Consider the following 144,179-nt stretch of genomic DNA (forward strand, 5'->3'; position numbering starts at 1 on the left):
AAGATTTGTCGACTATCCCAACGTTACATGCACAACCACTCTACCCTTGTATGGGAAAGGGCATTATTGATTACCTAGGCCGATACTAGCTTGGAGCCCGCATTACTAGTGACGGGGGAGAGTTGGTGCTCTCTCTTGGGACGGGGTCGTGCCAGGTAGGGCAGCCATGACTGTTTTCACAGGGCACCGGATACACCGTTGTGTCCCCTCTCAGATGTTACGATCTCGAGTAAGTCTCGTATGATGTACATCATGAGGATAGGGAACAACGAGTGGACTCCTTGTTAGTGTCGTCTAGGGAAAGATAGTGATCGGGTGCTTACCCCGGGTACTTGAGGTACCGCGGGTCGTGGATGACACGGAAGTTCCCCGGATCTTGTGGGTAAAGTGTGCAACCTCTGCATAGTGTAAAACTATTCGAATACCCGTGTCCACGGTCAAGGACAGTTGGGCGGTGCTGCTTAAACTACGTCCAGAATTTTACAAACCACGTGTGGTTGTGTGTGGGTGTGTTGATGAAGCGAAATGGGTTAAGTCAGATGACTTGACACGATGATCAAGTTGGATTGGTGTCCAACTCTGATAACTGTTACTTGTTCATACGGATGTCTGTACTCTCATGATGCATACTTTACATGTTGATAGATCGTGTCATTGCACTCAAAACTAGCTTTCTGCAAACTACCTACTTAGTGTTATATCATTGCATCATTGTGCCATGTTCCAATCTGGGTTGCTTGCGAGTACGTTCAAAGTACTCATTGGCTTGCCACTGGTTATTTAATTGGCCAGGCATGGAAGAACAGGAGTTCGAAGAAGAGTTCTTTGGAGACGAACATGCGAACCAGGATGTTTCCCAGTCAGAATGCCTGTAGGGTTAAGGCATATGACATGGGTTCTACTTGTCAACGAAGATTTCCGCTGCTTAAGTTTATTTGGTATTCAGCCCTTGTGGCTTTATCTATGTAAGACTTGACCATAAAGGTCATAATTTGTGTAAGACGATATGTATGGATGTAAGACTCTTGTTATTCAGCTTCTGTGTGTTCAGTGAGCATTGATCTCTGGGATCACTGTACACGTGCATTCGATGATCTCGACTCATGAGTTGGGGTCCCCACATATATTTTCATTCGTCACATGATATGAGTTTTTCTTGGAGCGTCGAGTATTATATGAGTCTTCGGTTTGTTTCCTATTTAGTTTGTCACAATCATCTTTGCTGAACACAAATTTTTGAGAGGGACCCACATTATTCGTGATTTGTTAGAATACTTTATGTGCTTCACTTATATCTTTTTAGCTAGGCAGTTTCTCTTGTACTTCACTTTTATCTTTTTGAGCTCGACGATGATTATATTTGAAGGAAATAGATGAACTCTCATGCTTCAGCTATATCTTTTTGAGAGTTGATAATAGTAATGGTAGTTTGCACAAGATATGAATTTGGTCCCAATATGATGAATATCCAAGAGGGGTGTAATAAGAACTTTCATATAAATCATTGGATATGATAATATTGATTCCTTGCAATAGTTTTGCGATATGGAGATGATAATATGTGAGTCATGCTTGAGAGTAATTGTGATTTATTAAGAATATTGGTGTTAAGGTTTGTGATCCCCTATGCATGCACGTAAAGTCAATAGTGATGCAAGAAAGTTACATCTTGCTTATGGTGCATTATTCAGTTTAAGTTATTCTCAATGCATGTTTATGACCATTTTTGTTTTTCGGTTGGTTGCTTCTCAATCTATTTGCTAGCCGTCATTTGTAATAAGCGGAAATACTGCTTGTGCATCCAACTCCTTAAACTTAAAGTTGTGCCAAATGAGTCCACCATACCTACCTATAAGCGGTATTTACATGTGGTTCTAAGTAAATTTGCATGTGCCAACTCTAATCATTCAAATAAATTTACGTTTTGTGTGCCAGTACCGCTTATGGTGCGGTAGGGGGTGGCCAATATTTTCCATGTTAGGTGGGTTGTTCTCATGATGAGTGTTTATTCACTTGTCATTGCATGAGAAAATGGCAAGGTAGTAGGGATGCCCAGACCCGAAATGATTCAAGAATGGAAAAATATAATAAATTCTTTGGAAAGTTGTTGGAATGGAGGGCACCCGTGGATACGGCTAGCCATGGTTTGTGAAAGAATGGTGGAAAGGTAGTAAACTTTATTTTCTGTTTCTGAACCGCCTATAATGTGTCTAGCATGGAAGATGTTCGGAACTTTCGGTCGCATCATTGATAGGAAAAGCATGCCTCCCAAAATAATTTCTATTTCTTTGTTTTAAAATTTGAACTCTGGCACCACTACAAGTTTCTACTTTCCACTGCGAAGGGCCTATCTACTTTACTTTTATGCAATATTTATTTTTATTTTGGGTCTACATCTTCTCTTATAAAGCACCAGTTGGAGGGCACTATTGTCATACGTGTGCATTAGGTGTAGCTAATATTGAGTGTGTTTCATGAATGGATCAATGAAAGAGCATAATGGGCCATGGATAACTTTTTTGGCATTGATATTTTGAAAGACATGGTTTCTTGTTGGTATGCTTGAGTATTTATATTTTCATGTCAAACTATAGACTATTGCTTTGAATCACTCAAATCCAGATATCGATGCTACAAACCAGAAAATTATATGATGAATGTGATAGGTATCATTCCACATCAAAAAATATGTTTTCAATTATTTACCTACTCGTCGACTAGCAGGAATTAAGCTTGGGGATGCTTGATACGTCTCCAACGTATCTATAATTTTTGATTGTTCCATGTTGTTATAGTATCAATCTTGGATGTTTTATATACATTTACAAGCAATTATATATCACTTTTTGGGACTAACCTATTAACTTAGTGCCAGTGCTAGTTGATGTTTTTTTCCTGTTTTTGGTTTTTTAGTATCAAGTACGAAACGAAGTCCAAATGCCACGAAAGTTTTTGGAGATTTTTTTCTAGACATAAGAGACCCTAGAAGCTTAGGAAGGAGATGAAAAGATGGAGCAATGGCCCACGAGGCACTAGGGTGTGCCCAGGGTGGTAGGGCATGCCCTAGTGACGTGTGGGGTCCACGTGGCTCCGTTTGACCTAACTCCGCCACTATAAATTCTCTAAAAATAGGAAACCAACTATCACGGTGTAGCGATCCGACCTCTGACGGTCAAATCTCTGTGCATAAGTGTCATCCCTGGATCAGTAATGCTGAGTGCACGACAATGACCTAGAGCATCTTACTCTTCGTCTGAAAACACTGCAACATAATACGTTGCAGCTTGTGTAGGTCAGCACATGGAATATGCTGGCAAGATAACACTATAGAGCAATGAACAAGTAATAGCTAGAACTATATGCATATATGGCAGGTGGAGGCTCTATGCTTATCATTTCGCGTATGCTAGTTTTTCCCTACAACAAAGGAATATATTTTATTTAACTACAAAGTTGGTTGAAAACATTGATAATGGTAACCCCATCTCAATCCCAAATTAATAATCAATAACCCCACAATTAGTTGAGTAAAGTTATGAGATCAACATAGTAATTCAAACACCAGATACTCAAGATGTCCATAACCGGGGACACGGCTAACCATGATTAGTTTGTACACTCTGCAGAGGTTTGCTCACTTTTCCCCACAAGACTCGATCTCCTCCGTTGGATTTCCCGCACTGCATGATGTTGAGAAACGGATGATCGAGACACAGTCTTTCCGAAGAGGCCCCCTTAACCGATAGATAGGCCGATACAGCAATAATCCCCTACATCTGCTAGCCCATCATGGAAAGGTTACCCACAACTTACTCAACTATGCTAGATCCCATAATGGCATGTGGCTGCACACGGAAGTTTGCAACATGAATAACATAATGATCCCTTTGAGCCTGGGTGGCAAACCATAGGAAAAATCACACGGATACCCCGGGATTCTACTTGGACAACACTGGATTCCCCAGGTGCCGACAAACCAATCCACCTAGATGTGTGTTAAAGTAGCCACCTTAAGTTAAACCTTAGTTAACAATAATATCTCACATCTGTCATGAATTCTCTCAAAACCAAACCACATATACGAGCATAGCATAGTAGCAACTCCCAAGGTTTGAACAAAGTACAATAGGTTCTACCTCATCAACTACTTCCCAATACCCGCATGTTAATCAGATCCTACTCATGCAATATTTGAGGATTGAAACTAATGCATAAAAACTGGGTAATAAAGAGGTATGATCAAAGTGTTTCTTGCCTTGCTGATGATCTGAAAACCCTAGTGACTCGTAGTAGCAAGCCTCGCACTCCAGAAACTCTATCCTTAACAAACAGTAGCATAGATAAGCACTCAAGAATAAGATGCAAGGGTAAAACTCAAGAGAAAAGATCCAAACTGAAAGTTTAACTGAAGAGCTTCGATTTGCAAAAAGAATCAATCGAATCGGAGCTATGAAACTCAAACTGCAATCAAAAGAAGCTTGAATTCAAATCTGCTTGAAACATAATTTTAATTTGTCAAAATCATGTTCAAGTTGATATCTAGAAAGAGGGAGATAAGATGAAGATTTTGGCGTTGGTTTCACTGGATTTGGACAAACGAGTAATAAGTAGCGAGGGTTTGAAGTTTAGGGACTAATCTATGATAAAAGTATTCATGGATAGGTCCCTGCCGAATAAAATAAAAACAAAAACCTAACGAACGAACGTTCGCCAACAGATCTAAATGAACGAATTCGTTCGTTAACATAAACTAATCGATGAATGTTCATGAATTAACGAACTAAATAAATAAAATCGATCTAACGGAATAAACCGAATAATTGGAAAAAAAACTGGTTGGGTCTAAGCGGTTTTTACCGGTTTTCAAAAAAAGACCGGTGACGAGATCTGATCGAAGGCGGCGTCGGGCGAGGCGGCGATGGCGGCTCCAGTGGCGGCGGTATGCGGCTCGGGGCGGCACGAGGCAGCGGCGGCGGCGGGGCACGGGCTTATAAAGGCCAGGGGGCGAGGCGGCTTGGGGAGGGGGTCACCAGGAGGAGGAGTCCTCCCCAGACTCGGCTGCGGCGGCGTGCGGCGGTCGGACTCCTGCCCGGAGTCGGTCGGGGCGAGGCGGTGGGCTGCGGCGGCGGCCATGCTCCAATCGGGCGAAGAAGTTTTTTTTAAATAAAATTCCACCCGAAAGAAAACCCTAATAAAATATAAAACAAAATTCTAAAAATACCAGAAATAATTTTCACTGTCGAAACCTAATATTTAGGACAAGGTGGACATCTTTCTGGCCTAAAATGCAATTTTCAAAAATGCATATTTTTTCTAATTCAAATAAAATATAACTAAAATAATTATTTGATTTTAGAATTATTTTCCAATATTCCTCTATTATTGAAGAAGTCATTTTATCTTCTCTCATTTATTTTTGTTATTGGAAATAATTGGAGAGAAAAATATTAAAATCAAATTGATCCTCTTTTTTCAAATTTGAAAAATTCAAATATGAAAATTTGTGAAACGACCAACTCTCTCCTTGGGTCCTTAAATTGCTTAAGATTTCTAGGATCACAAGAAAAATGAAAATAAAATATGATATGCATATGATGACCTATGTATAACATCTAAATTGAAAATTTGGGATGTTACAAACCTACCCCTCTTAATATGAATCTCGTCCTCGAGATTCGGGTTGGCTAGAAAATAGGTGTGGGTGGTCTTTTCGTAAGTCTTCCTCTCGCTCCCAGGTGGCTTCTTCCTCGGTATGGTGGCTCCACTGAACTTTGCAAAACTTGATAACCTTGCTACATGTAACTCGGCTGGCAAACTCGAGAATCTTGACAGGTTCCTCCTCATAGGTTAGGTGACTCTCCAACTGCATTGCTTCCAGGGGCACTGTATCTCTCAGGGGAATATCAGCCATCACTGCATGGCACTTCTTCAACTGGGAAACGTGAAACACATCATGAACTCTTGACAATCCTTATGGTAACTCCAACTTGTAGGCCAGTTCTCCCATACGTTCCAAAACTCGACATGGTCCTACAAATCTCGGGGCTAAATTTCCCTTAAATCCAAATCGTTTAACTCCTCGAAGCGGTGACACACGAAGATATGCTCTGTCTCTGACTTTGTAGACTACCTCCTTGTGTTGTATCGGCATAACTCTTCTTCCTGGACTGAGCTACTTTTAGTCTATCACGAATAAACTTAACCTTCTCTTCCGACTTTGATATGTCTCCAACGTATATATAATTTTTTATTGTTCCATGCTATTATATTATCAGTTTTGGATGTTAATGGGCTTTATTTTACAATTTTATATTATTTTTGGGACTAACCTATTAACCCAAGGCCTAGTGCAAATTGCTGTTTTTTGCCTATTTCAGTGTTTCACAGAAAAGGAATATCAAACGGAATCCAAACGGAATGAAACCTTCGAGAACATGATTTTTGGAACAAACATGATCCAGAGGACTTGGAGTGGACGTCAAGAAACAAACGAGGAGTCCACGAGGCATGGGGATGCGCCCTCCCCCCTCGTGGCTCAACCGACCTACTTCTTCCTCCTATATATACTCATATACCCTGAAAACATCCAGGAGCACCATGAAACCCTATTTTCACCGCCGCAACCTTCTGTAACCAAGAGATCTGATCTTGGGGCCTTTTCCGGAGCTGCGCCGGAGGGGTCATCGATCACAGAGGGCCTCTACATCAACTCCATGGCCTCTCCGATGATGTGTGAGTAGTTAACTTCAGAGCTTCAGGTCCATAGTTATTAGCTAGATGGCTTCTTCTCACTCTTTGAATCTCAATACAAAGTTCTCCTCGATCTTCTTGGAGATCTATTCGATGTAACTCTTTTTGCGGTGTGTTTGTCGAGATCCGATGAATTGTGGGTTTATGATCAAGTCTATCTATGAACAATATTTGATTCTTCTCTGAAATCTTTTATGTATGATTGGTTATCTTTGCAAGTCTCTTCGAACTATCAGCTTGGCTTGGCCTACTAGATTGATATTTCTTGCAATGGGAGAAGTGCTTAGCTTTGGGTTCAATCTTGCGGTGCTCGACCCCAGTGACAGAAAGAGAAACGACACATATTGTATTGTTGCCATTGAGGATAAAAAGATGGGGTTTATATCATATTGCTTGAGTTTATCCCTCTACATCATGTCATCTTACCTAATGCGTCACTCTGTTCTTATGAACTTAATACTCTAGATGCATGCTGGATAGCGGTCGATGTGTGGAGTAATAGTAGTAGATGCAGGCAGGAGTCGGTCTACTGGTCACGGACGTGATGCCTATATACATGATCATACCTAGATATTCTCATAATTATTCGCTTTTCTATCAATTGCTCGACAGTAACTTTTTCACCCACCATAATACTTATGCTATCTTGAGAGAAGCCACTAGTGAAACCTATGGCCCCCGGGTCTATCTTTTATTATATAAGTTTGCAATCCATTTACTTTGCAATCTTTACTTTCAATCTATATCATAAAAATACCAAAAATATTATTTTATCATCTCTATCAGATCTCACTCTCGTAAAGTGATCGTGAATGGATTGATATCCCCTTTTTCACGTTGCTTGTGAGGTTCTTATTTGTTTGTGTAGGTATGAAGGACTTGCATGTGGCCTCCTACTGGATTGATACCTTGGTTCTCAAAAACTGAGGGAAATACTTACGCTACTTTGCTGCATCACCCTTTCCTCTTCAAGGGAAAACCAACGCAGTGCTCAAGAGGTAGCAAGAAGGATTTCTGGCGCCGTTGCCGGGGAGTCTACGCATAAGTCAAGACATACCAAGTACCCATCATAAACTATTATCCCTCGCATTACATTATTTGCCATTTGCCTCTCGTTTTCCTCTCCCCCACTTCACCTTTGCCTTTGCCTTTTCTTCGCCTTCTTCCCGTATGACTTTTTGTTTGTGTTTCCACATGCCTTCTATTTGCTTGCATCTTTGCTCGCTAAAAATCTATTGATATGGATCCACTTAAAGTGTTCTATTTGGATCATCTTCGGTCCTTATGTGCTCGTGCTGAAACCCCAACTAGCCTAGTTGATGGGAAAGCTTTAGATGAGCATGCTCGTTTTGTGCGTCACCGTTTGTCTAAAAAAGGGAAACTCTTATGAGATCAAATAAATAGACTGCTATGTTATTCTTGCAATCTTTGTGAAATTTGTGATTTTACTTGTTGCTCTAAGAACCCTAAAAAACACCTTCCCTACCTATGTGAGTTTAATGAAAATGAAATCTTATCTTCTTATGCAAAGGGTGTTTATAATTACTATGATATTGAACAAATTGAAGAATTTGTTGCTTTTAAGGGTGCTTATGAAGTTGCTTCTTTGATTGAAAAGTATGATATTACTCTATGAATCTCAAAATCTTGACATACTTAAATATTGCTATGAAAACTATGCTCATAATGTCTATGTCAAAGAATTTATTGAAAGAATGACCGCTGCTTTGGAAGAAAATAATGATATGCATGAATATATAGATAATTATGATTCCAGTGTTTTGATTGAAATATCCCTTGATGAACATGATGCTTGCTATTCTTGTGCCCATGATGCCAATATTTATGAAGATGAATTTGCTATAGTTCCTTATGTTAAACATGAGATCGTTGCTATTGCACCCATACTTGATGGTTCCTTCGATGAAAAGCATGATTGCAATGATGTTATTATAAATTCTATTAATGTCAATTGTGCTAATAATATGCAAAGCCCTAAGCTTGGGGATGCTAGTTTTGCTATAACTACTATTTGTTGCAATGATCATGATTGGGGTGATTCTTCTTTTGATCTTGAAAATTTATTTAAGCCCCATGATGAATATGAGACTGATTATAATGTTTGCAATAATATTGAAAGTGGGTTTGGAAGAGTGTCAACTTTAGATCCCACATATTTGGAGAATGTTCAATCTTATGAAGTTTTTGATAAAAGTGGGTTTGGAGAGGTCATGACTTTAGTTAAGGTTAATCCCAATATTTTGGAAGAGTGTCAACTTTGCATACATGTGGATCGTGTTAAGAATATGTTTTGTGATAGCTATATTGTTGAATTTGATTATGATCCTACATGTAATTATAATTAGAGAGGAAAATATGGTGGTTGAAATTTTCATGTTACTAAATTACCTCTCATTATGTTGAGATTGCAATTGTTTCTTTCCGCTTCCTTGCATATGCTAGTTTTTGCTTGCCTTGATAATTTGTTTGCCTATAAGATGCCTATGCATAGTAAGTATTTTAGACTTAGATGTGTTTGTCATGTGTTTTATTATGCTCTCTTTGTGCTTCAATTCTTTTCTTTCATGTGAGCATCATTGAATTTATCAATGCCTAGCTAGGTGCGTTAAACGATAGCGCTTGTTGGGAGGCAACCCAATTTTATTTTTGTTCTTTAATTTTTGGTTCTGTTTACTAGTAAATAATTCATCTATCCTCTGTTTAGATGTGGTTTTATGCTTTTAATTAGTGTTTGTGCAAAGTAGAACCATTGGGAAGACTTGGGGAAAGTCTTTGCGATCTTGCTGTAAAAAACAGAAACTTTAGCGCTGACGAGATTTGCTGCCTTTCTTTACTGGAGAGTGATATTTAGTTAATTCTTTTGAAGATGATTAATAGATAAATTTCTCACGTCCAGAAATTTATTTTACAATTTTTGGGGTTCCATAAGTATTCTAAACCTACATATTACTACAGACTGTTCTGTTTTTTGGCAGATTCTGTTTTTCGTGTGTTGTTTGCTTATTTTGATGAATCTATGGCTAGTAGTAGAGTTGATGAACCATAGAAAAGTTGGAATACAGTAGGTTTAAAACCAATATAAATAAAGAATGAGATCATTACAACACCTTGAATTGGTGGTTTGTTTTCTTTTACTGACGGAGCTCACAAGATTTTCTTTTCAGTTTTGTGTTGTGAAGTTTTCAAGTTTTGGATAAAGATTTGATGGATTATGGAAGAAGGAGAGGAAAGAGCCTAAGCTTGGGGATGCCCAAGGCACCAAAAGGTAAAATCCAAGGACAACCAAAACCCTAAGCTTGGGGATGCCCCGAAAGGCATCCCCTCTTTTGTCTTCGTCCATCGGTAACTTTACTTGGAGCTATATTTTTATTCACCACATGATGTGTGTTTTGCTTGGAGCGTCTTGTATGATTTGAGTCTATGCTTTTTTAGTTTACCACAATCATCCTTGATGTACACACCTTTTGGGGGAGACACACATGAATCGGGATTTATTAGAATACTCTATGTGCTCCACTTATACCTTTTGAGCTAGATAATTTTGCTCTAGTGCTTCGCTTATATCTTTTAGAGCATGGTGGTGGTTTTATTTTATAGAAATTATAGATATCTCATGCTTCAATTATATTATTTTGAGAGTCACTTAAAACAGCATGGTAATTTTCTTTGGCTATGAGTTAGTCCTAATATGATAATCATCCAAGATCGGTATAATAAAAACTTTCATAAAAATTGCATTGAGTACTAGGTGAAGTTTGATACTTGACAATCATTTTGAGCTATAAAGGTGGTAATATTATAGTGTGATAGTTGAGTAGTTGTGAATTTTAGAAATACTTTCGTTGAAGTTCGCAAGTCCCGTAGCATGCACGTATGGTGACCGTTGTGTAACAAATTTGAAACATGACATGTTATTTGATTGTCTTCCTTATGAGTGGCGGTCGGGGACGAGCGATGGTCTTTTCCTACCAATCTATCCCCCTAGGAGCATGTGCGTAATACTTGGTTTTTGATGACTTGTAGATTTTTTCAATAAGTATGTGAGTTCTGTATGATTAATGTTGAGTCCATGGATTATACGCACTCTCACCCCTCCATCATTGCTAGCCTCTTCGGTACCGTGCATTGTCCTTTCTCACCTTGAGAGTTGGTGCAAACTTCGCCGGTGCATCCAAACCCCATGATACGATACACTCTATCACACATAAACCTCCTTATATGTTCCTCAAAACAGCCACCATACCTACCTATTATGGCATTTCCATAGATATTCTGAGATATATTGCCATGCAACTTTCCACCGTTCCATTTATCATGACACACATCATCATTGTCATATTGCCTTGCATGATCATGTAGTTGACATCGTATTTTTGGCAAAGCCACCATTCATAATTTTTCATACATGTGACTCTTGATTCATTGCCCTTCCCGGTACACCACCGGAGGCATTCATATAGAGTCATACTTTGTTCTAGTATCGAGTTGTAATCATTGAGTTGTAAATAAATAAAAGTGTGATGATCATCATTAATAGAGCATTGTCCCAAATAAAAAAAAGAGAAAGGCCAAATAAAAAAGGAAGGCCCAAAAAAATAAAAAAAAAATAAAAAGGGGCAATGCTACTATCCTTTTTTCCACACTTGTGCTTCAAAGTAGCACCATGATCTTTATGATAGAGAGTCTCTTGTTTTGTCACTTTCATATACTAGTGGGAATTTTCCATTACAGAACTTTGCTTGTATATTCCAACAATGGGCTTCCTCAAATGCCCTAGGTCTTCGTGAGCAAGCAAGTTGGATGCACACCCACCTAGTTTCTTTTGTTGAGCTTTCATACATTTATAGCTCTAGTTCATCCGTTCCATGGCCATCCCTACTCCTTGCATTGACATCAATTGATGGGCATCTCACTAGGCCAGTGATTAGACGCGTCGATGTGAGACTTTCTCCTTTTTTGTCTTCTCCACATTACCCCCATCATCATATTCTATTCCACCCATAGTGCTATTTTCATGGCTCGTGCACATGTGTTGCGTGAAAGTTTAAAAAAGATTTAGATTACTAAAGTATGAAACAATTGCTTGGCTTGTCATCGGGGTTGTGCATGATGAGAGCATTCTTGTGTGAAGAAAATGGAGCATGACCAAACTGTATGATTTTGTAGGGATGAACTTTCTTTTGCCATGTTATTTTGAGAAGACATAATTACTTAGTTAGTATGCTTGAAGTCTTATTATTTTTCTGTCAATATTATACTTTTGTCTTGAATCTTTCGGATCTGAATATTCATGCCACAATAAAGAGAATTACATTGAGAATTATGCTAGGTAGCATTCCACATCAAAAATTCTGTTTTTATCATTTACCTACTCAAGGACGAGCAGGAATTAAGCTTGTGGATGCTTGATATGTCTCCAACGTATCTATAATTTTTGATTGTTCCATGCTATTATATTATCTATTTTGGATGTTAATGGGATTTATTTTACACTTTTACATAATTTTTGGGACTAACCCAAGGCCCAGTGCAAATTGCTGTTTTTTGCCTATTTCAGTGTTTCACAGAAAAGGAATATCAAACGGAATCCAAATGGAATGAAACCATCGGGAATGTGATTTTTGGAACAAACGTGATCCAGAGGACTTGGAGTGGACATCAAGAAACAAATGAGGAGTCCACGAGGTAGGGAGCGCGCCTACCCCCTGGGCGCACCCTCCCGCCTTTGGGCCCCTCATGGCTCAACCGACCTACTTCTTCCTCCTATATATGCTCATACACCCTGAAAACATCCAGGAGCACCACGGAACCCTATTTGCACTGCCGCAACCTTCTGTACCCAAGAGATCCCATCTTGGGGCCTTCTCCAGAGCTACGCTGGAGGGGGCATCAATCACAGAGGGCCTCTACATCAACTCCATGGCCTCTCCGATGATGTGTGAGTGGTTTAATTCAGACCTTCGAGTCCATAGTTATTAGCTACACGGCTTCTTCTCACTCTTTGAATCTCAATACATAGTTCTCCTCGATCTTCTTGGAGATCTATTAATTGTAACTCTTTTTGCGGTGTGTTTGTTGAGATCTGATGAATTGTGTGTTTATGATCAAGTCTATCTATGAACAATATTTGATTCTTCTCTGAAATCTTTTATATATGATTGGTTATCTTTGCAAGTCTCTTCGAATTATCAGTTTGGTTTGGCCTACTAGATTGATCTTTCTTGCAATGGGAGGAGTGCTTAGCTTTGGGTTCAATCTTGCGGTGCTCGATCCCAGTGACAGAAAGGGAAACGACACGTATTGTATTGTTGCCATTGAGGATAAAAAGATGTGGTTTATATCATATTGCTTGAGTTTATCCCTCTACATCATGTCATCTTACCTAATGCGTTACTCTGTTCTTATGAACTTAATAATCTAGATGCATGCTGGATACCGTTCAATGTGTGGAGTAATAGTAGTAGATGCAGGAAGGAGTCGGTCTACTTGTCACGGATGTGATGCCTATATACATGATCATACCTAGATATTCTCATAATTATTCGCTTTTCTATCAATCGCTCGACAGTAATTTGTTCACCCACCATAATACTTATGCTATCTTGAGATAAGCCACTAGTGAAACCTATGGCCCTCGGGTCTATCTTTTATTATATAAGTTTCCAATCTATTTACTTTGCAATCTTTACTTTCAATCTATATAATAAAAATACCAAAAATATTATTTTATCATCTCTACCAGATCTCACTCTCGTAAGTGACCGTGAAGGGATTGACAACCCCTTTTTCGCGTTGGTTGCGAGGTTCTTATTTGTTTGTGTAGGTACGAGGGACTTGCGTGTGTCCTCCTACTGGATTGATACCTTGGTTCTCAAAAACCGAGGGAAATACTTACGCTACTTTGCTGCATCACCATTTCCTCTTCAAGGGAAAACCAACGCAGTGCTCAAGAAGTAGCAGACTCCTTAATTAAATCTGGTCCAAACAACTGACGGTCTCCAATTTCATCCGACATCAACGGTGTCCTGCACCTTCTTATATACAAAGCTTCGAAAGGGGCCATCTTCAAACTAGCCTGGTAACTGTTGTTATATGAGAACTCTGTGTAAGGAAAATTATCATCCCAACAGGATCCATAATCTAGTGCATAAGATCTCAACATGTCCTCCAGAATCTGATTGACTCTCTCGGTCTGCCCATCTGTCTACATATGAAAGGTTGTACTGAACTCTAGTCTGGTACCCAAAGTCTGGTGCAACTGATTCCAAAACTTCAATGTAAACTATGTTCCTCTATCTGATACGATGGTCCTCGGAACTCCATGCAGACATACGATCCTAGTTATATATATCTTGGCCAACTTTGCACGCGTATAAGTAGTTTTCACTGGGATAAAGTGAGCCACTTTGTTCAAGCGATCAACTACTACCCATATAGAATCATATCCTGATCGTGTCCTTAGTAATCCTACTTCCATTCGGGTATCGACATAGGCTGTAATAATCCGGCTGGCTTCTGATGTTCTGCCTTCACTCTCTGACATACATCACATACTGCTACATACTCGGCAATATCCTTCTTCATACTTGTCCACCAGAAACATTCCTTCATATCCAGATACATCTTGGTGTTTCCAGGGTGAATCGAGTATGGCAATCCACGAGTTTCCTAAAGTATTAACTTCCTGATCTCCGCATTATTGGGCACATATACACGATCCTCAAACCATAAAGTTTCATGCTCATCCTCACGAAAACCCTTGCCTTTTCCTTTGCTCATCTTCTCCTTTATCTCAACAATTTCATTATCATCCTTTTGAGCTTCTCGAATCTTTCCCAATAATGTGGACTTAACCTCCATTGCCACAACAAAACCTCTTGGAACTATCTCCAAATGAAGTTCCTTGAGATCGTTGACTAACTCCTGCGGTAATCCTTCGCTTATGAGGGTATTGACATAACTCTTGCGGCTCAAAGCGTCTTCTACGACATTGGCCTTTCCTGAATGATCATGTAGTTTCATATCATAATCATTTATGAGTTCCAGCCATCCCCTCTGCCTGAGATTCAACTCCTGCGTGAAAATGTACTTCAAACTCTTGTGATCTGTGTACACATCACAAGGTTTCTGATAAGAAAGTGCCTCTAGGTCTTGAGCGCATACACTAGGGCTGCTAACTCCAAATCATATGTGGCATAATTCAACTTGTGAGGTCGAAGCTGACATGAGGCATATGAAACAACTCTCCCATCTTGCATAAGTACACCTCCAAGATCCAGGCGAGAAGCATCGCAATAAACTTGGATTGCGTATATCCAGAAGAATTAGCACTGGGGCTGTAACTAAACGTTTCTTCAACTCCTGAGAACTAGCCTCACATTCTCTGTCCATTTGAGTTTGGTGTCCTTCTTCAACAACTCCGTCATGGGTTTCACAATCTTGGAAAAATTCTCAATGAATCTCCTATAATATCCTGCGAGTCCCAGAAAACTGCGGATCTCTCCAACTGAGGTGGGTGCCAACCACTCAGTGACAGGCTGAACCTTGGTAGGGTCTACTGCTATACCTTCTCCTGATATAACATGTCCAAGAAATCCAACTTCCTTCATCCAAAATTCACATTTGCTGAACTTGGCATATAGTTGATGTTCCCTGAGCTTCTCGAGAACTAATCGCAAATGTTCCTTGTGTTCCTCTTCATTCGTCGACTACACCAATATATCATCCATGAACACCACAACAAACTTGTCCAAGAATTTCATGAACACCTTATTCATCATACTCATGAAATAGGCAAGGGTGTTAGTCAATCCAAAAGACATGACCATGTACTCATATAGCCCATACCTCGTGGTAAAAGTTGTCTTAGGTATATCTTGTTCTCGGATCTTCGGCTGGTGGTATCCTAATGAAAGATCGATCTTGGAGACTACTTTAGCTCCCTGCAGCTGGTCAAACAAATCATTGATCATCGGTAGTGGGTACTTGTTCTTGATCGTCACCTCATTCAATGCTCGATAATCAACAACCATTCTCAAAGATCCATCCTTCTTCTCAACTAACAGCACTGGGGCTCCCCACAATGATGAACTTGGTTGGATATAACCTTTCTCTAGTAACTCCTTAATCAGCTTCTTAATTTCCTCCAAATCATTTGTGGGCATCCGATACAGTCTCTTCGATATTGGTCTGTTGCCTAGCAAAAACTCTATCAAAAATTCTATGTCTCGATCTGGCGGCATGCCTGGTAGTTCCTCTGGAAATACATCCGGGTAATCCCTCACAACAGGCACTTCTTCCTGAACAACTCCCGAGAGGGAATTTACTTGGGTCCTCCTTGGCGCATGCCTAGATACATTTTGATCCTCTTTCCCTCAGGGGTGGTGAGTAAAATTGACTTACTAGCATGGTCGATGTTTCCTCCATACATCGATAGCAAATCCATGCCTAGTATCACATCCAATCCTCGTGACTCCCAAATTATTAGGTTTGAGGGGAAAACATGCCTACCTATGGTCAATGGCATGTGAAAACATCCTCTGCTTGCCATATACTCCGCTCCTGGCGAGCTTACTAACATAGGGGTCTTAAGGGCTTTGGTGGGCAACTTAAACTTATCCACAAATCCCCTTGATATGTATGAATGCGATGCACCAGTGTCGGAAAGAACAATTGCAGTAAATGACTTAATCAAAAACTTACTGGTAACTGCATCGGGCTGCTCTTCAACTTCCTCCACATTGATGTGGTTCACCTGACCTCTGGTGAAGGTTGTTGGGCTTCTTCCCAGAGTTTCCACTTCCATTGCCATTTTTCAATTCAGAACAATCATTGGCGTAGTGTGCAGTCTTCCCGCACTTGTAACAGGTGACATGGCTTAGGTCCTTCTTAGCGGGTGTGGCTAGGTTAGAACGGTTCTGGATGTTGCTTCCTCCATTCCCATTCCCATTCTTAGGGACACTTTGGTTGTGTGGAATTTCTCCATTGTGAGTGTGGCCCCCATGGTTATGGGTGTATCCTCCCGAGTTTGGTGTAAAACGAGGCTTCTACTGAGCTCTAGAGTTGTCCTTACCCTGTGCATACTTCCTTTTGTGGCTCTCTATCTGTTGTTGCTTGCCTTAGATCATAAGAGCCCTGTCTACCAACTCCTGGTAGTTGGCAAATGTTCCACCGTCAACTGCACACTCAGCTCATCAGTCAGCCCTTCCATAAACTTCACATGCTTTGCAGCATCTGAGGCCACATCATCTGGGGCATAATGAGCTAACTTACGGAACTCATCCATGTATTGTGCCCCAGTACGATTTCCCTGCCATAAGTTGCGAAACTCATGCTTCTTCATACTCATTGCTTTAGTTGAGACATGTGTTGTGTGGAAAGCTTGCTGAAACGGATCCCAAGTGAAATTTGCTATTGGGAAAGTGTTTGTGTAATTCTCCCACCATGAGGCTGTGGGTCCATCCAGTTGATATGCGGCAAAGCGCGCTTTCTCCGCATCTGCGCAACCTACGGTGGTCAGCTCCCTTCCAATCCCGCGGAGCCATTCATCAGCAACAATCGACTCGGTGCTATTGGAAACCACCGGCAGATTCAACCTCAGAAAGTAGGCTAAATTGTCCACTTGGGTGGTGGCGGTGGGTTGTTCTTGTTATTGTTGTTGTTGTTGTTGCCTTGGTTCTGGACTAGTAGCTGCATCAAGGCATTATGCTATTGGATCAACTAAGTGAGCTCCGGTGGGAAGACAAATCCGGGGTCAAGTCTCGGAGGCATCTGATAGGTTTAGAGGGGTGAGAATAGAATAGAGTGAGGTCTAATGGGAAATCACTACCAATATGCACATGAGACAAACACATTCATTCACATCACTCAATTCAAACAAGATCATACAATCGATCTAAGCTAACGTCACAAAATACTCGGACTATTACTATATACATGGGGAATACTACTGATAATATGGTGGTCGACTAGAAATTTTGATCAGTGGAAGACTCCATGATATCTGCTCCAACTTCGTCTTCATAATCATCATCACTATCGGGGTCGGAGTCAGTGTCGTCGATGATGATGTAGTCTTCGGGGTGGTTGTCCTCCTCAGGTGCGGGATCTCCCATGAATATTCCTAGCTTCTTCTTCAAGTCTTCATTCTTCTCCAGTAGTACTACAATTTCTTCTTCATATCCATCGCGTGTAGAATTGAGTTCCTCTTCTAGCTCCATGTTCCTGGTCATCACTTTCTTCATGTCTATAATGCTGGTGCACCTCTGGTTCCCCTGACGACGAATGTGTTGGTTTAACTCCTGGATAGAGGCTGCAATGGATTTATCCTTCTTGGTGCAAATCATCTCCCATTGCTCATCTCGGCGGCCACATATCTAGTAGATGGTTTCATTAAGATCCTTGTGGTATACCTCGCTGATGTGTCCCATGGCGATGTGGGCTGCCATGCTCTTTCCTAGACTCTAGGTTGGTGCATCAAAGGAAAACTCTATGGGCTCCGTAACTGGCGTGAATGTCCTTCCTGGAACATGAACTTGAATCCTCAAGTGCTCTTCTTCAGGTAGAGTGGCGGTGTAGGTCCCGGTAAACCTTGGTATTCCGATGTTCAGGTACCTAGTGGCTTCCTTCAAGTGTCGTCCAAAAGGTGTGTCTTCATCCGGTTGAGCAAACTTTTTCCTTGGGTCCACCATCTATAGAGTAGAAAATGGAGAAGAGTCAGAAACGAGTAGAGAAGAGGTTCCTATGTCTTATCTTAGTGGTCGCGTCCTACAGTCAGCATGTGCTCTGATACCATCTTGTAGCGATCCGACCTCAGACGGTCAAATCTCTGTGCATAAGTGTCATCCATGGACTGGTAATGTTGACACACAGTACTCAAGGATTTATAACAAAGGTCAATCACACACTTATTACATCGAATGTCTCAAAATAGAACTTATTACAATAATATGGCTGAAGGCCATCTAAAAAGATAACAATGGAAGCTTCGAAAGGTAAATGAGTCCATCAACTCCAACGACATGGCTGAGTGCATGACAATGACCTAGCGCACCTTACTCTTCTTCTGAAAACTCTGCAACATATTACGTTGCAGCCTATGTTGGTCAGCACATGGAATATGCTAGCAAGATAACACTATAGAGCAATGAGCAAGTAACAGGTATAATTATATGCATGTATGGCTGGTGGAGGCTCTATGGTTATCATTTTGCGTAAAGCCAGTTTTTCCCTACAACAAAGGAATATATTTTATTTAACTACAAAGTTGGTTGAAAACATTGAGAATGGTAAACCCATCTCAATCCCAAATTAATAATCAATAACCCCACAAATTAATTAAGTAAAGTGATGAGATCAACATAGTAATTCAAGCACCAGATACTCAAGATGTCCATAACCGGGGACATGGCTAACCATGATTAGTTTGTACACTCGGTAGAGGTTTGCACACTTTTCCCCACAAGACTCGATCTCCTCTGTTGGATTTCTCGCACTGCATGATGTTTGAGAAATGGATGACAGAGACACAATCTTTCCGAAGAGGTCCCCTTAACTGATTGTCGGTGGAAACGACACCTATGGGGTCACTGGGATCCCTTCTATGGTTGGCGAGTGCGAGGTTGTGCAAAGAGCAGGTCTGACAGGAAGCACACGGATCGTTTACCCAGGTTCGGCCGCGAAGATGCATAATACCCTAGTCTTGCTGGTAGATGTATTTGGGTGTTCTTGTGTTCTTGAGCTAGCTACGGGGTGCAACTTGCCCAAAAGAGCCGAATCCTTCTCCTGGTCGCCTCGGTCCTCCTTTTATAGGAAAAAGGGGTTAACATAGTGGCACATAGGAGGTGGAAAGGTCTACAGTCGATATGCCTATCCTCTGGGACCGTCAGACAAATGCATTTTATGTGCTGCCGACGTGCCCCCATTGCTTTATTAGGGACGCCAGGGAAGCACGTTCCATCCGTCGCCACCTCACCTGGCCTCGACACGTGTCCGAGTTGATGAGGCATCACGGCGCCACGTTGGCTGGCTATTGGGCTGGCGCGGTGGTGGAGCCTTCAAGAAGGGTCGCATGCCGCCACACTGGTGCTTGCTGAGTCGGTGTAGAGGCCGCCCGTCGTCACGAGGTGCCTGCCTAGCTGTTTGAGCTAGCAGCTGCTTGGGGATGGTGGTCTAGCTTTGGCAGACATGGGCCTGGTAGTGGCCTTGCTGATGCCCTCGGCAAGGGTCTTGCCGGGGGCCCGGCAAGGGTCTTGCCGTGGCGTTGCAGTCGTTCCCGGCAAGTGTCTTGCCGGAGGCCTTGTAGATTTCCTTGGCTAGGATCCCGCCGTGGGTCATCGTCTTCTGGTGCTCATCTGATCTTCCATGTTTATGATCTTGACAAAGATTTGCATGCCACCACAGAGGCGCCTCCGGAGCCTTGGTTCCAATGTAGTTGGTTGGGTTGGAGCCTGTGGGCTCAAGGGTGGCTTGCTCCGCTGGCATCAGGCAAGTTGCCCCGGCAAGGCTCTTGTCGGGGCTGCAGAGGCTTCCTCGGCAAGGATCTTGCCGAGGGAGTCCACATGGCCCTCTTGCTCTCCTGCGTTTCTGGTCTTGGCGTTGCCTTGGTTGTCTCGTGCTTCAGATTCTCTCCGGCTTCCCTCCTCTACCCTACTAAGTGTGGCTGTGGCGCGCGGCTCTGACTGCCTGTGCACAAGTAAAGGGGTCAAAAGAAGAGCCCCTACTTTTGTACACCGACAGGAGCCCCCGGGCCTTGGCCACACATAAGCGCGCCACATTGTTGGGCTAGGCCCAGAATGGTGCGTGGGCAGGTGGGGCGGATTTTACCTTGGCGGGGGCAAAGTAGAGTTAGGCCCTTCGTTTATTTCCTTGCCACCACGTCTACGACCCGGTTCTGTCCTAGGGACTTGGGTAGAAGAAGAAAGGGGAGCACAGTGGTCTTGGAGCAAAACGAGGTTTCATTTGTCCCAGTTCCATACGGAAGTGCACAATAGGGGATGAAGGACTTATCTAAATCTACATCCCTCGGCAACTTTGGCTTGCCGTGGTTAGATCCTTGTGTCTTCAGCCCCTGGCAGTCTTGGCTTGCCGAGGCCGAAGCGCCGGTTCGTTTTCTTTCTCCCAAGTGGCTCAGCAGAAGTGTCCACATGCCTTGCGAACCAGAGAAGACAGAAAGGCGCATACTCGACCTCTAGGCTAGGGGTTAGTCTCCGCTATGCACTATCAACCCTAACCGAGGGAGAGACTTAACCTTGCGTGCATGCTAATACTTAGGGCACCAGCGCTTCATTTATTTATGCTCAGGGTCTGCGCCTGGCTTTGTACAAAGGGTTACATGCCTTGCCGGCAAGGCTTGTACAAAAGGTGTGTTGTTGGGGGGCCCCTCAACCGCGTCTTATGGGTAAAACTTGCGAAGATGTTCAATGTTCCAGGAGTTGCTCACTGGAACAACATCTTCGGTCTCAAGGCGGACTACGCCAGGCCTGGTGACTCGTATTACCCGATAAGAGCCTTCCCACTTTGGCGTCAACTTGTTGGAATTCTTGGCTAACCGAACGGGTCGAAGAACAAGGTCGCCTTCCTTAAGGCTTCGGGCATGAACCTTGCGGCTATGGTAGTAGCGCAAGGTTTGCTGGTAGCGTGCTGCTCTCATAGCCGCCCGAAGACGATCTTCCTCAAGGAGCGTTGCGTCATCTTGCCACAATTGCTCTTGCTCAAGCTCGTCGTAAGCGAGCACTCAAGGTGACCCGTATATGAGTTCCATGGGGAGAACTGCTTCTGCCCCGTATACTAGGGCAAAGGGTGTCTGGCCGGTGGCTCGATTTGGTGTCATTCTGATGGACAAAAGAACCACTGGCAACTCACCAATCCAGCGCTTTCCGCTCTTGTGCAGCCTGTCAAAAGTCTTTGTCCTCAGGCCTCGCAACACTTCAGCATTTTCCCTCTCTGCCGGGCCGTTGCTCCGTGGGTGTGCCACGGAAGCGAAACAGACCCTGCTGCCGAGGTCTTGGATGTATTGCATGAAGGTGTGGATTGTGAACTTCGTGCCATTGTCGGTGATGACTCTGTTTGGCACACCAAAATGGCACACTAGCCCCTTGAAGAACTTGACGGCTGACTGTGCTGTCACCTTCCTCACTGCTTCCACCTTTGGCCACTTTGTGAACTTGTCGATCGCAATGTACAAGTACTCAAAGCCCCCGACAACATGGGGGAAAGGGCCCAGGATGTCGAGCCCCCAAACCGAGAATGGCCAGGAAAGAGGAATTGTTTGAAGGGCTCGAGCTGGTTCATGAAGCTTCTTTGAATGGAACTGACACGCTTCACACTTGGTTACTAGTGCCGTTGCATCCTAGAGGGCAGTGGGCCAGAAGAAACCCTGCATGAATGCCTTGCCGGCAAGGGTCCTCGACCCTATGTGGGAGCCACATATGCCTCTGTGTATCTCCGCCAACAGCTCCAATCCTTCCTCCTGAGCAATGCACTTCAATTTCACACCATTCGGTCTCTTCCTATACAGGACGTCATCGACGAACTAATACATGGTAGACCGACGGGCTACTTTCTCCGCTTCTTCCTGCTCCTCAGGAAGCTCCCCTGTTTGGAGGAATTGGACGGTATGTTGTGCCCATGCCGGAGCCTGGGGCTCAACAGCAGGGACCAAAGGCATTTCTTCTGCCATGGGAGCGGCCATCTCTACGGCCAGGGTTTGACGGCCCGTCGGAATCAGTCGCTCCTTGGCAGGCTCATAATCCGCGGCAACACCCTTGTCGGCGGCCCTTGGGGGCTCAGCGGGAAAGTACTTGTTTGGGCCTGATTTCCTCCATTTGTTCTGCTCCGTTGATGGTTCGACGGATGGTTGAGTTAACCGAAGCAAAAAAGTACCTGGTTCCACAGGTAGATTGAATGCAACGCGCTTTGACAGGTAATCAGCGATGTTGTTCTCCGCTCGAGGAACGTGCTCTGCTTTTATACCGTCAAAGCACTCCTCCAGCTTCCTCACCTCATCTACGTAGGCCTCCATCAACGGGCTCTGATGATCTTTGTTAAATTGTCGGACGACAAGCTGTGAATCACCCCTAACGATGAGCTTCTTGACCCCGAGGTCCGCCACGATCCTGAGGCCGGCAAGCAACCCCTCGTACTCAACTGTGTTGTTTGTGGACATCTCCCTGGGAAAGTGCATCTGGATTACATACTTGAGGTGCTCTCCGGTGGGTGTGACGAGTAGCACACCAGCACCGGCGCCTTCCCGCGAGAAAGCCCCGTCAAAGTACATGATCCAGTTGTGACTTTCTTCCTTGCCGGGGAGGGTGGTCTCCTGGATTTCCTCGTGAAGCATTGAGGTCCATTCTGCAATGAACTCTGCCAAGACTTTGCTCTGGATTGTCGAAGTACTTTCAAACTTCAAACCAAAGCTCGAAAGCTCCAAGGCCCACTCCACAATCCTTCCGGTTGCGTCTAGGTTGTGCAGTATCCGTTGTAATGGGAGGCGGGTGACGATGGTGATTTCGTGTGCTTGGACGTAGTGATGTAGCTTCCTCGAGGCCATAAGGAGGCTAAAGAGCAATTTCTGCACACCAGAGTACCTTGACGTAGCCCCTGCAGGAGGGAGCTGACAAAGTAAACCGGGTGTTGCATCATCATCTTCTTCTTCTTCTGCACCACCTCATTTGATTGCATGGGGCCTGTCCTGATGGCGTCAGACTCCGCCGGGGGCCTTGTCTTGCCGGCATCAGGCCCTGCCGGGGGAATCTCTGGCTTGCCATCCGCCAGCCCCGCTGTCGCCATCGCCTCTTTACCGACCTCCCTCTGCACCACTAGCGCAGCAGTGACCACTTGATTCGTTTCCGCCAAATACAGTAGCAACGGCTCTTGTGGTTTAGGCGCAACCAATATTGGTGTATAGGGAAGGTATTTCTTAAGATCCTGCAACACTGTCTCGGCCTCTGGGGTCCACTCCATTGGGCCCGCCTTCTTCAAGATCTTGATAAAGGGAAGGGCACGCTCAACGGACATGGAGATGAATCTGCTCATGGCGGCAACGCGGCGAGTGAGACGACGCACAACCTTGATCCGCTTGGGTGCCTCAATCTGCTCAATAGCCTTGATCTTGTTTGTGTTTGCCTCGATCCCACGCTGCGACACAAAGAACCCGAGATGTTTGCCAGATGGAACGCCGAAGACACACTTCTCAAGGTTTAGCTTGAGGTTGATCTTGCGTAGGTTGGCAGACGTCTCTTCTAAGTCTTGTACAAGGGTTTGCCTCGCCCTTGGTTTTGACCACTATGTCATCCATATAAGCTTCCATATTTCTATGTAGCTGGGGCTCAAAACCAATTTGGACCACCCTTGCGAATGTCGAGCCAGCACTCTTCAACCCGAAAGGCATCCGTAAAAAGCAATACGTACCACATGGGGTGATGAATGATGTATTCTCTTCGTCTTCCTTTGCCATGAAGATCTGGTGGTAGCCCGAGTAGGCTTCGAGGAATGGTAATAGATTGCACCCGGCCGTGGAGTCAACAATCTGGTCAATGCGCGGCAACGGGAAGGTGTTCTTAGGACAAGCCTTATTGATATCTGTGTAATCAATACACAGCCTCCACTTCCCGTTCGCCTTGCGCACCACCACCGGATTGGCCAACCACGTTGGATGGAGCACCCCTCTCACCAAGCCTACCGCTTCCAACTTCCTGATCTCCTCTGTGATGAATTCCTGCCGTTCCAAAGCATGCTTCCCAACCTTCTGCTTGACGGGTCGCGCATGGGGACAGACAGCAAGCTGGTGCTCAATCACTTCCCTGGAACACCGGGGATGTCGGATGCTTGCCATGAAAACACATCGACATTTTCCCGCAGGAAAGTGACGAGCGCGCATTCCTATTTGCTGTCAAGGGTGGAGCTTATGGTGAAAGCCCCTCCCGTTCTATCATCCTTGATGGACACCCTCTTGGTCTCTGGCGGTGCAGGTTTGGATTTGTTGCTCTTGCTGGTGGAGCTCTCTTGCACGTCCTCGACGGTAGCACAACACTCCGAAGAGGTGCGCTTGCCGGAGTGGGTGCGAGAGGTCCTGCCGGTCTTCATCTTTCCTCCCGGGGCTTCAGTGGCAGGAGCAGGTGCCTTGGCGGTAGCTGCTGCAACTGCTTCTCAGTAGAGTAGGTCAGCGCAGATCAGCGCGTCCTTCTTGTCGGAGGGGACGGTGATGATGGTCATCAGCCCAGGCATCTTTAGCATGTTGTAGGCATAGTCCGGCGTCGCCATGAACTTGGCTAGTGCCGGGCGGCCGAGGATCCCATTGTAGGGCAAGGGGATCTCGGCTACATCAAAGACAATCCTCTCCATCCTGTCATTCAACTTGCCTCCAAACGTCACAGGTAATGTGACCTTCCTCTTCGGCTGGATCCTTCCCGGGTTGACCCCTTGAAACATGCCCGTTTCCTTGAGGTCTCCATCAGGAATTTGCAGCCTTTAGATCACAACGGGTGAGATCAAGGTCAGACCGGCCCCGTCGTCAACCAGCATCTTGTTCACCTTGAGGTTGTGTATCGTTGGTGAGACCAACAACAGCAAACACCCGACCGCAGTTGTGCGGTCAGGGTGGTCCTCGGCGTCAAAGATGAGGGGCATGCTGGACCACTTCAGTGGCTTCCGAGCGTTGAATGAAGGCTCCGCTGCTGTGACCTCACGCGCCCACTATTTGAGCTGGCGGTGGGAATTATGCAGCAAGGCGCCACAATTGACGCACATGGCCTCCGTAGCCTTCTGGAACTCATGCTCGCCAGACTCGTCGTCCTCGTCATGATCATTGTCTTCCTCCTTGTCGCGGCCCCAAGCAGGCCTCTCCTGCTGGTTATCCTTGCCGCGGCGACCTCCTTGGCCGCCACGCTTCTTGCCAGATCCTTCAGCGCCATCTTGGCCCTTCTCCTTGTCCCGCCTCTCATACTCGGCTTTTTGCTTTTCAGCAAGCAGCTCGACTTGTCGGCAGTTCTGGAGGTCATCGCCTTTGGTGCTGTGGATCTTGCAATACTGCTTACCGGAGCCCCCTGGCTTGTCGGCAGCCGCCAAGGCCCGGCAAGCGGCGCACCCGGCAATCTCCTTACCGGGGTCGTCTGCCTTGGCCTTCTTGGCAGCGCCGGTGTCGTCGGATCCCTCGACAGCAATCATGGTCTTGCCCTTGAGCTTCCTGTTGCAACGCCAACCCTTCTTCATCGGGGCGGCGGTGTCTTCGTCGGTAGAGTCGGTTTCCGTGCCGGCGTCTTCGCCAGGGTACTTCCTCGCCTCTTCTGCCCGAGCGCATCTATCGGCCAGAACGTAATGTCCGGCCACATCCTTGACCTTGTTCATTGCCGGCTCTTCACGTATCTTGTGGTTGCGCACATTCTGATGGAATGCGATGATCACGATGGCAGGGTGAACATCTGGGATGTTGTATTGCACTCGGCTGAACCTCTATATGTACATGTGCAGGTTTTCACCTTCCTTCTGGGAATGATATGCAAATCACTCGCCTGGCCATGAGCTTGGTGGCCTCCAGTGAAGGCACCAACGAACTCATGACACATGTCCGACCAAGAAGAAACGGAATCCGCCAGCAAGTGCATCAACCAAGACATGACATTGGGTTTCAGGGCCAACGGGAAGTAATTGGCAAGCACCTTATCGTCGCGAGCACCAACGGCCTGCATCGCGATGGTGTAGATGCTGAGGAATTCCTACGGGTGAGTCTTTCCATTGTACTTCTCGCCAACATCGGGCTTGAATGTGCAGTGGGATGGCCATAGGAACTGCCGCAGCTCACGGGTAAAGGTGGGGCAACCCACCTCGTAAGGTAGGCCCCGGAGCCTCCCAGCACTGGGCGGTCCATGGAGGGCCCTGCCCGCCTATCTGAATGGTAGCATGTATCGGCCCGGTGCTCGATGGTGGTTCGAGCGTCTTCATGGGTTCGCTCCTGAAGAACCTGACGTTGGTCGCGGTGGGTCCGTGGGTCGGACGATGCTATGGAAATGTTATCACAAGTGTCATCATGACGGACCGACATATGCGGTGGCTCGTGTGGAGGAGGAGAGTGCACCATGGCCGCGGCGCCTCCGGCCCCTCCACCACTGGCGTGCAGTGGCTCGATGGAGCGCCGGCCTGAGGGCCCTCGCCAACCATGGCTCGTCTTTGTTGGCGACGCCGATGAGGCTCCGGATAGTGGCTCTCCACTCGTCGAGCTTCTCCGTAGCAGGAGGGAAGTCGAGGAGCAGTTGTGTGCATGCCAAAGCTTCTGCTGGCATGGGTGGCAGCGAAAGTTGCGTGGACTGTGGCACACTTCGACTTCTAACCACGTTAGAAGGAGCTCTGTCACGGCCTGGCGGCTGTGTGCCATTTTCGCCAGCACTTCCACGGGCATGCTGGCCTCCTTCATCCTGCAAATGACGCACGTGACTCTTCCCACGGGGGTTTCTAGGGTCACCGGCGTGGTGACGCTGCTCATCGCGCAGAACCTGGGAAGAGCGTGCTGTGGGCGCCGTGGTGGGCGTCTTGGAGGTCGCCGCGCCGCCCGTGGGTGGTACGGCGATGCCCCTAGAGGGTCCCACGCCGCCTGCATGGGGCCCAGCTCTGTCTCTGGATTTCGCAGCATGCGGCCCGTCGCCTTGCACACAAACGACGCCGCTCGCCAGGCTCTGACTGCCAGAGCAATGTTGGTGCTCGTGGGCCGCGCCTCGGGTCATGTCCACGACTGGCCCGCTGCTCGCCTGCACCGGTACGGGCCGTCCGGCTCCCGACGAACCGACCGCTGTGGCCGCCTTCTTCTTGGGAGCCATGATGATGAAGAACTTCTAGGCTAACTGCCAAACCGGATTTTCACAACTGCGCCCCCTACCTGGCGCACCAAAGATGTCAGTGGAAACGACACCTAACGGGTCAGTGGGATCCCTTCTACGGTTGGCGAGCGCAAGGTTGTGCAAAGAGTGGGTCTGACAGGAAGCACACGGATCATTTACCCAGGTTCAGGCCGCGAAGATGCGTAATACCCTAGTCCTGCTTTGGTGGATGTATTTGAGTGTTCTTGTGTTCTTGAGCTAGGTACGGGGTGCAACATGCCCAAAAGAGCCGAATCCCTCTCCTGGTCGCCTCGGGCCTCCTTTTATAGGAAAATGGGGTTGCCATAGTGGCACATAGGAGGTGGAAAGGTCAATAGTCAATAAAGCCTATCCTCTGGGACAATCAGACAAACGCATTTAATGCACTGCCGACGTGCCCCCCCTTGCTTTATCGGGGACGCCAGGGAAGCACGTCCCAGCTGTCACCGCCTCGCCTCCCCTCGACACGCGTCCGAGCTGATGAGGCATCGCGGCGCCATGTTGGATGGCTGCTGGGCTGGCGCAGTGGTGGAGCCTTCATGAAGGGTCGCATGCCGCCATGCAGGTGCTTGCTGAGTCGGTGTAGAGGCCGCCCATCGCCACACGGGTGCCTGCCCAGCTGGTTGAGCTAGCAGCTGCTTGGGGATGGTGGTGGAGCTTTGGCAGATGGAGGCCTGGCAGTGGCCCTGTTGATGCCCTCGGCAAGGGTCTTGCCGGGGGCCCGGCAAGGGTCTTCGCATGGCGTTGCAGTCGTTACCGGTAGGGGTCTTGCCAGAGGCCTTGTGGATTTCCTCGACTAGGATCCCGGCGAGGGTCGTCGTCTTCTGGTCCTCATCAGATCTCACATGTTTATGATCTTGACAATGATTTGCATGCCACCACAGAGGCGCCTCCCGAGCCTTGGTTCCAATCTAGTTGGTTGGGTTGGAGCCTGTGGGCTCAAGGGTGGCTTGCTCCGCTGGCATCGGGCAAGTTGCCCCGGCAAAGCTCTTGCCGGGGCTGGAGAGGCTGCCTCGGCAAGGATCTTGCCGAGGGAGTCCACCTCGCCCTCTTGCTCTCCTGCTTTTCTGGTCTTGGCGTTGCCTTGGTTGTCTCGTGCTTCGGCTTCTCCTCCAGCTTCCCTCCTCTGCCCTACTAAGTGTGGTCATGGAGCGCGGCTCTGACTGCCTATGCACAAGTAAAGGGGTCAAAAGAAGAGCCCCTGCTTTTGTACACCGACACCGATAGATAGGCCGGTACACCAACAATCCCCTACATCTGCGAGCCCATCATGGAAACGTTTCCCACAACTTACTCAACTATGCCAGAGCCCATAATGGCATGCGGCTGCACACGGAAGTTTCCAGCATGAAAAACATAACGATCCCTTTGAGCCTAGGTGGAAAACCATAGGAAAAATCACACGGATAGCCCAGGATTCTCCTTCGACAACACTGGATTCCCCAGGTGCCCACAAACCAGTCCACCCAGATGTGTGTTAAAGTAGCCACCTTAAGTTAAACCTTAGGTAACAATAATCTCTCGCATCTGTCCTGAATTATCTCAAAACCAAACCATGTCTACGAGCATAGCATACTAGTAGAAATATAACGTAGCAACTCCCAAGGTTTGAACAAAGGACAATAGGTTCTACCTCATCAACTACTTCCCAATACCCATATGTTAATCAGATCCTACTCATGCAATGTTTGAGGATTGAAACTAATGCCCGAAGTGGGGTTGGATGCTGAGGAAGGCCTCACACATGACGATGAACGCCGAGATGTTGAGGAAGGAGTTTGAGGATAGATCATGGAAGTCTATCCCATAATAGTACATCATCCCGTGGACTAAAGGGTGGAGTGGAAACACTAGCCCGCGGAGGAAATGAGGGATGAATACCACCTTCTCATTGGGCTTCGGTGTGGGGATGACTTCCCCCTGGGCTGGAAGACGGTGTGTGATTCCCTTCGCCAGGTACCCGGCTGCCCGAAGCTCATTAGTGTCCTCCTCCTTGACGGAGGAGACCATCCACTTGCCTTGACCTCCAGATCCGGACATGGTTGAGTGCTAGCTTGAGTGGGAAGAAGATGAGAGCTTTGGCGTTGGAGCTCAAGAGTGGAAGGGCAGAGGAAGAGAGAAGGTGTGGGAGAAAAAGGGGAAATCCTAATCCCCTTATAAAGGCAGTGAATATCGAACGCCTCCCCACTCGCCTATTCCCATGGGCCGTGTAAACAGGCAAGGTTGGGTTACCCATGCCCGAATTGATGAAAATCCTGCAATAAGAGAACACGATCTCTGCTTTGACAATACGTGCCAATGGCAACCGCATCTCGAAACATGGAGCGGTAGACGAAAAGTCGTTCGAAATTATGACCGGGCAATGTGATGTCATATTACAAAAAGTTGTCAGCAGATTGGACTCGTGGAAAATTATATTCCCCTTGAGGTTGTGTGTGGTGCGTGTGTTACAGGTCCGGACACATTCAATACGTCCGATGACTATCTTGGAGTTCGGAAGGAGGAACCGACCTTGCAATGCCGAAGATAGATCTACGCGTCGGATACCTTTTCATTGAGGCCAGGTTCAGGGGCTACTGAGGGAGTCTAGGACTAAGGGGTCCTCGGGCGTCCGGCCTGTTATACATGGGCCGGACTGATGGGCTATGAAGATACGAAACAACGAAGACTGCACCCGTGTCCGAATGGGACACTCCTTTGCATGGAAGGCAAGCTTGGCAACCAAATATGTAGATTCCTTTCTTTGTAACGGACCTTGTGTAACCCTAGATCCTCCCGGTGTCTATATAAACTGGAGGACTTAGTCCGGAGGGAGAGATATTCATTATCATAGTCATACATGCTAGACTTCTAGGATTTAGCCATTACGATCTCGTGGTCGATCAACTCTTGTAATACTAATATTCATCAAGATCAATCAAGCAGGACATAGGGTATTACCTCCATAGAGAGGGCCCGAACCTGGGTAAACATCGTGTCCCCTGTCTCCTGCTACCATCAACCTTAGACGCACAGTTCGGGACCCCTCACCGAGATCCGCCGGTTTTGACACCGACACCGGCAGCGGCGGAGGCAGCGTGTCGCACCATCGTTGTCGTTGTCGTCCTCCGGGACGCCGTTGTTGAAGTCTTCAAGGAAGCACAAAATGTTCTTCACTTGTAAATCAAATAGCATGTCGTCCGCGATCGACGGCGGGGTGCGGGAGGATGGCAACTGGCGCCGCTGAGAGGTAGCGGTCGATGGCATCATCCCATGTCGCTGAGGGGGGCGGCGCATGGGCCCAGGCATGACGGATGCAGCCAAATGCATGAGGACCGGCACCACGGTGGGTGGAGGGGTGCACAGAGGCGCGGCGGGTGCAGCAAATGCATGAGGGCCGACGCCACCGTGGGTGGAGGGGCGCGCACGGGCACGGGCATGGGCGCTGGCGCTGGCATGTACACGAGCTTGTGCGGGCCTGCGGAGACCTCGCTAACGCCCGCGGCTTCCAGCTCTGTGATAGTGCTCGGCGACCAGCCCGTCAATTCTACGGGGATGGTCACTAGCGCGGGCGCAGGGATGGGAGCTGGGACGGGAGCAGGGCAGCAACCACCGCGGCCAGCTCATTCTGGGCCATGTCCATGAGGCCCCATTCCTACTTATTTTCTATCTCCTCCGGCTCGGAGTCGACTTCACCAAACTTGAAGACTAGTGACAGATGATCATTCTGCGCCATGGAGGTGGAGGTGTGCATGGGGGGAGGGGAATGGGAGGTGAAAAGTAAGGCCGCCCGTATTAAACAGCGGCTCGGGCGCCATTAATGGAGAGGAAGGCGAGCGGCCATGGAAGTCAAAGGGCTCGCTTCCTAGTGAGCCTGCATAGCGTACAGCTCGCACGCTTCCCGATGAGCCTACGCACTGGAGGACAGCTTGCACGCCTCTCGGTCAGCCTGCGCACCGGACTGCGCTCGCACGCCTCCCCTTCAGTCAAGGTCAAGCAGCTAGCCGCACGACACCTCCTATAGCCATTAAAACCAAGACACATAGCGTCACATGAATAGTTAATAGAACGCACACGGTTTGAATTATACAAACGTTTGAGATATTAAAGTGGCAGCTATTTTTTCAAAATGCCTTTGTTGGCTGACATTATTCGAGTGCGCCTTCTCTCAAAATGGACATGAAAAATACCAGATTATGTCGGGTGTCATTCCATGATAGCATGCCAAGTTTCATGAATTTCAGACGAGTTTTGGATTTACTAAAATTTAAAAACCAGACATCTCAATGTTTTGACGGCAATCAATGTTGCCCTGGTGTTTGAAATTCATTCCCAGTTCTTGCATGGGACCTAAGCATGCACCCAAGGACACATATTTGATTTTCCAACCAATTTATATGCATTGGAGCATGTGCATGTAGTTCAAATTTGAATTGTGCACATAAATGCATAAAAATGTCCAAAAGAACCCCAAAAAATCACAAAAATTGACACAACACTCCTGTTGTTCTATGTTGACACAAGAAATTTTTTGGAACCAATAAGAGGCAATGGATATCGTTTCGTCCCCAAAGGTGGGACGTTCCCTCCCCAAACCATGATGCTTGTTCTGAGAAGCTCTGGTCTGTGAGAAGCATATACCCAAACCTACCCCAAACGGGTCAAAAATTTTACCACGGCATGTTGATGCCGCTCCATGAAAGCATGCCAAGTTTCATGAATTTCAGACGAGTTTTGGATTTACTAGAATTTAAAAACGAGGCATCTCAATGTTTTGCCGACAATCAATGGTGCCCTGGTGTTTGAAATTCATTCCCATTTCTCGCATGTGATCTAAGCATGCACCCAAGGACACATATCTGAATTTTCAACCAATTTATATGCACTGGAGCATGTGCTTGTAGTTCAAATTTTAAGTATGCACATAAATGCATTGAAGACTCAGTTAATGCATAAAAATGTCCAACGAACCCCAAAAACTCCCAAAAATTGACACAACACTCATGTTGTTCTATGTTGACACGAGAATTTTTTTGAAAGCAATAAGAGGCAATCGATATCATTTCGTCCCCAAAGGTGGGACATTCCTTACCGAAACCATCATGCTTGTTGTGAGAAGCTCTGGTTTGTGAGAACCATATTCCCGAACCTGCCCCAAATGGGACAATTTTTTTAACACGGCATGTTGATGCCGCTCCATGATAGCATGCCAAGTTTCATGAATTTCATACAAGCTTTGGATTTACAAGAATTTAAAAACCAGGCATCTCAACGTTTTGCCGGCAATCAACAGTGCCCTGGTATTTGAATTTCATTCCCATCTCTTGGATGGGACCTAGAAATTCACCCAAGGACACACAAGGGATTTTTCGACCAACCTTAGTGCATTGGAGCATGTGCTTGTAGTTCAAATTTGAATTATGCACATAAAATGCCTAGAAATCCCGGTTAATGCATAAAAAAGGCCTAACGAACCCCGAAATATTCTGAGATTGAACACAACACTCCTGTTGTTCTATGTTGACACTTGAAATTTTTTGAAAGCAATAAGAGGCAGTGGATATCGTCCCGTCCCCAAAGGTGGTACGTTCCCTATCGAAACCATCATGCTTGTTGTGAGAAGCTCTAGTTTGTGAGAAGCTTATACCCGAACCTACCCCAAATGGGACAAAATTTTCACCATGGCATGTTAATGCTGCTCCATGATAGCATGCCAAGTTTCATGAATTTCATATGAGTTTTGGATTTACTAGAATTTAAAAACCAGGCATCTCAACGTTTTGCCGGCAATCAACAATGCCCTGGTGTTTGAATTTCATTCCAATCTCTTGTATGGGATCTAGAAATTCACCCAAGGACACACATGTGATTTTTCAACCAACTTTGGTGCATTGGAGCATGTGCTTGTAGTTCAAATTTGAATAATGCACATAAAATGCCTAGAAAACCCAGTTAATATATTAAAAAGGCCAAACGAACCCCGAAAAATTCCAAGATTGAACACAACACTCCTGTTGTTCTATGTTGACACTAGAAATTTTTTGAAAGCAATAAGAGGCAATGGATATCGTCCCGTCAACAGAGGTGGTACGTTCCCTATCAAAACCATCATCCTTGCTATGAGAAGCTCTGGTTTGTGAGAAGCTTATACCCAAACATGCCCAAATGGGACAAAATTTTCACCACGACATGTTGATGCTGCTCCATGATAGCATGCCAAGTTTCATGAATTTCAGACGAGTTTTGGATTTACTATAATTTAAAAACCAGACATCTCAATGTTTTGCCGGCAATCAACAATGCCATGGTGTTTGAATTTCATTCCCATCTCTTGCATGGGACCTAGAAATTCACCCAAGGACACACATGTTATTTTTCAACCAACTTTGGTGCATTGGAGCATGTGCTTGTAGTTCAAATTTTAATTATGCACGTGAAATGCCTAGAAAACCCAGTTAATGTATAAAAAGGCCAAACGGACCCGGAAATATTCATTCCCATTTCTTCCATGGGACCTAAGCACACACTGAAGGACACATATTTGATTTTTCAACAAATTTATATGCACCGGAGCATGTGCATGTAGTTTAATTTTGAATTGTGCACCTGAAATGGCTAGAAAACCAGTTTGATATATGAAATGTCCAAACGAACCCTGAATAATTTCAATTCTTTTACGACACACATACAATTGCATGTTCACTAAAGATAAAAGGTCTAGCAATTCAAACACCGTCCATTGCCGATGTGACCCCATTTTGTAGTTCAAATCAAGTAGATCCCACATAGTTTATTCTCACCAACCGTGTGAGATGTTGTACAAAATATCTTGGAGCATCGTTGGTGTATAGTACGCCTATGGCTTATGCGATACTGTGCGTTGGCTACAGTCCACAGCAGCATGTCAAGCACACTAGCTCGCTCCCCCAAAACTCCCTCCTCTACATCCCTCGCAATCTCAAAAATATCTACCGCCTGGAAGGTTTTATTGTTTGATAGCACACGATTAGTATGTGTTGACCGTGTGCGATGTCTGTTACTCCTGCTCTGCTTCAGTCCGTTGATTCAAATTTTTAGTAGCCCCGACATTTTACTCCCACCTCTGCATCCCTCGCAATCTCAAAAATATCTGCCCGCCCTTGATCCAAATTTTCGGTAGCCCCGCCTTGTTACTCCCACCTAGTAAAATTTTCAGTTGCCGCAGTATTTCCTCAAACACAACCTCCGCTCACACAGACACACACAACCCTCGAAAGCATTGGTAGGTTGCCGCCATCGCCGGCGCCTCCATCCTCAACCTATGCATGTGTGTCGGGCAGCTCGAGTAGCCAATGGCCAGAAAGAGGTTTATCGCCGCCTTTTCGCCCGACGCCGGCGAGGTCACCGCCGAGGTGTCCCCATCGTCCTCCGCAGGCGCAATCCGCCATCGCCAGTCCCCCGATCTGCCCACCGCCGCGCCCCTACGCTGGTTCGAGGACTTCCCCGTCCTCCCCCGGACCCGGCAGCCAACGAAGTCCTACTTCGAGGTCAGGAAGTGGTAGTGGGGGACGTGGGGTCGCCGAGATTATAGATTGAGAGACCCACACCCGCCGGTGGCTCGGTATCTTCCACACTGCCGAGCTCGCAGCCATGGAGTACGACCGATAGTAGGTCCGCTACCACGGTGCGGCGGCTAGGCTCAATTTCCCCTTCGGCACATGTCCGGTCCACCTCGTTCCGCCGGAGCCAGGGGTGGTGTGCTCGGCTATGGCGCGGGAGGACCGCGAGGCGTGGGAGCATCTCGAGGCCGAGGCCGCCGATGAGGCCTACATGCAAGAGCTCTGCCGGCAGCACCCGGAGCTCGTGGAGGTGTAGCGGGCGATCTTTGACGGCATGGAGGGCGGCGAGGTTATCTCGCTCTCCTCCGAGGACGAGGTCAAAGGCGGCGAGGACGGTGGCGCGGAGGGCGGCGAGGTTATCGCGCTCTTCTCTGATGACGAGGTCGAAGGCGGTGGCGACGGCGGCACGGAGGGCGTCGACATGGGCCCCTAGGATGAGGAGATCGACGTCGTCGAGTGGAGGAGTGCCTTCCCCAATGACCCCGATGACGGTACTGGCCCAGACCCGGCTCGCGGCACACCGTACATGACGAGGAAGGATTGGCTCGACCCCTACTTCGATCGAAAGTAGTTTAGCTTAGTTTAAATTTATGTTTTATGTTCGGTTATGCAAAACTATCTATGTTTATGTTTGAATGCATGCTACTTTTGGTTGAACCTGCTTTGAACTTGATCAAATTGAAGTTTACAAACTTAAGTTTACGGGATCGACTAGAAAAGGCCAAAAATTGCTGGAGTATATATATATATCCAGTAAGGAATTTAGTCCTTTAACTTTTTAAGGACCGCCTAGAGATGTCCTTATGACTTGTTTATTTCAGTTCTTCACAATGTGATGCTCTATATGTGAAACTATTTGCTGTGTAGTTCGATTTCATCAATAACAGTTTCAACAATATCGCTATGAATTACTATATTTGGTTGTTGTTAAGGATATTGCAGTTAACATGCCTTTTCATTTTTCAATTGTTCTTTAGCCACATGCATTGTACTGAATGACTAAATATGCAATCCCAGGCTACATAGCAACAAGGAAGAGTGTTACCTTAATGTTTCGATGATGTCTAGATATACATGTAATAAAGTCTTATATAATGGGATGGATGGAGTGTTGTACTACATCATTTTTCAATTGTTATTTAGCTTCTAATATTAACTTGGTGCTTTTAGGTACATATATCATTACCCAAGATCCACACTTCGACCCTTTCTGCGTATGGGGCAATGAGATATTCATGAACCAGCATCAAGTGAGGAAATTTAAAAAGATTGTAACTAAAATGGGACAAAAGATGTCAATCGAACTATTTGTTTACACATCATGCAAGACAACAATGAACTGCATGATGGTAAGTAGGAACCCTGTAGCATTCTTTTTACTGCTTGTAATGAGTTGTGTTAGATGACAATATCTGAATCTTTTTTCTTTTGCAGTGGATCCTGAAGAAGATTACTCAAGATTACCTCTCAAACTACATGATTGGCAGCTGGCCATCACAAGGGGTTGGACTAGAGTCCAGCATGCCTTCTACATCCAGGAGAGCACAATAGGGCCATTCCGCTTCACCTTGTTCAGCAACTGGAATGTCTGTCGCCTCTTTCTTTACCATCTGTAATAGTACAAGTATAGAACATATGTACCTGTGAACCATTCTTTATTTGGTACTTCTGTGATTCTTAAACATATGTACATGTGAATCGAATAATGCATTGGTTGTTTGAACCTGATGGATATGAATAAAGCTATAGCCTACTTTCAAGTTTAAATTAGGTACAATTTTCAATAGCAGCAATTAAATTAGGGGAAAATTATGTTGTGTAGGTCATTACGGCACACACGGTTGGTAAAACACAAACGTTTGCGATATACACCATAATCCGAGACGGTTCACAGAGTGGAAATGTGTGCAAGCATGCACACAATTGCCGTTTGCAAAGCGTGTGTGATGTCAGACACTATCACATATGGTGCGGGAAAACTAAATGTGTGTGATTGTCTACATATCGTAGAAGGTTTATAATCATGAACTGTTTGTAATTTTCCAGGAATCATAAATCTTTCGTGCCTAGAATCTGCCTAGAAAACTGTCGTGCCTGGAATCTGCCTAGTTTTAGGCAGAACCACAAAACTCCGACTGCGATGGCAATGCGAGCACAAACGAGTGGCAAGGATGAAGCGTTTGGGATATTCGAGATATCGGAAACGGTTATACAGGGACAACTGTATGCATCAAGGATCCCTATCCCCGACGGTTTCTGGGTCGTGTGGGAAGGACCCCCCTATCGCCCACACTCACTTGGAGATGGTTCCATATGCCATCGCGGAAAGGGGTTAAAAATTGTTTGTTTAGGACCGAGACGCACCAGTGAAGTCTCTTCGAATTATCGGTTTAGTTAGGCCTACTTGATTGATCTTTCTTGCAATGGGAGAAGTGCTTAGCTTTGGGTTCAATATTGTGGTGCTCGATCCCAGTGACAGAAAGGGAACCAACACGTATTGTATTGTTGCCATCGAGGATAAAAAGATGGGGTTTATATCATATTGCTTGAGTTTATCCCTCTACATCATGTCATCTTGCCTAATGCATTACTCTGTTCTTATGAACTTAATACTCTAGATGCTTGCTGGATAGCGGTCGATGTGTGGAGTAGCAGTAGTAGATGCAGAATAGTTTCGGTCTACTTGACATGGACGTGATGCCTATGTTCATGATCATGCCTAGATATTCTCATAACTATGCACTTTTCTATCAATTTCTCGGCAGTAATTTGTTCACAAACTGTAATATATGCTATCTTGAGAGAAGCCACTAGTGAAACCTATGGCCCCGGGGTCTAATTTACATCATATAAGTTTCCGATCTATAATTCTAGTTTACTATATATTTTGCAATCTTTACTTTTCAATCTATACAATAAAAATACCAAAAATATTTATCTTATTATCTTTATCAGATCTCACTTTTGCAAGTGACCATGAAGAGATTGGCAACCCCATTATCGCGTTGGTTGCAAGGTTCTTAATTGTTTGTGCAGGTACTAGGCGAAATGCTTGTAGTATCCTACTAGATTGATACATTGGTTCTCAAAAACTGAGGGAAATACTTATGCTACTTTGCTGCATCGCCCTTTCCTCTTGAAGGGAAAACCAATGCATGCTCAAGAGGTAGCAGTTGGCTTCTCCGCGAGAAACTAACACTTGTCATTGAGAGCATCCCATCCTCCAAGGACTTTGAGCGATAATCATAAAGTGAGGAAAAACCCAAAACCACAAACCAAACACCTACAAACCCAAAGTGATTGAGCATCACTGAAGAGATTGTTCCTGTGTGGAACCGATACTTGTTACCTTTGAGGACTGTGCATCCTTCAAACGGTTAGGCGTCATGGTCTAGAGCATCCAAGAGGAAATTGTGGATCACCGAGTGACCGAGTCTGTGAAGGTTTGGAAGTCACCTGAAGACTTACCACGAGTGATTGGACGAGGTTTGTGTGAACTTAGTTCAAGGAGAATACGGTGATGACTGTGTGTCCAGGAATGGGTGTTCTCATGTTTAAATACCTAGCCGCTCCAACTAGACGTACGACTGTCACAGAAGTTGGAACTGGTCTACCAAATCATTATCTTCTCCGAGCTAACCGGTTCTATTTCCTCAACCCTTTCATTTCCTCACTACTTTGTTTTGTTCTTGATTCCTATTGTTTGAAGAATTTGACTGAAGACTTTCTCAATTTCCTCAGCTCAATTTCTTCAGTCAGTTTGTCTTCAGCTTTCTCAATATCCTGTATTTACGCTTTCTGTACTCTGTGCTAGCTTTCATTTCATGATGATGACTGTGCTTTTGTTCTGTTATGTTTGCACCTGAGTACTTATTCCACTACTAGTACTCCTTCGCTTAGGAATTTCCTCCCTCTGAAATTCCTCAGTGAAGAATTCATAAAAATCGCCGGTTCACCCCCCTCTAGTCGACTTAATGCACTTTCAATTGGTATCAGACCAAGGTACTCCCTTGTTCTGTGTGATTTTGGTTTAACCGTCTGGAGTTTTAGTTATGTCAACCGCAGGAATGAAGACAGTGACATGCCCCATCTTTGACGGTCATGATTATCCCAAGTGGAAGGCCATGATGAAGAAGTGCCTCATGGCGATGAACAGCGAACTATGAACCATCACTGAGATTGGTCTTACCGATCTCTGCAAGATGGCGGAGGCTGATGATATTCGCAAGTACACTCTACTTAACCTCAGGGTGAAGGACATCATCTTCTCCGGCTTGTCCCAAAATCTGTTCAGGAACATTATGCATCTCAGCCATGCGAACCTCATCTGGGACCGACTCTCTGAGGTCTATGAAGGTCATCGAACTCATCATGATCCTTGGTTTGAGGATTTCATGGAATCATGCAAGGCTACGACTTTCGATCCAGAATCATCATCCAGAAAAAGGTGCCAAGGTAACTGAATGCTACCTATCTGAGTCCAGTGATGATGAATTTGGACCCAGCTATACCAAACTTGCTTCCCTTCCCACTAAACAACAAAGAGATTTGGAAAAAGTTCAAAACATGCTGGATGAGAGCGATTATATGTTGGGTGAAGAAATGGATCATTCTAAAGCCTTTGCTGAAAGTCTTCAGAGACTTCAGACTAAGTTTGTTAATCTTCAATGTCATCATAACACTCTCTTATCTGATCATGAGAAGCTTTCTTATGAATTTCTTCAAAGAAAGAAAGATCTTGAACACCTAAGAGTGAGTTATGAAGATCTTCAGAAGGAGTGTGATTCATTACTTGCTAAACAAATCAGTGCTGCTCAGAAATAATTTTTTCCTTCATGTTTGAAGTGCATTGAACGTGGATCTATAAATTCTTCACCTGAAAGTTCAAATGCTTTTATTGCTGCAAATTCTTCAACTGTCTCTGCTATCACTAATTCCTCATCTGAGGATGCTGCTAGTATCAGTGACCATGCAGGGCTGAAGGAATTGTATGTGACAGACATGTACAAAAGCCTCAAAGGGCATTAGGCACTTTGTGATGTGCTTAAAAAGCAGATCCTCAACAAGAACCCTAGGAAAGAGGGTATTGCCTTTGAGAGGAAACTCAATGCTGACGGAACATACTAGAAGCCTGACCAGTATCCCAAAACCTCATGGTTTGGTGCAAAGGGACCTCTAGAAGATCCATCTACTCTATCTGGCTTTACATGTGAATCTCCTCATTCTTCTGATGAGTCATTTGACTCCAACTATAAGCTGTTCAAAAATCAGAATGGTGAAGTATTTGCTAGATATGTTGGCACTAACTGCAGAAACGATCCTCCTATGAAGAAAATCTGGGTTCCCAAAAGGTGGCTTTAAAGTCTTTAGGTAAATGTCATCATAACACCACCTGTGAAGAACAGGAACCCCAGATCCAATTCTTCCTATGGACCAAATTCTTCGTATGGATCAAGGTCCTCGTATGAACATTATCGTGCTAACACTTCTGGCAGGGAAAGTCTAAGGGCTATGAATATGTGCAGTATTCTTCAAATCATTATGTTCATAAGTCCTCGAATAATTTCTGTGCTTATTCATATGCCTACTCAACCCCTCTTCTATGAAACGAAGTGGGCTGGCTTCTATGCCACCTTTCTCTTATGGAGCTCGCATAATGATGAACTCATTCCCAACCCTCCAGATGTGGGTGGTGAAGAAAAAGAACTAATCTCTTATGCAGGGTCAGGTCTCCAGACGAACCTAAACATCTAAAGAATTTGCTGGAGACCTGAATATGCTTGAAAGGATGCAAGCTAATCATGAAGAAATGAATTTTCATTTATCACGTCCTCATACTTCTTTACCTGTTCTATCCCTTGATGAAATTGATCTGATGAATTTGATGTCATATTCCTCACCGATGAAGTATATGAGTTCGTAAGTTGCACTAATTCATCTGTAGGATGAGCAACCCAAAGCCACTGATTGGGTCCTCGACAGTGGATGTACAAATCACATGACTGGTGACAAGAACTTATTGATGGACACTGCTTTATGTCCATCGCATCTGAAGCATATCACCTACGCTGACAAAGGCAAAATCAAGGTATTGGGTCTAGATAGGGTTGTGATCTGAAAGGATCGACACATGGACAAAGTCATGCTCGTCGAGTCCTTAGGATACAACCTCATGCCAGTCTCAGTGCTTTGTGATCTTGATATGGTTGTTATCTTTGGCAAGTATCGTTGTATTGCGATCATGGAAGCTGACAATTCGAAAGTCTTCGAAGGCTTTATGAGAGGAGATTTGTATATTGTTGATTTCTCTACAGGACCACAACCTGCTACATGTCTACATGCAAAAGCTTCAGAAGGCTAGCTATGGCATCGACGACTTGGTCATGCTGGCATGAGGAACTTGCACACGCTCGCGAAGAAGAAGCATGTCATTGGCATCGAGGGTGTCAAATTCCTCAAGGACCATCTGTGCGGAGCTTGTGAAGCTGGGAAGATGACCAAGGCCAAGCATCCCTCAAAGACCATCATGACTACTACTCATCCATTTGAATTGCTTCACATGGATCTCTTTGGCCCTACTCATTATGCCACATTAACTAATGCTGCATCTTTATATGGCTTTGTCATTGTTGATGACTATTCTCGTTATACATGGGTGCATATCATCACTTACAAAACCGAAGTGCAGGAAATCTTCGAACGATTTTCCTCGAGGGCTTTAACCAACTTTGGTGCGAAGATCAAGCACATCAGAAGTGACAATGGAACTGAGTTCAAGATTACCGTTCTTGATGATTATCTTGATGAACCTGGTATTACTCATGAGTTATCTGCTCCTTATACTCCTCAGCAGAATGGTGTCGTGGACCGGAAGAACATGACTCTTGTTGAGATGGCTCGCACTATGCTTGATGGATACAAGACCCATCCTCGCTTTTGGCCTGATGCAATTGATACTGCATGCCACATCATCAACATGGTATATCTTCAAAAATTCTTCAGAAAGACCTCATATGAACTCCTCACTGACAAGAAACCCAATGTGAGTTATTTCAAAGTCTTTGGTGCTAAATGTTGGATTAGAGATCCTCATCACACCTCTAAATTTGCACCGAAAGCACATGAAGGTTTTATGCTTGGTTATGGATAGGACTCACACACCTACAGAGTCTTCAACACCTATCACTACAAGGTTGTTGAAACTGTAGATGTGCGTTTCGATGAAACTAATGGCTCGCAAAGAGAGCACCTACCTCCCGTGCTAGATGAAATACCACCTGAGGAATCCATTAAGTTCAAGGCTACTGAGGATCTCATTCCTACCAAAGAATTTGTGAAGAAGTCATTCCAGAACATGAAGAACATCATGCTGGTGCACCTGAAGAAAATGGCTTTGAAAAAACTGCTGAGAAAATTGCTCGTCGTCAACCAGCTCATCGTCGCATTGCTAATGAAGTGCAGATTGAGAGAATCATCAACAACATCAAAGCACCAGGTCCTCTCATACGCTCAAAAGCTTCACATTTGTCTAACTTTTGTGGGCACTTTGCTTTTGTCTCTATCACAGAGCCCACTAAGATAGATGAAGCATTTCTGGAGCCTAAGTGGATTCAAGGGATGCAAGAGGAATTACATTAGTTCGAGCTCAACAATGTGTGGGAACTAGTCAAGCGACCAGACCCACGCAAGCACAATATCATCGGCACCAAATGGATCTACCGCAACAAGCAAGATGAAAATGGCCTTGTGGTGAGGAATAAGGCATGGCTGGTAGCTCAAGGCTACACATATGTTGAAGGAATTGATTTCGATGAAAGGTTTGCACCTGTTGCTAGACTTGAGGCTATTCGCATATTACTTTCTTATGCTAACAATCACAATATCATCTTATATCAAATGGATGTGAAAAGTGCATTCCTCAAGGGTAAGCTTGAGGGAGAAGTATATGTTGCTCAACCCCCAGGTTTTGAAGATCCAAAGTATCCTGACAAAGTGTTCAGATTCAATAAGGCCCTCTATGGCCTCAAGCAGGCCCCTCGGGCGTGGTATCATTGTTTGAAGGAATTCCTCATGAAGAAAGGCTTCAAACCCGGTTCACTTGACCCAATTCTTTTCACCAAAACTTATGATGATAAATTATTCATGTGCCAAATATATGTTGATGATATCATCTTTGGTTGTACTGACCAACGTTACAGTGATGAGTTTGCCTATATGATGAGTGAAGAATATCAAAAGTCTATGATGGGATAATTGAAATTCTTCTTAGGTCTTCGAATACGTCAACAACGAAACAGCATCTTCATATCTCAGGAGAAATACCTCAAGGATGTATTGAGGAAATTCGGCATGCAAGATTGCAAAGGAGTCAAAATCCCTATGCTCACGAATGGCCATCTATGCACTGCTGAAAATGGTATTGACTTTGATCAAAAGGTATACCACTCCATGATTGGCTCTTTATTGTATTTATGTGCATCTAGGCCAGATATTATGCTTAGTGTTTGCATGTTTTCCCACTTTCAAGCTACACCGAAGGAATCACACCATAAGGCTATGAAACATCTTCCTCGATATCTAGATCACACTCCAACACTTGGATTATGGTATCCCAAGAGCTCGGCTTTTGATCTCATTGGATATTCAGACTCTGACTATGTTAGTGATCGTGTGGACCGCAAGTCAACATCTGGCACATGCCATTTCCTCGGATGATCCTTGGTCTATTGGTCTTGGAAGAAACAGAACTGTGTATCACTTTCTACTTCTGAAGCTGAGTACAATGCTGCTGGTTTGTGCTGTGCTCAATTGCTATGGATGAAGCAAACTCTCAATGACTACGGCATCAATGTGAAGAATGTGCCACTCTATTTTGACAATGATAGTGCCATCAAGGTTTCTCATAACCCAGTTCAGCACTCGAAGACAAAGCACATTCAGATTCATCATCATTTTCTTCGTGATCATGTGTTGAAGGGCAACATCTCCATCGAGCACGTGAAGACTGAAGAATAGCTAGCTGATATCTTCACAAAGCCCTTGGAGGAGATGTAACGCCCCGGACACACCCGCCGGTGGTCGTTACTCCTTGTCGGATCTAGACTAGCCCCACAAATCAATACTAGTCTTTTCTGTGCAATTTGTCCTCACTCGTGCGCACCCGGGAGCAAGTTCCCGATCGGTCACCCATCCTAAAATTACTCCAAGATGAACATGCTTGACTTTGGAGTTCTTTTCGAATGGGCTACCAGAAAAGAAGGAATTCCTTATTGATATGAGTAGTCTATCATCCCTAAATAAACCAGGCTATCACATACACCCCCACTCAGAGGAACCGACGTCCTCATCGGGCCACAGGAACGTTCCCTCTAGGCACATACGTCTGTGCGTCCAGTCCAGTACATGTGCCATGTTGTGTGCCACGATGGTCACAAACGTCATGAACAACATGACCGCGCACCTGTCCGCAAACATCCATGTAACCGCGAGGGTTGGCTCTGATGCCAACTTGTAATGCCCCAGACACACCCGCCGGTGGTCGTTACTACTAGTGGGATCTAGACTGGCCCCAAAAATCAATACTAGTCTTTTCTATGCACTTTGTCCTCACTCGTGTGCACCCGGGAGCAAATTCCCGGTCGGTCACCCATCCTGAAATTACTCCAAGCTGAGCACGCTTAACTTTGGAGTTCTTTTTGAATGGGCCCCCAAAAAAGAAGGAATTCCTTATTGATATGAGTAGTCTATCATCCCTAATAAGCCAGGCTATCACATGAGAAGAGATTTAACAAGTTGCGGTGTGAGCTAAATATCTTAGAATCTTTAAATGTCCTTTGAAAAGGACGCACATCCTAACACTTATGCAAAATTGATGAGTTAAATGTGCAACACACGAAGTAACATTTTTCTTCAATCAATGAAGACTAACCCTCTAAGTGTGAAGAAATTAACGAAGAATTTGATTCTCGGAGCCCGACGACAATGTACGCGGCGTCTGAAATTAGCATTCTTATATGGTGTGTTACGCCACCAACAAAAGTTGAAAATATTCAATTTGTGTTTTTCTTCAGTTTTGAAATTCCCCAATTGTTCAATTTCTTAAACTTTGAATAGTCTTCACACTTTCTGCTTGTGTTCTTCATTGGGTGTATGTATTTGAGTTTTCAGTCCTCTACAGCATTCACTTATTGCTAATTCTTTAAGTTGCCTTTTTCTACTAAGTGAATGTGATCGGACCCTTCCCCCTCTATGCTATACTCAACCCAGTCTGTTCACAAATTCTTCATGTGCATTCTATTTTAAAACCGTTCAAAATCTTCACTATGTCCTTGCCACCTGAAGAATTTGCGAACGAAACATTAAAATTTTCTTATCTAAATTTTTGGCTTTTGCCGCCTAAACCGTTCCACATTCCACGATATGATTATCCTATTCACCCACAATCTCACACGATCACCACCACTCTGTACATGGGTGACACATGTCACTAGGTTGAGAAGGGTCAGGGGCACGTTCGTCCATTTTCCTCGGGCAAGCGGTTTTTCACCTCGGCTATGCATAACCCTCACCCTCCTCAGAATGTTTTTACACCGCTCGACCTCACTCCCTCGCTCAAGCTCTCAAAACCTAGCGCCGCTGCAACTTCCATTGTTGCTGGTGAGGAAGAGCTTCGCTGCATTTAACTCGTCACCGTCATACTCGCGCTGACCGCGGATTTGTTCACTCTGCCGCAGATGTAGTTGTCTTCCTCCGCCAAGTTAGGGCGTGGGAGATCTGGATAGACGAACTTCCAATCTACTATTCCTAGCTCGTCGTGTTCTTCGTAAGGGTAATTAAAAGTTACTTTTACTGCCCTTGTTGATTCTTATGATTCCTACAAAATCTTCAAAAGGTGTTTATTCTTCAATCTTCAGACTCTAAACACCTCACATGAACATCTGTTCTTGATCTGTTTCTCTAAGCAACATTTTTCTACAAGATTCCTCAATTGCGTGGATTTTCAATCTATACAACTCTGGAACCTAAATCAAAGAACGCTTAGCGAAATTCCTCAAGACACATCTGGTCAAATTCCTCAAACTTGTTCTTTTTGCAAAAACTTCTGAGAATGCATATGACCTCACCAGATTCTTTGCACCTATAATCTGTTCACAGGTACACATGTTTCCTGATGAATCACTAGGTTCTCATCAACTTAACTCATTTGCAGTGTTCCTCAAAGAAAAGTTGCATACCTCATCAGAGAACTCAATTGTTCAAAATCTTCAGCTGAAGAAAATGGCTGACGGCAAGAAAACTCAGAAGGGAGGGCAGAAATTGGAAGTCAACACTGCTTTTGAAATCCCTGAAGATTTCTATGCTAGATACTGCACACCCCCTCAAGAAACAAAGAATGAGCGCAAAGTGTGCATTCAGAAGATTGAGAGGTGATGGGCCAGAGAATGGAGGGAATATCACTATGTCCTCCCAATTACATGAAGAAATTCGCTGTACATCCTCCTTGCCCAAGACCTCCATTGGCACCTGGCCAAGAAGCTGATCCCTCCAGCATCAGAAGAGGTGAGGAATTTCCTGCTGAATGGGCCAAGCGTCAAGCTAAACTGGCCAAAATGGCAAAAGAGGAAGTGAAGAAATTCAATGAAGATTCTGCTACTGCCACTTCTGAGGCCTCTGCTAGCACGCCCAAGAAGGTTGTGCCCAAGAAGCCCACACACAAGCCCAGTACCTCAGCAATGCCCTCACAGCCTAGTTCTGCAAAGCCCTAACAGCAAATTCTTCATGCTGCTCCAGCTCCTCCAAAGTCCTCAGTTCCTCCGACAAAGTCCTCAGCACCTGTGCATCTCGCCTCGTGTCAAAGGACCAAAAGCATCTCAATTGCCTCAGGGGCCTATGCAAGTTCTTCAGCTCCTCCGCAATCCTCAACCGGCCCCACTCTGCTGAAGACAAAGGCCACTACTAGACGAGGAAGTAGAGAAAGTCTTCATAAGAAGCAGGTTTCCTTTCATGTACCGTCTTGTGATGACGAAGCTGATGATGGAGAAGTTGAAGAAATCATCAGAGACAGACAGCAAAGGGCCGCTAGAGACGAAGGCACAAATGTGCCACTGATGTTGGATCCAAAGCTGATCCTTGAGTATATTGATCTCAGGCCCAAGGACCCCAACACACCTGTGCGTGACTTCAAGCTCACTCATGGCCAAAGGCACATGCAGACCGCCTTCATTGGCGAAGAAAAATGGAAGTTTGAGAAGGCCAGGCAACAGAAGAAAGCTCAATACGAAAAGGAGCACTTTCTGAAGAAGAATGTTGTCAATATGACAACTGATGAACTTGTTGCTATACAAACTGAGATCAAAGGACTTAGTGATGAATTCAACGTCTACCACACATATTGGGTTCGAGCCAAAGTCAGATTTGTGAAGTTGGCTGAGAAATTCACTTCACATGATGTTGCATCATCGCAAGACGAATCTCCTTAGGGTGAAGCATCTACTCGGCCCACTGAAGAACATGCCAGCACCACTGATGAAACTGCAAAGTACCAGGGCTGATGAAGTTATTCCAGCCGCTGATGAAATTGCCAGGGCAACCACTAGTGTTGCGCCTGAAGATCAAGCTAGGCCAGATGAAGCATCAAACGCTGTGCCTGAAGAAACTGAACCAATCAGGGAAACTACATCAGTTGTGCCTGATGAAAATGAACCAATTTCCTCTGCTCCTCCTGCACCAACACCAAGTCCCACTCCTCCTTCTGCATCACAAGTGAAGAAAACCAAAGCTACGGAGAGAGTTGCTGTGAAGAAAAGGAAAGCATCTGCCACCTCAGTGTCTTCAGCACCAAAGAGGACAAAGACTCTGACAGGTTCTTTTGAGAATCTAATTGATGCTATTCCTGTTTCGAGCATGCCATCAAAGGAGCTCGTACCCTTTGGTTAAGATTATGAACTACCAAATGAATCATATGAAGAAGATCCTTCTGCTGCTTCCATAGAGCAGTTGGATGAAGAAATTGAAGTGGATAAAATCCCTTCAACTCCACTAGTATCCGCACCCATGCCTCAGTTCACTGCTGAAGAGGCCGGTGTTGAAGAAATTAATGATGATGAAGAAGACGTGGACACTGGGTGCTCCGCTCCCGTTCTGAACGATGACTATTGGGACAGTCAGCACCCCAACTCACCACTGTTCACCCCACTGCAACAGATTCCTCAGTCCCCTGTCCACACTGAAGAAATTCAAATGGGCTCTGACGAACCTCAATTCACACCATCCGTTCATGAAGAAATTCCACCCACTAGTGCTGATGTTGATGTTGCTGAAGAGATGAGGACCCAGGCTGCCACTGAAGATGTTGGCAATGAAATTCCATAGCCTGTGGTTCCTGAGATTGTTATTCCTGAAACTGTGAAGGCATTCACTGATACTCCTCAGCCCAAGCCAAAGAATCCCTTCTCTAAAAAGCATAAATTCAAAGCAGATGACTTCTTTCATGAGCATGTGTTCTTCACTGATTACACACCATATGACTCTACTCGTCTTCGAAGGAAGCGTTTCTGGACAGCAACTAAGATGAATTTCTACTCGTCTCCGTCGTATCTACTTTTCCAAACACTTTTGCCCTTCTTTTGGACTCTAACTTGCATGATTTGAATGGAACTAACCCTGACTGGCGCTGTTTTTAGCAGAATTGTCATGGTGTTATTTTTGTGCAGAAATAGAAGTTCTCGGAATGACCTGAAAATCAACGGAGAATTATTTTGGAATATATAAAAAATCCTGGAAGGAAGATCCACGTCAGGGGGGCCTCCACCTGTCCACGAGGGTGGGGGGCGTGCCCTACCCCCCTGGGCGCGCCCCCTGCCTCATGGGCCCCCTGACGCTCCACCGACCTTAACATTGACTCCATATATTCACTTTCCGCGAGAGAAAAAAATCAGAGAGAAGGATTTCATCGCGTTTTACAATACGGAGCCACCGCCAAGCCCTAAACTTTCTCGGGAGGGCTGATTTGGAGTTCGTTCGAGGCTAAGGAGACGGGAATCCATCGCCATCGTCATCATCAACCATCCTCCATCACCAATTTCATGATGCTCACCACTGTGCGTGAGTAATTCCATCGTAGGCTTGCTGGACGGTGATGGGTTGGATGAGATTTATCATGTAATCGAGTTAGTTTTGTTAGGGTTTGATCCCTAGTATCCACTATGTTCTGAGATTGATGTTGCTATGACTTTGCTATGCCTAATGCTTATCACTGGGGTCCAAGTGCCATGATTTCAGATCTGAACCTATTATGTTTTCATCAATATATGAGAGTTCTTGATCCTATCTTGCAAGTCTATAGTCAACTACTATGTGTTATGATCCGGCAACCCCGAAGTGACAATAGTCGGGACCACTCCCGGTGATGACCGTAGTTTGAGGAGTTCATGTATTGACTATGTGTTAATGCTTTGGTCCGGTTCTCTATTAAAAGGAGGCCTTAATATCCTTTAGTATCCAATAGGACCCCGCTGCCACGGGAGGGTAGGACAAAAGATGTCATGCAAGTTCTTTTCCATAAACACGTATGACTATATTCGGAATACATGCCTACATTACATTGATGAACTGGAGCTAGTTCTGTGTCACCCTAGGTTATGACTGTTACATGATGAACCGCATCCGGCATAATTCTCCATCACCGATCCAATGCCTACGGGCTTTCCATATATTGTTCTTCACTTATTTACTTTTCCATTGCTATTGTTACAATCACTATAAAACACCATAAATATTACTTTTGCTATCATTACCTTTTACAACTGTTACCACTACTATCATATTACTTTGCTGCAGATATTAAGTATCCAGGTGTGGTTGAATTGAAAACTTAGCTGCTAATACTTGAGAATATTCTTTGGCTCCCCATGTGTCGAATCAATAAATTTGGGTTGAATACTCTACCCTCAAAAACTGTTGCGATCCCCTATACTTGTGGGTTATCATGATGAAGCCGTTGAAGCTTGGTCAAGCCCCTAGAACCAAATTCCTCGTGAAGGAATTACTCTATGTGCCAAGAACCATCTACAGAATTATGACCAAGACCCTGAGTCCTATCAAAGGACACGATTCTAACAAAGAAGTCGTTGGCCTCATGAATAATTTGCTATTCAACGGCAATCATGGCATTCCAATCAACTACCATGATTTCTTCATGAGGACTCTAGCCAATGTTGCATTGTCACCTTTTGAGTTGAAGCCTTACGCTCCTTGGATTATGAGATTCCTCAGATCAAGGTCTTCAATCCACTACAAGGCCGACTTTCAGAATCATCTCAGTTACTTGCCGCCCATTGAAGTCTTCAAACGACCTATTTCCTCATGTGATGAGAAGGGCAAGACAACTGCTGTTATAGATGAATGCATTCGTCCATTGGATGGTTAGTTCCGCAAACCTGCATCTTACTCCACCAATGATGACTCTTCCACTCATGACTCTATCGCAAATTCCTCAAAGCAAAATCCTCAAGGCACATCTCCAAGTGTGTTGACTGATCGTGAGCTTCTCCTCAGTCTTCACCAGAAGGTCGATCGCAACCATAAGTGGGTGAAAAGACAGTTTGGTTCAATTCTTCAAAACATGACCATCACTCAGAATTCAGTGAAGAAGAACCATTACTATATGCATGAAGTATTTGATCGCACCTGGGCTATTCTATCTCATCTCTACGGCAAAGAAGATCTAAAACAGATGGGCTTCAAGCAGGACTTTGACTGGTCTCAGCCACCTTCGAAGAAATTCAAGAAGGTCAAAGTTCCTCACTTGGTTGTCAACTCTTATTCTTCATCGTGCGATATTAATGAACATAAAGATTTGGACAACACTACGGCAGGCCCTACTTCAACAACCGACCCCAACAACGCTGGCGCTCCTCCATCGCATATGTGATATTCTTAAGGGACTTTAGTCCTCACGTTTCGTCCCTTTTAGTCATTCGATGAAAAAGGGGGGATTTGAGATAGTTTTCAAGCGGGTCTCTATACTTGGGTGTTTTTTTGCTAAGTTACAACTCTCATTCTTCTGAAGACTTTGTTGGATCGAGTTGTAAACTTAAACCTGATGGTGGTCTGATACTTTTGCTATGTTCTTCTGCATGCTATTTCCTCATATGCTAATGCATGCATGTTGAATTACATCAGTCACCATATTTCATCATGCATTTCAAATTCTTCATATCATATGTTAAATATGTGTATCAAGTACAATATATAGGGGGATATCTCCATGATTCTACTCTTCAAATGTGCATTGCTTCAAAAGCAAATTCCTCACTATGCACATCTTTAGGGGGAGTTTCTTCTATACCTTGCAACCAAATTCCTCAATATCAGTATTTACACTTCATATGTTTATCCCCGTTGAAAACTTAACCTATAGAGTCATCAATCACCAAAAAGGGGGAGATTGTAAGTGCATCTAGTGCCCCTTAGTGATTTCGGTGTATTGAATACTTATAGGTTAAGGGACTGGTGCGTTTGTGAGTGTGCACATGTCTATAAGTCTATGAGGAGTTTGATATTTACAGAGAAAGTCGACCGCTAAAAATGAATGTCTTCAACTGAAGACTTTGGATTTCTAAAGACTTTCTGAAGACTTTGAAAGTGAAGATATTGGTCTGACCGTGAAGACTTGATATTCATGTGAGGAATATGAAGCATGAAGACTTTTTTGTTTTTATAGTTTCATTTTCTCTTTCTTGAGTCATAGGAAACACTGTACTGTTAAAGGGGGTCGAGGAAAAACTAAGGAAAAGTTTCCAAGTGATGCTCAACTCAAAATCCTACACCTACCAATCCCTTCGAGTGAAGCCATTGGAAATCTCATACAGTTCAGTGAATTTCTTCAGTGACAGAGACGAAGTTCTTCTTGTCTCTGAGGAATTTTTTCTAACTGACGAGTTAGGAATTCGCCAGTGCGGATTGCCTACAAGTGAGGAACATGATAGCCCTGAGGAATTTGAACCTCAAATTTCCGACCGTTGTTGTGCTACGCGCTAGCTGTCCCAAATATCTTATCCACCTAACGGTCATATCATTGAAGGGCATTTATGTCTTATCATGTCGGGCTGCTCCCAAGGCTATAAATAGCCACCCCCTACAACCACTAGCTGGTTGGCTGCTCCGCGAGAAACTGACACTTGTCATTTAGAGCATCCCATCCTCCGAGGACTTTGAGCGAAAATCATCAAGTGAGGAAAAACCCAAAACCCTAAACCAAATACCTACAAACCCAAAGTGATTGAGCATCACTGAAGAGATTGTTCCTATGTGGAACCGACGCTTGTTACCTTTGAGCACTGTGCATCCTTCAAATGGTTAGGCGTCATGGTCTAGAGCATCCAAGAGGAAATTTTGGATCGCAGAGTGACCGAGTCTGTGAAGGTTTGGAAGTCACATGAAGACTTACCACGAGTGATTGGATGAGGTCTGTTTGACCTTAGTTCAAGGAGAATACGGTGACGATTGTGTGTCCGGGATTGTGTGTCCTCAGGTTCAAATACCTAGCCGCTCCAACCAGACGTACGACTGTCACAACAGTTGGAACTGGTCTACCAAATCATTGTCTTCACCGAGCTAAGTAGTTCTATTTACTCAACCCTTTCATTTCCTCACTACCGTGTTGTGTACTTGATCGCTACTGTTTAAAGACTTTGACTAAAGACTTTCTCAATTTCCTCACTTCAATTTCTTAAGTCAGTTTGTCCTCAGTCTGCTTATCATGTGTTTATGTTTTCTATTCTCTATTCTTGCTTTCATTTCATCATGATGACTGTGCTTTTGTTCTGTTATGTTTGCACCTGAGTACTTCTTCCGCTGCTCGTATTCCTTCGCTTAGGAATTTCCTCACGCTGAAATTCCTTAGTGAAGAATTCATAGAAATCGCCTATTCACCCACCCTCTAGTCGACATAATGCACTTTCATCGGTGCATGAAAAGGTGCACAAGAAAGGTATGGAAAATCATGCTCGTACTATTTAGTACATTCTCATGCATTTTACAAGGAACGGGCAGATATTTCAATGAAATGTGTGGCAATAGTCAACCATAAACGCGTCATTTACTGGGTTAACAACTATACAAAAAATGAAATACATGCTTGGAAAACATGATACCTGGCGTGGTGACATGGTATGGCCTCATCGTGCCCTGGTAAAAATTGGAGAATGTTTTCCATATGTCGTCATGCACGCCTTTCATAAATCAAACCATCACCAAGGAAGTTTCATGGTTTCGAGGGGGAAATCACCAAGATTGAAGGAGGATCCAAATTTCCTTTGTCCTTTGTCCATGAGTTTTTTTCTATGATCAACATTCACCCGGCAAACCACCGTGTTCAAATTTGGCACTTTTCCGGGTTCATTTAAAAAATTTAGGGGATTATGTGCATTTCCTAGGAATTAATGCACATAATTCAAGTTCAAACAATAGGTGCATGAAAGGGTGCACAAGAACGGCCTGGAAAACTATGCTCGTGTGATTTAGTAAATTCTCATGCCTTTTACAAGGAATGGACAGATATTTGGATGTAATGTGTGGCACTTGTCAACCACAAACATTTGTTTATTGGGTTTTCAACTATAGAAAAAATGAAATAAATGCTTGAAAAACATGACGACTATCATGGTGCCATGGTATGACCTCACCATGCCCTGGTAAAAATTTGAGAAGGTTCGGCGTATGCCGTCATGCACGCCCTTCATAAATCGAACCATCACCGAGGAACTTCCATGCTTTCAAGAGGGAAATCACCAAGATTGAAGGGGAATCCAAATTTTCTTCGTTCTTTGCCCTAGAGTTTTTTTCTATGATGAACATACACCCTGCAAATCACCGTGTTTAAATTTGGCATTTTTCCAGGTTCATTTACCATATTTAAGGGATTATGTGTAATTTCTAGGCATTTAGTGCATATAGATCCAATCCAACTACACTTGCACGGGTGTGATATGAGGGACGTGGATTGCTGTTCGATCGCGGCGCATCCTATGGTGCACGCGCGCGATCTGCGTGGCTAGGATTCCGTCCAATCATAATGCAACACACAATAGGCTCAGCACACACTGTTTCCGGAAGCGACGGAGTTGAACCGTGTGCGATAATGAACGAGCAAAATTGTAAGGGAAGCCAAATTTCTGTTGTCGTTTGTCATTGAGCTCTTGAATACCACCGCACTGTACGGATGCCCGGCCCCTCTATCCCAGAGCTCTCTCCAAGCATCGTTCATGGCACCACGACGCATAGTAACTGGTAAGGAAGTGATGGCATCCCGCCGCGCTGCATTCCTCGCCACCCATGACCGCACACATGGTAAGGAAGTAATGGAATCTCGCCGCACCGAGTTCATCGCTGCCGACGGCCAAACAGTTACGTGGGCGGACTTTGAGACTGCCATGGTCGAAGGGGCGTGGATCTAGAGGCGGCCAAAGCCACACAGAAGGAGTGAAAAGGCATAAAGCAGTCAAGAAAAGAGAGTCCCGTTGCCTCAAGAAAGAAGAGGCTGCACATGCCATGGTGAGGAGAGCTGGGCGGAGATCGAAGCATGGTGGGTTGCTGCCTACAAGGCCGGGAGGGAGAACTCCGGCATCTGGCCAGCATGCCTTGATGGCAACAAGTGAGAAGTAGTTTATGTTTGTAGTATTAGAGGAAATTACTAGTAGTAATTTAAGTTTGTAGTATTAACATACAATGTTGGTAAGAGCATCCTTTGAGGGCTTTGAGCGTTGATTAGCATGTGTACCCGTGTGTGTTTTTTGCGTTAATCATTAGAATATCACAAAACACACGGTTTCTATGTCGTACTCGTCTATGTTTTTTGCGTTCATGATCCATAAGTCAGTTACCTGTGAGATGTTTCCTAGTAAACCATGTGTACCATTGACTGAGAAAATCAACTACACGTGTACATTTTTTTGGAGACGGGATTTGCCAATTTTCTGTTTTCTCGCACAGGAGTATTTTACACGCTTCGTCTGCGTTGCGTGTTTCCACCACCCAAGTTTCAAGTTTCGCAGTGAAATTTTCATTAGGCACGCAATTTTAGAATTTATTCCTCCAACCACATCCCCACCCATCAAATTTCCTCAGTATCTCCCCCCCCCCCCCGTGCCTCCCCCTACCGGTATCTCAAACCACCGCAGCCGCAACCACAACTTCAACCATATCTACGCTCTGCTTGGATCCATTGGAGCAACCCACCGATCTCTATCATGGCCCCAGCCTGATTGCTTAAATGGCACCTGTGAAACATCCTCATGCCTGCAAATCCCCACCGCTAGGAGCTGATGGAGGTCCATGGCACGATGGCCGCTGTGCGTGTTGACCCAGAGGAACACCTCGCCTCCGCCGCCACCGACATGGTGCAGGCTCTGTCCCAGATGACGTGCCCCAGCAACTACCCCCCAAGACTTAACAAGTAAGATCTGACCAGCTAAATCTTACCAATACCACTTGCAACGACTATGATTTGTACAATTGATGTGTTAAGCATGTTCGTGCCATGTTTATTTCAGTACTGCACACTATGTGATGTTCAAATATTAACTGTCCAGCTCAATTTCACCAATACCAGCAACAATCTTACAATACATGACTCAGGATATCACTAGAGATGTTTCCCATTTGCTATTTTTAGTGGATGCTAACCATGTTGTACTTAACATGCCTGTCCATGTACTTACGCAAGGTCATAATGGCCGATGGTATTGTTTGCCGTCGAGGTTAGCTGCATCCCATGTATTACGGTATTTTACATCATTTGTGCAATTGTAGTTTAACTTCTACCATTTATTGGTTGCCTGTAGGTACACATGTCAGTGGCACTGACCCATGCTTTGACCCAGAGGAATAGCTCGCCTCCACCGCCGCTGACTTTGAGTGGGCTCTGGCCAAGACAAAGTGCCCAAGCAACTACCTCTCAGGATTTACCAAGGATGTACTCACCAGTTCAAACTTACTAATACCAGTTGCAATTAATGGCTATGTTCTATACGGTCGATGTATTAAGCATGTTCTAGTAAACATGCCTAACACGTTTTAGCTACTTTCCCTACCTTTTTATAAACAAGTGGGCCATTCTCTACACTGGCAGCACCTGCCTTGTGATGTTTAACTCTGCCAATTGTAGTTTTATCAGTACCACTTTCAATACCTATTAAGCCTGTTGCAATTAACAGTTGAATCCATTTTTAAATAGTTGTATTTCAATGGCTACAAACTTATAAAGAATGACTTAGGATGCTGTAAAGCCTGTTTCAATAACCAGTTGTATCCATTTTTTAATTTGTCCCTTTGCTACCATGCTGCTCTCCGCAATGAAGATATACTAGAGATGCTACCCATTTGCTATTTTTGGTGGATGCTAACCCTGTTGTACTTAGCATGCTTGTCCATGTACTTACACATGGTCATAACGGCCAATTATGTTGTTTGCCATTGAGGTTAGCTGCATCTCATGTCTTACAACATTTCACATCATTTGTGCAATTGCAATTTAACTACTACTCCCTCTGTTCAAAATTACTCGTCTCAGAAACGGATGTATCTAGAACTAAAATACATCTAGATACATCCATTTCTGCGACGAGTAATTCGAAATGGAGGGAGTACCATTTACTGGTTGCCTGTAGGTACACATGTTAGTGGCACTGATCCATGCTTTGACCCGGAGGAACAGCTCACCTCCACCGCCGCTGACTTTGGGCGAGCTCTGGCCAAGATGAAGTGCCCCAGCAACTACCTCTCAGGTATTACCAAGTATGTACTCACTAGTTCAATCTTACCAATACCAGTTGCAATTAATGGCTATGTTTTGTATGTTCAATGTATTAAGCATGTTGTAGTAAACATGCCTAACACGTTTTAGCTATTTTCCCTACCTTTTTATAGACAACTGGGCCATTATCTGCTCTGGCAGCACCTGCCTTGTGATGTTTAACTCTGCCAATTGCATTTTAATCAGTACCCGTTTCAATGGCCATTAAGAATGTTGCAATTAACAGTTGTATCCATTTTTAAACAGTTGTATTTCAATGGCTACAAACTTACAAAACATGAATTAGGATGTTTTTAAACCTATTGCAATTAACAGTTGTATCCATTTTTTAATCCGTCCCTTTGCTACCGTGCTACACTTTTTCAATGAAGTTATCACGACAAATACTGCCGTTTTACTACCATTTGCTATTTTTGGTGGATGTTAACCCTGTTGTAGTTAACATTGGCTTTCCATGTACTTGCACATGGCTACAATGGGCGATGCTGTTGTTTGCCGTCGAGGTTAGCTGCATCCTATGTCTTATACACCATATATTCCTAAATATAAGTATTTTTAGAGATTCCAATATAGACTACATAAGGAGCAAAATGAGTGAATCTGGGTTCTAATCTAAACTATATCTATAATTCTATATACATTCGTATGTAGTTGATATTGAAATCTCTAAAAATACATGTACTTAGGAATGTAGGTAGTTGTATTTTATATCATTTGTGCAATCTCAGTTTAGCTTCTAACATTTACTTGTTGCTTGTAGGTACATATATGAGCGGTACTGATCCACGCTTCTATCCCTTTTGCGTATGGGGCAATGAGATATTCCTGAACAAGCGTGTGGCACCCCGGCTCAGAGCAACCGGTTTACCATGCATTACCCGCCCAGAGACCATGTCTTCTGGCAACACACAACATCTTGGTACAGAAAACAACCTCTTTATTGATGCTAGCGGATCAAAGTTCATATTACAACAGGTAGCAAGGCCAAGCGGCACACACGGTGCGGCTAAACAATATGTACATTACTTAGTGAACATAAAGGCCCCGACCATAACAACTACGCGGCAACAAAACAACATCGTAGCGGAACTCCATAGCACAGGGACAGCGATCTGGACACGATCTAGACTCGGACAGCACTCCTTTCCAACAAGGCGTTCCTGAAATCTGGCATGACACGCCAGGTCAGTACATTGAATGTACTTGCAAGCTCACAACAGACATAAACATAATGACAAACAATATCATGATAATTAACCAATTATTAATAGTGCAACAATATAACCAGCATGATGTGATCATGCTCTTGTGAGAAAAATCCCTCTTACCAACAGTGATAACTTCTTGGATCACAACCGTACCAACATCAAAATATTAACTATGTATATCTCGTGATCTTTTCGGCGATCACAACCAAGACCCATATTTGGTCTAAAATGATGATCCTTCTGGTGATCTAAACCAGGACCAACACTTAGTGTTGTCCAATCCGATGGCCTTCCTGCCATCATCAACAGTGCAGAGTTCATAACTTAGTGTGCAAGATTTATTAAATTTTAATCCATGGTGTGACCTACTTTCGAGCGTGACCGTAACCGTGGACTCACCTATCGATAGATTAATACACTCTGCAGAGGTAGCGCACTATACCCACACCACGGAACCCATGGCCTTTCACTCCCATTCGGGTGGACCAACGGCATTTCGATGAAATTCCTCCATTGCCATGACACTCTCCCGGCCAATCCGACTCACTCCTCTCTGGGCTAGTCCTGGGTGGCCCCGTGTCTACCAAAGACACACGATCACCGCCGTGGACAAAACATAAACTATCCCACATGGGGACACAGTACAAAAAATCTCAACAACGGGCACACAAGGTTATGTCTGCTTACCAGGCCAGGGTACCACACACCCATAACCTTCCCTCGTTGGAGGCACCGGCCAGAGGCATGACAACAGAACGAATAAAGGCCTTCCCATAAAGGCAAGTGTGGTTGCACTGGGAAAAACTCGATTCAGTGGCACCATGACCCGGTCAACGATATATTTAAGTTGAGTTATTATCAGGTTCAACTTAAAGTGAAAATAACCTGTGTCATAATATGCCATGAAATGCACCACTAACATATGCATCACACATCAACGGAAATGACTGAGCCAACTATCTCCACACCAAGCATAAACCTCAACAACTCATGACACTTCTCTGGTTAGGATTAAACCTTACTTTAAACAGAATCTTTTCTAGCAAATTTATCATTTTTCTCATGCAATAAAATAACTCCATATAATTACTTATATCCATAACTATATTACTCTTTCATAACAAAATTTAATTCTAGTATCTTTACCAACTTAGTTAGCTGTAAACTTTCTGTAAATCTAGCATATCAACTTAAACAAGCAACTAACATAATATAAATAACATAATAGTGATCTAAATATTGTAATGGCACCATGAAAATGTTGTTGTGGCTTGCCTTAGTGCAGATGAGGTTCACAAGCCTCCTGCTGATCCTCAAGACAAGCTTCACCCTCTGAAAATAATTATAAACACAAAAAGAAAACATCAAGAACCCTTCTAAAATTCACCAAAAAATCTATAAAGCAGGGAAAAATCCCATTTTTGGTGAGCTGCTACATTTATTTACAAAGAACACAATGCAAAAAGAATCAATTCATTTGGACTTATGGTTAAAGAGTTTTGACTATTTGAAGCTCTCTGGAAAAATATGAAATTTGAATTTAATTAGAAATAGACTGGGGGGTGACGTCGAAGGAGTAAAGCCTCGGGGCGCCACCACTTGTACCGCTTCGCGCGCGTATTGAGTGGCTGACTAGCGGGCCTCGCTAGTCAGGTGAGGGGGAGAGGGGAAAGAAACAGGGGACGGCGCGGCTTCGCTGGGGCAAACACCGGCAACGAGGTCTTCTTAGCCAAAACAAGAGGGAGGGATTGAGAGAGGAGACGGAGGCGCATCTACCCGTACCTGTAGAGTAGCTAGGGGTGGTCGGACGGCGTCGGAATCAACCTCTCTAGCGGAGGTAGAGAGCGGAGGTCGCCTTAGACGACGGCGAACAGAGGCGACTCCACGGGCTCCCACCAGGCGGAACAGCACCACCGGAGAGTGGCGGAGGCCCTGGAAGGGTTGCCCAGGCCTGGGAGGGGCTGGAGCTACGGAGATGACCCGAGGGGATCGCCGGCGAGCTTGAGCTTGGGGACGGTGGCCCGCGGCCTGCACGGGCAGGCTACGGCTATATATGAGGTTGTGGAGTGTGTGGGAGTCATGGATGGTGCTCAATGAGGCTGGGGAGGGCTCTATTTATAGCCGAGCGTCGTGGGGGGTTCAGGCTCCGTCCGTGGACACCTGGACACAGCGCCCGGCGACGAACGGTGTTAGTGAGAGGGGGAAAAGGAGACGCAGCTCACGGAGGGACTGTGGGCGAACGGGGACAAGCACAGGGGCACTGGGGTGACGACGAGCACAGTGCACACCACACTGTTACGTTGCCCAGACCGCGCCCGTGCTCGATGCAGCGAGCTCTGCCATTGGCAAGCGCCAGGAGGGAGTTAAGAGGGCTTGGACGAAGATTGTGGCGAGGTTTGGCAAGGCTAGGCAGTCAGGGAAGCGAACACGTGAGCAACAGAGGCTCGGGCGCGACCCAGAGCGCATCGGCACGCAGGTTGGCATCGTGTACATGCGTGATCACCGCATGAACTCTGCCCTCAGGCCGACCTACGTCCAAATTTCATGTCTAGCTTGTTGTTCGTGGTAGTTTTGAAGATTACCATGCTTTGGTTTGGATCCAGACGCAGTAGGATAGATTTCAACCGCCTAGTAAGTTTCTGATCAGTAACTTTGAGAGCTTACTGTGGCCAAACGACTGGGACTTGGGAGCTAGGCTTTGGAGGTTAGCAATCATCTACTAAGGTGACGATGCACAAGAAAAATCAGCCACAATGGAGCAAATAAAATGGTAGTTGCTATAGAAACCACCATTTCGATCCAGAATAGAAAATATTTTCTGTAGCAAAAATATTCCCAAAAGTTATGCAATATTTTTGCTCAGGAAGGTGCCCTAGGGTACAAAGAATATTTGTGAATTTTTTTAGATTTTTGCGGGCAAGAAAAATTGGGGTTGCTTTGGAGCACAATGAGCTGACTAGGGTTTAAGAGAGGGAAATGAATATTTTTCATTTAAGAAAAATATTCCAATTATGATTTGGAGGTGAACCAGAGTGGGAATGGTGGTTACAGAGGGAAATGGGACACTTGGTTGAAAGCCAAGGATACCCAAGTGTTTAAGTCCATATGAACAGATTCAAAACTCCAAATTTCAAATTCAAACCAACTAAAATCAGGCAAAGAAAAGAGGGCAAAAACCAGGCTGTCACAAAGCGTCAAGTGAGGAAACTAAGAAAGATTGTTAGCCGAAAGAAACGGGTGATTGAAATTAAGCTCTTTATTTACACTTTGTCCAAGATAATAGTGAACTTTAGGATGGTAAGTAATGTGTTGCCTTTTCCCCCTACCCACAACAAGTTACTCTATTAGACCTCAGTATCTGATATTTTTCTCTTTTCAGTGGTTTCCGAAGCTATTTACTGATGATTATCTTGCAAACTGCATAATCAGAGTAGAGGCAACTAATGTTAAAGTATATAATTCATGCTACCATGATAATGCTCTAGAAGTCCTCCAGAAGGCGGTGAAGGATGGGCAGACGATTGTCACAAGGGGTTGGACAAAAGTGGTTCGTGCCTATGGCATGCAGGAAGGCACGTTATGGCATTCCGCTTATTCAACACCATCGGCAGTCAAAATGATTTACACTTTTCTCTTCACCTTTACCGCCTTCAAATATTGTGGTTCATCATAGTTAATTGTTGTCTAATCTTGTAATCCTGTAATTACTGAACATATTTTACTGACAATTTTATTTATGGATTTGTTGTTGAACCATTGTGCTGAAAATTTGAATTGCTTGTTTCATATTTCAACATTGCCAATTCGAATAATAAATTACAGGCAGAAATAAAAATATACATGAGCTAATAAAATAATGTGCACACGGTTAGAAAGAAAACAACGTGCGTGATGAAAAAAAGAAAACAGACGGTTCGTTGACGTGAAACGTTTGCGATGCCCGACGGACGCACACATTATTTCGTATCATATGCGTGTGTGATTCATGGTAATACGACAAATATTTCAAACCAGTGTGCGTGTGTGATAGGAATACCAATCACACACAGTTATGAAAATGGACACGTTGGCGTCAGTAGAGGTATCGCACACATTTTACATTCTTGAATCGTGTGCGATAACGTACCTATCACAAACATATCGATAGATTAAATGTTGATGTCCACCTTTTTCACACGACTATAGCGGTGTAATCGTTTGGGATGTCTCTCTGATCAGAAATGTAACGTCGAGATTTAACGTTTGGGACTAGGGTGGCTTCTCATAGATTTATTCTATGGCGGTTGTTAGTAGCCCCTTTCCCATCCCCAACGGTTTCTGGATCGTGTGGGAAGGACCCCCTATCACCCACACTCACTTGGCGATGGTTCCAAATGCCGTTGCAGAAAGGGGTTAAAACCGTTTGTATAGCACCAACGCGTACCAGTGCTTGTGTATATATGAATCTTTTGAGTTGTTTATTGTGAATGTTGGCTATGCATATGAACGTGCCCTGTGAACCTGAGTTTGATACAAATGTTTACCTTCCCTGTTGTACTTGTTAGAATGTCTACTGTGGGACTGTGACATGTGAGTGTCAACGGCACACGTTCTTCCCGAGAAGAATAGCACCTGCTTGTTAGGGTAGCAACGATGCATCAACTCTTTTTATCTTTTCGCTCTGTCTTCCCGCCTCCCCGCTCAACCCCTGCCGTAATGTTTTCAGCCTCAAAACAAACATAGTACTGCGTTGTTTTAGGCCTTGATGAAAAATCAAGTGTTGCTTTCTGTAGGTTGGCCCGCCCAACAAATGGGCTGCTGGTCCACCACAGACCATGAGGCTAAAAATACAAGTTGTATGGTGGAGAGGCAAGTAAAAAACGTCATCAAGAGCCATCCACTGGAAAAAAATCACGTCTGATGTGCCCCCTCTTCAATCCAGTTCGCTCCATTCCCCAACCGGAAGCACAAGATGGAAGTTTATTTCCCCCTCGCACTACTGCGGGATTGAAGAAGCGCGTCATCGAATCCAACACCGGCAATGGCTAGTTGTCCAAGTGATTTTCGGATAAGAAACTGCATGTTTCATAGGCAGAGCATTTAAATCAATACTGTTGGAAATTTTATTCATGGTAAAAAAACGGAACTAGTCAACATTCATGTATAGCACATCTTCCTATGATGCAAAGTCAAAAAGATATGCTATTTTAAAAATGGCAAAACAATGCTGAGTGTGCGAAAAACTGGGTAAACTAGGGACGGAATTTTGGCAAGTGTTAGATATTTTTCAACTGCACCAGTTGGAATCGAACCCGGGCAGTACAACTTTTTGGTGAGAGGGCTGCAACCACCAGGCTAGTGCGGTATGTTCAAAAGAATGAAGGTGTCTTCACCGGCTCTGGTTCTTTCCCATCCATGTGCGCTCGCCGTGGCACCGCCGTATGCTGTTGTCAACATATGTCGGTGCAATGGACCCTGGGTCCATTGCCCAGACTGTGCAAAGGCAAAAGAGCAGAATTGAAGCCTTAGCTTGAGGCAGAGATTGAAGGACCAAGAGATTTGAAGAACCAACATGCACCTCAGAGGGATCAAGATCAAGACAAAGGAGCAGTATATCGGCAAGAGAAGGGCCTCCCTTGCAGGGCAGGCGAGCGCGGCAAGGGGCAAGGCCATCGCTAGAAGCAAGAAATCAGGGCGCCCAAGCAGGGCCTGCCGGCGCTCGCAGAGGCAAAACCACCCCACCAAGGTGATTAAGTGGCAGCCATTCACCACATGGTGGCCGTTTCCTATAGAAGGAACATATAGATGACACCCGTCCTACGACGTGTCAATAGAACAAGCGTGGAGCAAGTGAGATAGCCCGACAAGCCTTGCCGGGCAACCAGTGATGTGACACTAAGCGGTGCATTTAATGCACCATGTTAGCCCACAAAGTTAGGTATGATAGCACTTGCTATCATATTCGTGGATAATGACTACTTTGCCATTGTGGTGACCCCTTGATGTATAAAAGGAGGCCCATGGCACCCGTAGGGGTTGTTAGAATGTTGGAAAGTTGAGGAACCCGCACCTCATACGCGCGTAATCGCTGCTGCCACACGACAACCCCTGTGGGCAAATGTACCGCGTTGCATTATCCACATTCCACCATCAATCCCCCAAAGTAGGAGTAGGGTTTTATGCCTCACGGCGGCCCGAAACTGGGTAAATTGCTTGTGTGCTCTCTCCCGTGCTACCACACGCTAGTCTTCTCTTTGTGCAACGCGACGTCCCCCTGCCAAATCAGCAAGGGCCCTCCTGGTCCCATAGGTGGCTGTGGATATCCCCCGACATCTTTGGCGCGCTAGGAAGGGGGCTCGCTTGTGCGAACCTGAAAGTGTGCACAGCGCGTCATCTTCATTGCCATCTTCGTATTTGATGGCGCCCTCGGCCATGGCACCTAAAAAGGAGTCCGGACCTTCGGCCAATCCGTCCACCTCGAAGGCTCCGCTGCCCGCCGCTTCGAGCACTTCAGAGGACACGGAGGCGAGTGAAGACGTACACTCTGCTGGGGGCATGGCTGGGGCAGGTGGTGCCATCGCCACTCCCCCTGCGGCCGGCACGGAGGCTGGAGATGTCTAAGTAGAACTGCATTAACAAAGCCTTGGCTATTATGCTCTGCAAGGTGTGGGCAAGGGGGTAGCTCCGTGTGCACCCTCTCCTCCCATTGACAGGCACTGCCGCAGCAACAATGCTCGGTCTGGGGTGAGCCATCACCTTCCGGCCGCCCCCACCGCGAGAGCGACCGCGGCCCATGTGTCTCCTCTCAGACGAGTCGACCAAACTGCTGCACTCGGCGAAGCTGCTGACCCTCGAGCACCACCGCCGTGCGACCCCGCTGCCTAGATGATTGACCCACAACTGCGTGGATGCGGAACCACCACATCCATGCCAAGCACCGCCATGGAGGCTATGGCGCGAGCTCAGTTGCTGCTAAGGTTTCCACCCACAACCAAGCAGATGCATGAATGGTGTGCCACCATCCACAGCCTGCTCGGCTGCACCGAAGCTAGGTGCTCGCGACGAGCTGGCCCGCCACGACCTCCCCAAGCAATGGCAACCACCCGCACTACTGGCCAAACAGAATGGGCCGTCCCCATGGTGCAGTCCCCACCACGGCAGCCAATGTAGGCGCAGCTAAATCAAGACCCTAATGACGTCTTGATGGCATCTTCCGACCCTCGAGCACGTCCAGGCCAGTGTCAAGCCTCGGAGGATAGGCGACGGGGAGATGTGCGCATCGACATAAATCGATGCCGCGATGACCTCCGCCACACCGACGGGTGCGACGGCCTCGACATTGATGAATCTGCGCTCGGTGTTAGCGGGTGCCTACCTTTTGAGGTTGGATGCCTTGCCTTTATACAAGAGTTGCGTCAAGTCTGTTGGCCGTCCGTTCGCATGTTCAAGTCAGAGATACCTGAAAAGTACGACAGAAGGCTAAACCCGGCAGAGTTCCTAAGCATCTACACCATCGCTGTTCAAGCTGCCGGGGAAGAGATGAGAAGGTGTTCGACAACTACTTCCCGTTGGCCCTCAAGTCCAACGTGAGGTCTTGGCTGATGCACCTGCCAGAGAACTCCATTTCGTCTTGGGCGGACCTGTGCCACGAGTTCATTGGTGCCTTTATTGGTGGCCACAAAGAGCCCAGCAGACCCAGCGACCTGCAACTTTTCTATTAGAAAGAAGGAGAAACTCTTCGTAAGTATTTACAGAGATTAAGTATAGTTCTTAGGAATATTCCAATTATCCATCCGCCAGCCGTTATAGCAGCCTTCCAGTCCAATGTGCGCAACCGTCACATTTGTTCTAAGATGAATGTGTGGTTGCCCAAGACTGTGAAGGAGCTATATACGCTGGTGGATAAGTGTGCTTGAATGGAGGAAGGAAGGAAGTTGCTCGGAGAGGAGGATTGCATCAATGTTGATTCAGAGGATGAAGACGAATCAACTAGCCAGAGAAAGGGCAAGAACCGCAATAAGAAGCCAAGGGATAAAGCAGTAATGACTGTAGAAGGTTCGGGCACACCTAGTACCGGCAAGAAGTCTAGGGTTGAGGCCCCCGGCAAGGAAGTTGCTGCTTGCATAGCCTGCCGGGAAGCCGTTGCCGCTGAGAAAGCTTGGAAAGGTGATGGCCTATACTGCAAGATCCACTGGACCAAGGGCCAAGATCTTCAGGAATGTTACCAAGTTGAGAAGCTTCTCATGAAACAGAGGGCGGAATATGACAAGCGTGATGAGGAAAAAGGTCAGAATGCCGCTGGCAAAAAGGGCTGAGGCGTTGAGGCAAATCACCCTGGCAAGCCCTATCGGAGGCAAGGAAAACCCGCCAGGGATGAAGAGAAGGAAGTTTGTGATGATGGGACTGATGAAGGGAATGAAGTGGACCCCAGAAGCAAATGCAGCTCTGTAGGAGTTGAAGGTCTACCTATCATCTGTGCCTACCTTGGTTGCACCCAAACCCCAACAGCCTTTATTGTTGTACTTGGTGGCAACCAACCAAGTGGTCAGTGCGGCCTTGGTAGCACAACAAGAAGTGGATGAGGTAGAAAGTGGATAGATAATGGCACAGTCAGAAAAGGATCAGAGCAGTAGTGAGCACGACAATGAGAACAACCCAGAGACGTGACAAGGAAGAAGATGGTGCAGCGCCCAGTGTAGTTCCTCAGCTCCTTGTTGCAGGGGGCTAGATCGAGGTACCGTGGCTTGCAAAAGTTGATTTTTTTATGATTATGGCCTCAAGGAAACTGCGCCACTACTTCCAAGCCCATGAGGTCACGGTTGTTACTTCTTTTCCATTGCAAAGGATACTTCGAAACCCTGAGGCTACCAGCAGAATAGTGGAGTGGGCTTTGGAGTTATCCAGCTTTGGTTTAAAGTTTGAGAGCACATCGACCATTCAGAGTAGGGCTCTGGCAGAGTTTATTGAAGAATGGACGCCAACCCTTGATGAGGAAGTGACAGAGACAACTATCCCCGGTAAGGAATCACCCCAAGAATGGAATATGTATTTTGATGGTGCTTTCTCCCTACAGGGTGCAGGGGCTGGCGGGCTTCTTGTTGCCCCCTCTGGGGAGAACTTGAAGTACATCATCCAAATGCACTTTGCCCGGGAAGAAGCCACCAACAATATAGCTGAGTATGAAGGGCTCCTTGTCGGGCTCAGAATTGCAGCAGAATTGGGAATCAAGAAGTTGATCATACAAGGAGATTCGCGGCTTGTGGTGAGACAAGCCAACAAGGATTACCAAAGCCCATTGATGGAAGCATGCATTGAGGAAGTGAGGAGATTAGAGGAGCACTTTGACCGGTTACAAATAGAGCACGTACCCCATGCGAAAATTAGCATAGCTGATCACCTATCAAAGTGTGTTGCGCAGAAGCTTCCTATGGAACCAGGAACTTTTGTTCTCCATCTCGATCAACCCTCCTTATCGCCAAGCCCAATGGCCTGGAAAAGGAGAAAATGGTACTACGGTAAGCCTCTCCCGATCGAGCCGTCCGCTCCTGGCAGAGACCCTGCCGGAAACAACTCCTCACAACCTGCCGGACTACCCCCTCCAGCCGGGCCAATGGACCCCGCGAACGAGGCTGGTGCTCCCGCAGCTGAGAAGGTGCCACTAGTCCTTGTTGCCGAGCCCTAGGCTCCAACTTGGGCAAGGCACATTATCCGCTTCCTCCAAACCGGAGAGCTTCCCGATGATCAAGATGAAGCTGAGAAAGTGTCACATCCCTAGTCAGTGCATGCATTAGAGTGTTTGCATCATGTTTAAATTTCTTAGAAACTTGAAATTGGGATGAGAGAAACCCCAACAGCACTTAATCCAACTAGGGTTACTGAAATACTTTTTCAATGAACCTAAAATTCCCTTCTAAAATGTTCATCATCTTTGCCTTGGTCTAGAACCTTTGTAAAAAATGGTTCACATTTTTCTAGGACAACATTGGGTCACTGAATTAAATCATACCTTATTTGCATTTGGGCATTTAAATTATATATATTATTTTAAATGTCCAAATATTAATGAACTGAATTGTTGGCTGTTGGAAATAATCCAAATAGTGTCCACAAGCAGTCTCATGATTTTTGAAAGCGCATAGGTAATTTTAATAAAGCCCTAAAGTTTACAGAATAATAGAAAACAGAAACAATTAGGAAAAAACAGAGAAGAGAGAGAAGACCTGTCATGGCCCAGCACTGTGACAGCCCAACCGGCCCAGCCCACTAGCGCCACCGTCCTTAGGCTCCTCCAAGGAGGACGCGCGCGCGTGGTCGCCGCGCGCGGGCACGCGCCCTGGCCACCTCCTGCTTGTCTCTCCCCCTCGACGCCCTGGACGCCTCTGGGAGACGCCACGCGCTAGCCCCGTACCCCCTCACTCTCCTCCTGTGCCTTCCCTCTCCTCTGCCATCTCTCCCGCCAGGACTAGAACGTGTCACAGAATGCCGCCATGCACCGCCACGGCCACAGCCACTCACTCGCTCCCACACTATCCCACGTGTCTCCGCCTCACCGTCTTTGTCCTCTCCACCAAGTCACGCGGCACCTGAAGCTCTGCTACGCCGCCACCGCCACTGTTTCCCTCGCCGGCCACCGAATATTGCCGTCATCGATTCGCCGCCCCGAGCGCCTCCCCGAGCCCACGGAGCTGCTCTTCGACCTCCAAGTGAGATCCTTCACCGTATCCCCATATCCCCGTGGACTGTAGCTCGCCGTAGCATCTCTCTCCACCATGCCCGTGAGATTCACGCCACCGGCAAAGTCATCATCGTGGCAAGGGCTCGAAACAGCGGCTCCCTAGCGTGTCACCATGCTCAGTAGCTTCCCAGCAAGCCCACGCACCCACCAACTCCTCCTTCCGTGCATCGTAGTGCCAAACCCGACCTCGCCCAAACTCCGGCCGCCGCCACGAGCTCGACTCCGGTGATCTCGCTCCACCCGAGCTCCTCCCACATGCCCTACTAGATGCGCGCGAGCCCCAGCTATGCGTAGGACCAAACTTTGGTTGATTTGGTCGACCGTGGGCAAATCCCGAGCCCCTCCGCCGTCACGGGCTTCACTAGCGATGAGCCGTGGACCAAGTCCGGCGGGTTCGACCCCGCTTACCAGGTTGTTTTACCTCCCCTGTGTCACTAACGTGTGGGCCACCCCCACTGACACTTTTAGTTAGTATTATTTTAACACTAATTAACTTAGGTTAGTTAGTTAGTCACTGACATGTGTACCCCACATGTCAGGTTTGACCTGGACGCCCCAGTTGACTTGCTGACGTAGTGCTGACGCAATGCTGACGCAGTAACCCTTTGCTGGATTTATTATTATTTAGGAAATTCTACAAAATAGTGCTAACTTCTAAAAATTATAGAAATTAATATGTAACTCCAAATGCAAAGATTTATATATGAAAAATGGTTAGAAAAATCCAATCTATCCATATGTACTGGTTTCATGCATGTTTAAAAAAGATAACTTGTTGTTTAGTGCAAAACATGATAAAGCACTATTTAAGATCACAAATGAGTTTGGGGTTGAACCTTTGGTTCAAAATGGGTCAAACCCATCTGGTTGTAGTTGCATTAGCCCAACACACTCATTTTGCCATGTCATGTGCATGCATCATATTGTTGCATATCACCATGTATTGATTGTGTTACCAGTGTAATCTCCGTGGTAGATTCTGCTCCCGCGGATATTCACGAGTATCCAGTTGAAGGGTAGTACCCCTCGACCCCTCTGTCAGGCAAGAAAAACCCCCTTGTTCATTCCGATACAATCCCACTCTCTCGCTCCTGCTCTCTTTTACTACATTAGGACAACAACGATTCAACTTTTACATGCTGCGGTAGTTGAACCCCTTTTCCTATGCATGATCTGTCAATGCCACAGTAAATAGATGCAACCCACTTGCATGAGTAGGAGTTGTTCGAGCCCTGATGTGCCTGCTCATTCATGCTTGTTTGTCATGCCTGCTACTGCTTAAAGTTGAGTGAGGTCTGACTCATCGGGGATGAATTGGAATGGTGATGAACATGTCCTACTATGTGTGAGCTAAGTGTGTGAACACAATTTGGTAAAGGTAGCGGTGAGAGGCCATGTAGGAGTACATGGTGGGTTGTCTCATTGAAACCGTTCTCATTGAAACCGTCCTCAGGAACTGAGTTTTGTGTTTGTGATCCATAAACAACTACTAACACATGTTGGGCCCTAAAATATGACCCCGCTCGACTTATTAACCTCCCCTGTCCTCTGTCCAGGAGTTGCAACTTGTTTCTGGTGTTTGTAGGATATGTGTTGGAGGCCGTGCATAGCGCTGACCCTAGGGGTGGGCTATGATGCGGTAGATACACCGTGGCCCGGTGTAGGGAGTCGCCCGTTTTGTGTCTCAGGAACCCTATACACATCGTTTGGGGCTGTGAGCTTAACCCCGGCTACATCTCCTCGTGGATGGAACCCGAATAGGCGATAAAACTTAACTAGAGACTTGTGTGGTTAGTCAGGTCGTGGTCTATACCCACGTCGGCTTTCGCTTGAAGTCTGCCGAGCACATGTCGTGTGTAGATGCTAAGTGGTGGAACCATGTGTGAAGAAGTACACTCCTGCAGGGTTATAAATGATCTATTCAAATAGCCGCGTCCGCGGTAAAGGACTTCTGGGTTGCCTATACAGTTCATAGATAACTTGAAGTAGATACTCTAAAACTTGCAAGATAAGCGTGAGTGCTATGGATGGCCTTCACGTAGGGAGACGAGAGCGGATCCACAGTGGTGTATTTGTTATGGTGAATATGTGGACTCATGTGCGCCACCTCAAAAGAGTTACTTGCAGTCATAGCTTAGGATAGCCACAGAGTCAAAGCTGGCTTGCTTCAGTTAAACTCCACCACCCCCTTTGTTGATACCGATGCATATGTAGCTAGTTCTGATGTAAGTCTTGCTGGGAACATTTTGTAACACCCCGATTGTAACTTTCCCAATTTGTACTCCAACTCTTGCCGTTTCGGCGTTAAGTTATTTATTTTCCTTGGGTTCGGGTCTTTGTCTCCGTGTGTTGTTTTCGTTGTCATGCATCTCATATCATGTCATCATGTGCATTGAATTTGCATATGTGTTCGTCTCATGCATTCGAGCATTTTCCCCGTTGTCCGTTTTGCATTCCGGCGCTTCGTTCTCCTCTGTTTGTCATTTCTACCTTTCTTTCGTCTGTGGGGATTAAACATTTCCGGATTGGACCGAGACTTGCCAAGCGGACTTGGTTTACTACCGGTAGACCGCCAGTCAAGTTTCGTACCATTTGGACTTCGTTTGATACTCCTACGGTTAACCGAGGGACCGAAAAGGCCTCGTGTGTGTTGCAGCCCAACACCCCTCCATTTTGGCCCAAAACCCACCTAACTCTGCTCCATCTTCTAGAGCGTTCGATCACGATCGCGTGGCTGAAAACCGCACCTCATTTGGACTCTCTTAGCTCCCTCTACCTCTATTTAAAGCCCCCTCCCGAAATTCGCGGATCTCCTCCCTCTCAAACCCTAGAAATCGCCCCCGCACCGGCCGGACGCATCCGCTCGTCACCGCCGCCAAGCACCGCCCGCCACGTGGCACCCGGCCGCCGACGCCGCCGCAGCCCGCACGGGCCCGAGGCCGGCCCTCCCGCGCCGCTTGTCGGGCCGCGCCCCGCGCCGCCGTCCTCCTCCAGCCGGCGCCGCCCGTGCCGCCCCTCTCGTCGCCCGCCAGCCGCCGCCCGCCGGATCCCCGCGGGCGCCGACCCCGCGCCGCCGTCCGCCCCACTCCGCCGCCCGGCCGGCCTCGCCTCCCCGCCACCTCTCCGCCGCCCCGTGCTCCGGCGAGAGCCCCCGCGAGCCCCTCGACCTCCTCCGGCCGATGCGCCGCCAAGTCCGGCCATCCTCGGCTTCCGCTCCGCCGTGAACAGTGTTCTCGCCGAGATCTAGATCCATGAACAGTAAACCCTAATTCGGAGGTTGATTTTTTTCTCTAAGTCCCGAAATTGCAGATCCATATGCTCATGTTCGTGGCCTCGTAACTTTGCATCCGTAGCTCCGATTCAGGCATATAGCATATAAAAATGTTCATCTCAGAGATTACATCATTTCATTCCATTGCATCATTTTCATTTGAGTTAATATTGATGCCCGAAATGTTGTTAGAAGAGGGCTACTTGAGATAATTGTCAGATCTGCTACTCCGTTTAGCTTTTTGTCACTTTTGCCATGATTAATGCGTGCATGATATGCCCTGATGTTTTACATATGTTTTGTTAAGGGTTTTGTCATCTTTCCAGAGGTGCAACCCATGTATTTTTGTGATGCGTGTGGTGACTATTGCAAGCTTGCAAAGTGGTGCACTCGGTAATTCTGTTTTCAGGGACTTAGCAATTTCACCAACTCCTTGATCTGTTTATCTCATGATGCCATATGTTCATGTTGTTTCCTAGTGATCCGTGCCTCTTTTGAGGATGATCAGTAAGGATGTTTTGTTAATATTGTAGTACTCTATCCATCCATGGCTTTGTTTGCAATTATGGAGCAACCTAGCTTGAGTCAATCGAGATCTACTTTTGCTACTTTGTGAATCTGGGCAGATTGTCAACTAGTTTGCAATTTTGCCGATGATGTTGTAGTTGATCCGTGCATGCTATGCTTTTGTTCTTGCAATGTCTAGCTTGCATTTTGTGTATTCTTGATGGATGTATGCTTAGTTTGTCATGACTTTGACCGTAGTGAGTGCATCAAGCTCGTAAACATGCCTACTTGAGTTATGTTTCAGCATGTGCCAGTTTTCACTAAGTCTGAAAACTGATTATGTTTTTGCTATGTTCACATGCTTGCAATTGTATTTTCTGATCCCTTTTGACTCAAGGTCACTAAGGGACTTTTTTTAAGCTCTTTGAGTAGCTCCATGCCATGATTTACTTTTCCATTTTTGCCATGCTTGTTTGAACCTGTTAAGGGATGAATTGGCCGTAGCTCAGTGCTAGACTTTTGTTAAGAATCTTGCATGCATCCCTGCCATATATTTTGTTGTCATGTTTGGGTGCTGTAGCATGTTCATCTCATTGAATTTAGATGGCTACGTGCTGTAAATCACAGACCGATGTCATATTTGAATCGCTTGCCATTTCCAAACCGTAACTCTGATTCCGATGATCTTTATATCGTTTTCAAGCGATTTCATCTCATCTTTCCAGTGGCACACTTGGATTTCCAAGTTGAGGCCAGGTTATTGATTTTCCTGTCATATCTTGCATATGCATCCCGCATCGCATCCCGCATAGCATACCATCATTGCATCATATTGCTTGATCCTTGCACGTGGTTGATTGTATCATTGTTGCTTGTTTGTCTTGTTTGGGTAGAGCCGGGAGACGAGTTCGCTAACGAGGAACCCATTGAGTTTGCTTTCGAGGATCCAGTCAACTCTAACAATTGTGCAGGCAAGATGATCATACCCTCAAAATCACTACTATCTTTGCTATGCTAGTTTGCTCGCTCTTTTGCTATGCCATTGCTACGATGCCTACCACTTGCTTTCAAGCCTCCCAAATTGCCATGTCAAACCTCTAACCCACTATGTTCTAGCAAACTGTTTTTTGGCTATGTTACCGCTTTGCTCAGCCCCTCTTATAGCGTTGCTTGTTGCAGGTGAAGATTGGAGGCCGCTCCTTGTTGGAACATTTATTTTCTTGTTGGGATATCATTATATTGCTATGTTATCTTAATGCATATATATACTTGGTAAAGGGTGGAAGGCTCGGCCTCTTGCCTAGTGTTTTGTTCCACTCTTGCCGCCCTAGTTTCCGTCATATCGGTGTTATGTTCCCGGATTTTGCATTCCTTACGCGGTTGGGTTATAATGGGAACCCCTTGACAGTCCGCCTTGAATAAAACTCCTCCAGCAATGCCCAACCTTGGTTTTACCATTTGCCACCTAGCCCTTTTTCCCCTGGGTTTTGCGGACTCAAGGGCCAGTGCTCCTCTGAGCGTTGGTCCAACCTAGAGCACCGTGCGGGGCCGTCCCTTGGCAACTTGGGTTACGTTGGCTCCCGTACGCTTAGCTTATCCGGTGTGCCCTGAGAACGAGATATGTGCAGCTCCTATCGGGAATTGTCGGCACAGCGGGCGGTGTTGCTGGACTTGTTTTACCATTGTCAGAGTTGTTTTGAAGAACCGAGATACCGAGTCTGATCAGAACGTCTTGGGAGGAGGTCTATTCCTTCGTTGACCGTGAGAGCTTGTCATGGGCTAAGTTGGGACTCCCCTGTAGGGTTTTGAACTTTCGAAAGTCGTGCCCGCGGTTATGGGCAGATGGGAATTTGATAATGTCCGGTTGTAGATAACTTGAACCTTAACTTAATTAAAATGAATCAACTGAGTGTGTTGCCGTGATGGCCTCTTCTCGGCGGAGTCCGGGAAGCGGACACGGTGTTGGAGTAATGTTTGCGCAGGTTGCTCCCTAGTTTCTCGCTCGTGCTTTGCCTCCTCTTCTCGCTCTCTGTTGCAAATAAGTTAGCCACCATATTTGCTAGTCGCTTGCTGCAACTCCATATATATTTACCTGGCCTTACCTTTAAGCTTAAATAGTCTTGATCGCGAGGGTGCGAGATTGCTGTCCCTCTGGCTCACAGATTACTATTACACCAGATGCAGGGCCTGATGATTCCGCTCCAGGAGACGCGCTTGAGCTCAAGTGGGAGTTCAACGAGGACTCTCAACGTTACTATGTTTCCTTTCCCGATGATCAGTAGTGGTGCCCAGTTGGGGGTGATTAGGACCGTGTCGCATGTTGGGTTATCTTTTATTTTGGCGCCGTAGTCGGGCCATCAGTGTTTGGATGATGTAATCTTATTTATGTACTTGATTGACGTGGCGAGTGTAAGCCAACTATGTTATCTCCCCTTTTATTATCTATTACATGGGATGTTTGTGAAAATTACCTAACTTGCGACATATGCCTTCAATGCGATTATGCCTCTAAGTCGTGCCTCGACACGTGGGAGATATAGTCGCATCGAAGGTGTTACAAGTTGGTAATCAGAGCCTTCCCCGACCTTAGGATCCCCATTGCTTGATCGTTCTTAGTGGCCGAGTTGTGTCTAGAAAAATGTTTTGAGTCATTTAGGAATTATATACCGGAGAGTTTAGGAATTCTTTTTACTTCCCAGTCTCCTCATTGCTCTGGTAAGGCATCCTGACGTAGAGTTTTGACTCTTATCTCCTCAAATTTCACTAAATTTTTTTAGGATCACGCGGGTATCTTGGAATCGTTCTGATGGTTTTATGATGAGAACATTGTCTTGGTGCCTCCTGTCAGGGGTTTGGAAGTGTCCCGGGGAGTTGAGCTCTAAGGTGTTGTCATCATAATGTTATCGTTGCAGTTCTGGAATACCTGAGTCTAGTACGCCGACATCGAAAATCTCTTTTATGCAGTTCGTTGGTGAGATAACCTCGACGCCACCCAGTACTAGGGCGGGAGTTCGGGAGTATCGCCATAACTTGTATAATGGATGCTTTTCAAAGGTTGAGGTAGATGGTTTCTGAAGTTTTTCTTGGTTATGTGTTGAAGGATGGATACAGCTGGATGTAGGATTTGCTAGTTTGGGTGAGGTATTATGCTTCCCCTGTATCCCCAACACCTGATTGCATAACCGGAAAGGTTCGGGAGTTTCATAGGTGGGAATTATTGTAGCTCTAGTTCTTCTTCCACGGATATTGGTTTGAGATTGTGATTTCTTACCGATTATTCGTTCTTGATCCGTACCTTGCTGATTTATTTCTCTACCTTAATTCTACGTGGCTTCTCAATTTATGGATATGTGACCATTTCAAGAGGAATGCATTCGTTCATTTTGTTCGGATGTGAAGACTATAAGTTGCAATTTTCATTCCGTTGGATTCAGCTTCAATATTTATCTATCAATGTGCTAATGGTGGTCAACCTCTTCAGGATGGCTCCTCCAATGTGCACGACTCCGAATCCTAATCCGCCACCACCTCCACCTCCTCCGGAGGCATGGCAAGCTGTGATGGCTGCAACCAATGCAAACAGACAGTTGATCATGCAAATTCTTCAAGAGTGCAATCAAGGCAACCAAGGGAATCAAGGCAGCAATCAGAATCACTTTGCTACACTCAACTAGTTCCTTGCTAACGGGCCAACGACTTTCAGCAATTGTGTTGAGGCAACCGATGTTGACCATTGGCTTGTGGATCTGTGCAAGCATTTCAAGTGCAGTAACGTCAGGCCTGAGGACTTTGTCAAGTTCGCTTCCTTCCAACTTAAAGATCAAGCTGCAGATTGGTTCCAGCAGTATAAGGACTCCAGAGGTGGACGTGTTATCACTTGGGATGATTTCCGTCGAGATTTCCGAGCTCATCATATTCCTTAGAGCATGGTTGAAAGCAAGCGTGAGGAATTCCGCAATCTGAAGCAAGGCTCGTTGTCTGTCTATGACTACAACAAGTTGTTCCAGAAGCTCGCCTGCTTTGCCAAGCAGGACGTGCCTGATGAGAAGAGCATGATATACCAGTTCAGGGGTGGTCTCAGAGAAGAAATCCAGCTAGCTCTTGTTCTCTTTGAGCCCTTGAGATATGATGAGTTCTACAACATGGCGCTGAAGCAAGAGGATGCTCAGTTGAGATGTGATGCTTCCAAGAAGTGAGTCAGAGATGTTACTCCTTCTTCCTCTACTCAAGTGGCCAAGCAGCAGAAGTATTGGCTTCCTCCTCCTCCGTTCCATCAGCCGTATCAGCAGAAGAGCAAAGGTGGCAGTGGTTCTTCCCACCCACCCAACCCTAGCTTTCAAAACAAGACTTCGTCTCAAGCTCCAAGATTGAGTGCTCTGTATCACTGTCCGCTTTCAGAGGTCACGTGCAACAAGTGCCAACAGAAGGGTCACTATGCCAACAAGTGTCTCAACCAGAGGCGTCTTCCTCCTCCTCCTCCTGTCAGACCGGCAAGTACAGCTGTGGTCAAGCATAACCCCAAGCACGCCAAGGTCAATTTGCTGAATGCATCTCAGGCAGAGGATTCATCAGATGTCATCATGGGTAACTTTCCAGTTAACTCTATTCCCGCAAAAGTTCTTTTTGAAACTGGTGCATCACATTGTTTCATGTCAAGATCATTTGTTTCCAAGCATGACTTCGTTTCACAAATGTTGGGTAAACCTATGGGAGTGGTTTCTCCGGCTAAGTCTATGAGGGCTACTTCAATAGTCCTGGATGTTTCTATCATGATGGGTGATTTCAAGTTTCTGGCTTCTCCAATGGTTCTTGGTAACTCGGATATTGATCTTATTCTCGGAATGGATTGGCTCTCTAAGCACAAGGCTCAGCTTGATTGTGCAGCCAGGCAGATTCAATTGACTCATTCGTCTGAGGATGTAATTGTCTTTCACGTGAATGACGATACCATCCGCCTGTTTTCTCTCAATGAGAAGGGTGAATTGGATGCTATCTCTCAAATTCCAGTCATTTGTGAATATCAAGATGTCTTCCCAGAAGAGCTTCTAGGAATGCCTCCGCACCGGCCAGTTGAATTCGTTATTGATGTTGAGCCTGGTACGGAACCTGTGTGCAAACGTCCTTACAAGCTCGGACCTGAATAGTTGAAGGAGCTGAAGAAGCAACTCGATATTCAAGAGAAAATGGGTCTCATCCGGCCTAGTTCTTCTCCATGGGGTTGTGGTGTTCTTTTTGCGAAGAAGAAGGATGGAATGGACCGACTTTGTGTTGATTACCGTCCATTGAACAAGAAGACCATCAAGAACAAATACCCACTTCCCAACATCAATGAGCTGTTCGAACAACTCAAAGGTTCCCAAGTATTCTCCAAGCTTGATCTCCGTATGGGTTATCATCAGATTCGTATCCGAGAGCAAGATATTCCCAAGACGGCGTTCAGGACAAGCTTTGGTTCATATGAATACACTATCATGTCTTTTGGCCTCGTCAACGCTCCTCCGACATTCTCTCGCATGATGAACTTCATCTTCAACGCCTACTCCAATGACTTCGTTTTGGTCTATCTCGACGACATTCTGGTTTTCTCGAAGAACAAGGAAGATCATGCCAAGCACTTGCGTTTGGTACTTGATAAGCTAAGGGAACACAAGTTCTACGCCAAGTTCTCCAAGTGTGAATTTTGGCTCGATGTGGTTCTTTATCTTGGTCATATCATCTCTGCCAAGGGCATTGCCGTGAACCCCGAGAAGGTGTCTGCAATTGTGAATTGGGAACCTCCTCAAACGTGAAGCAACTCCGGAGCTTCCTCGGTCTCGCAAGCTATTGCCGAAGATTTCTTGAAAACTTTTCTAAGAAGCACATGAAGCACGTCAAGTACGTTTGGTCTCCGGAGTGTGATATTGCTTTCAACACTTTCAAAGAGAAATTGATCACTGCTCCAGTTCTGACTCCGCCTGATGAATCCAAGCCGTATGAGGTCTTTTGTGATGCCTCTCTCCAAGGTCTTGGCGCAGTTTTGATGCAAGAGAAGAAAGTTGTTGCTTATACCTCTCACCAGTTGAAGCCTAATGAGAAGAACTACCTCACTCATGATCTCGAGTTGGCGGCAGTTGTGCATGCTCTTTTGACTTGGAGACATCTTCTATTGGGAAGAAAAGTGGACATTTTCACTGATCACAATAGTCTCAAGTACATCTTTACTCAGCCTAATCTCAACCTCAGGCAAACTCGATGGGTCGAAATGATTCAAGAATATAATCCTAGTATTGAGTATACTCCAGGCAAGGCCAATGTGATTGCTGACGCATTGAGCAGGAAAGCTTACTGTAACAGTCTGATTCTCAAGCCTTACCAACCCGAGCTTTGTGAAGCTTTCCGCAAACTTAATCTGCAAGTTGTTCCTCAAGGTTTCCTCGCCAACCTTCAAGTATCTCCTACCTTGGAAGACCAGATTCGCCAAGCCCAGCTTCTTGATGCTATGGTGAAAAAGGTGAAGATTGGGATTGCCAAGAGTCAGTCCAAGTACAAGTGCTACCGCCTTGATGACAAGGACACTCTCTTCTTCGAGGATCGTATTGTTGTACCCAAAGGTGACCTTCGTAAAGTGATCATGAACGAGGCTCACAATTCTCTCCTCTCCATCCACCCTGGGAGCACGAAGATGTATCAGGACCTTAAGCACGCTTATTGGTGGACTCGAATGAAGCGTGAGATTGCTCAATTCGTGAATGAATGTGATGTCTGCAGAAGAGTGAAAGCAGAACACCAAAGGCCAGCAGGTCTCCTCCAACCTCTTGCCATTCTAGAATGGAAGTTTGACCACATTGAAATGGACTTCATGACTGGGTTTCCAAAGTCCAAGCGTGGCAATGATGCTATATTCGTTGTCATCGACAAACTGACCAAAGTGGCTCACTTTCTGCCTATCAAAGAGTCGATCACTGCAGCTCAATTGGCGGAACTCTATACCTCTCGTATTGTCTCTCTGCACGGTATTCCTCAAGTGATCTCTTCAGACCGTGGAAGCATCTTTACCTCGAAGTTTTGGGATTCTTTCCAGAAGGCCATGGGCACCAACATCCGCTTCAGCACAACATTCAATCCTCACACTAGCGGCCAAGTCGAGCATGTCAACCAGATTGTTGAGGATATGCTCAAGGCTTGTGTGATCTCCTTCGGGATGAAGTGGGAGGATTGTCTTCCTTATGCTGAATTCTCCTACAACAACAGTTTTCAAGCAAGTTCGGGCAAGGCCCCATTTGAAATTATGTATGGCAGGAAGTGCCGTACCCCTCTCAACTGGTCTGAAACCGGTGAACGTTAGCTTTTGGGTAATGACTTAATCACAGAGGCAGAAGAAATGTGCAAAGTCATTCGAGATAACCTCAAAGCAGCCCAATCCCGCCAGAAGAGCTACTATGATAGTAAGCACCATGATTTGGCTTTCGAGATCGGAGATCATGTTTACCTCCGCGTCTCTCCTATGAAAGGTACTCGTCGCTTCGGTATGAAAGGGAAGCTTGCCCCCAGACACGTGGGACATTTCAAGATTGTCAACAAGAGAGGCGACCTCGCCTATCAACTCGAGCTTCCTTCAAACTATGCAAATGTTCATGACGTGTTCCATGTCTCTCAGCTTCGAAAGTGCTTCAAGACTCCTGACCGCATCGTCAACTTCGAGGACATTGAGCTCCAAGAAGATCTCTCTTATCGTGAGCACCCAGTTGCTATTCTTGAAGAGACTAAACGCAAGACTCACAACAAGTCAATCAAATTCCTCAAAGTCAAGTGGTCACACCATTCCGACCGTGACGCTACCTGGGAACGTGAGGATCACCTCCGTTCTGAGTACCCGGCGTTCTTTCAGTCCTAGATCTCGGGACGAGATCCTTTCGTAGTGGTGGAGTGTTGTAACACGCCGATTGTAACTTTCCCAATTTGTACTCCAACTCTTGCCGTTTCGGCGTTAAGTTATTTATTTTCCTCAGGTTCGGGTTTTTGTCTCCCTGTGTTGTTTTCGTTGTCATGCATCTCATATCATGTCATCATGTGCATTGCATTTGCATCCGTGTTCGTCTCATGCATTCGAGCATTTTCCACATTGTCCATTTTGCATTCTGCCGCTTCGTTCTCCTCCGGTGGTCATTTCTACCTTTCTTCCGTGTGTGGGGATTAAACATTTCCGGATTGGACCGAGACTTGGCAAGCGGCCTTGGTTTACTACCGGTAGACCGCCTGTCAAGTTTCGTACCATTTGGACTTCGTTTGATACTCCTACGGTTAACTGAGGGACCAAAAAGGCCTCGTGTGTGTTGCAGACCAACACCCCTCCATTTTGGCCCAAAACCCACCTAATTCCGCTCCATCTTCTAGAGCGTTCGATCACGATCGCGTGGCCGAAAACAGCACCTCATTTGGACTCTCCTAGCTCCCTCTACCTCAATTTAAAGCCCCCTCCCAAAATTCGCGGATCTCCTCCCTCTCAAACCCTAGAAATCACCCCCGCACCGTCCGGACACGTCCGAAACCGGCCGGACGCGTCCGCTCGTCACCACCGCCAACCGCCGCCCGCCACGTGGCACCCGGCCGCCGCCACCACCGCGGCCCACACGGGCCCGAGGCCGGCCCTCCTGCGCCGCCTCCAGGGACGCGCCCCACGCCGCCGTCCTCCTCCAGCCGGCGCAGCCCGCGCCGCCCCTCTCCTCGCCCGCCGGCCGCCACCCGCCGGAACCCCGCCGGCGCCGACCCAGCGCCGCCGTCCGCCCCAGTCCGCCGCCCGGCCGGCCTCACCTCCCCGCCGCCTCTCCGCCGCCCCGTGCTCCGGCGAGAGCCCCCTGCGAGCCCCTCGACCTCCTCTGGCTCGCGCGCCGCCAAGTCCGGCCATCCTCGGCTTCCGCGCCGCCGGTGAACAGTGTTCTCGCTGAGATCCAGATCCGTGAATAGTAAACCCTAATCCGGAGGTTGATTTTTTTCTCTAAGTCCCGAAATTGCAGATCCATATGCTCATGTTCGTGGCCTCGTAACTTTGCATCCGTAGCTCCGATCCATGCATATAGCATATCAAAATGTTCATCTCAGAGATTACACCATTTCATTCCATTGCATCATTTTCATTTGAGTTCATCTTGATGCCCGAAATGTTGTTAGAGGAGGGCTATTTGAGATAAATGTCAGATCTGCTACTCCGTTTAGCTTTTTGTCATTTTTGCCATGATTAATGTGTGCATGATATGCCCTGATGTTCTACATATGTTTTGTTAAGGGTTTTGTCATCTTTCCAGAGGTGCAACCCATGTATTTTTGTGATGAGTGTGGTGACTAGTGCAAGCTTGCAAAGTGGTGCACTCGGTAATTCTGTTTTCAGGGACTTAGCAATTTCAGCAAGTCCTTGATCTGTTTATCTCATGATGCCATATGTTCATGTTGTTTCCTAGTGATCCGTTCCTCTTCTGAGGATGATCAGTAAGGATGTTTTGTTAATATTGTAGTGCTATATCCAGCCATATCTTTGTTTGTAATTATGAAGAACCCCAGCTTGAGTCAATCGACATCTACTTTTGCTACTTTGTGTATCTGGGCAGATTGTCAACTAGTTTGCAATTTTGCCGATGATGTTGTAGTTGATCCGTGCATGCTATGCTTTTGTTCTTGCCATGTATAGCTTGCATTTTGTGTATTCTTGATGGATGTATGCTTAGTTTGTCATGACTTGCACCGTAGTGAGTGCATCGAGCTCGTAAACATGCCTACTTGAGTTATGTTTCAGCATGTGCCAGTTTTCACTAAGTCTGAAAACTGATTATGTTTTTGCTATGTTCACATGCTTGCAATTGTATTTTCTGATACTTTTTGACTCAAGGTCACTAAGGGACTTTTGTTAAGCTCTTTGAGTAGCTCCATGCCATGTTCAGGTCCTGTAGCATGTAGTTTTGTTGCTCCGAAGACTGCTACCTGATCTGAAATTTCAGACAAGTGTTAATTTCAGACAAGTCTGAGATCTGTTTGTCATATGCATTTTTGCCATGCTTGTTTCAACCTGTTAAGGGATGAATTGGCCGTAGCTCAGTGCTAGACTTTTGTTTAGAATCTTGAATGCATCCCTGCCATGTATTTTGTTGTCATGTTTGGGTGCTGTAGCATGTTCATCTCATTGCATTTAGATGGCTATGTGCTGTAAATCGCAGACCGGTGTCATATTTCAATCGCTTGCCATTTCCAAACCGTAACTCCGATTCTGATGATCTTTATATCGTTTTCAAGCGATTTCATCTCATCTTTCCAGTGGCACACTTGGATTTCCATGTTGAGGCCAGGTTCTTGCTTTTCCTGTCATATCTTGCATATGCATCCCGCATCGCATCCCGCATAGCATACCATCATTGCATCATATTGCTTGATCCTTGCACGTGGTTGATTGTATCCTTGTTGATTGTTTGTCTTGTTTGGGAAGAGCCGGGAGACGAGTTCGCTAACGAAGAGCCCGTTGAGTTTGCTTTCGAGGATCCAGTCAACTCTGACAACTGTGCAGGCAAGATGATCATACCCTCGAAATCACTAGTATCTTTGCTATGCTAGTTTGCTCGCTCTTTTGCTATGCCATTGCTACGATGCCTACCACTTGCTTTCAAGCCTCCCAAATTGCCATGTCAAACCTCTAACCCACTATGTCCTAGCAAACCATTGTTTGGCTATGTTGCCGCTTTGCTCAGCCCCTCTTATAGCGTTGCTAGTTGCAGGTGAAGATTGGAGGTCGCTCCTTGTTGGAACATTTATTTACTTGTTGGGATATCATTATATTGCTATGTTATCTTAATGCATATATATACTTGGTAAAGGGTGGAAGGCTCGGCCTCTCGCCTAGTGTTTTGTTCCACTCTTGCCGCCCTAGTTTTCGTCATAGCGGTGTTATGTTCCCGGATTTTGTGTTCCTTACGCGGTTGGGTTATAATGGGAACCCCTTGACAGTCCGCCTTGAATGAAACTCCTCCAGCAATGCCCAACCTTGGTTTTACCATTTGCCAGCTAGCCCTTTTTCCCCTGGGTTTCGCGGACTCAAGGGTCATCTTATTTTAACCCCCCCGGGCCAGTGCTCCTCTGAGCGTTGGTCGAACCTAGAGCACCGTGCGGGGCAGTCCCTTGGCAACTTGGGTTACGTTGGCTCCTGTACGCTTAGCTTATCCGGTGTGCCCTGAGAACGAGATATGTGCAGCTCCTATCAGAATTTGTCGGCACAGCGGGCGGTGTTGCTGGACTTGTTTTACCATTGTTGGAGTTGTTTTGAAGAACCGAGATACCGAGTCTGATCGGAACGTCTTGCGAGGAGGTCTATTCCTTCGTTGACCGTGAGAGCTTGTCATGGGCGAAGTTGGGACTCCCCTGCAGGGTTTTGAACTTTCGAAAGCCGTGCCCGCGGTTATGGGCAGATGGGAATTTGTTAATGTCCGGTTGTATTTAACTTGAACCTTAACTTAATTAAAATGAATCAACTGAGTGTGTTGCCGTGATGGCCTTTTCTCGGCGGAGTCCGGGAAGCGGACACGGTGTTGGAGTAATGTTTGCGCAGGTTGCTCCCTAGTTTCTCGCTCGTGCTTTGCCTCCTCTTCTCGCTCTCTTTTCCGAATAAGTTAGCCACCATATTTGCTAGTCGCTTGCTGCAACTCCATATATATTTTCCTGGCCTTACCTTTAAGCTTAAATAGTCTTGATCGCGAGGGTGCGAGATTGTTGAGTCCCTGTGGCTCACAGATTACTATTACACCAGATGCAGGGCCTGATGATTCCGCTCCAGGAGACGCGCTTGAGCTCAAGTGGGAGTTCGACAATGACTCTCAATGTTACTATGTTTCCTTTCCCGATGATCAGTAGTGGTGCCCAGTTGGGGGTGATTGGGACCGTGTCGCATGTTGGGTTATCTTTTATTTTGGCGCCGTAGTCGGGCCATGAGTGTTTGGATGATGTAATGTTATTTATGTACTTGATTGACGTGGCGAGTGTAAGCCAACTATGTTATCTCCCCTTTTATTATCTATTACATGGGATGTTTGTGAAGATTGCCTAACTTGCGACATATGCCTTCAATGCGATTATGCCTCTAAGTCGTGCCTCGACACGTGGGAGATATAGTCGCATCGAGGGTGTTACACATTTGTACTCACGTTTGCTCAATTTATGTTTTGCAGAGAGACCTCAGTCTCGCTAGTAGTTCCACGTGGACTTCGACATTTAGCTTGTTACCTCAGCTATGATCTTGTGTCCTCGGAAAGATCTTGTAGATAGTTAGGCTTCTCATGCTGTTTCATTTGTAGTTGTCTGTACTCAGACATGTTAAGCTTCCGCATGTGCTTGTTGCTTGTATGCTATGTATGTGGGGTCATGAGACCCATGTTTGTAATACTTGGCTCCTCAGAGCCTAATGAAGAAATACTTTGAGTTGTAGAGTTTTGTTGTGATGCCATGTTGTATTGGCACATATTGATCATATTGAGCATATTGTAGTTGTCTATCCTTGGTAGCCTCTCTTATGGGGAAATGTAGTCTAGTGCTTCCACTTAGCGATGGTAGTCTGCTACAACCCAGTTTACCGGAGTCCTGCTAGCCACTTACTACTGCTCCGGAACACTTAGACTGGCCGACATGTGTCCGACTTTTTTCCAGTGTCTGTCCCTTCGGGAAATGTCACGCGGTGACTTTTGGAGTCCTGCTAGCCTACTATAAGCCAGGTTCCCGGAGTCCTGTTAGCCCAGTTGCTACAGCCCGGATTCTTACGCTCATGACCGACACGTTCGATACTGGTTCATGTATGCCTGTCCCTCTAAGTTAGTGCCACTTTGGGTTCACGACTAGTCATGTCGGCCCGGGTTCTTTGTCATGTGGATGCTAGCGACACTATCATATACGCGAGCCAAAAGGCGCAAACGGTCCCAGGCCAGGTAAGGTGGCACCCGTGGGAATACCGTGCTTAAGGCCACAAAGTCATATGATGTGTTACAAGCTAAATCGGTGTGACTTAGGATCATGGTCCTGACAGAAAGTAGCCCAGAGGACCAGTATGTATCAGTTTGTCGATGAGATTATGTACAAGAGGAGGCCCAACGGTGTGAAATTGAAGTGTGTTTGCTAGGAAGATGGAAAGGAATTGTTGGCTGAGATTCATAGAGGAATGTGCGGCTCACACATTGGATCAAGGGCATTAGTTGGGAAATCATTCCGGCAAGGATTCTATTGTCCCACAACCCTCCAAGATGCGGTCGAGCTTGTCACAACATGTGAAGCCTACCAGTTCCATTCCAAGAGAACACACCTGCCTGCCCAATCCCTTCTGACAATCCCTTTATCATATCCATTTTTGGTCTAGGGGCTCGATATCCTCAGCCCATTCCCTCGAGCAATTGGGGGCTTTGAATTCTTGTTCGTCACTATCGACCAGTTTACAAAGTGTCCGGAAGTGCCTGCCATGAGAAAAGTGACTGCTCAGTCAGCTATCAAGTTCTTGAAAGAATTGGCATGTCGTTTTGGAGTTCCGCAAGGATCATCATGGACAATGGCACCCAATTCACGAGCCATGCCTTCATGTAATATGTTCGTACCCTCGGATGCAAGATCACGTTCGCCTCAGTGGCACACCCCCGGAGCAATGAACAAGCTGAGAGGGCGAACGCTGAAGTGTTGCGTGGACTCAAGACAAGAACTTTAGATATGCTGCAGAAGCACGACAGGCAGTGGATTGAGGAGCTGATGGTAGTTCTTTGGTCCCTTAGAATGACACCTAATCGAGCTACCGGGCAGACTCCCTTCTCCCTAGTCTACGGGGCAGAAGCAGTTATCCCCACGGAACCCATTTATGGGTCTCCCTGGTCTAGTGGTAGACTCCTTTCTCCCTACGATGAAGTAGTACAACATCAGCACCGGTGTGACGATGATGTGCTACTCGAGGAGAACCGTCTACGGGCAGCTACGCGTGTTGCACTCTTCCAGCATGGCCTGCGTTGCTATCACAGCCGCAGGGTTCGTGCCTGGTATTTTCTGGAAGGTGACCTTGTCCTTAGCCGTGTTTAGTCCGCCAAGGGTACAAACAAGCTGTCACCAAAGTGGGAAGGCCCTTATCGGGTGGTACGAGTCACCAGACCCGGCGCAGTCCATGTGGAGACCGGAGATGGCACTCAATTGCAAAACTCATGGAATATTGAGCATCTTCGTAAGTACTACCCGTAAGGCGCGAGGCTGCCTGGCACAGCCCGGCAGCCACCCTTTTGTACAGGCCTTGCCTCAGCTGCATGTAACCCATTGTACAAAGCCGGGGCGATGACCCCGTGCAAGAGAAAATAAAGAAGCGCTGTAGTAGGGGCCCCAACTAAGATTGCATGCATACATGAGCACAACAAGATCACTGCATAAGCATCTCATGAGCATTTGCATATGCATATAGATAGGATTGCGTACAAAAGTTTGCGAAGATTTTAAGGACCAATGTAATAATAACGCGCTCATTTTTCTTTTGAGCAATAACTTGCTAATTTGTTAATTTTATATATAATAAAATGTGTAGCGCCGACTTATTTTTTGATATTAATTGCTCCTTTTCTAACCTAACATTAAATATAGAACAAGCCCATCTAATTCGTGTATTTCAAGATAGTGCAAATGGGTTGGGATTTCTTAGAAAATATTATATGGGCCGCATTGTTGGAAAATTATTTATGCACCCAGCCCAGCAAATGGACTGTAAATTCTAGAAAACATGGGTTAAATATATGCCACAATTTTGCAGGCTGACATGTGGGACAATAGGTCAAAGCCTATGCAAGGCGTTGTCAACTTAGTCAACAAATGATTCTGACATCCACAACCATTGGATTTATATCCAACGGACCGCATGCACCTTCAATCTCGTGTTCTTCCTCCAGCATTGTCGGGACCACCTGCTCTAGCCTCTGGCGGCTAGCGGCTCTGCTTAGCACGGATCACTACAAAGCGCTACCCCACCGCCGGCCAGGCTACCCCTCCACACCTCCTGTTATACTCCATCGACTCCAGCCCCATGCCGCAAAAGAACCAGTTATAACCCTTGTACTTCTCTCAATCTACAACTCCACTGCCGCGTCTTCCCATCTCCAGGTCGTTCCTATCCTGGGCCTCACTGTCGTCCACCGCCTTGTTGTGCTCGGGGCGGCGTGCTCAACAAACGAGAGTCATCGGAAGATGACTTACGCGAAGAACCTGATAGCTGGGACCCATGAGGTCCATGGTCGCACGCAAGGAATGTTCCTCCTTATTAAGCTGAAAAATGTTTCCTCCCCCTAACAGCTGGGACCCATCGCTTGTATCTTCGCATAGAAGGAAGTGCCTCCTTGTTATGCGAAAAAACTATTCCTCCCGATGACAGCTGGGACCCGGCAGATTTGGTGGCTAACTTGTGGGCTTACTAAGCTAACGCGTACGTCGGGCTTTGTGAACTTAATCAACAAATGATTCTAGGACCTGGACCATTGGATGTTAATCAAACAACTGTGCTGCTTCTTCAACCTTTGTTCTAGCTCCTGTCTCCCATGGGTGGCAGTGCTGTCGCACACCCGAACCAGTCAAGTTTCCCACTCCTCTCCATTTGTGAATCCACTGCCGCGTCTTCCCCATCGCTGGGTCATTCAAGTGTGGGGCCTCACCATCGTCCTCCGACCTTGGTGCGCTCGGCACGGTGTGGTCAACTTGGTCAACAAACAAGAGTCATCAGAAGATGACTGTATGTGAGAGGCTGACAGCGGGGACGCACCATGCCCATCCTTTTTACCTTGAAAATTAATTTTTATCTCCCCCTGACAGCTGGGAGCCACTAGCTACATCTTCGCATGCAAGAAAGTGCGTCCTTATTACAGAAAAAATGATTCATCCCCCAGATCGCTGGGACCCAACAGCTATATCTTCGCACTCAAGGAAGTGCGTCCTTATCCTTCTTGGCAGCTGGGACCCACCCGGTCAAAGCGTACTTAGCATTGTGTGTCTTGTCGCGAATGTGTACGTACATACTGGTCGATCGGTCGCTCTACAACAATGAACCTTGGACGCAATGGACGGAGGCGACCTTGTCCTGTTCATCGGTAACAAACCGGTTGGGTCGGAATGGAGGAAACAGGGTCGTGTTCACCGGGAGCCAAGTGACTGGGTCGGAACGCGTCCTGTTAATCGGGAGTGAAGCCACTGGGACGGAATGGGTCGTGTTCAATGGGAACTAACTGGCTTGGACGGAATAGCCGGAATGGGGTCTGGCGTGCTGCAAAACGGAGGAAAACGGCCTTCTGTTCGACCGTGTATGGTCGAAATGGTGTCCTGTTCATCGGGAAGGGTATGGCGTACCACAAAACAGAGGAAACAGACTTGTGTTCGAGCTCCTATGGTCGAACTGGGGTGTTGTTGATCGGGAGGGGTGTGGCGTTCCGCAAAACAGAGGAAACGGACTTATGTTGGAGCGCCTATGGTTGAAACGGGGGTCCTGTTCATCGTGAGGGGTGTGGCGTACTGCAAAATAGGACTCCACGGGCTACTGTTCATCCACCATCTACTGCCTCGCTCCAGCCTCCACGGGCTACTGTTCATCCACTGTCGACTTACTCCAGCCTCCACCTCCTACTGTTCATCCACCGTCGACTACCTCCAGCCTCCACCAGCTACTATTCACCACGGGGTCCTCTTCAACCAGCGTCCATCGGCTACTGTTCAACTAGTCGTCCACACGGGGTCCTGTTTAACCAGCCCGCCACGGGGTCCTATTCATCCACCCCCAACCGGCTCGGGTGTGTGGCGGCCTCCTCTCTATTGGGGTCATGTTCATCCAGCAGGAACAACCTCTACTACCATGGGGTGTTGTTCATCCAACCACCAACAACGCTCACTGTTCATCAAGAGGCAGCAGGTTGGATCGGCTTCAGTTAGTAGTTGTAGCAAAGTAATCCCTCAATCGGGTTGAGTTAACAGCCTGGGATCGATCGATCGCTCAGGTTCAGTAATGCGTAGCCAGTGCAATCGCTTGGGTTCAGTAAGCGAGCGCCTCGCCTGGGTTCAGTTAGAGACCAACTCCTCGCACACACCCACGTACGTGTACGAGAGAAACACACAAACCTCCGTGCATCACTCGGCCCCGACCACCCACCATAACTAGGAACTCCCTGAAAATTTCCTCGGCCTCGCTTGTACCATGATTTTTTCTGTCATGGACGGACCAAAGAATGTCATGCAGGTGCGTCCCCGGCCCGCCCAGGATGAAAAGCCCATTTTCTGTCATGATTTTTTTGTCATAGAAGTAGGAGCCCACCACATCTATGATGATACGTGCTTTTGTCACAATTATCGTAATAGAAGTGTCATAAGCATGACAGGGAAAAAATTCGTTCATCCAAAAATGTCACGGATGTGTCTTTTTTGTAGTGATTGATGTCTTTATGTCAAATTATAAAGTATTGCTTTGAGTCACTCATGCATTAATATTTATGCCATGATTAGATATATGACCAAGATTATCTCAGGTATTATTCTAGATCAAAAATTATTATTTTCATCATTTACCTACTCGAGGACGAGCCGAAATTAAGCTTGGGGATGTTGATGTGTCTTCGTCGTATCTATAATTTTTGATTGTTTCATGCCAATATTATACAATTTTCACATACTTTTGGTAACATTTCATATGATTTATTTGACTAACCTATTAATCCAGTGCCCAATGTGTGTTCCTGTTTGTTGCATGTTTTTTTGTTTCGCAGAATATCCATACCAAACAAAGTCCAAAGACGATAAAACTTTATGGAGAATTATTTTGGAATATTTATGATTTTTGGGAGGCCCATGGCCTCCACAACCCATAAGGGTGCGCCGGGCACCCCCTGGCATGCACGGGTGTCTTGTTCCCTCCTCGTAAGTCGGTTGGGGCCCTTCTTAGGTGCAAGAAAGATAATTTATGGAAAAATCGTGTAAAAATTTCAGCGCAATTGGAGTTACGGATCTCTGGGAATGTATGAAACGGCGAAGTGCCAGAAAAAAGGAATGAGAAACAGAAGAGAATAGAGGGATAGATCCAATCTCGGAGGGGCTCCTGCCCCTCCACCACCTTGGAGGCCATGGATCAGAGGGGGAACTCTCCTCCCATCTAGGGGGCAGGCCAAGGAAGAAGAAGAAGGAGGGAAGTCTCTCCCGCTATCTCCTGGTAGTGCCGGAGGGTCACTGGGGCAATCATCGTGACGGTGATCTACCTCAAAAATTTCACCACCGTCTATCGACGTTCTAGGAAAGGGGGTCCCCAGACTTGCCTGCTTGCGGCCTGCGGTGTGGCTCCACCAGCGTCCCTGTACGGCCCATCTTCACCAGCAAACACTCAAGACCCTCGTGAGGGCCAAGCCTCGCGAGGCGGACAATGCAAGACCTCCCCAGGGGCGGACTCACCATGCTAGCTCACGAGGGGCGGAGAGATCAAGGCAAGGGACAACTGGCGAGGTTTGTGTGATGCAAGCCATGACGACTGGAGCCAGCAGGGAGCCAGCGCGCACAGTGTCCTCGTTCCCTCTTTGCTGCTAAAGAGTCAAGCGCAGGCGAGGAGTCCCGAGGCATCAGGCAAAGGTTTCCATATTGAGGCAACAAGACCAAGACCAGCAGGACAGCAGGACGGAGGTCACCGTGGAGCCCAAGATGGCGTCACCACCAGAGCCTTTGGCAGGCGAAGACCATCGTTTGTTAGGATAGCTTGTACTAGTTGCCCCCCTTCAAATTGGCCGTTGTGGGATCCCTTCCCGCCTAAAATTTGGGAAGAGGACCCGGGCCTCTATATATAGGACTAGCCACCACCTTAGGGAGGCATCTCATCTTGGACCGGATTCGTTCCACCAAAGCCACCACACTCACCAAGCACAAGAGCACCTCTCCTCAGGAGGCTGTTCTTCCCTTGTAATTATTTATCCTCAGCCCAAGAGGCAATCCACCACACCACACTTGAGTAGGGTGTTACACCACATTGCTGGCCCGAACCAGTATAAACTCTTGCGTCTCTTGTTCTTTGGGTTCGTCGAGCTAGGCCGTGAGATCATGATGTGTGCGAGCTAGAGAGGGGGAGAGATCTTTGTGCCCACCCGAGTGTTTGAACCTCAAGGGATTTGCCAGAACCCGAAACCCGACGCTCGCCGGGCCCGTGCTGAGTGTCGGGCCGCTCTCGCCACCCGCATCACTCAGACAACCCATATCGGCAGACCTCCCCGTCATTCTCCGTCACCCGCCGCCAACGTCGTTACCGGCCCGGCGGCAAACGAGCAGCAAGCTTCCTCACTGCACCCCTCCGTACGGCGAGACGGCCGCACCGCCACCCCCTCGCTGACTCCGGTCGGCTCATCGTCTCATGCTCGATGCGCACCCACAGACGTGCAGGCCACACTGCTCATGGCACGCGAGCTCCTGCGTTACCGCCCGATCGAAGACCTCTACGAGGACGGGTTGGACCATATCGCCAAGCTCGTCAGTGCCGCGGGGGGCTCTCCTGCACCATCCCTCTTGCTACCTCGCCCGCCCCCGGCTGCGGGCGACGTGCCTCACGGAGCGTCTCCGCCCCCTCCGCATCAAGATGGCGCCCTCGCGCCGAGAAGTGTGTCTCATGGAGCGCCTCTGCCCCCTTCACATCAAGACGGCATCCTCGCTCCAAGATGCGCGGTCCCGCAGCGTGATCCACCACGTGTGTGCCCGTGCATGAAGAAAGAAGCTCCCAAGAGATTCTCGGTCTGCAAGAGAATGCTCCACTGCTCCCAGCACCGCCACATCAGGATCGCTTGCCGCGGCAGGGCCTTGCGCCACTTTCCATGGTGGCGCAGGTGCACCAAGATCAAGCTCCGCCTCTACGGTAGGCTGTCGCGCCTTCACTCCTGAGCTACGTCGCGTCGTCTGGCGGGGCAAGTTCAAGCCAGATCTGGATCCTCGCTACGACGGCACCCCGACCCTGTGGAGTTCTTGCAGCTCTACGAGCTAAGCATCGAGGCGGCCAATGGCGACGAAAAGGTCATGGCGAACTGGTTCCCCATGGCTCTCAAGGACGGCGCCCGTTCATGGCTCCTAAACCTGCCTCCGGGCTCGATCTCCTCCTGGGACCAGATGCGTGACAGGTTCATCGCCAACTTCCAGGGCACTCGCGACCGCCCCCCAGCCGAGGGTGACCTGCGCTGCATCGAGCAATAGCCGGGAGAGACGCTGCAGAAATACATCTAGCGCTTCAATAGCATGCGCCTCAAGGTCCCCAAGGTGACAGACGAGGCCATCATCTCAGTGTTTTCCGATGGCATCCGTGACATCAACACGGAGGAGGAGCTTGCCATCCATGAGGAGCTGTGCACGACTTTGGAGCTGTTCAACCTAGCAACCAAGTGTGCAAGAGCTGAGGAGGGGCGCCTCTCCCTCCTCGAGCTCCCCGCTGCGGATCCAGAGGAGAAGAAGGTCAAGGACGTGAAGCACAAAGGGGTGGCAGTACTCGCGGCAGAGCCGGATACCTAGTGCGGCTGAGACCTCCCCAAGTCGTCCAAGGGCAGCCGTATGTTCTGCGCCTTCCACAACGTGCGCAGCCACAATGACGTCGCCTCCTACTCCCGCTGCTCCTCTGGCCCCGAATTCTTCTGCCCCCTCTGTAGCCTTTGAGCATGTCTTCTTGGGGACGGCCAAGCTGCGGGAAGACCTCCTGGGCGCGGACCCGTACCTAGTAGCTGGGCGCCTGGAGCTGGCCTCAGGCTAGCTTCACTCCGACTCGGCCGTTCGAGCGTCGCTGAGCCAGGCCGCAGCGGCCTCCGAGAAGGAGAAGCAGGACGCCGCTAGAGCTGCAGCCGACCATGAGGCGGCGCTGATGGACACCGAGGCCGCCCGCGACCACTGCCGAGAGCTAGACGGTGAGCGATAGAGGCTGCATGTCGAGCGCGCAGAAGAAGCACGCGACCGTGCAGCAAAGGAGGAGGAGATGAGGGCTCGCGAGGACGCCATCAAGGGTCGTGATGCTGAGCTGGGGGAGCTGACGAAGGCGCAGGCCGTAGAGCGCAGCCGATTGGAGGAACTGGAGTAGAAGGCAAAGACGAGGGAGGCTGAGCTTGATGCCAAGGTGAAGGTCTTGGCCGAAGACCGCGAGGCCTTCTCGCTTGTTGAGAAGAGGTCCAGCGTGGCGCTGAAGTCGCTGTACGAGAAGGGCCTGGAGAAGCCGCTGACCACCGACGAGGATGGCCCTTCTCAGCTGCTTCACCACTTGGTGAAGGCGCTTGAGGAAGTCGTGGAGGGCATCGGCCCTATGGCTGAGGCGGAGGCTCGTGTCCTTTCTTCGGCCGCGCTGACGCATGTGTTCAGCCATCTGTACCTTCGTGTCCCCAGCGCTCATCTTGACGAGATGCTGGAGCCTGTAGCTGATGAACATTGTGCGGTCGCCGCCGCAGCCGTCAAATGTCAGGTGGAGGCCCTGCTGAAGAAGTTCCACGGCTTCGTCCTCGCTCCCTCGGCCGGCGATGCCACCGATCCTGCAGATGGCGATATCCAGGGGTGACATGCGGCTGCTTTCCTGTTTCATTCCTACAATATGTATTAGGCCTTGTGGAGGCATTAAAACTTTCATTTGATATTGTGAGCACAATATGTCTTGTAATATTTGCTTGCAATTTTGCGATTTTCTTCCTATTTGCTTTGTGTTTTGCGTCGGCAAATCCCGGCCCCGCGCATACCTCAACCGCCGTTGGGACGACCGGAGACCAGGACGGACCAAGGAGTGAGGGGCTACGTGACGAATTAGGCTCCTGAGTCGCGTTGCTCACGAGTCCCCCTTGACGCGCAAACAACTTATAGGGAGAGTACGCGAGGATAGGTTGATGTTCTACGTCGGCAGAGCTCGGCCCCGCGCATACCTCAACCGCCGTTGGGCCGACCGGAGACCAGGACGGACCAAGGAGTGAGGGGCTACGTGACCAATTAGGCTCCTGAGTCGTGATGCTCAGGAGTCCCCCTAGACGTGCAAACAATCTCTATACCATTGCCCTCGTCGAGGCTTGGCTCGGGAGGGGCGTGTGGTGACCAGGTCCAGGAGACCTGGCCGGGTGGCGTACGCTTGGTCGTGACCTCAGCGCAGCCCCCGTGCCCAGCCCCCTCGCGCGGCTCTCCCGAGGGGAGGGGTTGCGGTGAGGCCGGACACTGAGCTCTGGGGCTCCCCGAGGTTTGTATGACTGCGAAGCCGCCCTCAGTTGTTTATCACCAGTGCGGAGCATACTGCTTCCGCTTGTGCACGGGCATAGCCACTCCTCGGTAGTGTCGATGGCCAGTGCGGAGCATGGTGCTTCCACTTGTGCGTGGGCGGGGCGCTCCATCTGTAGAGAGCCCACGGGGCGTGTACAGCCCCGCCCTGACACGTGGCTTGCACGACAAGGCTAGACGAGGTGTATCTGGGCACTCGTGAGCCAGCGCGGGACTCACGAGGCCCTACCTCAAGGTGGGTTGCACCTGGTCTTGGTTCTTGTTTGCGGTGCTGGACCTGCGAGGTGGTCAGACAACCTGCGTCAAACGAATTTCCTGAGGTTATCGCATGAGAACGCCAAGCACCAAGGGCCCCAGGACGTGACGTAAATGGGGCCGGACTGCCAGACAGAGCTTAGCCGTTGGATTTATTGACGCTGCAGGGACAGACCCGAGCACAGACGCCGTGCTCAATTTACTCACGTGAAGGGTCCTGAAGAAAGACGACTGGTGCGCAGTCCCCTTGATGGGTTGTGATCAAGCGAGTAGTAATCATAGATAGATCGAACATGAGAATAGCAGGCTTAAGCAACTGCATGAGAGATACGTGCCACTGGGTCAGGCCCAAGCGACTCGGGGATGATCGAGCCCGACACTACAAAAAAATACACTTCCGTGATGATACGTGTTTGTCACAGTAGGTTGCGTTTTCTGTCATGCATGTACATCCATGACAAATTTATGACAGAATCAAGATAGTCATACCTGTGCTGTCGTAGAAGTGTTCCATGACATTACCAAAATTATCATCACGGAAGTGTCCACTTCCATGATGATAAATCGCTCGTCATAGAAGTTCTTTTGTCAAGGGTGACTGACACGTGGCATCCAGCGCAACGGAACGCCATTAAGCTATCGGGTCAGGTTTTGGATCCGATAACCCGTTAACAGCCCCGACCAATGGGGATTTTCCACGTGTAAAATCATCATTGGCTGGAGGAAACACGTGTCGGCTCATCGTTGGGACATATGTCAACCACTCATTGGACGGAAGGCGCCTATGATACGTCGACACGTGGCACGGCTGTTCGGACCCCGATTCCAAGTCACATCGATCTAGCCGGTAACACCTCATATCACATTGCGGCCTCACGCACGATATCCCCACGGGTGTCACCTTACCATGGCCCGGGACCGCTTGTGCCTTTTGGCTCACGTATATGATAGTATCGCTAGCATCCATATGACAGAGAACCCGGGCGGACATGGCTAGTCGTGAACCCAAAGCGGCACAAACCTATGGAGAAAGGCATACATGAATCCAATCGAGCATGTCGGTCAACAGCGTGTGAATCCGGGCTAGAGCACTGGGCTAACAGGACTCTGGGGAACCCGGGCTGTAGCAGGCTAGGAAGGACTCCGGATGTCACTGCGTGACATTTCCCCGAAGGGACAGACATAGGAACGAAGTGAAACACGTGCCGGCCAGTCAAGTGTCCTGAGCAGTAGTGCGGGGCTAGCAGGACTCCGGTGAACCGGGCTGTAGCGGACTACTATGGCTCGAGGAGCACTAGACTACATTTCCCCATAAGAGAGGCTGCAAGGTTAAACAACTAGATTGTCGGATCCCACACATACCAAGCATTTCAATCATACACACAATATGCTCGGTATGCGCAAATACAACATGGCATCACAACAAGACTCTACAACTCAAGTACTTTATTTAAAGGCTCCAGAGAGCCATACATAACATGTTCATACAGGTAGGGGTCACATGACCCGACACTCAAGTCATACAAGCATACAAGCACATGCGGAAGCAAATAGTCTGGGTACAGACACTGGAAAGAAAGAAGGCTTGTCGAAGCCTATCTATCTACATAGGGCCCTCCATGGCCAGGATCACCACCTGGGTGGCAAGCTACTTATCGACGTCGAGGTCTACATAAAACCCATCGGAGGGGACGGTGTTGTCGTCAGAAAACAGAAATTAAAGCAAACATGAGTACAAAGGTACTCAGCAAGTCTTACAACAGAACCTACTATACATGCTCATTCTCAAGAAGGTGGTGGAGTTATTGCGGCAAGCCAACTTTGACTCTTGGCTAAGCTATCCTACGAGACACCACTAGTAAAATAGTTTTCGCACACGAGTCCACTAATCACCAACACAATACTCCACCGGGGATCCTCCCTCGTCATCCTACGAGAGGGCCTTCCTCGGTACTCACACTTATCTTGAGTATTTTAGTAGTAACCATTAACTTGTCTATGAGCTGTATAGGCAACCAAGTAGTCCTTTACCGCGGACGCGGCTATTCGAATAGATGATGTTAACCCTGCAGGGGTGTACTTATTCATACACGCTCTCACCACTTACCGTCGTTTACACGACATGTACTCGACAACCTTCAAGCGGAAGCCCAACGAGGGTGCCGGCCACGGCCTACCTAAACACTCAAGTCTCTAGTCCAGGTTTATCGCCTATCCGGGTTCCATCCGTAGGGAGTCCGGCCAAGGTTTCCACATACGGCCCTAAACGATGTGAACAGGGTCCAGAGATGCCAAACGGGCGCCCGGCATACCCGGCCACGGTGTATCTATCGCATCATAGCCCACCCCTAGGGTCAGCGCTACGCACGGCCGCCGACACATAACCTACAAACACCAAAAACTAATTGCAACAACTGGACAGAGTACTAGGGTGATTAAGAAGCCGATAGGGTCAATTAAGGATTCCAATGCATGGTAGTAGCTGATTCTTAAATCACACATACAAATCTCAGTTCTTAGGGACGACCTCAATGAAACAACCCACCATGTACTCCTACATGGCCTCTCATCGATACCTTTACCAAATCATGTTCAACACATCTCTCACATTACCGACATAATCATTTCACTCTAGCCCATTGTCCAGATGAACCAGACCTGACACAACTCTAAGCATAGCAGACATAGCAAGGTAGGAAACACATACATGGCTCAATCAACTCCTACACATGCTAGTGGGTTTCATCTAGTTACTGTGGTAATGACAGGTCATGCAGAGGATAACGGTTCAACTACCGCAACACACATCAGTTTGAAACATTGTTGTCTTAATGCAGTAAGTGAGAGCAGAAGCGAGAACATGGGATTGTATCGATATGATCAATGGGGATGCTTGCCTGATGGAGTGGTAGTAGGGTACTGCCCTTCAGCTGTATACTCGGAGATATCCTCGGAGGCAGAACCTACCATGAAAGACACCAGAGTATATAATCAACACACGGCAATATGCAACAATATGATGCATGCTATGACATGGCAAAATGAGGTGTCCTGCCTAATGCAATGTGAAACAAGTTGAAATGGGTCCATTTGAATCAAAGATTCAAATGGAAGCTTTAGTTCTTACGCATTATAAGTGTATTAGCTTGTTTCACCTAAATATCAAGGTTAAATTGTTTTGTCATGCATGAAACCATTACAGATGGAAAGATTTAATTTTTCTGATCGTTTTTCATATATAATTTGTTTGATTTGGAGCTATGGTTGATTTTCTAAGATTTTTAGAAGTTTTGGCTATTTTCTGGAATTTCCTATATAAAAATACATCCAAAAAATAATAAGTGCGTCAGCACTGCGTCATTGTGACGTCAGTGGGTCAAAGGCGCCAGCCCAGGTCAAACCTGATGGCTGGGACCCACACATCAGTGAAACAACTAATTAACAGGGTTAAGTTAATACTAACTAAACTGTCTGTGGGGCCTGGGCCTGCATGTCAGTGACCTATTGGGTTAACTAAAAGTTAATTAGTGCTAAGCTAAAATTAGCAGGGCTCTGGGCCCACCTGTCATTGACCCAGGGGAGTTAAACCCCTGGTCAAACAAGGTCAACTCGCTGGCGGTTTGACGCCGATGACGACAAACGCAGCGGAGGGCTTCGGAAAATGCCCACATGTGACAAATTGCGCGACAGAGAGGCTCTACGTGACGAGGAGACTCGTCCGTGTCTAGTGGTGGTGGTGTTTGGGCTCGGGGTGGTCGGAAAAGGCGCCGGCGACGAGTTTGGCGGCGGCCGGAGCTCGGGTGAGCTCGGACTCATCGCTAGGGGGCACGGAGAGGCGCGTGGGTTGGTGAGTTGGGTTCCTGGGGTTGCGGTAGGTGACATGGCCGGTGGAGCCGAGCTCTCGGCTGTGATGGCCAATGGGGTTAGGGGGGAGCTCAAGCGACGTGGCTAGGGGGAGAAGAAAGAGGAGCTCACGGCAAGTGCAACGGTGACCCCGGAGAGCTCGGGGAGGTAGCAAGTCGAGCACGGTGTCGCCGGCGATCTCGGAGCCCGAAGGTTGAAGAAGAGGTCGAGGAATGCGTTGCAAGGCTTCCGATGTTGCGTAGCTCAGCGAGGAGGTCGAGGGAGATGCGGCGGAGCTCGTGGACACGGTGGGGCGGCGAAGAGACGACGGTGGCTACGGCTACGACGGTGAGGCGGCGGCAGCTGCGTCGGCCATGGCTTCGGGGGAGCGAGGGAGAGAGCAGGGGGAAGTGTGCTGTGTCCAGGGGGTCGAGGGGAGGCCGGGGAGGCCGGGGAGGCGGTTCAGGCGTCGCGGTGGCGAGGGACGCAGGCAGGCAGGGAGGTGGCGTGTCGCCACGGCGCGCGCGTGCGCGGTCTCCCTCCTCTGCCTACTGGCATGGGCCGTGGTGGGTTAGGCCCCGAGCTGGGCCAGCCAGGTGGGCTGCCAGCTAGGTCCAGGTGAGTGGCCCAGTGGCCTTCTCTCTCTCTGTTTTTCTGTTTTTATTTATTTTCTATTATTTCTGTAACTTTAGGGCTTTATTAAAAATGCCAGGGCATTTCCAAAAATCATAAAATTAATCATGGCTACTATTTAGAATATATCCAACAGTAAACATTTTAGTTTATGATTATTTGAGCATTCAAAATATTTTATAGCATTTAAATGCCCAAATGCAAATACTATATGAGTTAATCCAATGACCTTAAGATGTCCTAGAAAAATGTTCACCATTTTTGTCAAAGGTTTTAACCCGAAACAAAAAGGGTGGACTTTTTAGAAGGGCATTTCAGGTTCATTGAAAAAGTTTTTTAGTAAACCCTAGTTGTTCCAGGGGGGTGCTGGGGGTTCTTTCATCTCCATTTCATTTTTCTGGGAAATTTAAACATGATGCAATCACTCTAATGCATGAACTAGCTAGGGTGTGACAACTCACCCCCACTGAAAAGAATCTCGTCCCGAGATTTAGGATCTGTTGGGAAGAGAGTGGGGCACTCGAGTCGAAGACGATCCTCCCTTTCCCAAGTGGCTTCTTTCTCGGAATGGTGTGACCATTGAACCTTGAGAAACTTGATGTTATGGCGTCGATTGGTACGCTCGGCTTGATCAAGGATACGAACGAGATATTCCCTATATGAGAGATTATCTTGTAGATCAAGCGTTTCGTGGTCCACTCCACGGATAGGATCCGTGAAGCAACGCCTGAGTTGAGAAACGTGGAAGACATCATGAACTCTGGAAAGATGCGGAGGCAGTTCCAATTGGTAGGAAACTTCTCCTCATTTGGCAAGAATGCGAAAGGGTCCAATGTAACGAGGAGCCAATTTTCCTTTGATACCAAAACGATGAGTTCCTTTTAATGGAGTAACCCGAAGATAAGCCTTCTCGCCGACTTCATAAGTCATGAGCTTATGTTTACGATCATATTGGCTCTTTTGACGAGATTGGGCTGTTTTAAATTTCTCACGAATAACACGAACCTGCTCTTCTGCTTCCTGAATCATATCTGGGCCAAAGAGTTGTCTTTCCCCGGTTTCTGACCAGTTAAGAGGCGTTCGACATTTTCGTCCATAGAGAACTTGGAAAGGAGCTTTGCCCAAGCTAGCTTGATAACTATTGTTATAAGCAAACTCCGCGAATGGAAGGCATTTCTCCTAATCCATTCCGAATGAGATGACAGAAGCTCGGAGCATATCTTCCAGAATTTGATTTACTCGCTCTACTTGACCACTTGATTGGGGGTGGAAGGCGGTGCTAAAAGAGAGACGAGTTCCCATAGCATTTTGGAAACTTTCCCAAAATCGAGAGGTGAAGAGACTCCCACGGTCTGAGTTAATTTCCAATGGGACACCATGAAGAGACACAATTCGGGAGATTTATAAATCAGCTAGATGGCTAGCGGTGATACTCTCACGAACAGGTAGAAAGTGGGCCACCTTGGAAAGACGATCGATTACGACGAAGATGGCATTATTCCCTCTCTTGGTTCTGGGAAACCCAGTAATGAAATCCATACTAATTTTGTCCCATTTCCACTCAGGAATAGCCAAAGGTTGAAGGGTGCCAGCAGGCCGTTGATGCTCTGCTTTAACATGACGACAGACGTCGCAACTAGCAATATATTGAGCAATTTCTCTCTTCATCCTAGTCCACCAAAACCTCTGGCATAGGTCTTGATACATTTTAGTACTACCGGGATGAATGGTGAGAGGGGATTCATGAGCTTCCTTAAGAATCAACTGACGTAGATGTTGTTTCTTGGGAACCACCAAGCGGTTCTCGAAGAATACAACACCTCGCTCATCCATGGAAAAACATTTAGAAACTCCACTAGCGATGTTTTCCTTGATCCGAGATATCCCCTTGTCATACCGCTGGACGGTTATGATCTGATCAATAAGGGTAGGTTTCGCCACCAGGGTGGATAGGAATCCTTGAGGAACAATGTGAAGGTTAAGCTTACGAAATTCCTCGTGGAGAAGTGGTTGACTTTGTTGTAACATCAGGTTGTTACAATAAGATTTATGACTTAGCGCATAAGCCATGATATTGGCTTTGCCCGGGGTATAAGTTATTCCTAAGTCGTAATCCGAGATCAACTCGACCCAACATCTTTGCCTGAGATTCAAATCCGGTTGGGTGAAGATATATTTTAAACTTTGGTGATCGGTGACAATCTCGCAACGATTACCGAGAAGGTAATGTCGCCAAGTTTTAAGTGCATGGACTACCACTGCAAGCTCTAGATCATGTGTGGGATAGTTTTCCTCATGGGGGTGTAATTTCCGTGAAGCATAGGCAATTACCTGATGATCTTGCATGAGTATGCAACCTAGTCCTTGTCGCGAGGCGCCTCAATAGATAATAAAGTCCTTGGAGAAATCTGGTGGTACCAGTACAGGAGCAGATGTCAGGCGTCTTTTCACTTCCTGAAAGATGAACTCGCACTGTGGGGTCCACTCGAACTTTTTATCTTTCTTGAGGAGTTCAGTTAGGGGTTTAGCAACCTTGGAGAAATTCTCGACGAAGCGGCGGCAATAACACGCTAGGCTAAGGAAGCTCCGAACTTGCTTGATTGTCTCAGGTGGAGTCCAATCAAGGACGGCTTGAACTCGCGCAGGATTGATAGCAATACCCTTACCAGAGATTACATGGCCTAGATAGGTCACTTCTGGCAACCAAAATTCACACTTGGAGAATTTGGCATAAAGGCGATGCTCTTGAAGTTTCGTCAATACCAGCCTTAGATGTTCGGCATGTTCCTCTTCATTCTTGGAGTAGATGAGTATGTCATCGAGGTATACTACGACGAATTTATCCAAATACTCCATGAAGACCGAGTTCATTAACCGAGAGAAGGTGGCTGGGGCATTGGTTAAACCGAAGGACATGACGGTGTACTCGTATTGGCCATAGCAGGTAACAAAGGCCGTTTTGGGAATGTCCCCGTTTATGATTTTGATTTGATGGTAGCCCAACCTCAAATCCATCTTGGAAAAGATTGAGGATCCAGCGAGCTGATCATACAGATCGTTGATCCTGGGAAGCAGATACTTGTTCTTGATAGTGACCAAGTTGACAAGTCGGTAATCTACAACCATTCGATCCGTTCCATCCTTCTTCTTGACGAAGAGGACGAGGCAAGCCCAAGGGGAGGAACTCGGATGGATGAAACCCTTTTTCAAGGACTCATCAAATTGGTTCTTAAGCTCGGCTAGTTCTAAGGGCACCATCTTATAGGGTCTTCTAGAAATTGGAATGGTTCCTAGAACAAGGTCTATCACAAACTCGACATCCCTGTCAGGTGGAACACCTGGTAGTTCTTCTGGAAAGACATCCGGAAAGTCTCGGACTACCGGAATATCTTCAAGGTCTGGAAGGGGTTGGCATTTAGGGAGTAAAGCTGGCGCTTGGCCACTCGAGTTAAGACATTGACTGTCTTTCCCGATGGGTGAGTAGGTTGAACGGTTCTAGTGGCACAATCAATCTTAGCATAATGAGCTGACATCCAGTCCATACCCAAGATGATGTTTATGTCGGAGGACTTGAGAGCTATTAAGGATGCAAGGAAGACGAGTCTATCGACAAGAATTTCATTCCCATGGCTTACTCTAGAGGTTTGGCATCTAGAGCCAGGGGTTTGAATTTCCATGGTAATGGGCATATCACAGAATGTCGTGTTATGCAACCGAGCATAGCTCTCAGATATGAATGAATGAGATGCTCCAGTATCGAAAAGAACAGATGCCAGATGGCAATTAACAAGGAGCGTACCAAGGACGACATTAGGATCCTCATGAGCCTCCTCAGCTGAGACATAGTTGACATGCCCATGTGAAGTGGTGGCTAGCTTGGTGTAGAATGTCTTTCCCGCTAGCTTACCACGGCCAACAGACTTTCCAAACTGATTGGGCTTGTTGTTCTAAGGACACTCCCGACTGTAGTGACCCGGCTCTCCACACTTGAAACATGTCACAACATTGGGGGGTGGAGCAGCATTAGCAGCGGGGCCACCATAGGGCTTAGACGGTGCAAACTGCTCGTTGGGGCGAGGCGCCTCAAAGGATGGCCTCGGAATGAACTTGGTGGCAGTGTCGTGCTTGGAATCCACACCCGATGCTTCTGAGATCCAGAGCCGGATGAGGAACCAAAATCACGAGAGTGCTTGCATAAAGCGTCATAGTCACACTGGCATGTCTCAGCACTGATGGCTTTATTGACCAACTTCTGAAAGGAGGTGCACTCGTGCAGACGAAGATCGCGACGAAGCTTAGGGCTAAGTCCCTTGCGGAACGTTGCCTGCTTCTTAGCTTCGGTGGATACCTCTTCAGGAGCATATCATGCCAGGTTCCCAAATTCACGACTATATGCATCCATAGTCATCTTCCTTGGGTGAAATTGCAGAACTCTTCCCTCTTGCGGTCTCTGAGACCTTCCAGGATGTGATGCTCACGGAAAGCCTCACTGAATTCAGCCCAAGTAGTGATTTGGCCGACCGGGCGCATAGCCTCAAAGTTTTCCCACCAAAGGCTAGCAGGGCCTTCGAGGTGATAGGCAGCATAGGTAACCTTATCAGCTTCAGCTACGTAGGCAGAATGTAGCTTGTGTGTGATGCTGTGGAGCCAGTCATCCGTGTCGAGGGGCTCGATGGATTGATTAAACTTTGGTGGGTACAACTTGATAAAGTCATTGATTGACACCAAGTCATTTCACTGATGGCGTGTAGTGTTTTGCTCAATCCGCTCCAGCAAGCGGTTAGTCTCACGCTTGTTTCATTCCGCCTCCAGCATAACTTCGGCTAGAGAAGGCGGGTGAGGCAGATTTTCACCCCTAGCTGCACTGGCTTCCCCTTGCTCCGGGGCAGCAGGGTTGCTGCGGGTGTTGACCATCCTAGGAAAAACAAGACAACGGTTTAGACAAGGATGGCACAAACTTAGCAAGGAAGTGCAGAATGTAATGGATAACATGGAATGCTAAGATGTTCATTGCACGACATGGTAATATAAAAACTGCCATATATATACCATTGGTCATACACACCGTACATAGTTTAATACAAGCCCATGCTAGATTACAACTACGGTGAAAGACATTACATCTCATCGGAGGCATTCCAAGCTCCTATACATTATTTTTCTACACCTCTGGAGCGTGATACACACCAAGTCGTATCCCACGGGTCACGCAGAATTGTGGAGAATACAACTATTACAATACTAGTGAAACTACTACTAGCTCAGACGGCTCCGTAGTAATCCTCATAAAAGTCACCACCAAAGCCTGGAAGTGGAACATCATCATTTGGAAACAGACGGTCCTGTGGTGCCTGCGGACCATAGGGACTCGGATGTGGCCTTGGTCCCACAAGCGGTGGCAGACGGGGACCACGAGGAGGGGTGATGCCTCCTACATCGCGCCACTCCATAAAATCTGGCAATCCAGACCGTATAGGGTACAGGTCCCTCATGTCCATGTATCCTGCCTGCACCGCAGGTGCAAACCTAGTCAAAGTGGCCCAATGATCAGAACGAGTGTGGAAAAGCTCCATACGCAAGGCCCGATTTTCGCGGTCCTTTTCCTCGAGCATCTCGGCAGTGGTGCGGAGTAGTGACTCCTCATGTGCAGAGTCATAGTACAAAGCCTGATAGTACCCCTGTGCTCCAGGGAGTGAGGCTGGCATGTAACGGAAATCGGTGTTCTGAAGCAAGGCAGTCCTGGCTCGAATGATAGTCATCATTGAATAGGCTGCATCCTGCACAGACATCTCAATAGTGACCCCAAGTCCATAGGAATAGTGAAGGGGCTCAGTGGCTCCAGGATAAGGGGGATATATCCTGACGGTACAAAGGTACTGGCTCTGGTTGAAGTCTCTGAACTGCTCCTCGACGGTATATTCTGGATACCACCGATAGCCTGACTCGACCATCACTCGAACCAACATGGCCGTGTGGCCGGGCACATCGAGGCACCGAGTCAAACGAACCACTTGGTTCTGCGAACGGGTGGCCATCTGAAAGCACAGAATAGTGCAAAGGCATTAGAATTTTCTAGGGGAAATCGGACAGCATAACGGCTGTAAATGCTCAGAAAAAGATTTGAGACATCCACAACAGTTTGCAATACCACTCAACAACATCATATCAAGGTTCTGATTCAACTGACAACATACTAAAAGTAGTAGAAACTGTACTGTGGCTAGTAACAACAATCCTATAAGCTACTACAGATTAGTAACACATGAACCTGATAGAAGAAGAGAGCCTAGTCCTTAACGCACATTGAATTAGAAGAGAATGACTCAGATCAGAGGGCATAAGGTAAAGGAGTAAAAAAGAGTCTTACATTCCCTCCCACAATCAATTCCCCTACATATAACTAAAGCATTTCTAGACTCAACATCGACCAGTTTGGCTCAACGAACCTGCAGGCAGTCCGACTCTGATGCCAACGCTGTCAGGACCCCGATTCCAAGTCACATCGATCTAGCCGGTAACACCTCATATCACATTGCGGCCTCACGCAAGGTATCCCCATGGGTGTCGCCTTACCATGGCCCGGGACTGTTTGCGCCTTTTGGCTCACATATATGATAGTATCGCTAGCATCCATATGACAGAGAACCCGGGCCGACATGGCTAGCCGTGAACCCAAAGCGGCACAGACCTATGGAGACAGGCATACATGAATCACATCGAGCATTTCGGTCAACAACATGTGAATCCGGGCTGTAGCACTTGGCTAATAGGACTCCGGGGAACCCGGGCTGTAGTAGGCTAGGCAGGACTCCGGATCTCACCGCGTGACATTTCCCCGAAGGGATAGACATAGGAACAAAGTGAAACACATGCCGGCTAGTCAAGTGTCCCGAGCAGTAGTGCTGGGCTAGCAGGACTCCGGTGAACTGGGCAGTAGCGGACTACTATGGCTCGAGGAGCACTAGACTACATTTCCCCATAAGAGAGGCTGCCAAGGATAAACAACTAGATTGTCAGATCCCACACATACCAAGCATTTCAATCATACACACAATATGCTCGATATGCGCAAATACAACATGGCATCACAACAAAACTCTACAACTCAAGTACTTTATTTAAAGGCTCTAGAGAGCCATACATAACATGTTCATACAGGTAGGGGTTACATGACCCAACACTCAAGTCATACAAGCATACAAGCACATGGGGAAGCAAATAGTCTGAGTACAGACACTAGAAAGAAAGAAGGCTTGTCGAAGCCTGTCTGTCTACATAGGGCCCTCCATGGCCAGGATCACCACCTGGGTGGCAAGTTACTCATCGACGTCGAGGTCTACATAAAACCCATCGGAGGGGGCAGTGTTGTCGTCTCAAAACAGTAATTAAAGCAAACATGAGTACAAAGGTACTCAGCAAGTCTTACAACTGAACCTACTATACATGCTCATTCTCAAGAAGGTGGTGGAGTTATTGTAGCAAGCCAGCTTTGACTTTTGGCTAAGCTATCCTACGAGACACCACTAGTAAAATAGTTTTCGCACACGAGTCCACTAATCACCAACACAATACTCCACCGGGGATCCTCCCTCGTCATCCTACGAGAGGGCCATCCTCGGTACTCACACTTATCTTGAGTCTTTTAGTAGTAACCATTAACTTGTCTATGAACTGTATAGGCAACCAAGAAGTCCTTTACCACGGACGTGGCTATTTGAATAGATGATGTTAACCCTACAGGGGTGTACTTCTTCATACACGCTCTCACCACTTACCGTCGTTTACATGACATGTACTCGGCAACCTTCAAGCTGAAGCCCAACGAGGGTGTCGGCCACGGCTTACCTAAACACTCAAGTCTCTAGTCCAGGTTTATCGCCTATCCAGGTTCCATCCGCAGGGAGTCCGGCCGAGGTTTCCACATACAGCCCCGAACGATGTGAATAGGGTCCCAAGACGCCAAACAGGCACCCGACATACCTGGCCATGGTGTATCTACCGCATCATAGCCCACCCCTAGGGTTAGCGCTACGCACGGCCGCCAACACATAACCTACAAACACCAGAAACTAATTGCAACTCCTGGACAGAGGACTAGGGTGATTAAGAAGCCGAGAGGGTCAATTAAGGATCCCAATGCATGGTAGTAGCTGATTCTTAAATCACACCTGCAGATCTCAGTTCTTAGGGACGACCTCAATGAAACAACCCACCATGTACTCCTACATGGCCTCTCATCGATACCTTTACCAAATCATGTTCAACACATCTCTCACATTACCGACATAATCACTTCACTCTAGCCCATCGCCCAGATGAACCAGACCTGACACAACTCTAAGCATAACAGGCATAGCAAGGTAGGAAACACATACATGACTCAATCAACTCCTACACATGCTAGTGGGTTTCATCTAGTTACTGTGGCAATGATAGGTCATGCAGAGGATAAGGGTTCAACTACTACAGCACACAGTAGTTTGAAACGTTGTTGTCTTAATGCAGTAAGTGAGAGCAGAAGCGAGAACATGGGATTGTTTTGATATGATCAATGGGGCTGCTTGCCTGATGGAGTGGTAGTAGGGTACTGCCCTTCTGCTGGATACTCGGAGATATCCTCTGAGGCAGAACCTTCCACGAAAGACACCACAGTATATAATCAACACATGGCAATATGCAACAATATGATGCATGCTATGACATGGCAAAATGAGGTGTCCTGCCTAATGCAATGTGAAACAAGTTGAAATGGGTCCATTTGAATCAAAGATTTAAATGGAAGCTTAAGTTCTGATGCATTATAAGTGTATTAGCTTTTTTCACCTAAACAGCAAGGTTAAACTGTTTTGTCATGCATGAAACCATTACAGATGGAAAGATTGAATTTTTCTGACCATTTTTCATATATAATTTGTTTAATTTGGAGCTATGGTTGATTTTCTATGATTTTTAGAAGTTTTGGTATTTTCTGGAATTTCCTATATAAAAATAAATCCAGAAAATAATAACTGCATCAACACTGCATCACTGTGACGTCAGCGGGTCAAAGGCGCTAGCCTAGGTCAAACCTGACGGCTGGGACCCACACGTCAGTGAAACAACTAATTAACAGGGTTAAGTTAATACTAACTAAACTGTCAGTGGGGCCTGGGCCCGCATGTCAGTGACCTATTGGGTTAACTAAAAGTTAATTAGTGCTAAGCTAAAATTAGCAGGGTTGTGGGCCCACTAGACATTGACTGAGGGGAGTTAAACCCCTGGTCAAATGAGGTCAACTCGCTGGCGGTTTGACGCCAGCGACGACAGACGCGGCAGAGGGCTTCGGAAAACGCCGACATGCGACCAATTGCACGGCGGAGAGGCTCTACATGACGAGGAGACTCGTCCGCGTCTAGTGGTGGTGGTGTTTGGGCTCGGGGTGGTCGGAAAAGGCGCCGGAGACGAGTTTGGTGGCGGCCGGAGCTTGGGTGAGCTCGGACTCGTCACTAGGGGGTCCTGGGGATGAGGTAGGTGCGGTGACGCGCTCGGTTTCGAGCTTACGCGTCTGTGGCCACGACGGCGACATGGCCGACGGAGCTTGAGCTCTCGGCTGTGATGGCCAACGGGGTTAGGGGAAGCTTGAGCGACGTGTCTAGGGGGAGAAGAAAGAGGAGCTCACGACGAGTGCAGTGGTGACCTCGGAGAGCTCGGTGAGGCATCGAGTCGAGCGCGGGGTCACCGGCGATCTTGGAGCCCGAAGGTTGAAGAAGAGGTCAAGGAATGCGTTGCAGGGCTTCCAGCGTTGCATAGCTCAGCGAGGAGGTCGAGGGAGATGCGGCGGAGCTCGTGGACACGGTGGGGCGGCGTAGAGACGATGGTGGCTACGCCTGCGGCAGTGAGACGGCGGCGGTTGCGTCGGCCATGGCTTCGGGGGAGCGAGGGAGATAGCAGGGGGAAGTGTGCGGTGTCTAGGGGGTCGAGGGGAGGCCGGGGAGGCGGTTCAGGCATCGCGGTGGTGAGGGACGCAGGCAGGCAGGGAGGTGGCGTGTCCCCACGGCGCGTGCGTGCGCTGTCTCCCTCCTCTGCCTACTAGCAGAGGTAGAGTATGGCTGGCATGGGCCCTGGTGGATTAGGCCCCCAGCTGGGCCAGCCAGGTGGGCTGCCAGCTAGGTCCAGGTGAGTGGCCCAGTGGCCTTCTCTCTCTCTGTTTTTCTGTTTTTATTTATTTTCTATTATTTCTGTAACTTTAGGGCTTTATTAAAAATGCCAGGGCATTTCCAAAAATCATAAAATTAATCATGGCTACTGTTTAGAATATATCCAACACTAAACATTTTAGTTTATGATTATTTGAGCATTCAAAATATTTTATAGCAGTTAAATGCCCAAATGCAAATACTATATGAGTTAATCCAATGACCTTAAGATGTCCTACAAAAATGTTCACCATTTTTGTCAAAGGTTTTAACCCAAAACAAAAAGGGTGGACTTTTTAGAAGGGCATTTCAGGTTCATTTAATTTTTTTAGTAAACCCTAGTTGTTCCAGGGGGGTGCTGGGGGTTCTTTCATCCCCATTTCATTTTTCTGGGAAATTTAAACATGATGCAATCACTCTAATGCATGAACTAGCTAGGGTGTGACAACGGCCCAACAGAGGCCCATTCGCGTGAAAAGGCTGGCCCGTTTGACTTGGTCAAAAGCTGGCGGGCCGGCCCATGGAAAGTCTGTTAACGGCCTGTTCGAATAGAGCCCATTTACAGCCCGCTAACCCAAGGCCTGTTACGCCCTATCCGAATTAGGCCCAGTAGCCTCATCTGGGCCATCCATTATGATTCATGCCCATTTTCACTTCTGGCCCATGTATGGCCCATGACTTCTTTCGTCCCATATGAGGCCCTATGTAACTCTTGGCCTACTAATGGCCCGTAATGAACAGTGTATCACTTTACACCCATTAACGGCCCGTGGTGAAACCGGCCCGTAATGAACAGTGTATCACTTTATACCCATTAACAGACTGTTATTCCGTTGGGCCGTTTACAGCCCATGTTATCTTTCGGCCTTCTCAGAGCCCACTTATTCTTGGGCTCATTTCCAGCATTCGTTTACTTACGGCCCGTTACTGTAATTTTCTGCTTGTGGGCCAAATTCAGCCCTTGGTTACAGTCGGCCCGTTTGTGGTCCGTTAATACGTTGGGCCGATTTCATAGCGTCATCAAATACGGCCTATTAACGATGGCCCATTATGGTCAGCCCATGAACGGATGATTCCAACTCTAGCCCGTTTACGGCCATAATGCGGTATGTTTGGCCCATGTTTGGCCAATTGATTATACGGCCCATATAAGGCCCATTGATAATACGGCCCGCAGAAGGCCCATTGTTTCTACGGCCCGTAGAAGGCCCATTGTTTCTACAGCCCATAGAAGGCCCACTATTTCTACGGCCAGTAGGAGGCCCAGTGTCACTACAGTAAATATTAGCCCATGGTTATTGTGGCCTAGTTTAAAAAAATAGGTTATTGCAGCCACTAGATAACCGCTGAAAAAGAACTGCAATGACTGCAAGCAAACAAATAAACAAGACAACAAGGAAATAAATAAGCAAGCAACTAATGCTAGGCTATCATGGCTATTACACATATTACATCCACTGGGCATTAAAGTTCGCCACCAGTGCAAATATAGGGAACAAAGCAACATATCATATACACTGGTTGTCAAAGTTGGCGACCAGCGCAAATAAACGCCGTAGCAAAACAAATCCAGAACTGAAACCACTTCAGAAGATCTCCAGAAACAATATCCTGGGTACCCATAATGCTGGCAAGATGCTTAGCAAACTTATTAACTTTCTCTTGTTTGGCGCTTAAATCCTCCAGCGCTTGCTGTTGCACCATAAAATATGCATCTGAATTCTGCAGGGACATCCTCAGTCCTTCAACTTCCTATCGCAGCACATCTGATCGATGTCTTTCAACTTGAAGCTGAGACGCAACAAGATGAACTGATTCAGGCAGCGAGTTCAAAGAGCTTGTGCCAGCAGTACTGGCCAGCAACTCGAACACTACATCAAGACAGGACTTTTGGATTCCCTCACTGTCATCAAGATAGTTTTTATCAGCTTTCTTGGAGACCAACAGGGATGTCACACTATCTTGAACCTTTTCTGCATTACTTCCTTTACCATTGGATAACGCGGTACTGTTCTCCAATATTTTGTCCGCATTATAAAAGAGAAACAAGCAGACACATCACATGTTTACCATGTTGTATATGAAACTCATTTTGGTACATGATTTCAGTAGTAAAGTGGACAAGATAACAACATGAAACAAACATATATCTATGTACCATGGTCACTTTATGGTCTATATCATTCTAGTTTTTGTTGCCAAATCAAGATAGAGACACAGTTCAAATAATATTTGTTCAAGACAAAGCACAATAGACAGAATATAAGTGTGGGTAACTATAGAGCAATAACAACACTTGTAATGTGCATGACATGAGAACATAACTGTTTATTCAATTGAAACTGAAATCAACATAGAGCAGGTTACAACAGCAAACCAGTTAAAGAAAACAGGTTTAAAACATACCAGTTGCACCATTGGACTTTCAATTCCATCCTTCAAATTTGAAAATAGTTGGTATGAGTAAATAAAATCATGCAAGAGCAAAGGAGTATGAACCATAGCTATAGAACCTGACCTGAGAACAAATCTTCTTCTCCTTTAAGCGTTGAGTTGGGATTCGGAGTTCTGGTCCTCGTGCTTTGGGCACTCAGTTCCCTTACTAACTGCTCGTGTTTGGGTGCTCTGTGGTGGAGATGGTGCTGTGTCAACTGGAACTGGGTTACTATCTGCCGGGGTTGGGGTTAGAAGGTGTGTAGCTGGTTCTCGGTCCAACTGGGTAGGGGTACAATCTGCGAGAGTCCGGGTTATGTGTGGTGGATCTGGTCCTTGGGCAAGTACAACTGTGGTTCTATCTACATCAACTGGTAGCACTATCTTTTCTGAAGACCATGTTGTTACTCCCTTAGATACTGCCATCACGCTCTCCAATTCAAATGGCTGATAAACAAGAAAAGTAATTGAAAGTATAGACATTGTATGATAGATAGGTGCAATGGATAGTGGGGAATAAAAGAGGGCATGAAATAATTCATATTTATGTTGTCTAACCAAACAGGATAGCATGACATATTTATGGAAATACATAGTTCAAAATATGAGACTATGTAAACAGGATGACATGGCATAACTATATAATGTGTTTATTAAATAGGTTGGCATGCCATAATTCACATACATTCACAGATAGAATGCCATATTTCAAAATATGATGACTGTAAACACTAAACAGGATGAGATGATATAACTATATGATGTCTTTATTAAATGGGTTGCAATGCCATAATTCAGATAGATGATGTGTATGTACTATGTAAACATGATGGCATGATATAATTCAAGTATATGATTTATATAGTAAGCAAGTAAGAAGATGGCAATCCATAAATGTTGTAAAAACTAAGCAATGCAAGACAACATGCATGACATGGGTAATATAACCCTGCCAAGTTTGAGCATAGACCTCAGGGGGAAAATAGGACTAGTCATCAGTCTCTGAATCCTCCTCTTAGGAGCTCTTTGTAACCAGCAAGATGTCTGCTTTAGCAGGTAGCATTGTCTACTCTGAATACCTTATTTTCACTTCAGATACTTCCATCACCTCGGGGAAGAGTAGTTGAATATACAAACATTGTCGACAAATGGAACACATAATACAAAAAAATGATAGCATGATATAATTCACATACATGATGATTGGCTAAACAACATGGCATTGCATAATTCACATATATAATGCCTTTGCAACAAGATAGCATTGTATAATTCACATATATAATGTCTTGCAACAAGATGGCAATGCATAATTCACATATATGGTAATTAGACACTGAACAGGTGGCATTCACACAAATCATGTCTAAACTAATCAAATTACATAGCAATGCGAGACACCATACGCACGATATGAGCATCATAACCCTGCCAAGTTAGAGCATACACCTCGGGGGGGGGGGGATAGGACTGGTCATCTGACTCTGAATCCTCCTCTGAGGAGCTATCCATAACCAGCGAGATATGCGTTTCATCAGATAGCATAGTCTACTCTGAAGACCTTGTTTTCACTCCAGAATTTGCCATCACCATGTCAAATGGCTGATGCACATGAAGAGCAGTTGAATGTAATAACATTGTTGACAAATGTAATATGTAACGAAAAAAAAGGATGGCCTTATATAATTTACATATAAGATGAATGGCTAAGTAGGATGGCATTGCAAAATTCACATATATGATGCCTGGCTAAACAAGATGGCGTTGCATAATTCACATAAACGATGGCATTCGCACAAAGGATGTCTAAACTAAGCAGATGACATGTTTGATGTATAAAGTAAGCAATGCAAGACACCATATGCATGATATAACCAACATCAGCATGCCAAGTTAGAGCAAAGACCTCAGGGGGTAAATAGGAGTTGTCTTATCCTTCTGAATCCCCCTCAGAACAGATATCTTCCTCTCGATTACAATTTGAAATGCATGGAGGGGGGCTGCCTTTGCGCCTACCATGGAGCGACGTCCGCATGAAATTTTATTGCCATGCAAGGATCGTCTCTTTTACTCTACATGTTCAGTTCCATTGTTTACAATAACTATCATGCATAGGAATAAAACATAGTGAGATTATGTAAGGAGTGCATGCAGAAATCCAGAGTGATGGTAGCAACCTGTGGATAGACCCAAAACCAATAATAGCAGGCAGATAATGGCTTCAGTTAAAAAATACAGATAATGGCTTCTTTACTGTTTGTTTCCCACCCAACATGAAACTCATAGTAGACACCGGAGATTAAGCAGATAGTAGATAAATACTAATGATAGCGGCCCCGATATGTACCCCACAACCATTTAAAAACTCAAGTTTGACCATTAGTTTGGAGCTAACTCAGAGTCTAATTGGTGAACATGATGATAAAGTAGCATGTAATATTAAGCGATGCATAACGTAAGCAGACACGAAAGAGTGAGACCTCTATTGCGGACCCGTGTATTCCTCGAGGTCATCTACTCGGTTGATGATGGTAGTGCAGTTTACATGGCTGCCAGTGGCGGGGAAGAAGATCTGAGGCGGCGAAAGACAGTCTAGAGGCCGGATCCCTGCTGTGCTAGACCCTTCTGTCGTTGGAGCAGCTAAGCTGGGGTGGACGATGGTGCAGCAGGAGCGGGACAAACCACACAAGGTTTTCTTTGACAACTATCTGTAAGAGAAGTAATTCTGTAAGGGCTCATTTGAATTGGAGGATTCCAACAATGCGGGGATAGGAAATAGACAAGAATGCACGTGCAAAACAGAGAATTTAAAAACACAGGATTTCTGCCAATCTGGGTGTTTGATTCACAACAATTGGAAGATCACAGGATGCAAAGAAGCATGGTGAGATTAAGTCAAACCACAAGAAAATGTATGGTTATAATGTTATTATGCTACTATCTCTTAGTCTTGTGCTTCATGAATAGGAATTTGAAAAGGAGGACAAGTGCAAATTAAAATTCCTATGTTTTTTCTTTCAAGGAGACACTAAAGGAACAAATACGTGTGCTTAGTGGACAATATATATAACATGTAGAGTAAAAAAGAGATCCAACAAGTGTACAACCTCTTTGGCGAAGCCATGTCGATCTCAGCGTGATTGGGTTGGGCGGTGAGGATGCTCCGGCTGACTTGGCTGTCGGAGGAGGGGAAGAAGATCTTAGGCGTCTGGAGATGGAGCCCGAGGTACTGCTCCGTTGTGATGCAGGGTTTCGTCGTTAGAGCAGCTCCGGTGAGTTGTACGACGCCGAGGCTGAAGCAGGACAAGAGAGACAATGAACAACGTTAACCTGAGTGGAATTCTAATAGCATCTCCAATACATGACGTAAAATACATAAACATAAAGTGCTAGATGTAAAATACATCATCCGCTCATCTCTGAACTTAACTGTCGAAACTGAATTTAACTGTCGAAACTGAACTTAACTGTCGAAACTGAAATTTGCTGTCAAAACAGAATTTTGCTGTCGAAACTGAACGCACTAGCAAGGTGAGGCTACACGTCGGTCGACTAACTTTTTCATCTCTCGTCAGTCGATTTTGCAGCCGTTGGATACGAAATCAAGGGCCTGCGGTTCATCTTCAACCTCCACCCCCCTGAGCCAGCCCACCAAGAGCCCCCATGCCGCCCGCGGCCGACGGTGCGCCGCCCCGCCCACCCCGAAAACACTCCCCACCGCCGCTCCGCCGCCGCCCCGGCCATCCCTCTAGGACCCCACGTGCTGAGATTTTTCTCCGGCGATCCCCACACCACCGCCCCGCCATCGCCCCCATCCTGAACCCTAATATAGATAGTGGGGTACCTCTCCGGCGAGCCCCCCTCCCCGCTGCGGCTGGTTCTTCCTTCACCCTGGCAGCATCGGAGTGAAGTGTAGCTAAATCGGAGCAGCATCGCAAGCAAGAGCAAGAGTGAGAGCAGCAGCGCGAGCAAGAGCAATAGCAAGAGCAGACCAGGCAGGGGACCGAGAGCAAGAGAAGAGCAGCAGCACGAGCGAGAGCTATAGCAGCAGCAGGTCCTACTAATGTGGACGTCGCCGCCAAGGGAGCGACGCCGTGGAGAAAGTGGCCGGCAATGCCGCCGTGGATGGAGCCACGCCGTGTCGGCTTGGGACCGAGCGCCGGCAGCACTGTGAGGTCGAATCAAGAAGAAACCGCGGTGATTAGTGTACAACCTCTTTGTTGGCGCCGATTAGGCCGCAGCTTCATCCAAGGAAACGGTGATGATGATGCTCTTTTGGTGGTGCAGGTGAAGACGGCCGTGTGGAAATGGAGGTGGCACGAAAGACAAGGGGAACATTGGGGCAGCTCCTTGGAGGTGGAGGACGGGGTGGCTGAACGGGCAGGACGATGAGATCGACGACGGATCTTCATCCAGTACGGTGGATGAGGGACGTCGAGGTGTTGCTGTGGACGACGTCATCAGGGAAGAGGCTCCGGTTGGGTGGCGGACGGAGCAAGGTGTGGGGTTTCGTCACGGGTTTTCGCGGCCTCGGTGTACGAATGGGTGGGCGGATGGGATGGCAGTGGGGAACCATGGCTTAGAGATGCGCTTGTCCGAAATGTGGGGTAAGTTATGAAAGTACCCCCACCGATTTGAGGCGGCTCTTTCGGTTCAGCGGTACCACGAGCATTTCGCGTGTCGGGATTTCACAGGAGGTGGGAGTTTTGCGCGCGTTGTAATTACGGCATAGCAAGGCGCGGGTTGAGATGGAGGGAGTTGTCGGAGCACAACAAGACAAAGATATATCTTAAATATTTCGGGCTAACAAGGCGCGGGTTGAAATTTCCGAACAAGCCTAACATGTACTGTACCAAATCAATGCGCCCTACAAATTTCAATCAAAACTTTGAATTCATGTTATGTTCAATTAAAATATTTCGCTACGTGTATAATGCATGCAACGTACTACTCAAATGAACATTTTAGTGCATTCCAAACGTATATACTACCGCTTCAATATGAACTAAATTTGAATTCGTTTCTCTATTTGAATAAGATCTACAGTAATGATTGTTGTGAAGTCAAAGCATTTGAATTCGTTTCTGTGTTTAATTAAGATCTACAATCATCATTATTGTCAAGTTAAATCATCGTTTGTGTATTATCTTCACAGCACACCACATGATTAGTCTCGAGTTACATATGAACTATGTGTACTATATGAACTCGAACTAGATTTTTTGAATACACTTTATTTTGATTTCAAATCACATTACATTTCTAGCTCTAGCTAGATCTTCATAATCTAAACCATGTCTCATATGTATAATGTGTTTATCACATTATGTATGGTGCCCCGCCCCCTACGCCTACAAGTATTTAGATGTGAGTTGCAAAAACCACACATTACAACAAATTCAAATAAAATGTGAGAATGTTCGATATAGAGTATTGTTTAGATTGTTCGATATTTAGTTGTAAGCTGCAAACGCCACACATTATCACAAATTCAAATAAAATGTGAGATTCTTTGATGTATAGTATGGTTTAGATTGTTCGGCATTTAGCTGTAAGTTGCAAACGCCATGCATTATCACATTATGGTATAACATGTGCACAACACGTGTATCACTGTTGTATTCATGCATGCAATGTTTAAAACACTATGATCTCGTATTCAAATATATGAATCCGCTTTCATATCAAATTATGATCTTTGTTAGTCTCTTACACCCACACAATCCTCCAACCTTTGTAGCCACCACTAACTTTCTCTCGTGCATGCACATGCCCTCCTCGCCCTCCCCCTCCCTCGGCATTCTATCCACCGGACACATTCATTTTTTTATTTAGGTTGTTCTCCCAGAGTCTCCACCACTCCTTTCCGACACACACCAATCGATAAACCTCTCCAGCGATGCCTGCCTACTACATACAAACACACCTTCAATCTCCTCCTTTATGTGTCCTTGCCTCGTGTCTCTCATACAGTTAGACACATGTGTAAACTCTCGCCCCTCTTTTCATCGCTCTCACAACCGCACACTTCTCCCCCTATCTAGCTATTAGTTGGGCCTCTCGCGCCACCTCCTAGCTCCATTCTCTCTGTCTATCCGTCTCGCTGGGCCTTATTTGTGTCGGGACCCCGATCCTAAGTCACACCGATCTAGCATGTAACACATCATATCACTTTGCGCCCTCACGCACGGTATTCCCACGGGTGCCACCTTACCTGGCCCGGGACCGTTTGAGCCTTTTGGCTCACGTATATGATAGTGTCGCTAGCATCCATAAGACAAAGAACCCGGGCCGACATGGCTAGTCATGAACCCAATGCGGCACTAACCCATAAGGACAGGCATACATGAATCACATCGAGCATGTCGGTCATCAACGTGTGAATCTGGGCTGTAGCACTAGGCGAACAGGACTCCGGTAACCCGGGCTGTAGCACTGGGCTAACAGGACTCCGGTAACCCGGGCTGTAGCAGGCTAGGCAGGACTCCGGATGTCACCATGTGACATTTCCCCAAAGGGACAGACACAGGAACGAAGTGAAACACATGCCGGCCAGTCAAGTGTTCCCGGCAGTAGTGCTGGGATAGCAGGACTCTGGTGAACCGGGCTGTAGCGGACTACTATTGCTTAGAAAACACTAGACTACATTTCCCCATATGATAGGCTGCCAAGGATAAACAACTAGATTGTCGGATCCCACACATAGCAATACACGTTACACGTACGCATAACATGCAAGTATGTGTTGTACAACATGGCATCACAACATAACGCAAACTCATATAGATAAAGGCCCAAAAGAGCCACATAGCATTAAATACAAACAGGGGTCACATGACCCATCATTCAGAGCATACAAGCAACAAGCGGAAGCATTACATGTCTGAGTACAGACAACTACAAATGAAAAAGGCTGAAGAGCCTGACTATCCACAAGTCCCTCCCAAGGGACCAAGATCGTAGCTGAGGTACAAGCTACTCGTCGAAGGACAAGTGGTACTACTAGTGAGACAGATGTCTCATCTGCAAAACATAAATAAAGAAAACGTGAGTACAAAGGTACTCACCAAGACTTACATCAGATCCTATCATACATGCATTTGTATCAAGAAGGTGAAGTGGGGTCTAGTTGCAGCAAGCCAGCTTTGACTCAGTGGCTATCCCGTTCTACGACAACGAGAAACTTCTTTGAGATGAGGCAGCGCACACGAGTCCACTAAGCACCACATCAATACACTACTATGGATTCATCCTCGTCTCCTGATGAGAAGGCCATCCATAGCACTCACACTTGTCTTGAGCATTTTAGAGTATCCACTTTAAGTTGTCTATGTACCACGTAAGCATCCAAGAAGTCCGTAACCGAGGACACGGCTATTCGAATAGATCATGATAACCCTGCAGGGGTGTACTTCTTCACACACGTTGTCACCACTTATCACCATATACACGTCATGTACCTCGGCAACCTTCAAGCGGAAGCCTGGCGAGGGTGTCGGCCACGACCTAACTAACCACACAAGACTCTAGTCCAGGTTTATCGCCTATTCGGGTTCCATCCGCAAGGAGTTCCGACCGGGGTGTCACTCACGGCCCCAAACAATGTGTGCAGGGTTCCCAAGCCCACCTCGCTGGATGGATCTACTCTTGGTACACCGTGCCACTTGTGCCTAGTCTGTCCCAAGCCCACCTGGCCGTGTGCCACTTGGTAGACTACTAACACTACCTACAAACACCAGAAACTATTTGCAACTCCTGGACAGAGACCATGTCGGTTAATAAGTCGAGAGGGGTCGAGTTACCGGAACCCAATGTGTGGTAGTATCTAGTCATTGGACAACATACACAGAACTCAGTGCTAAAGGACGGTTCCAGTGAGACAACCCACCATGTACTCCTACATGGCCTCTCACCGCTACCTTTACCAAATCGTGTTCACACATTTAACTCTCAGCATCAGAACACATCGTAACACTCCAATTCATTCCAAATGAATCAGACCTGACACAACTCTAAGCAATAGCAGGCATGGCATGGTAGGAAGACAACATGGCTCAATTAACTCCTACACATGCTAATGGGTTTTAACTATTTACTGTGGCAATGACAGGTCATGCAGAGGAATGGGTTCAACTACCGCAGCATAAAGTAGCACTTGAATCGTTGTTGTCCCAATGCAATAATGAGAGCAGGAGCGAGAGAGTAGGATTGTATCGGAATGAACAAGGGGGTTTGCTTGCCTGGTAGATCAACAAAGGGGCACTGCTCCTCAGACAGGTCCTCTGGATCGATCTCTGGAGCAGTACCTATCGAGAAGGAACGGTGTCGACAATCAATACACAAGCATATGCAACAATATGATGCATGCACATGGCATGAAGATGTGATGTTGTTTGAGCTAATGCAACTAGCCTTCATTTGGTTAAAGTCCATTTGAACCAAAGGTTCAAATGCAACTCCAAAATAAGCTCTTATAAATGCCATTCACGTGTTTTCACCTATACAGCAGGTACAACTTGTTTTTTCATGCATGAAACTGGTACAGATGGATAGATTGCATTTTTCTGATGATTTTTCATATATAAATTATTTCAATCTGAGCTACGGTTGAATTTATATGAATTTTATAAGTTTTGGCTATTTTCTAGAATTTCCTGTTTTAGAATAATTCCAGAAATCATTTATTGCGTCAGCTTGAGGTCAGCACTGCATCAGCAGTCAACCTGGGTCAAACCTGATGTGTGGGGGCCACACGTCAGTGACACAATGGTTAAGCCCGGGTCAAACCCGCACTGACCAGGGTTTGACTTGGCCCAGGGGCCCACGGTCAGCGGCTGCTGGGGTGGTTTAGGCTGCGGGATTAGGCGCTAATGACAGGCACGTCAGCCTCGCCGGAGTTCGGCCGGCGACGACCTCGAGCCGCGGCGGTTCTTCGCCGGAGTTGCACTACAGACGGCGGCTGAACGCGCGGGGACCACCAGGGCGTAGCCCGTCGTCGCCCGGATCCAGGGGAGCAGGCGGGAGGCTGCGGGGGCGGCGGAGCTCGCCAGAGGGAAGCTCGCGGCGGCGGCCGGAGTTCGGCCTCGATCGGAATCGCGGCTGCAGCATGCAAAAGACAAGGGGGAGAGGGGGATTCGAGGTGGGAGCTCACGGCGAATCCAACGGCGGGGTCGGCGAGCTCGGGGAAGTCTTGGGGCAGCCGGAACGTCGCCGACGATCTCGGGTGGCTGAGGATGAAGACAACGGCGGTGATGACGATACGGTGCGTTCGGAGATGCCCGGCTTGACGGAGAGGACGAGGGCGATGGCGCGGAGCTCGCGGGCATGACGGAGAGGCGAGAGGGAGGTTGTGGCCGCGTCGGCGTGCGGCGGCGCTTTCCGTTGCATTCGGCGTCGCGGGAGAGAGAGCGAGGGAGAGGAGGGGAGGCCACGGGAGAGAGAGAGAGGTGCGGGGCGGTGCATGGCGACGGGCGGGCGATCCAAGCGACGAGAGGGAGAAGCGGGAGGTGGCGGAAGACGTGGCCGCGGCTGGCTGCAGTGCGGCCACGCAGCTGCTCCTACTGGCAGGAGCTTGAAGAAGCTCCTGGTAGTTGGGCTGGGCCGGCCTGCTGGGCCGCTGGGCCAGGCCAGGCTGCACAGGGGCTGCAGGTAAGCGCCAGGTAAGCTTTTTCTATTTTTGTTTCTGTTTTCTATCTTTCTGACATTTTTTTGATTTAATAAAAATACCAAATCATTTTATTTAATTCTGACAATTTTTGCAGGGGCCTAAGGGATTATTCCAAAGCCCCTCACCAAAATTCAAAATTATTGGACAACATTTTATATATAAAAAAATATTTATCCAACGCAAATGATTACTGGATTAATTCCAAATGGCCAAAATAAATATTTATGAGCTCCTAAAAATATTGGTTTGAATTTTACCTCTGCCCAATATTTTCAGAGAGAGACATGAACATTTTCTTGGACCCTTTTGGAGCAATTTTTATCTAGGTCATTTCCAGAAATGATTTCTGAGGGTTTTACAAATCCCCATTTCAAATTTAAATGAAATTTAAACGTGATGCACACATGACTAGCTAGCCTAGGTCATACCAGAACTAGGGATGTGACAACTCGCCCCCACTCGGAAGAATCTCGTCCCGAGATTCAGGAGTCAGCGGGAAGAAAGCGGGGTACTCAAGTCAAAGACGATCTTCACGCTCCCAAGTAGCTTCTCTCTCGGAATGATGACACCACTGAACCTTGAGAAACTTGATGTTATGACGTCGGGTGACACGCTCTGCTTGATCAAGGATGCAAACAGGGTACTCTCGATAAGTGAGGTTATCTTTTAGATCAAGCGTTTCGTGGTCCACTCCGCGGATGGGATCCGAGAAGCAACGCCTGAGTTGAGAGACGTGGAAGACATCATGTACTCGAGAAAGATTTGGGGGTAGTTCCAACTGGTAGGCAACCTCTCCTCGTTTAGCGAGAATGCAAAAAGGACCAATGTAACGAGGAGCCAACTTGCCCTTGATACCGAAACGATGGGTACCCTTCAAAGGGTTAACTCGAAGATAAGCTTTGTCGCCAACTTCATAAGCCACTTCCTTATGACGATGGTCATACTGGCTCTTTTGACGAGATTGGGCTGTTTTCAAATTCTCACGAATGATGCGAACTTGCTCTTTTGCCTCCTGGATCATATCCGGTCTAAAGAATTGTCTTTCACCGGTTTCTGACCAGTTCAAAGGTGTTCGACATCTTCGTCCATACAGAACCTCAAAAGGAGCTTTCTTGAGACTGGATTGGTAGCTATTGTTATAAGCAAACTCGGCGAAAGGAAGGCACTTCTCCCAATACATACCGAATGAGATAACGCAAGCTCTAAGCATGTCTTTGAGGATTTGGTTGACCCGTTCCACCTGACGACTTGATTGAGGGTGGAAAGCGGTACTGAAGGAAAGATGGGTGCCCATGGCAGTTTGGAAACTCTCCCAAAAATGAGAAGTGAAGAGACTACCATGGTCTGAATTGATGTCAAGTGGAACACCATTAAGTGAAACTATTCGAGAAATATATAAGTCAGTGAGCTGACTAGCAGTGATATTATTTCGAACAGGTAGGAAGTGAGCCACTTTGGAAAGACGATCAATGACTACGAAGATAGCATTATTCCCTTTCTTGGTCCTAGGAAAGCCGGTGATGAAGTCCATACCAACTTTATCCCATTTCCACTCAGGAATAGCTAAAGGATGAAGGGTGCCAGCAGGTCTCTGATGTTCTGCCTTAACGCGATGACAAACATCACAGTTAGCAATGAACTCAGCGATTTCTCTCTTCATCCTAGTCCACCAGAACCTCTGGCGTAGGTCCTGATACATCTTAGTACTACTGGAATGAATTTTAAGAGGAGATTCATGCGCCTCCTTAAGGATCAGTTGTCGAAGATGCTCCTTCTTGGGGACCACCAGGCGGTTTCCGAAGAAAACAACACCTCGATCATCTAATGAGAAACTACCAGCAATACCCTTGGCAATGTTTCTCTTGATCCGGGTTATCCCTGTATCATGCTTCTGGGCTTCTGTGATATGATCCACAAGAGTAGGTTTCGCCACCAAGGTAGAAAGGAATCCGTGAGGAGCAATGTGAAGATTAAGCTTACAGAATTCCTCATGGAGAAGTGTTTGGCCCTGCTGCAACATGAGATTGTTGCAATAGTACTTACGACTTAGCGCATCAGCCATGACATTTCCCTTGCCCGGGGTGTAGGTAATCCCTAAGTCGTAATCTGAGATCAACTCCAACCAACGTCTTTGCCTAAGGTTCAAATCTGGTTGGGTGAAGATATACTTGAGACTCTGGTGATCAGTGTAAATCTCGCAACGTTTACCGAGAAGGTAATGTCGCCATGTCTTAAGTGCATAGACTACGGCTGCAAGCTCTAGATCATGTGTAGGATAATTCTCCTCATGTGGATGCAACTGTCGAGATGCATAGGCAATCACATGACGATCCTGCATAAGAATGCAACCTAGTCCCTGTCATGAGGCATCACAATAGATAACAAAGTCCTTAGTGAAGTCCGGTGGCACAAGTATGGGAGCAGAAGTCAGGCGTCTTTTCAGTTCCTGAAAACTGTGCTCACACTGTGGGGACCACTCATACTTTTTATCTTTCTTGAGAAGTTTCGTGAGAGGTTTGGCCACTTTTGAGAAGTTTTCAACAAAGCGGCGACAATAACTGGCTAGACCAAGGAAACTCCTAACTTTCTTAACTGTTTCAGGTGGAGTCCAATCAAGAACGGCCTGAACTCTCTCGGGATTGACAGCAATGCCCTTACCAGAGATCACGTGGCCTAGGTAGGTCACTTCTGGCAACCAAAATTTGCACTTGGAGAACTTGGCATAAAGGCGGTGCTCTCTGGGTTTCTCTAACACAAGTATAAGATGTTCGGCATGCTCTTCCTTGTTCTTCGAGTAAATAAGGATATCATCGAGGAAAACCACGACGAACTTATCTAAGTACTCCATGAAGATCGAGTTCATCAAGTGGGAGAAGGTAGCTGGAGCATTGGTTAGACCAAAGGACATGACGGTGTACTCGTACTGGCCATAACGAGTGAGAAAAGCCGTTTTAGGAATGTCCCCGTTTCTGATCTTGATTTGGTGGTAGCCTAACCTCAAATCCATCTTGGAGAAGACTGAGGATCCATCGAGCTGATCATACAGATCATTGATCCTGGGGAGCAGATACTTGTTCTTTATCGTGACCAAATTAACGGGACGATAATCTACAACCATCCGGTCCGTACCATCCTTCTTCTTGACGAAGAGGACGGGGAGGCCCAAGGAGAAGAACTAGGACGGATGAAACCCTTTTGTAGGGACTCATCGAGTTGTTTCTTAAGCTCGGCTAGTTCTAAGGGTGCCATCTTGTAAGGTCTCCTAGAAATTGGGGCGGTTCCGAGGATAAGATCTATAACGAACTCTACATCTCTGTCAGGTGGAATACCTGGCAGTTCCTCTGGAAAGACATCTGGAAAGTCGCGGCCTATCGGGATATCTTCAAGGTCAGGAAGAGGGCTGGCATTTAGAGAATATAGTTGATGCCTTGCAATTTTGGTGGAGACAGTGACTATCTTGCCAGAGGGGTGTGTGAGCTGAACAGACCTGGTGTAACAGTCAATCTTGGCATAATGAGCTTTCATCCAGTCCATACCCAAGATGATGTTAATATCTGAAGACTTAAGGGATATCAAGGAAGCTAGGAATACAAGTCTGTCAACATGTATTTCATTGCCATCACTTATCCTAGAAGTTTGCCACTTGAATCCAGGAGTTTGAATGAGTAGTGGGGAGGGCATATCACAAAATGACATGTCGTGCAAACGGGCATAACTTTCGGAAATGAAGGAGTGAGATGCCCCGGTATCGAATAGAATCGAAGCTGGGTGACAGTTGACAAGGAGTGTACCAAGAACGACATCTGGATCATCATGAGCGTCTTTAGCTGAGACGTGATGCACACGTCCAAGTTCAGTGGGAGCTGACTTGGCACTGATCATCTGGTGTGAAGGCTTACCACCATGGCCAACAGACTTCTCGGGCTAGGGTGGAGCAACACGGGTCTGAGTGCAAATATGGGCAATGTGGCCTGGCTCTCCGCACTTGTAACAAATCTTGGAGGTAGGACAAGGACCCGCATTGACAAGTGGTCTACCAATAGGCATGGGTATAGCATATGGTTGAACTTGGTGAGGTGCCACACAAGAAGGCCTTGGTGTATAACCGGGTGGAATAGCGGAGTTCGGAACCCAAATCCGGCGCTTCTGAGAACTAGAACCGGACGAAGAACCCAAATCACGGGTGTGCTTACGAGATTCCTCGTAGGTGAGTTGAGTTGTCTCTGCATTAATGGCCTTGTTCACAAGAGCGTGGAATGTATTGCAATGATGCAAGTGGAGATCACGACGCAACTTGGGGTTGAGACCCTTCCAGAACCTAGCCTGCTTCTTGGCATATGTGGACACTTCTTCTGTAGCATAGCGGGCAAGGTTCTCAAATTCTCTACTATAAGCATCAATAGCCATCTTACTCTAGGTGAAACTACAAAACTCTTCTCTCTTGCGGTCAATGAGAGCCTGAGGAATGTGATGCTCGCGAAAGGCCTCAGTGAAATCTCTCCAGGTGGTTATCTGGCCAGCTAGAAGCATAGCCTCATACTTCTTCCACCAAAGACTAGCAGGACCTTCCAGGTGATAAGTAGCATAGGTGACCTTGTCACTTTCAGCTATGTTCGCAGAACGCAGCTTGTGAGTGATACTACGAAGCCAGTCATCTGCATCGAGTGGTTTGATGGAATGATGGAAGGTAGATGGTTTCAGACCAATGAAATCATAAATGGTCGCTGACTCCTTGCACTGGGTGCGGTGTTCTCCTCGATACGTGCTAACAAGCGGTTGGTCTCACGCTTGTTCATCTCAACTTCTAACATGAACTTTGCCAACGGAGGTTGGTCGGGAGGATCCTCATCCCAACCATCTCCGTGGTTCTGGCTACGAGCAACAGAACTTTGTTTAACTGATGACATCTTGAGAAACGAAACCAAGGATGGATCAGCATCAACTATAGGCTATAGAATGTAGGACAAGGAAATTAGTAACTCTCAAACTCCTAGGGCAATTCTGGCAGCATAATGACAGTAAAATGCTCAGAATGAGACATCCTGCTAAAATGGGGTAGTAACATACTCAACATCATCACTCAAGGTTCTGGGATAGTACTAAACAGACTACACAGGAAGTACTCAAAAACTGGGATATGACTCTGATCAACCAATCCTATGGGACTACGGAGTAGTAACACGTGATCCTGATAGACAGAAAAGAAAGCCTAGTTCCTTAACCCCGTAGGAAAGATAGGATGACTCATATCAGAAGGGCATGAGATATAAGGAGTAAAAAGAGCCTTACGTTCCCTTCCACAATCAATTCCCTTACATAACTAAAGAATTTCTAGACTCAACTTCGACCAGGTTGGCTTGGAAATCCTACAGGCAGTCAGGCTCTGATACCAAAGCTGTCGGGACCCTAATCCTAAGTCACACCGATCTAGCATGTAACACATCATATCACTTTGCGGCCTCACGCACGGTATTCCCACGGGTGCCACCTTACCTGGCCCGGGACCATTTGCGCCTTTTGGCTCACGTATATGATAGTGTCGCTAGCATCCATAAGACAAAGAACCCGGGCCAACATGGCTAGTTGTGAACCCAATGCGGCACTAACCCATGAGGACAGGCATACATGAATCACATCGAGCATGTAGGTCATCAACGTGTGAATCCGGGCTGTAGCACTGGGCTAACAGGACTCCGGTAACCCGGGCTGTAGCAGGCTAGGCAGGACTCCGGATGTCACCGTGTGACATTTCCCCGAAGGGACAGACACAGGAACGAAGTGAAACACATGCTGGCCAGTCAAGTGTTCTGGGCAGTAGTGCTGGGCTAGCAGGACTCCAGTGAACCGGGCTGTAGCGGACTACTATCACTCAGAAAACACTAGACTACATTTCCCCATATGATAGGTTGCCAAGGATAAACAACTAGATTGTCAGATCCCACACATAGCAATACACGTTACACGTACGCATAACATGCAAGTATGTGCTGTACAACATGGCATCACAACATAACACAAACTCATATAGATAATGGCCCAAAAGAGCCACATAGCATTAAATACAAATAGGGGTCACATGACCCATCATTCAGAGCATACAAGCAACAAGCGGAAGCATTACATGTCTGAGTACAGACAACTACAAATGAAAAAGGCTGAAGAGCCTGACTATCCACAAGTCCCTCCCAAGGGACCAAGATCGTAGCTGAGGTACAAGCTACTCGTCGAAGTCCAAGTGGTACTACTAGTGAGACAGATGTCTCATCTGCAAAACATAAATAAAGCAAACGTGGGTACAAAGTACTCAGCAAGACTTACATCAGATCCTATCATACATGCATTTGTATCAAGTAGGTGAAGTGGGGTCTAGTTGCAGCAAGCCAGCTTTGACTCAGTGGCTATCCTGTTCTACGACAACGAGAAACTTCTTTGAGATGAGGCAGCGCACACGAGTCCACTAAGCACCACATCAATACACTACTATGGATTCATCCTCGTCTCCTGACGAGAAGGCCATCCATAGCACTCACACTTGTCTTGAGCATTTTAGAGTATCCACTTTAAGTTGTCTATGTACCACGTAAGCATCCAAGAAGTCCGTAACCGAGGACAGGGCTATTCAAATAGATCATGATAACCCTGCATGGGTGAACTTCTTCACACACGCTCTCACCACTTATCACCATGTACATGTCATGTACCTCGGCAACCTTCAAGCGGAAGCCTGGCGAGGGTGTCGGCGACGACCTGACTAACCACACAAGACTCTAGTCCAGGTTTATCACCTATTTGGGTTCCATCCGCAAGGAGATCTGACCGGGGTGTCCCTCATGGCCCCAAACAATGTGTGCAGGGTTCCCAAGCCCACTTCGCCGGATGGATCTACGCTTGGTACACCGTGCCACTTGTGCCTAGTCTGTCCCAAGCCCACCTGGCCGGGTGCCACTTGGTAGACTACTAACACTACCTACAAACACCAGAAACTATTTGCAACTCCTGGACAGAGACCAAGTTGGTTAATAAGTCGAGAGGGGTCGAGTTACCGGAACCCAATGTGTGGTAGTATCTAGTCATTGGACAACATACACAGAACTCAGTGCTTAAGGACGGTTCCAGTGAGACAACCCACCATGTACTCCTACATGGCCTCTCACCGCTACCTTTACCAAATCGTGTTCACACATTTAACTCTCAGCATCAGAACACATCGTAACACTCCAATTCATTCCCAATGGATCAGACCTGACACAACTCTAAGCAATAGCAGGCATGGCATGGTAGGAACACAACATGGCTCAATCAACTCCTACACATGCTAGTGGGTTTTAACTATTTACTGTGGCAATGACAGGTCATGCAGAGGAATGGGTTCAACTACCGCAGCATAAAGTAGTAGTTGAATCGTTGTTGTCCTAATGCAATAATGAGAGCAGGAGCGAGAGAGTAGGATTGTATCGGAATGAACAAGGGGGTTTGCTTGCCTGGTAGATCAACAAGGGGGCACTGCTCCTCAGACAGGTACTCTGGATCGGTCTCCGGAGCAGTACCTATCGAGAAGGAACGGTGTCGACAATCAATACACAAGCATATGCAACAATATGATGCATGAACATGGCATGAAGATGTGATGTTGTTTGAGCTAATGCAACTAGCATTCATTTGGTTAAAGTCCATTCGAACCAAAGGTTCAAATGCAACTCCAAAATAAGCTCTTATAAATGCCATTCATGTGTTTCCACCTATACAATAGGTACAACTTGGTTTTTCATGCATGAAACTGGTACAGATGGATAGATTGCATTTTTCTGACGATTTTTCATATATAAATTATTTCAATCTGAGCTACGGTTGAATTTATACGATTTTAGAAGTTTTGGCTATTTTCTAGAATTTCCTGTTTTAGATTAATTCCAGAAATCATTTATTGCGTCAGCTTGAGGTCAGCACTGCATCAGCAGTCAACCTGGGTCAAACCTGACGTGTGGGGGCCACACGTCAGTGACACAGTGGTTAAGCCTGGGTCAAACCCGCACTGACCAGGGTTTGACTTGGCCCTGGGGCACACGGTCAGCGGCTGGTGGGGTGGTTTAGGCTGCGGGATTAGGCGCTAATGACAGCGACGTCAGCCTCGCTGGAGTTCGGCCGGCGACGACCTCGAGCCGCGGCGGTTCTTCACCGGAGTTGCACTTCGGGCGGCGACTGAACCCACGGGGACCACCGGGGCGTAGCCCGTCGTCGCCCGCATGCAGGGGAGCAGGCGGGAGGCTGCGGGGGCGGTGGAGCTCGCCAGAGCGAAGCTCGCGGCGTCGGCCGGAGTTCGGCCTCGACCGGAATCGGGGCTGCAGCATGCAAAAGACAAGGGGGAGAGGCGGATTCGAGGTGGGAGCTCACGGCGAATCCAACAGCGGGGTCGGCGAGCTCGGGGAAGGCTTCGGGCAGCCGGAACATCGCCGGCGATCTCGGGTGGCTGAGGATGAAGACGACGGCGGTGATGATGATACGGTGCGTTCGGAGATGCCCGGCTTGACGGAGAGAACGAGGCCGATGGGACGGAGCTCGCGGGCACGACGGAGAGGCGAGAGGGAGGCTGTGGCCGCGTCGGCGTGCGGCGGTGCTTTCCGATGCGTTCGGCGTCGCGGGAGAGAGAGCGAGGGAGAGGAGGGGAGGCCATGGGAGAGAGAGAGAGAGGTGCGGGGCGGTGCGTGGCGATGGGCGGGCGATCCAAGCGACGAGAGGGAGAAGCGGGAGGTGGCGGAAGACGTGGCCGCGGCTGGCTGCAATGTGGCCACGCAGCTGCTCCTACTGGCAGGAGCTTGAAGAAGCTCCTGGCAGTTGGGCTGGGCCGGCCTACTAGGCCGCTAGGCCAAGCCAGGCTGCACAGGGGCTGCAGGTAAGCGCCAAGTAAGCTTTTTCTATTTTTGTTTCTGTTTTCTATCTTTCTGACATTTTTTGATTTAATAAAAATACCAATTCATTTTATTTAATTCTGACAATTTTTGCAGGGGCCTAAGGGATTATTCCAAAGCCCCTCACCAAAATTCAGAATTATTGGACAATATTATATATATATATAAATATTTATCCAACACAAATAATTACTGGATTAATTCCAAATGGCCAAAATAAATATTTATGAGCTCCTAAAAATATTGGTTTGAATTTTACCTCTACCCAATATTTTCAGAGAGAGACATGAACATTCTCTTGGACCCTTTTGGAGCAATTTTTATTTGGGTCATTTCCAGAAATGATTTCTTAGGGTTTTACAAATCCCCATTTCAAATTTAAATGAAATTTAAACGTGATGCACACATGACTAGCTAGCCTAGGTCACACCAGAACTAGGGATGTGACAATTTGCCTCTAACAAATGGACGTACACCGACCGATCTCTCGCTATACATATAGCTAGCTAGGTCCTTATAACTCGTTTTTACCCACACGTCAATCGATCTACCTCATTAGTTGTGTATCTCCCTTCCTCCGAAAAACAACAATTGATCTACCGATCTAGTTAGGTTTGCTTAGCAAACACATGGTTCCCCTTCATCATCCATCGATGCGTCCCGACAGATCTATCATGCACAGGCACACACAGAAACACATCCCCACTCTTATTGATAACATTGCAGTTCCACCCTCAGTTTGTCTAGTAGGCCTCTCCCACCATCTTCGAGAAGCAACTCCATCACCCATCGAGCACTCTACCCCTCTCCCTCCCTCTCTCTCTCTCCTCTCTCTCTCTCTCCGATCATATTTCCCGTCCTTCACTTATGTATGGATGTCGACCGATCTCCCTCAAGACATAGCTGGGTCTCTCCTTCTCAACACATATACGAGTCGTTCTACCTATATAGTTAGGCCTCTGCCTACCCCTCCCACCACCCCCTCCCCCCACACACACCGATACACCGAGCGCTCTAGTCATGTCTCCTTGCCACACACAAACTTGATGTGTGCCCTCTAACATTCCGGTAGGCTATTCGCCCTATATCTTTGACTTGTACACACCCACAATTTCGATGGCTCTCTTCATCGATCTCGCACCCACCCACTTGATCCTCTCTTCGACTCTATCGATATCTATGACCCCTCCCTCTCTTCTCGTGGATTGTCCGACCCTCTATGTATGATATGGATAGGCCTCCATTTCACACACATTGTATGCAAAATTTTGTTTGAGATGTCATCGACACATATTCCCACAAATAATTCACGAAATCAACCCCCACCCCACCCCCACCCCAAAATAAAAAACACTCACGAACGCGGTTTGTATCTCTTACACACACCCACGTAGGTGGGGGACATGCACGAAGAGAAGAGGTGGATGCACGGCGCACGTACTCCCGTCTCTTTCCCAACCACACCCGCGCGGGTACACGGTGGAGCTCATTTCTATACGAAAGAGGCAGCCCACGTGGTAATTTGACACATGTACTGGTTGTCCACATGGTGGAGGGAGGATCGTCTACCACGGGTGAACAAACAAATTGCGGCTTGACGTGTTATGTTAAAAGAAGAGGCAAACCATGTGGGGCCTACCTTAGAGGCAAGGCTCTATACACTGGAGTACTTTTGATGTGTCCCGTCAACTCGCAGAACGAGGAGAATCTTGCTTAGTACGCCGTCTCCCCCGCCCATGGGTGCGGTGGCTCGCAGGATGAGGTGAAGCTTGATTACTACGCCTTACGCCCGCTCCCTCGCCCATGCGCGTGGTGGCTCGCAGGACGAGGAGAAAAGTTTACTACTCCCTCCGTTTACTCCTCGTCCCTACTACCTTGGTTGTAGAGATTATATCATATTGTTTGGAATATATATGTCCTTTAGTAGATTTCAATATGAACTACTAGTACATACTCCAAACACTGATGTATATAGACGTATTTTAGAGTGTAGATTTACTCATTTTGCTCCATATGTAGCACTCTCCCTCGCCCCTCGACCCTCGCCCACGTGGTGGACGTGCAGCAATTCATTCGATCTCATATAGCCAGAACGATATATACTGCACTACCATTATTGCTCGACTTCCCGAAGAGGCGAAGAGCCAATCGTAAGGTCAATATTTTGGAGATGCCAAGCGCAAGGTTATAGGAGAACGAGTAGTAGGTGACACGTCATTTATAAATAATGTTTTTTTTCTTCAGTGGCACATACGCAATATGATAGGTTCATATGGAGAGAAAAGGAAACCGCTCCACTATATACATAGTCTGGACGGGCCAGCCTACACGGTTGCTTGCTGGGGTTGCTCTCTTCACACTCTCTCGCACAAAACGACTGTGGCCACATCTCTAACATCCCGGCGGATCACGTCCGCTTGGGGTGTGGATGCTTAGTGTAGATGCGGTGGCCGTCGCCGATGGTGAAAACCCACTGTCGCCACATCCCGATCAGGGGTCTCTGCCGTTCTCTCTCACAAAGCCGGTGAGGTTGCCTTCGTCCCTTGCTCACTGCCGCGACGTGGGCAGTTGCTGCCTCCCGCCGCCCTCCTCAAGGTTGAGCTACGTCCCTCAGGTACACTCCCTTTACAGCCGGCTTGCACCACTGCTCCAGCTGCCCACATCACTCCCTGTGGATATTTCTCTACTTCTTTGCCCCGCACATACCTCTACTGGCTTCTACATGCTGTATTTGTGATGAGTTTATGTCTCATCAACTAGTCCCAGTAATCTTATTCTAATCACGGTTGTTCAATTTCTTTGCCACAGGGATGCTCATCTCGATTTTGGTGAAACTGCACAAAATGATCCGATGGTGAAAAGGTTGCAAACTTCATTTATTAGGAAGCTCGAACGTTGCCAGAAAATTGAAGCCTGGTAAGGGTTCACGGTTCAAGGGCTAGGGACTGCATGGATCGTTTTTTTCTTTAGCTGCCTCTGTTGCAAAATAAGTGTCAACTTTAGTAGTAGTACAACTTTGTACTAAAGTTTGCACAAAGTTGAGAAACTTATTTTGGAACAGAGGGAGTACATATTTGCTATGATCTGTCAATCATTGAGATGCAATAGCATGCATGTTAGTCTCCTTTGTATTTGATGAAATGTTGCGACGGGCAACCTTGGACGCAAGAATATAACAGAAGCTGGAAGCTTCATAGCATTGTACAAATTTATCTCACTCATAAATTATAGTACGTACTATAGTAGTACTTCCTCCGTTCCTAAATATAAGTCTTTGTAGAGATTTCACCATGAACCACATGCAGATGTATATAGATGCATTTTAAGTGTAGATTCATTCATTTTGTTCCATATGTAGTGGAATCTCTACAAAGACTTATATCTACTAGTAATAGCTAGCCCCCACTACTAGGAATTTTCTATCCTCTCCTTGAGCCACGTCATCAAAATTGATGTAGCCGTTAGATGAAGTAAATCAGTCCATAATAGCCGTCTAATCTTGACGCTGAGAGGCTCCGCACTAAGCCACATGTAAGCATGCAGAAATACCGTGCCACATGCATGTGAGTGGGTTTTAAATCACATCAACATGTCTGCATGCAAGCATGCACCGGTAGCAGGCATGTAAGTGAGCTTTTAAGTCCCATTAACATGTCAAAAAGAAAAATATAATCCCATTATGCAATAGGAGTTGGCTGATCTTTTTTCCTTACATGGGATGATCTAAATGATGATGGGAGTTTATTTAGTTTGGCTACCACATTTGTCATGCGGTTATGGAGTTTTTTTTTGTTCTATGAAATCGATAATTTTGCGCAGAGAGATATACCGCTGTTCCGCGCCAACGTGCGGGGACTCATCTAGTAATATTTAGGAATGGAGGGAGTACTATGTAAAGAGTTAGGTGTCGCACGGTGATACTGTGAGGTGGGCCATGTAATCACTGAGCCTGCGTGTTTTCACTGCTCTTGCACGCCTCCGCTGTAAGAATGGAGAAAATTGTAATCTAGTAGTAGTAGTATACCTCCTTTCGCCGAAAGCATGGGACATCCAGCAGTCCTACCACCTCAGTAATAAAGACCAATGAGCCATCAAATCACATAGACCCAGCAGTAAGTTGGACAGATGAAGCAACCATCACTCTTGCGCCAGTGAGAGGTCGCGTCCGCTCTGCCCGGGCATGAATGTGGCACCGATTCTTTGGAGCGGCGTTGACCGTTTCGGGCGGGTAGCGCGCGCGGGCGATGGAGGGGCTTTGGGTGGGCCAGGCTGGTCAGGAGCGGGCGTGGCAGCTGTCCTCATGTCCCTACCGGACACGCCCGGAAACGAGAGGATGCACCGACTCTCGCGGCTAAAATTGTACACTACACAACATCTCTATGTAGGAGTAGGTCGATCTGTCGCTCTCTCTAACACACACATGGTGTTAAACACACACACACAGACACACACACACACACACGCACCTTGGTCCCATTGCACCTTCTAACATGACTTATTACACCTAGACGGAGGGAGTAGTAACTATACGAGATACGGTGGCGCACTCACTTAAGTCGAATAAATGTGCCGAAAATTTGTGTGCATGTTATAATAAGGATTCACTTAAAATAGTACGTGAGTGAACAGAGGGATCAATTGGACAGTTTTCCCGAGTAGTAGCAAGATGTGTGAGGTAAAATACACCGCTGATGCTTTTAATTTTTCTTATTAATTTGTTTGTTTCACCCTCTAACTAGTGGGACCCAACGTACTACATGGAGAGAGGTAAGGTGACTAAGGCTGCATTATTTCTGCACCACTGTGGATAGTCTTACCACCAAAGCCACATGACACGATTATGATTGAAATCCCAATGACTCCCACACACACAAAAAAAAACACGGCATGCTTGTCACAAGAATGCAGGAATGTATAAAAGGTTATTTCCCTCTCGTTGAACATAACGGGAGGGTTGTGTAGCTGGTTAGCCTGTTCGCTCATTCTCTCGCCCTCTCCCGCTGGAGCCTCAGCGCTTGTAGTTGCTCTCTTCACACTCTCTCGCCCTGTCCAGATCTAAACAAGACTTCGTTAGCCTCTCTCTCCCCTCACTGCTGCTCAAAGAGCCGGCAGGATCCGTCCACCGGGAAGGGAAGGAGGCTTAACGCTATCGCCATCGGCAAGGGACTACCGGTGCAGCTATTCACTTTCCACCCAGCGGCGGCGCGGGAGGGCCTCCGACACCTTCTTCTTCACCACCGTCCCATCGCCCACCGAACCACGCCCCAAGAACCTTAAGGTATAATTTACTTAATCCACATGCATTGCTCTAGCTTCATTTATACCATGAATCTAGGACGTGGTTCAAAGACGAAAGGAGTGGGGGAAAGTAGTGGGAAAAGTTGTATATAGCATGAATCTAGGACATGGTTCAAAGAGGAAATGAAGGGGAAAGTTGTATAGCATTAATCTAGGACATGGTTCAAAGAGGAAATGGGGGAAAGTAGTGGGGAAAGTTGTATCGCATAAATCTAGGACGTGGTTCAAAGAGGAAAGGAAGGGGCGAAAGTACTAGTTCAAAAAGGAAAGGAAGGGACAAGGCTGTAGAGTTTGAGCAGGACTAGATTTGCTGCGCTCACATAGGGAAAGGTGTCTAATGATAACAAAACTGGGACCAACACAAATATGCTCCTTGGTTGCTTGTTATTTGTTGCAACAGACTGTGCATGACCATAGTACATCGGTAGATGCACATGGTGCTGGTGCGTCCACTGTACCGTGCAACTCATTAGCTGTTGTTAATCTAAGGCCCTGTTTGGTTAAAACCTCCATAGTCCCTACCTGCTGGGTTCCAGGGACTAAACATGGACTAGAGCTTATTAAATGACATGCTAAAAGACCATGTTACCCCTAGTAATGAACTAATAGAGACAAGGTGCGATGTGTGGCAGGGGCAACTGTTGGAAAAAGTCCCAAAAAGACTCCCTCGGGGTCTTCTTTCTTTAGTCCCAAATGCCCACTTTTAGTCCCTAAAAGTCCCTCCTCTTTGGTTTAGATGGGACGGCCACGGAGTTTTTTTAGTCCCTACACCAAAATGTCCCTGTAAACAAACACTATCTAATAATGCCGCTAGAAAATTGATGCAATGCCACAGTTAAAAGCAAATTACATGTTTAACGAATTTTATTGTTAATATAATCTATATGTTAATATTAATCAATGCCACCGTTTGAGAAATGCTAATGTCTTGCTTTCTTTCCCATTTAGATAAGGTAGATGCTTCTTTTTGTTGGCTTCTGTGTCATCGACCACTAATTGTTTCCTTTGCACCTCTGTGTAAACAGGGTTATCTGCTTCACCTCTTTGACATTGTGACCTTTTGTTGCACTGCACAAAACACTTTTGTTTTAAGAGTGTTTTGTGCAGTTCAACCAAAATGTCACACCGACAACGTTGCTTGATTTCTTGATCTTAGTGGAACTGCACAAGTGGAGATCTTACTTCCTATCCGTTAATGCAAATTTGGTTGAGATCTTCTTCTTGTGAGTTGTTTGAATTCCGCATCATGAGAGGTCAGTACTAGCCTTCTTTCACATGATTCTGCAGTGTGCATTCATATGTTGTGCTACTTGTACGATAATGTTGCTTGATTTTAGTGAACTGCACAAATGGAGACAAGACTTCCAATCTGTATGGGCACCGTAATATCCCATTGAGGTAAGATAAGGATATTTCACAACTACTGGCCTTTATTTTGCCACTTTCATCAGAAAATTAAGTTTAGTACTATACTTGTGCTCCCTAATTGACATGCCAAATCTTACATTGAAGGTGAAGCTTGTTTGTTATTGAACCAAGTGATGAAGGGGAAGAACAAGGGGAAGAAAAAAAAATCAACTCCCGGTGCTGTAATGAAGCACTGGAACTGTGATGACACAAGTAATGATATAGTTTTGCATCTTAATTTATTGCTATGGCTGGAACGAGCAATTGTTTTGCCACTAATTTGATGCCACTCTTAATGTAATATGTAATTATCTCTACTTGTGCAAACAAGGATCTTCTTTAAAGATACCATATATTTTAGTGGAACTGCACAAGAAGATGTTGGAAACATTAAACTAATCGAGGAGTATATAGTAAGCATGGCCACCACCGTAGATTGCAACAGATGGTTCCGGAGAATTGCTTCATCTATATGCTCTACACAATAAGCCTCCTGACAAAGGATGGTACTCGCCCACTGATTTCATCCATATGATTGAGCTTTGTCATCTCTATTGGTGTTGTGCTACTGTTTAGATACTGTCATCAAAAAGTGGTATTGTCCTTGAGAAGTGCTTCATCTGTGTTGTTTTAAATATTTCCTTTCTTTTTTTTCGAGCAAACAATGATGCTAGCATTTAGTAGTCCTCTTGTCTTTGCACAACAGGATCATCTTCCTCTGAAGAAGAATATGGAGTACGTGAAGTGACTAATTCCGATTATGCCAGGATGAAGAAGCCCTGTCTATCTTATCATCAGAAGAAGCAGTTGAAGGATGGTTACATTACTCCCCACAAGACCAAACTAACTTCAGCTCAGAAGGACTGACAAAATCTCCATTTTTTTGCTGTGATGCGCGAGTACAATGTTGTTCTAGGATTCTTTCTAGTGAGTTCCATTTTTCTAAAAGTGTGCTCTACATGGACCATGTATGTGCCTGTTGAAACTGTCAATTCATAGTACAGTTTGCTCTATACTAATCACTTTTTTGTATTTGTGCAAACAGGGGTGATCAGCTTGATTTCAATGGGAACTACACAAAATGTTCATGAATGCATCGAATCATTCATTTCCACCACAAGAAAGGAGGTGCCGATAAGTTCAAGGCGTTGCAACATATAAGGGCGAAATCATACAAGCTACGCGCGAATTTGGTTGATTTTGGTGGAACTGCACAAAAAGAACAGCTGGTTTATTTAGCACGAGGTGCCATGTCAATGTCCGAACTGATGGCAAACCCTGCCCATTCCAACATCGTAGGCATTTGATATTTTGGAATGGGACAACCTGGTCAAATTTTGCTCATTGATTTTAGCAAGACATGCATTTGATATTTTCGAATGGGACGCCCTTGCTGTCAGCAGCGTCGATCAATTTTTTCTTTATTCTTTAGTTGTGAAGTAAATATGGCCTCTGACATGTGAGTCACTGAGATGCATAATCATCGATTGTTTTGAATGTTCTCTATGAATTGCCAGGCCTGTGTGTCTGATTGCAATGTACAGATACGCTAAAAAGCTGCTCAAACTCTTTGTACTCCTTATGTTCCTTTTTACTTCGCACATTGTGAAAGTGCATACTTTTTTGTATAAGATTGGTCAAAGTAGAGATACTTTTACTGCAGACAAAACTTGTATGCAGACTAGAAAGGACCGAAGGGAAGGGAGTACATGTGAAACTGCTGCAAACGTGGTGATCACCCTGGGAATAATGCTAGTACGTATTGTTTTGCATGTTCATCCAATGCCAGTGATATAGGAATTCGAACTAATCGAAATAAATACATTCATACACAGTCGGATTTCATATAAACATGCCAGATTTCATTACATTTCATACATTCTTCAACTAAAAAGGGGTGCACTGGAGGTATAATTAATTAACCGAAGCTACCCACCTGTATCCCGCTGAGTCGAACAGAAGCTTCAGTGACTTAACTGCAGGTGCAGTTGCGTAACTGACATGTGGCTTGTTGGGCCCACGTGTCAGTCAGCAAACCGCACCAGCAGTTAAGTAGAAGCAGCGTTATTCTCCAGCAGAACTCCCCGACTCCACGTCGCTGCCAAGAAGCTAACCGGCCATCAATGGTCAACCCACCTAGCTTGGCTTCAATAGGAGGGTAGCAGCAGTGACCTTACTTGGACACGAGCGGCGGTGACCTACCGTGTTCTACACTTCCTCATTTTCTGTGTGGCGCGGCCTCGTTGGCAGCGGGGCAGGGCCTCGGCGGAGCCGGCGATGTCCTCTGTCTCGTTGCCGGCGGGCGGTGCCTCAGCGGAGCGGTAGAAATCCTCCCATGCATTGCCGGTAGGGTGGGGCCTCGGCTGTGCCGGCGATGGCCTCTGCCTCGTTGTTGGCGGGGAGGGGCCTCAGCGGAGCCGGCGGTGTCCACTGCCTCGTTGTTGGCGCCGCGGGGCCTCGGCGGAGCAGGGCCTCGTCGACGCCAGCAGAGAGGGGACTCGTCAGAGGCGGCATTGTCCTCTGTTTCGTCCTCGGTCTCGCCAAACAACGCCTCGCCCGCTTCATCTCCCTCTTTGCTAGCCTCTTTTTAGGCAGCCGCTGTCAGGACCCCGACTCAATGCCACATCGATCTAGCATGTAACACCTCATATCACTTTGCGGCCTCACGCACGGTATTCCCACGGGTGTCGCCTTACCTTAGCCCGGGACCGTTTGCGCCTTTTGGCACACGTATATGACAGTGTCGCTAGCATCCATATTATAAGGAGCCCGGGTTGACATGGCTAGTCGTAAACCCAAAGTGGCACAGACTTACAGGGACAGGCATCCATGACCCAGCATCGAACGTGTCGGTCATCAGCGAGTGAATCCCGGCTGTAGCACTGGGCTAGCAGGACTCCGGTGAACCGGGCTGTAGCGGGCTAACAGGACTCCGGTATTCATCGCGTGACATTTCCCCGAAGGGACAGACACAGGAACGAAGAAGGACACATGCCGGCCAGCCTAAGTGTTCCGGAGCAGTAGCAAGCTACCATGGCTCAGTGGAAACACTAGGAGACATTTCCCGGTAAGAGAGGCTACTAAGGATAAACAACTAGATAGTCAGATCCCACACATACCAAGCATTACAATAACATACACACAATATGCTCGATATGTGCAAATACAACATGGCATCACAAAATGACTCTACGACTCAAGTAGTTTATTCAATAGGCTCCGAGGAGCGAGATATTACAAACATGGGTCTCATGACCCAACACTCAGAGCATACAAATCAAAGCACAAGCGGAAGCTATCATGTCTGAGTACAGACATCTATAAATGAAAAAGGCTGAGAAGCCTGACTATCTATCAGATCCTGCCGAGGGCACAAGATCGTAGCTGAGGTATCAAGCTAAACATCGAAGTCCAAGCGGAACTACTAGTGAGACTGAAGTCTCTCTGCAAAAACATAAAATAGGCAAACGTGAGTACAAATGTACCCAGCAAGACTTACATCAGATCTATCTACACATGCATCATTATCAACAAAGGGGGTGGTGGAGTTTGACTGCAGCAAGCCAGCTTTGACTCGGTGGCTATCCTGAACTACGACTGCAAGTAACTCTTTTGAGGTGGCGCACACGAGTCCACATATTCACCATATCAATACACCACTATGGATCCGCTCCCGTCTCCCTACGAGAACGCCATCCATAGCACTCACGCTTATCTTGCGTATTTTAGGGTATCCACTTTCACTTGTCTATGAACTATGCAATGGGGTCCAAGTTTCCATATCCGAGGAATCCGGCTATTCGAATAGATGATGTTAACCCTGCAGGGGTGTACTTCTTCACACACGCTCCCGCCACTTACCGCCTTGTACACGTCATGTACCTCGGCAACCTTCAAGTGGAAGCCGGGCGAGGGAGTCGGCCACGACCTGACTAATCGAACAAGTCTCTAGTCCAGGTTTATCGCCTATTCGGGTTCCATCCGCAAGGAGATCCGGCCGGGGTGTCGCTTACGGCCCCAAACGATGTGTGCAGGGTTCCCAAGCCCACCAACCGGGTGCCACTTGGTACACCGGGCCACTGTGCCTAGTCTATCCCAAGCCCACCTGTACCGGGTGCCACTTGGTAGACTACTAACACTACCTACAAACACCAGAAACTAGTTGCAACTCCTGGACAGAGATCATGTGGATTAATAAGTCGAGAGGGGTCGAGTTACCGGAACCCAATGTGTGGTAGTAACTGGTCATGGATCACAAACACAGAACTCAGTTCCTGAGGACGGCTGCAATGAGACAACCCACCATGTACTCCTACATGGCCTCTCACCGCTACCTTTACCAAATCGTGTTCACACACTTAGCTCACACACAGTAGGACATGTTCACACGCCTCTGATTCATCCCCGATGAATCAGACCTGACTCAACTCTAAGCAGTAGCAGGCATGACAAACAAGCATGAATGAGTAGGCACATCAGGGCTCAAACAACTCCTACTCATGCTAGTGGGTTTCATCTATTTACTGTGGCAATGACAGGTCATGCAAAGGATAAAGGGTTCAGCTACCGCAGCAAGTATCAAATATGTCGTTGTTGTCCTAATGCAGTAAAAGAGAGCAGGAGCGAGAGAGTGGGATTTTATCGGAATGAACAAGGGGGGTTTTGCTTGCCTGGCACTTCTGAAGATAACATTGAGTCTTCATCAGTGTCAACGATCACATCATCGGTATCACGTCTATCGAGAGGGGACAAATACCGGCAATACAGAAGGGAACACAATCAATGCAATGCACAATATGATGCATGATCATGACATGGCAAAATGAATGTGTTTTGAGCTAATGCAACTAGCAACAGATTAAATGAAGTTGGTTTGAATACAAGATTCAAATTTAAACTCCATATGTGATTATTCAAATGCCATTTAATTGATTTGTGCTAAACAGCAGCTATAAGTTGTTCTAACATGCATGAAAATGGTACAGATGGATTCCTTGAATTTTTCTGATAATTTTTCATATATAAATTATCTAATTTGGAGTTACGGTTGAATTTCTATGATTTTTAGAAGTTTTAGCTATTTTCTGGAATTTCCTGAATTATAATAAATCCAGAAAATGATTTATTGCGTCAGCACTAGGTCATGCTGATGTCAGCAGGTCAACTAGGCGGGTCCAGGTCAAACCTGACCAGTGGGGTCCACTGGTCAGTGACTGGGGCTGGATAGTGCCAATGACAGGTGGGGCCGGGTCAACAGACACGTCAGCACGGTCAAAGCTGACGTGTGGGCCCATGGTGGTTAGGTTAACACTTAACAGAAAATAATAAAAATTAACTAAGGGCGTGGGGCCCATACGTCAGTGGCTCTGGGGAGGGTTAGTTGGGTCATTAGTGGTTAACTAGACCGGGGTTAGGCCGACGGCTCGTCGCCGGTGAGGTCAGTGGCGGCGGAGCGCGTCGGGTTTCGCCCACAGGCGACCATTTGGACGGCGGATTGGTCCTACGCGTAGCTGGGGGTCGCGCGCGTCTGGTAGTGCAAGTGGGAGGAGCTGGGGTGGAGCGGGCTCGCCGGAGTCGAGCTCGTGGCGGCGGCCGGAGTTCGGGCAACGGCGGGTTCGGCGCTATGGTGCATGGGAGGAGGGGTTGGTGGGCGCTACGGGCTCGTGGAGACGTTCTGAGCACGATGGTGCACTCAGGTGGGAGCTCCAGTGGCTCTGGCCACGACGGCGACGAGGCACGGCGGCGGCGAGCTTCGGCCGTGGTGGAAGAAGGAGCTAGGGAACGAAATCAGGTGCGGGGAGTGAGGGGAAGAGAAGAGGAGCTCACGGGGAGTTCGTCGGCGGTCTCGGGGAGCTCGGGGAGGCGTCGGAGGCGGCGAATCGACAGCGGCGGTCCTCGGTGGCCGAGGAGGGGAAAAGCGTCGGGACGGCGCTTCGGGGCTTCTCCGGTCGCGTGAGCCGACGGGGAGGTCGAGGGAGGCACTGCGGAGCTCAGGAGCACGTCGGGGAGGAGAAGGGGTGGTGGTGGCCATGGGTACGGCGACGATGACGGCGAGCTCCGCTCGGTGGTGTGCGCGAGAGGGAAGCAGAGGAGGGAATGGGGTCCAGGGGGAGAGAGGAGAGGTGCAGGGGGCGAGGGGGAGTGCGTGGCGTCTCCGGGCGTCGAGGAGGGAGGCAACCAGGCAGGAGGTGGCCAGGGGGGGAAGCAGGAGGTGGCCGAGGCCTCTCGGGCGCGCGCCACGCCTCGCCTCTGTTCGTCCTCCTGGCAGAGGAGGAAGAGGACAAGGGGGAGGAGGTGGGCTGGGCCGGCTGGGCCGGCCAGATGGAGCTGGGCCAGGCTCTGGTGGGCTGCACGGTAAGGCCAGGTAACTTCCTTTCTCTCTCTCTCTTTTTCTAATTATCTCAGTTTTCTATTATTCTGTAAATTTAGGGCTTTATTAAAAATACTCAGACACTTTCAAAAATCATGAAACTAATCATGGCTACTGTTTAGAATATATCCAACAGTAAACATTTTAGTTTATGATTATTTGAGCATTTGAAATATTTAATAGCATTTAAATGCCCAAATGAAAATACTATATGATTTGATTCAGTGACCAAATATGTCCTGCAAAAATATAAA

Source organism: Triticum aestivum, chromosome 7A, assembly GCF_018294505.1.
Source record: "Triticum aestivum cultivar Chinese Spring chromosome 7A, IWGSC CS RefSeq v2.1, whole genome shotgun sequence".
NCBI classification, from domain to species: domain Eukaryota; kingdom Viridiplantae; phylum Streptophyta; class Magnoliopsida; order Poales; family Poaceae; genus Triticum; species Triticum aestivum.